A 144,179-nucleotide genomic window follows, 5' to 3' on the forward strand; every position below is an offset into this window, starting at 1 on the left:
ATGTTTACAGTCTAACCAGACACCTAGGTATTTGTAGTTGTCCACATATTCTAAGTCAGAACCGTCCAGAGTAGTGATGTTGGACAGGCGGGCAGGTGCAGGCAGCGATCGGTTGAAGAGCATCCCAAACTTGAACTTGTATTTAAGAGCAATTGGAGGCCACGGAAGGAGAGTTGTGAAGCTCGCCTGGAGGGTTGTTAACACAATGTCCAAAGAAGGGCCAGAACTATACAGAATTGTGTCGTCTGCGTAGACGTGGATCAGAGACTCACCAGCAGCAAGAGCGACATCATTGATGTACAGTATATCACAAAAGTGAGTACACCCCTCACATTTTTGTAAATATTTGAGTATAACTTTTCATGTGACAACACTGAAGAAATGACACTTTGCTACAATGTAAAGTAGTGAGTGTACAGCTTGTATAACAGTGTAAATTTGCTGTCCCCTCAAAATAACTCAACACACAGCCATTAATGTCTAAACCACTGGCAACAAAAGTGAGTACACCCCTAAGTGAAAATGTCCAAATTGGGCCCAAAGTGTCAATATTTTGTGTGGCCACCATCATTTTCCAGCACTGCCTTAACTCTCTTGGGCATGGAGTTCACCAGAGCTTCACAGGTTGCCACTGGAGTCCTCTTCCACTCCTCCATGACGACATCACGGAGCTGGTGGATGTTAGAGGCCTTGCACTCCTCCACCTTCCATTTGAGGATGCCCCACAGATGCTCAATAGGGTTTAGGTCTGGGGACATGCTTGGCGAGTCCATCACCTTTACCCTCAGCTTCTTTAGCAAGGCAGTGGTCGTCTTGGAGGTGTTTTTGGGGTCATTATCATGTTGGAGTACTGCCCTGCGGCCCAGTCTACGAAGGTAGGGGATCATGCTGTGCTTCAGTATGTCACAGTACATGTTGGCATTCATGGTTCCCTCAATGAACTGTAGCTCCCCAGTGCTGGCAGCACTCATGAAGCCCCAGACCATGACACTCCCACCATCATGCTTGACTGTAGACATGACACACTTGTCTTGTCACACAGTACGATTTCCAAGCCACACACGCTTGACACCATCTGAACCAAATAAGTTTCTTGGTCTTAACAGACCACAGGACATGGTTCCAGTAATCCATGTCCTTAGTCTGCTTGTCTTCAGCAAACTGTTTGCGGGCTTTCTTGTGCATCATCTTTAGAAGAGGCTTCCTTCTGGGACGACAGCCATGCAGACCAATTTGATGCAGTGTACGGCGTATGGTCTGAGCACTGACAGGCTGACCCCCCACCCCTTCAACCTCTTGCAGCAATGCTGTCAGCACTCATATGTCTATTTCCTAAAGACAACATCTGGATAAAACTGAATTGAAAGGTATCTTCACAGAAGTTAATCTCCTTGGCTACATTTCAGACAAGGAGTTCAACGTTCTTTTCAATGGCAGTCAGCGTATGTCTTCTTTTTACCTTCTTCCAAAGGTCTACAAAAATCTTGAAAATCCCCCCAGGCAGACCAGTGGTAATGAAAGTCTGACAGAACCCATCTCTAAGTACATTGATTACTTTATTAAGCCTTTTCTGACGTCACTCCCAGCCTATCTTCAAGATAACACAGATGTGTTGAACAAAATTAAGGAATTCAACAATATAGGTACAGCTTCCTTTTTAGTCACCATGGGTGTGGAGTCTCTATACACCACCATTGAGCATGAACAAGGTTTGGCAGCAATGCACCATTTTTTGAGTACCCGACCTGAAACTGAGATGCCTCCTACAGAATTCATTGTCTCACTGACTGAATGGACTCTTAATCACAACATCTTTATCTTTCAGGACCGTATTTCTAAACAGGTCAAAGGGTGTGCCATGGGAGCTTGCTACAGCCCTTCCTATGCTGGTTTGTACTTAGGTAAATGGGAAAAATACTTCATTTTGGATCCTTCTAATAACCATTTCTTTGACCCGATTATATGGTGGCGATGCTAATATTGATGATGTTTGCCTGTTTTGGTCCGGCTCAGAAGATGAACTTATTTCCTTTCACCAATACCTTAACAACATTAACCCTAACATCAAACTAACTATGGAGTATGTCGTGGAGAAATGTTTCAGAAATATAATACTCTCAGAAGAACTTTGTGAATTCAATGTAGACTTTAATACAAGTTATTAAGAGGCGTGCTGGTCCGCGGAATAGCCCCTTCTTAGCACAGGCTCTGCTTTTATACATACATAGTATTTTTGTACATCACATATGTAAATAAAGTTACTCCCCCTTAGTATCTTCTTTTGGTTACAACGATGGCAGAACTCTTTCCATGTTCTAAAAATAATGTATGTATTGCATGCTTATGTTTTACGTGTTAGTCATCAGTTATCTTGCCTACATCTTTCTTCCTGTATCCTCAATGGTTCGCTCCAACAAGTACAGCAAAGGTAACATTCATTTTTTGGACCTCGACATGAGTAAAAATGACAAAGGTTGTTTGCACACATCTATCTTTAGGAAGCCTACAGATGGGAATACCATTCTGAGGGCAGACAGCTTTCACCCCAAAAGGCTAAAGGAAAACATTCCATATGGCCAATTCCAAAGAGTCCGCAGAATTTGCGATCAGGAAACAGACTACAGTGTCAAATCTGCTGAATTGGAGAATCGCTTCTTGAATCGGGGCTACAGCGTTTAGGTCCTGAAATATGCCGGTATAAGGGCTGGATTACTTGACAGAGAGAAATTGTTGCGAAGGGGAGTGCCTCGTGATACATCGGAGAGAGTGTATTTTGTTACAAGATATAGCACTGAAGCAGAGAGCATTAAAATAATCATTAAAAACAATTGGGGAATCATCCAAAGTGATACACTACTACGCCAAGTCTTTCATGAGCCAGTCATAAGCTTTAAGAGATGTCCTACCCTAAATGACAAATTAGTCCACAGTTATCTTCCGGGTGACTCTCATAAAACTTGGGTTGACCACAAACCCAAGGGCTCTTTAAAAAAAAAATTCAATTTAAAGTTTTATTAAGTTTTCTTGTTTTTCAATCAACCAACAAAACACATTCCACATTCACAGACAATAAAAAGTTTAAAAAAAATACATTTGAAAAAATAAAAATAAAATAAAAATGAATGATAAAGTCAAATAAAAGCATTTATTTTTCATAATCTATATATTTTCCTTGGTACATACATACATGCATACATGCATACATACATACATACATACATACATACATACATACATACATACATACATACATACATACATACATACATACATACATACATACATACATACATACATACATACATACATACATACATACATACATACATACATACATACATACACGCACACATACTCAAAAACTAAATTAAAATAAAAACACACAAAGAAAAACATATAACACTTGCAGCAGCACTATCAAGGTTCTTATCAGCTATTTCAAGCATTCGCTGAGACGACGAGCCAATAATTCGTTTTTAGGTTTTACAGTTCCTTACACAACATGTATCTGCGCATTTCCCTAGTCACCCCGTTCACTCTGTCCAGTTTGAAATATAGTTGAATATAGTGGAGTCTATCAAACTTGGGCTGTCTCTTGTGGAGATCATAAGTGAGCCTTTCAAGAGGAAGAAAGTCAACAATCTGGTCAATCCACATTTTAAATGTAGGGGGGGGGGGGTATTAGAGGCCCACAATAGAAGAATACATTTCTTAGCAAAGTATGTAATAGTCATAAGCAAATGTTCTCTGTCAGGATCAAGAACAAAGTCCTGCTGGGCATTAAGATAGATAGATACACGGGGTCATATCAAACTGTAACTCTAGTATTTGCCAGAATCTGGCAATCTCCCTACAGCTCCAAAATACATGCATATAGGTTCCACTTTCAGAGGTACATCTTTTACAGTTAGGAGACATATCCGTTTTCATTCTATGGAGTCTCAAAGGAGTATAATAAAATGTGTACAATTTTTTAAAATTAGATTCTTTCATTTTTACACTGGTAGAGGAGCAGTATAACCTGTCGCAAACCTCCGCCCATAACTCATCACTGATAGTCAGAACAAGGTCCTTTTCCCAGATTATTTTCAAAGGAGTAAAGGAGGAGCTTCCTTTCTCAGAAAGGAGTCTATAGATGTAAGATATTTTGCCTTTAATGGATTGTGCTGTGACAAGAAGGGTTTCAACTTCATTCAACTGAGTTCTAAACCTCCTCTTGGAGGTAAATGAGGAAATTAAATGTCTAATTTGAAGATATTTAAAAAGAAATGGGATCTTGGCACATTGAATTCACTGCAGAGCTCTTGAAAGGATTTCAATGTAGTGGTTTTCTGATGAAATAGGTCTGAAAAGGTCCTGATTCCTAGAGTATGCCAAAGATTAAAGTTGCCGTCCCTCAGGGCTTTTGGCAAGTCGAGTGAGAACATATTTGGGAGGAAATGCCCAGGTATTTCTTACAGTCCCTCCACGCTAGTAGGGTGCTGTAAATCGCAAAGGTTTTGGCTATGTTGCCCACTTCACTAAAGTTATTAATGAATATAATTGAGCTTAAGGGCAATGAACCACAGGATTGGGCTTCTATCTGAATCCACGTTGACTCTTGTCTGTTTGTGATCCACGTTAGCATGTTGCGGATTTGGGAAGACCAGTAGTACAATTGAAGGGAGGGAAGGGCAAGACCACCTTTAGATTCAGGTTTTGATAAAGTGGAAAACTTGATCCTAGGTTTTTTATTGCCCCATATAAATTTGGTGATGCTTTGGTTAGTTGTTTTGAAGAAGGAAACTGGGAGATAGCATGGGAGCATCTGAAATAAGTAGTTCAGTCTAGGGAGGACGTTCATACGGATTAAATTAATTCTTCCTACTAAGCTAATTGGGAGGGAGATCCAGGTTTGGAGATCGTTCTTGATTCGATCCAGGAGTGGAAGATAATTTTCCTTAAAAAGGCTATTCAGATCTGGTGTTATGAAGATCCCGAGGTATTGAAACCTCTGTGTTTTCCATTGGAAAGGACAAAGTGTCTTCATAGAGCTGGTGAGTGTAATATTGAGAGGGCAGACAGTGGATTTGTTAAAATTGATCTTATAACCTGAAAACTTGCCATACCTAACAATTGTGTCTAAAATGAGAGGGAGGGATTTCTCAGGGTTGGATATGTAGACCAAGACATCATCTGCGTAAAGCGAAATCTTGTGCTGCAGGCCACCTGCAGAAACACCCATAATACTTGGATTGCTCCTTATCAGCTCTGCCAGAGGCTCCGCCCCCAACAAGAAGAGCAGCGGGGACAGCGAGCACCCTTGTCTTGTGCCCCGTTCCAGAGGGAATCTGTCAGAGTTCAGTCCATTAGTAGTCACCATGGCATTTGGATGAGAGTATAGTGATTTGATCCATTTAAGAAAATTAGGGCCCATATAGAACTTTTCTAAGACTGAAAACAGAAAGCTCCACTCCATCCTGTCAAACGCCTTCTCAGCATCCAGTGAAGCCAGCAGGACAGGGGTCTTTTGTGCGTTTACTTGATCAATAATATCAAAAAGACGGCGAATGTTATCAGAAGAGTATCTGTCTCTAATAAATCCAGTTTGGTCCGCTTTTATTATTTTGGGAAGAAGAGTGTTTAGTCTTTTGGCGGGCAATTTGGTAATTATTTTATAGTCGAAATCCAACAAGCTTATGGGCCGGAAAGATGAGCAGGATAGGGGGTCCTTGTCCTTTTTTTAGCAACACTGTAATGCGAGCTGTGTGCATTGAGTCTGAGAAAAAAAAATCCTCCAGCATTGGCATGAAGATAGGGCTGAGCTGGGGCCAAAAAGCTTTGTAGAACTCTCTGGGGAATCCATCTGGGCCTGGGGACTTATTAGGTGGCATGGAGGTAATTGCCTCCAGGATCTCCTCAGGAGTGAAGGGGGAGTTGAGATCTTCCTGGTCGGTCTCTGATAGTTTAGGTAGCGAGATTCCCTCTAGGAAAGAGTGGAGTTCTGCCTCCGTGTGTTTTCTCTCAGAGGTATATAGTTTGCAGTAAAAATCATGAAAAGTTAAATTGATCTTTTTTGGGTCATATGTGATCTCGTCCTCTGCTGTTCGGATAGCCATGATTGTACGCTCTGACTGCTCCTTTTTTAATTGGTAAGAATGCAATCTACTGGGCCTATTGCTATACTCATGGTATTTCTGTTTAGTAAAGAACTTTTTTTTATCTCCCGAGTGTAGTCCAAATTCAGTTTGGCTTTGGCTGCTTTAAGATGACTCCAGGAAGTGCTGTCTAGGGATTGTTTATGTATTTTTTTCACAGCATTCCAGCTCCCTCTCAAGATCTAGCCTGTGTGCTTCCATTGCTTTTTTCTTAGAAGAAGCATATGCAATTAGATGACCTCTTAGTGTGGCTTTAGCAGCGTCCCACATTGTGGCCGGAGAAACAGGAGAATCTTTATTGTCTTGTGTGTAGTTGTCTATCCATGTAGTTACCAATGTATGGAACTCGTCATTTGATAGCATGGAGGTGTTGAATTTCCAGCTCTTTGACCTTGGGATGTTTTTGCAGAGGTCAAAGCGGAGGTGGACAAAGGCGTGATCTGAAAGTGCTATGGGTCCGATTGTACAAGTGGCTGAATTTATGAAACTCTTTGGGATAAAAATGTAATCTATACGGGAGTAGGTGTTATGGACATTAGAGTAGTATGTATAGTTCATAGATGAGCTATTATTCTCTCTCCAGATATCTATCAGTCCCATCTCTTTAGTAAGAGTTCAACATCTTTGCAGATCTAGGATTTGTGGTGGGGACTTGAGATTTGTCTAGGGTTGGGTTAAGGGTACAATTAAAATCTCCAGCCACCACACCAAAGGAGACACAATGCTCATTGAACAGGGTTATAATTTGACATGAAGGCAGGAGTATCTGTGTTAGGGGCGTATATGTTTAATATAGTAATTGGTTGACCATATAGTGACCCAGTTATCAAAATAAATCTCCCCTCCGGATCAGATATGTTTTTGTCTATTATGAATGGAACATTTTTATGGATAAGTATGGCTGTGCCTCTACTGTTTGATTTGAAAGATGAGAAATACACCTGTCCCACCCAAGCTCTGCGGAGTTTGGCATGTTCAGCATCACAGAGGTGTGTCTCTTGTAATAGCGCAATGTCTGTTTTTTCCTTTTTTAGAGCACATAGTATCTTTTTTCGTTTTATTGCATGCCCTAGTCATCATCATCGAGCAGTAATCGAACTTTAGTGCAAGTCATCGCTGGGTAAAAGTGGATAGTAATTACAGCTGCGTTCACATAAAAGGAAAATAAATGGTGTACATAAAATAATAAAATAATAATCTCTGAACACCCCAGCCGAGTTCCCAAACAACTCAACACATCCCGTTGGATCTATTACCCCCCCGCTCAGTCTCAATTCTGTGTTCCGAATAAAACAAAAACCGGGAACAGTTAGCAACGCACAACGTCTCCCTCTCCCCACCAAAGAAATGCCTCATCCTCTCCAACCCGCATTGAGTAAATAACACAGTTGCCCTCGTCCAGACCACAGTAAGAGGGGAGAAAAATAAAATCAATAGCCCAGCCTACATATACCTCCCCCAAGGGACATAGGGAACCCCAGGTAATAATAACAAAAAAACAGGGAAATAAAAGTAGGCTGAAACATTAGTAGGCCTAGGTTAGGCTATACAGCCCATCCCTCTCAGTTAAAGGAAAATAAATATAAATTGGATGGCTATAATGGCATTTAGGGGGTGGGTCTCTGGATATTGGCTATATGTCGTCTTACCTCCTTTAGTAATGGCATTAATCGCATTTAGTATTTGGTCTGTTTCTCATTGGCCAGGATTGTCTTTAAAAAAACGTTTTGCCTCTTCGGGAGTTTTGAAGTGTCGCAAGGCTCCTTGGTGAAGAATCCTGAGCTCGTTTGGGTATTTGAATCCCCTGAAGATGCCTCGGTCAATGGAGTATTTCTTCACTTCGTCAAATTCTCGGCGCTTTCGGCGTATTCCAGCTGACAGGTCCTGGTGTAAAGCGAGTTTGGCGTTTCCCACTGTGATGGTGTTGTTTTTCGCCGCCTGTAGGACTCGTTCCTTGTCGGTGAATCTCAGGAAACGTATGGTGATTGGGCGCGGTGGTTGTCTGGCTGCTGGTGGGGGCCTCAGTGCTCGGTGAGCTCTCTCGAGTTCTATGGGCCTGTCGGTGGGCAGGTGGAGCCACTTGAGAAGTTTGTCTTGCAGGTAGTGGATCAGTGGCATGTTTCCCTCTTCTTTTTCGCCCAGATTGAATAGAACACAATTATTCCTTCACCCCCTGTTTTCCAGGTCCTCTGTTTTCTCTTCCAGATGCTCAATTTTCTTTTTAGCATATGCTATTGTTTCCATGGCATCTGTCAATAAGTTTTCCATGGATAGGATTCGCCCCTCTGCCTCATCCAGGCGCCCCGCGTTTATGGTTCTTGTTATTGATGTCAGGCAAAGCGTTTTCCATGATTGTCACCTTGCCCCCTATCGCACTGAGCTGAGAGTTAATGGCATCTAATTTGATGTTTAGTTCTGTACGTTGGGATCTCAACTCAGAAAGGATATCTTCGACAGAGTGCGAGGTTGGCATTCGTTGTGCCTCGTGGGGGAGCGGGTTCTCTTTCTCCTGGCTAATGGCGCTAGTTTTTTCTGAAGCTAGCTTCTTCTTGGAGGCTTTTTCCGTCGCTAATACTCGAGTCCGGGTAAAAATGTCACCTGTAGTGTCGCCTTTTGTAGCTGCCATGACTTTTTCTTACTAAAGCTAAATGAGTGTGAACTTCGAGTGGAGGTAAGATTAGGAATTGGAAACTACTTGTGCGGAGCTCTTAGTTCATGCGGCCATCTCGTTCAAGGGTCACGTGATCCCCCCCGGCTCTTTAAATTTAACTATGTAACCACTGCAGTAATATTGTACAGAAGAAGTATTTTGTTGACACAGCTTCCAAAATGGAGTATTACGTCAAGCATTTCATTAACTGCAAAACCACTCATGTAATCTATAGATTGGAATGTCCACAGTGCAAGTTGTTCTTCATTGGAAGGACAAAGAGACGACTTCAAGACCGCTTAGCGGGACACAAGTATGCCATACAGGTAGGTAATGAAGACTACCCCATGGCAAGGCACTACAAGTCCCTACACCATGGCAACCCTGCCTCCCTACAAGCTATGGGTATTGATCATATTCCGGCCTCTATTAGAAAAGGGTCAGTTAAACCAAAGGGAACATTTTTGGATTTACAAACTACATAAATACCCTGGTTTAAATGAAGATATGGTTCTCACCCTTCCTGTAGGGTCGTGATGGGTCCATTTGCTGTCATCTAGTGGACATTTTGCTTTATTGCCCTCAGCTATGTTAAGACTGTTGTTGCTCATGTTTTGCTGTGTTCTCGTGTACTATGGTAAATTTAGCTTTCTTATTCTTGACACTTCTCCCAGTCATATTTCAGGTTAGAACTACCTTTTAGTGTTCTGATACTTCTAGTTTGGAGTTGTATTTTTAGGATAACATAGCTACAATATTTCAATGTGTATAGTATTGCTTACTAGGTGTGTCCAATCAATTGTGTAACCACTCCCTCTTCCAATTAGGGCTAATTCATAAGCTGTTTAAAATAGGACCTTGTATTCCTCTTTTTTGTATTTTTTTGTTTGTTTTGTACTCCCTGACGAAGGCCATGCAGATGAAACGCGTCGGTTAAAAACAAACGTTGTTTCTATTGAACATGCCATACTAATAAAGGCATTTTAATCAATTATATGAAGAGTGCCTTGGTCCTCCTTTCTTTTTGATGAGCTTTGAGAGGAATTGAGAAAACAAGGACGGAGGAAGCAAGCATTTGACCGCTAGTAATGTTTTCAGACACAGCTGTGATGTCAGAGACAAAACCCATGCAAACAGATTTGTGAGGGTTTACTCCATTGTAGTAGTGTCACGCTGTGCTGACTGAAATAGCGGAGGTTTTAGGAAATTATGATTAATATGACTGAACAAATCATTTTAAATGTAAATGTAAGTAAACTTATACTCTGTTATATTATATCTGATTAACAATATGAGTTCATAAGAAGAAATTGTGTGACAGGACAAGGAGTAATAAAATGTTAAAGAACACCATTCCAACTGGGCAGGAACAAATGGTTTGGGGACTGTGTAAACACAAGGTCGTTAGCCTATGGTTGACCCAACTGAAACTTAGCTCTGGGGTTTTTAGATAAGGCAGTGAGTGCATTCCTAGGGTTTCTGTTAATTAAAACTGTCAGTTCAGTGGTGATCGATAATGTCGAGGGGTCAAAAGTTATCTGGGAGTGTGTTAGTAAGTTAGAATGAACTTTTCACCTTACTTTGTCCCGGTCGAGAAGAGGGGGTTCGGTTAAGGCAGTGAAATGACGTCATGATCTGTATATAAACTGATGCATGTGTTTGAGTGGTAGCGCGCTCCGAGAAATTCTATTACCTATTATTTAAAGACTGGTCTGCGTCTATTTTATGCAAACAAGAAATCTTACAAATTCTCATAAAATAGATGAAGGGCTTTCAATTGATGAAAGCACATCGGCATAATTAAATTATACTAACAGGAGGTATGGAGAGAGAACCCAGACAATGCAGCAGGCAGCTATATTTACAAATCCACGAATGCCTTTAACCTCTCCCATACCAGAATGCATTGTGTTTTTCATTCAGGCCATGTAGAACAGGAGCAAATTATGTTCACCAGACCTGGGGTCAAATACTATTCAAAATATTTCAAATACTTTGAGTGTTTGCTTTAACCTGCACTTTTGGGAGATCTCCATTGGGTCCATTGCAACAGACAAGCTTAATGAAGCACATCTAAAGTACAGTACCAGTCAAAAGTTTGGACACACCTACTCAATCAAGGGTTTATCTTCATTTTTACTATTTTCTACATTGTAGAATAATAGTGAATACATCACAGCTATAAAATAACACAGGGGATCATGTAGTAACCAAAAAAAGTGTTAAACAAATCAAAATATATTTTATAATTTCATTCTTCAAAGTAGCCACCCTTTGCCTTGATGACATCTTTTCACACGCTTGTCATTCTCTCAACCAGCTTCATGAGTTAGTCACCTGGAATGCATTTCAATTAACAGGTGTGCCTTGTTAAAAGTTGTAGTTGTGGAATTTCTTTCCTTCTTAATGCGTTTGAGCCAATCACTTGTGCTGTGACAAGGTAGGGGTGGAATACATTAGATAGCCCTATTTGGTAAAAGACCAAGTCCATATTATGGTAAGAACAGCTCAAATAAGCAAAGAGAAACAACAGTCCGTCATTTCTTTAAGACATGAAGGTCAATCAATCCAGAAAATGTCAAGAACTTTGAAAGTTTCTTCAAGTGCAGTCGCAAAAACCATGAAGCGCTATGATGAAACTGGCTCTCATGAGGACCACAATAGGAAAGGAAAAGCCAGAGTTACCTCTGCTGCAGATGATAAGTTCTTTAGTTAACTGCACCTCAGATTGCAGCCCAAAAAAATACTTACCAGATTTCAAGTAACAGACACATCTCAAAATCAACTTTTCAGAGTTGACTGCAGGAATTAGGCCTTCATGATTGAAATGCTGCAAAGAAACCACTACTCAAAACACCAATAAGAAGAAGAGACTTGCTTGGGCCAAGTAACACAATCAATGGACATTGTCCTGGAACTTCACAATGCCGGGCATGGCGTGAAAAGCATAAAACTAGAGTTGCTTTGACTTCTCTAATCCAATTAAAGCCAATACTAAGAAGAGATGCATTACATGTTCATACTGAATGTGTGCATGCCTCAACAGAGACTAGTCCCTTGTTAGGAAGCACTAATGCACTATTTTGATATGAAACGGGATCCTCATAGCAGTTATAGTATAGGTTAATATTCCTAGTTCCCAAATGCATTCTGATAAAAAAAAGGTCACCTAATTTGGCTCCAGATTGTTTATGTTGATCTCCTGCAGTCATGTATCATGCCAGGTTAGAAACGCAAAGCACAGCATCTGTATAGGAATAATGAGTGGTTCGAATCACATGTTATACTTGAATTTCCAATCCTTTAATGTGATGCTTTATCCATTTTATTGCATTATTCCAGACCTGGGCTAAAAATATTTCTGAAATACTTGAGGTGTGCTTGATTTGGCTCAACTGGTACAATGGAACCAATGGAGTAGTCCCAAAGGTGTAAACTCTGAAATCAAACACACCAAGTTTTTGAAAGTATTTTAGAAATATGCTTGATATAGGTCTGCATCATGACACACTATAGTACCTTAATCTGCGTGGGCAGCCATGGTAGCCAGCCATGGTAGTACTTGCGGCAAGCCCTTCTGTAGCCACAGGTCCAGCCCTGAACCTTTGTGTCATCAGCTGTAACAAAAATAGAACAAAACTTGACTGGGATGAATGAAAGTACCCCTTCATGACCAACATGTTGAGTTCTTGTCTTGTGACTAATGCCACTCTGTTAATTTTGAAGTGTACCTTGCACTGCTGTCAGCAGCAGAACTAGCATGACCAAACCCAGTCTCCTCATTTTGTTTCTTCAATAAACCCCTGACTCACCAGGCACTGTGCCTGCCTCTGTTGAGGCTGTTATATACAAAATTCCACCGCCCAAGGGGGAGGAGTTGTGGGAGTTTACGGAATCAACAATGATCACCAATAACACTCAGCGAGAGAGAGAGCCGGGCCCACTGACATCTGGGGGGGAGGGGGGGGGGGTGAAGCACCTGACCTAACCCTTCCACTGTTGCATGTACTCTGAGCAGTGGAGCTGGGGCAAATAGTTTCAAGGGCATCCAGTAGCCATTTCCTGCAGTCAAATGACCTAGTGGCCTCATGGGTGGAATGTTAATTAATATTTTTCATTATTTCACAGTTAATGAAAAACGTTTTCTTTATTTTACACTGAAAATCCGGTGTTTCTATACTGACCAAACATATAAACGCAACATGCAACAATTTCAACCATTTTACTGAGTTACAGTTCATAGGAAACCAGTCAATTGAAAAAAATAAATGAGTCCCTAATCTATGGATTTCACATGAGTTTGCAGGGGAACAACCATGGGTGGGCCTGGAAGTGTAACGTTGTTCGTCTGTTGAATGAAGAAAGTCGGACCGAAATGCAGCGTGTAGGTTGCTCATGACTTTAATGAACAGAATAGCGGTACATGAAATAACTGAAATACAAAAACAACAGAACGGAACGTGAAACTAATTACAGCCTATCTGGTGACAACAACACAGAGACAGGAACAAACACCCACAAAATACAAAGCGAAAGTCAGGCTGCCTAAATATGGTTCCCAATCAGAGACAACGCGAAGCACCTGACTCCAATTGAGAATCGCCTCAGGCAGCCAAGCCTATACAACACCCCTAATTAGCCGCGATCCCAAATACTACAAACCCCAATACGAAAAACAACATATAAACCCATGTCACACCCTGGCCTACCCAAACATATAACAAAAACACAAAATACAACCCCCCCCCCCTAAGGTGCGGACTCCCGGACGCACCTCAAGAGCATAGGGAGGGTCCGGGTGGGCGTCTGTCCATGGTGGCGGTTCTGGCTCGGGACGTGGACCCCACTCCATAAATGTCCTATTTCCTCCTCTTCGCGTCCTGGGATAATCCACCTTCTCCGCCGACCATGGCCTAATAGTCCCCACCCAGATCCCCACATAACTGAGGAGCAGCTCGTGACAGAGGGGCAGCTCTGGACAGAGGGGCAGCTCGGGACAGAGGGGCAGCTCGGGACAGAGGGGCATCTCGGGACAGAGGGGCATCTCGGGACAGAGGTGCAGCCCGGGACTGAGGGGCAGCCCGGGACAGAGGGGCAGCTCAGGACCGAAGCAGCCCGGGACTGAGGGGAAGCCCGGTACTGAGGGGAAGCCCGGTACTGAGGGGAAGCCCAGTACTGAGAGGAAGCCCAGTACTGAGAGGAAGCTCAGGCAGGTAGTAGGCTCCGGTAAATCCTGGCTGGCTGGTGGAACTGGAAGAGTCAGGTTGTCTGGCAGATCTGGAAGAGACTGGTTGTCTGGCGGCGCTGGGTAGACTGGCAGTGCTGGGCAGACTGGTGGCGCCGGGCAGACTGGCGGCGCTGGGCAGACTGGCGGCGCTGGGCAGACTGGTGGCGCTGGGCAGACTGGCGGCGCTGGGCAGACTGGTGGCGCTGGGCAGACTGGGAGCACTGGCCGCGCTGGGCAGACTGGGAGCACTGGCCGCGCTGGGCAGACTGGGAGCACTGGCCGCGCTGGGCAGACTGGGAGCACTGGCCACGCTGGGCAGACTGGGAGCACTGGCCGCGCTGGGCAGACTGGGAGCACTGGCCGCGCTGGGCAGACTGGAGACTCCGGCAGCGCAGGAGAGGAGGAAGGCTCTGGCTGTGCTAAACAGGCGGGAGACTCCAACAGCGCAGGAGAGGAGAAAAGCGCTGGCTGCGCTGAACAGGCGAGGTGCACTGGAGGCCTGGTGCGTGGTGCTGGAACTGGTGGTACTGGCGCGAGGACACGCACAGGAAGCCTGGTGCGGGGAGCTGCTACCGGATGACTGGTGTGTAGAGGTAGACCGGATAGACCGGACCGTGCAGGCGCACTGGAGCTCTTGAGCACCGAGCCTGCCCAAGCTTACCTGGCTCGATGCCCACTCTAGCCCGGCCAATAGGAAGAGCTGGTATGTGCTGCACCTGGCTCTGCACCCGCACTGGAAACACCGTGCACTCCATAGCATAAACACGGTGCCTGCCCGGTCTCTCTAGCCCAACGGTGAGCACAGGGAGTTTGCGCAGGTCTCCTACCTGGCATAACTATTTTCCCTTCTAGCCCCTCCCCAATAATTTTTTGGGGCTGCTTTTCCGGCTTCCAACCGCGTCGCCGTGCAGCCTCCTCATACCTGCGCCTCTCCGCTTTATCCGCATCTATTTCTTCCTTGAGACGGCGATATTCTCCCGGCTGCGCCCAGGGTCCTTTACTGTCTAATTCCTCCTCCCATGTCCAATTCTCCAAGTGGTGCAGCCTCTCCCACTGCAACTGCTCTTCACGATTAACAGGGAGAGTAGGCTCAGGTCTGACTCCTGACTCAGCCACTCTCTCTCTGCGCTCTCCCCTAATAAATATTTGGGGGTTACTTTCGGTATTCGCTCTGCGTCGCCGTGTTTTCCTTTTCGACTCCATTCGTCTATAGCCCTCTTCGCATTGCTGCAGGGAATCCCAGGCGGCCTCCTGCACTCGCTCTGGGTCGGCCGCCCACCTGTCGATTTCTTCCCACGTCGTATACTCCATGCCTCTACAGTCCATAACGTCCTCCTTTAGCTCCTGCCAGTTTACACACTGCTCGGTCAGTGAACGGTGGTTGTTTCTGTAACGGCGTTCGTCTGTTGAATGAAGAAAGTCGGACCGAAATGCAGCGTGTAGGTTGCTCATGACTTTAATGAACAGAATAGCGGTACATGAAATAACTGAAATACAAAAACAACAGAACGGAACGTGAAACTAATTACAGCCTATCTGGTGACAAAACACAGAGACAGGAACAAACACCCACAAAATACAAAGCGAAAGTCAGGCTGCCTAAATACGGTTCCCAATCAGAGACAACGCGAAGCACCTGACTCCAATTGAGAATCGCCTCAGGCAGCCAAGCCTATACAACACCCCTAATTAGCCGCGATCCCAAATACTACAAACCACAATACGAAAAACAACATATAAACCCATGTCACACCCTGGCCTACCCAAACATATAACAAAAACACAAAATACAATGACCAAGGCGTGACAGGAAGGGCATAGGCCCACCCACTGGGGAGCCAGGCCCTGAAAATCAGAATGAGTTTTCCCCCAAAAGGGCTTTATCACAGATAGAAATACTCCTCAGTTTTATCAGCTGTCCGGGTGGCTGGTCTCAGACGATCCCGACAGGTGAAGAAGCCAGATGTGGAGGACCTGGGCTTGCATGGCTACACGTGATCTGCAGTTGAGGCTGGTTGGATGAAATGCTCACCAACAGGGATGTAAATAAATGTGTGCGCAACATTTCTGGGATATTTGATTTCAGCTCATGAAACCAACACTTTAAATGTTGCATTTCTATTTTTGTTCAGTATATGTCAAACGGTTTTGTTATATTCAGACTTCTGTGATGCTTATAAAAAAGTGTAATATTGGGATGCAAACTCAAAATTGAATGAATTTCAACTATATATCTGACTTGGTACAGGTGTCTTCTTTTTTTCAAGCCCATAGATTTGTTTTAGACTCCATGAAACACTCTACAGTAAAAGGTTAACTTAATTGTCATTGACGGTCTGGTATCTGGCAGTGGCGTGTATTCATGGACACCAAAACAAGCCAGGTTTCCCCCAGAAATGTACCCCAAAATATATACAGTGCCTTGCGAAAGTATTCGGTCCCCTTGAACTTTGCGACCTTTTGCCACATTTCAGGCTTCAAACATAAAGATATAAAACTGTATTTTTTTGTGAAGAATCAACAACAAGTGGGACACAGTCATGAAGTGGAACGACATTTATTGGATATTTCAAACTTTTTTAACAAATCAAAAACGGAAAAATTGGGCGTGCCAAATTATTCAGCCCCTTTACTTTCAGTGCAGCAAACTCTCTCCAGAAGTTCAGTGAGGTTCTCTGAATGATCCAATGTTGACCTAAATGACTAATGATGATAAATACAATCCACCTGTGTGTAATCATGTCTCCGTATAAATGCACCTGCACTGTGATAGTCTCAGAGGTCCGTTAAAAGCGCAGAGAGCATCATGAAGAACAAGGAATACACCAGGCAGGTCCGCGATACTGTTGTGAAGTTTAAAGCCGAATTTGGATACAAACAGATTTCCCAAGCTTTAAACATCCCAAGGAGCACTGTGCAAGCGATAATATTGAAATGGAAGGAGTATCAGACCACTGCAAATCTACCAAGACCTGGCCGTCCTTCTAAACTTTCAGCTCATACAAGGAGAAGACTGATCAGAGATGCAGCCAAGAGGCACATGATCACTCTGGATGAACTGCAGAGATCTACAGCTGAGGTGGGAGACTCTGTCCATAGGACAACAATCAGTCGTATATTGCACAAATCTGGCCTTTATGGAAGAGTGGCAAGACGAAAGCCATTTCTTAAAGATATCCATAAAAATAGTTGTTTAAAAGTTTGCCACAAGCCACCTGGGAGACACACCAAACATGTGGAAGAAGGTGCTCTGGTCAGATGAAACCAAAATTGAACTTTTTGGCAACAATGCAAAACATTATGTTTGGCGTAAAAGCAACACAGCACATCACCCTGAACACACCATCCCCACTGTCAAACATGGTGGTGGCAGCATCATGGTTTGGGCCTGCTTTTCTACAGCAGGGACAGGGAAGATGGTTCAAATTGATGGGAAGATGGATGGAGCCAAATACAGGACCATTCTGGAAGAAAACCTGATGGAGTCTGCAAAATACCTGAGACTGGGACGGAGATTTGTCTTCCAACAAGACAATGATCAAAACATAAAGCAAAATCTACAATGGAATGGTTTAAAAATAAACATATCCAGGTGTTAGAATGGCCAAGTCAAAGTCCAGACCTGAATCCAATCGAGAATCTGTGGAAAGAACTGAAAACTGCTGTTCTCACAAATGCTCTCCATCCAACCTCACTGAACTCGAGCTGTTTTGCAAGGAGGCATGGGAAAAAAATGTCAGTCTCTCGATGTGCAAAACTGATAGAGACACATACCCCAAGCGACTTACAGCTGTAATCGTATGAAAAAAATGTATAAAAAATTGCCAATCAGCGTGTTGAGCTAAACTGAGCGAGCTCAACTGTGAATGGTCCTGGCGGGAAAAAAAAGTGTCAAGGGAATCCAGCTTGGATTTCACGTGTCACCTATCAAATCGCTTTGAGAGCATACCTCATCAACAGAAACAACTTGAATTGTTGCATCTACAGTCATGGCCAAAAGTTTTGAGAATGACACAAATATTAATTTCCACAAAGTTTGCTGCTTCAGTGTCTTTAAATATTGTTGTCAGATGTTACTATGTAATACTGAAGTATAATTACAAGGATTTCAGCATTTCAAGTGTCAAAGGCTTTTATTGATAATTAGTTGATGCAAAGAGTCCATATTTGCAGTGTTGACCCTTCTTTTTCAAGACCTCTGCAATACACCCTGGCAGGCTGTCAATTAATTTCTGTGTCACATCCTAACTGATGGCAGCCCATTCTTGCATAATCAATGTTTGGAGTTTGTCAGAATTTGTGTGTTTTTTTGTTGTCCACCCGCCTCTTGAGGATTGACCACAAGCTCTCAATGGGATTAAGGTCTGGGGAGTTTCCTGGCCATGGACCCAAAATATCAATGTTTTGTTCCTCGAGCCGATAAGTTATCACTTTTGCCTTATGGAAAGGTGCTCCATAATGCTGGAAAAGTCATTTTACGTCACCAAACTGTACCTGGATGGTTGGGAGAAGTTGCTCTCGGAGGATGTGTTGGTACCATTCTTTATTCATGGCTGTGTTCTTGTGAGTGAGCCCACCCACTTGGCTGAGAAGCAACCCCACACATGAATGGTCTCAGGATGCTGTACTGTTGGCATGACACAGGACTGATGGTAGCACTCACCATGTCTTCTCCGGGCAAGCTTTGTTCCGGATGCTCCAAACAATCAGAAAGGTGATTCATCAGTGAAAATGACTTTACCCCAGTCCTCAGCAGTTCAATCCCTGTACCTTTTGCAGAATATCAATCTGTCCCTGATGTTTTTTCTGGAGAGAAGTGGCTTCTTTGCTGCCCCTCTTTACACCAGGCAATCCTCCAAAAGTCTTCGCCTCACTGTGAGTGCAGACGAACTCACACCTGTCTGCTGCCGTCCCTGAGCAAGCTCTGTACTGGTGGTGCCCCGATCCCGCAAATGAATCAACTTTAGGAGACGGTCCTGGAGCTTGCTGGACTTTCTTGGGCGCCCTGAAGCCTTCTTCACAACAATTGAACCGCTCTCCTTGAAGTTCTTGATGATCTGATAAATGGTTGATTTAGGTGCAATCTTCCTGGCAGCAATATCGTTGCCTATTAAGCCCTTTTTGTGCAAAGCAATGATGATGGCACATATTTCCTTGCAGGTAACCATGGTTGACAGAGGAAGAACAATGATTCCAAGCACCACCCTCCTTTTGAAGGTTCCAGTCTGTTATTTGAACTCAATCAGCATGACAGAGTGATCTCCAGCCTTGTCCTCATCAACACTCACACCTGTGTTAACAAGAGAATCACTGACATGATGTCAGCTGGTCCTTTTATGGTAAGGCTGAAATGCAGAGGAAATATTTTTTGTGGATTCAGTTCATTTGCATGGCAAAGAGGGACGTTGCAATTAATTGCAATTCATTTGATCACTCTTCATAACATTCTGGAGTATATGCAAATTGCCATCATACAAACTGAGGCAGCAGACTTTGTGAAAATTTATATTTGTGTCATTCTCAAAACTTTTGGCCACGACTGTAGTTGTGTTGTTGTCCTCCGGTGGCTAGCTAGCTAGCTAGCTAAAACGGTCCCTTTTCTTAAATTAGCCACGGATGGAGATAGGGATTTGGACTTGTGGTTTTACTTAATTCTCTGTACTGGCCAATGATTATAATGGAGATTCTGATCCAATCATTAATTCATACATTGTTGTGCCCCTAGCCTGAGAGGATGTTCAATATGTACAGTAGCTAGATGTAGAAGGCTGTATGAAAAATACAAGCGTGTACTGTATGACAGAATGATAGACCGTTACTGGTAATCTGGTGCTGTGAATCATTATGTTAGTGCAAACATTAAATGAAAGCTATACACACCGTTTTAATTATCTGTCTAGGGCCTGAATTCAATCAGAACAAGTGTTAACCGGTGATAGCAGACACACGCATAGTGGATGTTTTGGCGGTGTCGGAGGTGGAACTGTGTTGGAGTGGTGAAATCAATGAGCAGCTGCTCTTGTGATCAATATCAGAAATCGATCCTTTTTTTCATTCTTCATTTTCTTCATCATCTTGAATGAGACTCTAGACCTGACAAAAGACACAGGCTACTATGGCTGTGAAGAGGAGGAGCTAAATACTGTGTTATCAATTTGATCAAGACTGCTGTGATCAATCGAACTTGTACTGTAGGCTATTTTGTGATTAAGCATTTTTGTTTTCCCTGAGAAAATTAAATCACTATACCAAACAGGGGAAAATTATACAAGGTTAGTTTTGTCTTTTGTAGATCCCATGTTTGCTGATGATTACTACACCTCTTTTTCTGTTAAACATTTGAGCCAAAATACCTGATTTCAGATTTCAACATTATGATAAACATATCTGTGGAGAACTATACACAGCCTTGTCAGCAGAAATGTAGTATTCACAACCCCTCCCAGGCAGCAGTAGCAACAGCATCAGCAGCAGAGGCACATGACTGGCTCCCTCTTCCACATGCACAGCCCGCCCAGTGAGGGGTAGAACACTCTTACAAAATAGGCTACTGCGTTGCCTTTTACAACCTACACATGCCTGACATTGTGGTAAATGTAAATGTAATGTAAATGTGGTTTCTCTTAATATTTGATTTGACATTATGAACAGTCTTTGTTCCATCCCTGAACAAAAATATAAAACGCAACATGTAAAGTGTTGGTCCCATTTTTCATAAGCTGAAATTAAAGAACCCAGAGATGTTCCATATGCACAAAAAGCTGATTTCTATCAAATTTGTTGACATTCCGGTTAGTGAGCAAATCTCATTTGCCAAGATAATCAAATCACATGTGTCGAATACCGTGAAATGCTTACTTACAAGCCCTTAACCAACAATTCAGTTCAAGAAATAGAAAATATTTACGAAATAAAATACAAAGTAACACAATAAATTAACAATAACGAGGCTACATACAGGTTAGTCGAGGTAATTTGTACATGTAGGTAGGGGTAAAGTGACAACGCATAGATAATCAACAGCGAGTAGCAGAAGTGTAAAAACAACATGGGGGGGGGGTTCAATGTATTAATCAATGTGGCCATTTGATTAATTGTTCAACAGTCTAATGGCTTGGGGGTCGAAGCTGTTAAGGAGCCTTTTGGACCTAGACTTGGTGCTCTGTTACCGCTTGCTGTGCGGTAGCAGAGAAAACAGTCTACGACTTGGGTGACTAGAGTTTCTGACACCGCCAAGTATCACAACTGGCCGGGATTGGGAGTCCCATAGGGTGGCGCACAATTTGCCCAGTGTCGTTCCGGTTTGGCCGTTGTAGGCCGTCATTATGAATAAGAATTTGTTCTTAAGTTCTTAACTGACTTGCCTAGTTAAATGAAGGTTATAAATAAATTAAAAATATAAAACAAAATAGTATATACAGTACCGGTCAAAAGTTTGGACACACCTACTCATTCAAGGGTTTTTCTTCATTTTTACTATTTTCTACATTGTAGAATAATAGTGAAGACATCAAAACTATGAAATAACACATAGTCATGTAGTTACCAAAAAAATTATATTTGAGATTCTTCAAAGTAGCCACCCTTTTTCTTGATGACAGCTTTGCACACTCTTGACATTCTCTCAACCAGCTTCATGGAATGCATTTCATTTAACAGGTGTAGTCCAACACTCTAATCACTAGGCTACCCTGCCGCAATGGACCCAATGGAGATCTCCCAAAAGTGCAGGTCAAAGCAAACACTCAAAGTATGTGAAATATTTTGAATAGTATTTGACCCCAGGTCTGGTGAACATAATTTGCTCCTGTTCTACATGGCCTGAATGAAAAACACAATGCATTCTGGTATGGGAGAGGTTAAAGGCATTTGTGGATTGCCATTTGTAAATATAGCTGCCTGCTGCATTGTCTGGGTTATATCTCCATACCTCAGCTATTCAGTCAGCACAGCGTGACACTACTACAATGGAGTAAACCCTCACAAATATGTTTGCATGGGCTTTGTCTCTGACATCACAGCTGTGTCTGAAAACATTACTAGCGGTCAAATCCTTGCTTCCTCCATCCTTGTTTTCTCAATTCCTCTCAAAGCTCATTGGAGGAGGCGTTCCAAGGGAGGAACATCGGTTCCTGTGCTCCAATGCACTGTGAGAGGAATTGAGGAGATGAGTATGGAGGAAGCAAGGATTTGACAGCTAGTAAAGCTTTCAAACACAGCCCACAATAACATCTCTGGAATATCCCCACACAGAGGCCCATGAGGTCCAAACACTATGATGGTTTAAAAAAAAAAGAAAAACCTTGAATGAGTAGGTGTGTCCAAACTTTTGACTGGTACTGTTGGTCCTGGATGGCAGGAAGCTTAGCCCCAGTGATGTACTGGGCCGTACTCACTAATAATAATAATAATATATGCCATTTAGCAGACGCTTTTATCCAAAGGGACTTACAGTCATGTGTGCATACATTCTACGTATGGGTGGTCCCGGGGATCGAACCCACTACCCTGGCGTTACAAGCGCCATGCTCTACCAACTGAGCTACAGAAAGTTCACTACCCTAAAGGTCGGATGCTGAGCAGTTGCCATGCCAGGGGGTGATGCAACTGGTCAAGATGCTCTCAATGGTGCAGTTGTAGAACTTTTTGAGGATCTGGGGACCCATGCCAAATATTTTCGGTCTCTTCACGACTATCTTTGTGTGTTTAGACCATGATAGTTCATTGGTGATATGGACACCAAGGAACTTGAAAGTTTTGACCAGCTGCACTACGGCCCTTCGATGTGAATGCGGGCGTGTTCGGCCCTCCTTTTCCTGATGTCCATGATCACCTCCTTTGTCTTGCTCACGTTGAGGGAGAGGTTGTTGTCTTGGAACCACACAGCCAGGTCTCTGACCTCCTCCCTATAGGCTGTCTCATCGTTGTTGGTGATTATGCCTACCACTATTGTGTCATCACCAAACTTAATGAGGGTGTTGAAGTCGTGCTTGGCCACGCAGTTGTATGTGAACAAGGAGTATAGGAGGGGGCTAACGATCACCTCCTTTGTCTTGCTCATGTTGAGGGAGAGGTTGTTGTCCTGGCACCACACTGCCAGGTCTCTGACCTCCTCCCTATAGGCTGTCTCATCGTTGTTGGTGATTAAGCCTACCACTATTGTGTCATCAGCAAAGGTTCCCCTGCGGTTCCCCCGTGTTGAGGATCAGTGTGAAAGACGTGTTGTTGCCTACCCTTACCACATGGGGGCGGCCCATTAGGAAATCCACGATCCAGTTGCAGAGGGAGGTGTTTAATCCCAGGGTCCTTAGCTTATTGATGAGCTTTTTGGGCACTATGGTGTTGAACGCTGAGCTGTAGTCAATGAACCGCATTCTCACATAGGTGTTATTTTTGTCCAGGTGGTAAGGGCAGTGTGGAGTGCGATTGAGGTTGCATCATCTGTGGATCTTTTGGGGTGGTATGCGAATTGTGGGTCTAGGGATTCCGGGATGATGGTGTTGATGTGAGCCATGACCAGCCTTTCAAAGCACTTCACGGCTGCCGACTTGAGTGCTACAGGGCGGTAGTCATTTAGGCAGGTTACCTTGCTTTCTTGGGCACACAGACTATGGTGAACTGCTTGAAACATGTAGGTATTACAGACTCGATCAGGTAGAGGTTGAACATGTCAGTGAAAACACTTGCCAGTTTGTCCTGGTAATCTGTCTGGCCCTCAGCCTTGTGAATGTTGCTTACCTTGAAGCGAGCATAAAAGGCATTTAGCTCGTCTGGTATGCTTGCGTCACTGGGCATCTCACGGCTGGGTTTACCTTTATAGTCCGTAATAGTTTGCAAGCCATGCCTTATCGGACAAGTGTCAGATCCGGTGTAGTAGGATTCAATCTTCGACCTGTGTTTACGCTTTGCCTGTCTGATAGTTCGTCTGAGGGCATAGCGGGATTTCTTATAAGTGTCCAAATTAGTGTCCCGCTCCTTGAAAGCGGTAGCTCTAGTCTTTATCTCAGTGCGGATGTTGCCTGTAATCCATGGTTTCTGGTTGGGATATGTACGCACAGTCACTGTGGGGACAACGTCGTCGATGCACTTATTGTTGAAGCTGGTGATTGAGGTGTTATACTCCTCAGTGTCATTGGATGGATTCCGGAACATATTTCAGTTTGTGCTAGCAAAAAAGTCCTGTAGTGTGGCATCCGCGTCATCTGACCATTTCCGTATTGTGTGAGTCACTGGTACTTCCTGCTTTAGTTGTTGTTTGTAAGCAGGAATCAGGAGGTTGGAATTATGGTCAGATTTGCCAAATGGAGGGCAAGGGAGTGCCTTGTATGCATCTCTGTGTGTGGAGTAGAGGTGTTTTTTTCCCTGTTGTTGCACTTGTTACATGCTGGTAGAAATGAGGTAAAACAGATTTAAGTTTGCATGCGTTAAAGTCCCCGGTCACTAGGAGCGCCGCTTCCGGATGAGCATTTTCTTGCTTGCTTATGGCCTTATACAGCTCGTTGAGTGCGGTCTTAGTACCAGCATCGGTTTGTGGTGGTAAATAAATGGCTACGAAAATATATATGAAAGCTCTTGGTAAATAGTGTGGTCTACAACTTATCATGAGGTACTCTACCTCAGGCGAGCAATACCTCTAGACTTCCTTAATATTAGACATAGACACACACAACACCACCCTTCGTCTTACCAGACGTAGCTCTTCAGTCCTGCCGATGCACGGAAAACCCAGCCAACTGTATATTATCTGTGTTGTTGTTCAGCCACAACTCGTGAAACATAAGGTATTACAGCTTTTAAATGTCCCGTTGTAGTGGTATTTATTAGAGGGGGGTAAAGAAAGATTTTGTCGGGCGCCAGGCAGGTATTAACCATGCCGAAAGGAAAAGAGTAGAATAGAGAGAACCACTACCAGACCCACACACATCAGCAGAAGAGACTGCCTAGAGTGTAGCCTGTTTACCAGATAGCAAGTGGAGAGAAAAGAGAACACACCATATAAAATCCACATCACAGCACAGGGGTAACCCCAACAAGAATACCTCATACAATAATACTAATACTAATAATGGCAGAGCAATTCAACAGCAACTTCATACAAGAACGAACCCAGTCATCAACAGAGGATTTGCAATAATCTGTATTATTTTCTAGTGGATGAGTGCAGAGGGTATGAATGTTCATCGACACAACAAAGGCCTTAAAAATGTCCACAGTCTTCTCGGCCACATGTCATTAGTACACCTCACCACAATGCAGTTCACATAACAATACACAACTTGCAAGCAACCTCCCTTTTAACTAAAATGTCCATCAAAATACTTCTGTCAGGGCAATAGTAGTCCAGCTCTAATGAACTTCAATGGGAAGTGCATTTGAAAAATAGAGTCTGTTGCAGGGTAAAGCACTGGAACGAGAGGGAAGAGAAAGAGAGAGAAAAAGAGAAATCTTAGCTGTGGTCTTTAGGCCTGCCGGTGTACTGAATGACTGTCCGATGGTTTGTTGGTTTGTATGTTAAAGCTTCACAACAATGTTGCTAATAATCCATGCGATCCATAACGGGCGCGGTCCCAAACAAAAACAACCACGATCTAAAGCGATCACACCGATGATTGAGTTAAATACTTTATAAACTACAAACACTGAAAACAAACAAAACTTCTACAGCACACACAATCAAACTGTTGCGCCACCCAAGAGCCCCTCCCCAAAGAGCTGAATGATCTCTCATTATTTCCTCCTTCCTTACTGCTCATGCGCTCTTAAAGTGGCAGTGCACGGTGAAGGCTCCGTGCAGATCCCGTTTATTCTCCAGTGATTGCACGTTGGCCAATAGAACGGATGGTAGAGACAGGTTACCCACTTGCCGACCAACCCTCACAAGGCACCTCAATCTCCGCCCGTTTTTCCATCTTTTCTTCACGTGATGGGGATTTGGGCCTGGTCTTGGAGAAGCAGTATATCCTTATGTTGGACTCATTAAAGAAAATAATATTTGTCCAGTTCGAGGTAAGTAATCTCTGTTCTGATATCCAGAAGCTCTTTTCGGTCATCAGAGACAGTAGCAGCATTATGCACAAAAAAGGTTACAAACGATGCGAAAAACAAAAAATGCACAGTTGTTTAGGAGCCCATAAAACGGCAGCCATCCCTTCAAGAGCCACTATCTCCTATCCATCCACCTAACAGGTGTGGCATATCAAGAAGCTGATTAAATAGCATGATCATTACACAGGTGCAACTTGTGCTGGGAACAATAAAAGACGACTCTAAAATGTGCAGTTGTGTCGCACAACACAATGCCACAGTTGTTTCAAGTTGAGGGAGCTTGCAATTGGCATGCTTACAGCAGGAATGTCCACCAGAGCTGATAAGAGAATTTAAAGTTAATTTCTCCACCATAAGCCGCCTCCAACGTCGTTTTAGAGAATTTGGCAGTAAGTCCAACCAGCCTCACAACCACAGACCATCTGTAACCACACCAGCCCAGGACCTCCATATCCGGCTTCCTTACCTGTGGGATCATCTGAGACCAGCCAGCCACCCGGACAGCTGATGAAACTGAGTACTATTTCCATCTGTAATATAGCACTTTTGTGGGGAAAAACTTATTCTGATTGGTTGGGCCTTGCTCCCAGTGGGTGGGCCAGTTTCCCAAGTGGGTGGGCATATGCACTCCCTGCCCAGTCATGGGAAATGCAAAGATTAAGGCCTATTTCATTTATTTCAATTTACTGTTTTCCTAATATTTATTTTGAATTTGTATTCAACCTTTATTTAACTAGGCAAGTCAGTTAAGAACAAATAATTATTTACAATGACGGCCTACCGAAAGGCAAAAGGCCTCTTGCGGGGACGGGTGCATGGGATTTAAAATAAAGAATAAATACAATATAAATATAGGATAAAACACACATCACAACAAGAGAGACAACACTACATAAAGAGAGACATAAGACAACAACATAGCAAGGCAGCAACACATGACAACACAACACAGCATGGCAGCAACACAACATAAAAACAACATGGTAGCAACACAACATGGTAGCTGCACAAAACAGGGTAAAACATTATGGGGCACAGACAACAGCACAAAAGGGCTAAAAGGTAGTGACAACAATACATCACACAAAGCAGCCACAACTGTCAGTAATAGTGTCCATGATTGAGTCTTTGAATGAAGAGATCGAGATAAAACTATCCAGTTTGAGTGTTTGTTGCAACTCTTTCCAGTTGCTAGCTACAGCGAACTGAAAAGAGGAGCAACTCAGGAATGTGTGTCCTTTAGGGACCTTTATCAGAATGTGACTGGCAGCACGGGTGTTGTATGTGGAGGATGAGGGCTGCAGTAGATATCTCAGATAGGGGAAATGAGGCCTAAGAGGGTTTTATAAATAAGCATCAACCAGAGGGTCTTGCGAAGGGTATACAGAGATGACCAGATTACAGAGGAGTATAGAGTGCATTGATGTGTCCTATAAGGAGCATTGGTGGCAAATCTGATGGCCGAATGGTAAAGAACATCTAGCTGAACTGTAACTAGTTGAAATTGTTGCATGTTGTGTTTAGATTTTTGTTTAGTATAGTTGCAGTCCCTGGTATAAATATTCATGAACAGTAGGCAAACATGACTGATGCAATGGTTGTTTGCACAACTATCCACAAGAGGGAGTGTTAAGATTACTGTCCTCGATTCTAAACCCGTTGACTGACCTGGGAGCCCTGTTCCCCATATAAACATTTTTGTCCATAGAAAATATATTCTATAGCCTATCACAAGAGAACACAAGATGAATGTTGCCTATAATCTTAGGATGATCCTTTCCTATGTAATATTTAATGGGAATATCATCAAAACTATAATTGATATGTTTTTAGAATAATTTTGCTTCCCATTTTTATGGAATTTCCTTAGTAGCTGAGAAATGTTCAACTCCGTTCTTTTGAGACAGAGTTTAGTAGGCCTATTGATAATTGGTTGAGGGATTTGATAGCAACAACATTGAGTGGCCATGTGTTGATTGGCCTACCCCACTGGGCAGTTTGTTCCAATTTGGTTCAAAGTCATTTCATTCAAATGAAGTGGTAACAACGTTTATTCAACCAGTGTGCACCCAGTGGGCAGACCTACTTATAAAAATGTCAATTCTGAAAACGCTTACCTGTAGCCTAACTATGTATGTCCTGTAGGGTACTAGGGGGTAACTGCCCCCCCATAATTCACATGAAGAATACCAGATGTCACCAAATTACTTCTCAAAACACTTTCTCTGGCTACCAATGCAACTTCATTACAACTTTATGAAAAATATTTTATGGTACGTTTATCAATTTTTTAAAGTTTAGATATATTCCAATGAAGATATAGAGTGACTTGCAAAAGTGTTAATCACCTTGGTGTTTTTCCAATTTTGTTGCATTACAACCTGTTATTAAATTGATTTTTATTTGAATTTCATGTAATGTACAATGGTAATTGTCCAAATTGGTGAAGTGAAATAAAAACAATTACTTGTGGTGCCCTCAGGCATTTGGAAATTGCTCCCAAGGATGAACCAGACTTGTGGAAGTTTATCATTTGTTTCTGAGCTCTTGGCTGATTTATTTTGTTTTTCCCATGATGTCAAGCAAAGAGGCACTGATTTTGAAGGTAGGCCTTGAAATACAACCACAGGGGCAACTCCAATTGACTCAAATGATGTCAATTAGCCTATCAGAAGCTTCTTAAGCCATGAGAACATTTTCTGGAATTTTCCAAGCTGTTTAAAGGCACAGTCAACTTAGTGTATGTAAACTTTTGACCCACTGGAATTGTAATACAGTGATTTGGAAATGAAATAATCTGTCTGTAAACAATTGTAGGAAAATTATTTGTGTCATGCACAAAGTAGATGTCCTAAACGACTTACCAAAACTATAGTTTGTTAAACAAGAAATTTGTGGAGTGGTTTAAAAACGAGTTTTAATGACTCCAACCTGCAGGGCTCTGTCTTGAGCAAGGTCGAATCACTCCAGTAGATGACCCTTTGGATTGGCAAGGTGAGCTCAGCTCACAATTTAGAGGCCAACTGGGCTCCTGAAAGAGTAGCACTGAGTTCCAGCCTAGGCATTGACAACTGCTTCCTGGACATGACAAGGGAGACATGGGTGTGGCCTGCCTTATCCTCTGCTCTTAGATAGGAAACGGCCCCATAAAGCTCGCTCCGAACGTCACAGAACACGTGCAGTTCTAGACATGATCCCAGTTGGTCAGCACAGGGTGGTATTTGGGAGCTCCGATAACTGTTTCCTTACAGATCCACCATTCCACTAGGTCAGCCGGGTGGATCAGTTCATCCCAGTCCCTCTTGGTCTGCCACAGGTCCTGGACTAAGACTTTGGCCGGGGTTGTGTATGGCAGGATATACCCAAGGGGATCGTATTGACTGGCCAGGGTCCGATAGATGGTGCGAAGAGTGGGGGTTTTGGTACTCAGGGCTGAGTGGTGCTTGTACCCCAGAGTATCCTGTATGCAGCTCCATCTCAGTCCTAGACTGGGCTCTTGTGAGGTAGGGCCAGACTGCGATAGCCATAGTTCACTGCTACTGGACCTGGCTCGTGGCGGGAGGTGCCGGATAATATAATATAATAATAATAGATGCCGGATAACCTCCGCTCTGTTACTCGCCCACTGTCGGACTTCGAATCCCCCTTTTGACAGGAGATTCGTTACTTTATCAAGGAGTGCTTTTGCTTCAGCCGTGGATGGGACGATCTGTAAGAAGTTATCCACATAGAAGGCATACTCCACTAAATCCCATACTTCTGGGTCACTGTCTGGGTGCTCCCGTGCGTGTCTCTGCAGAACATTTATGTCACAGCAAGGACAGCAGGTGGTGCCAAATGGGAGTACTTGCCATTCATAGATTGTGGGCTCCAAGTCTCGTTCCATATCTCGCCATATGAACCAGAGCAGTGTGGGTTCGGAAGGCAGCTGACGAATCTGATGAAACATGGCTTTGATGTCTCCACTGATGGCTGTGAAATGCTGCCGAAACTGGAGAAGGACAACGAGCACAGAAGGACCTAAGTTGGTCCGGTGAGTAAACAGTCATTCAGGCTTTGACCAGCAGCATGGAATGAACAGTTGAAGACAGGTCTGTACTTCCCACCGTGTTGCTGGATAACATGGTGAGGGAGATACCAGGATTCGCTGAGTGGGTTTCCCTCTTCATGAGCTGTCACTTTGGTGACTTAGTCTGCCTTCACAAGGTTATGAATCTCTTGGTTATGAATTTCAGCAAGCTCAGGATTCTTCACCAGGCGTCGCTCCATTCCACGCAGTAGTGGGAGTACAGCCCGTGTCGTGGTTGCCAGAGGAGGATGGTTGGGCACCCGTAGCAGTGGTCGCATACCTCTGAACACCATTAATTTCAGTGGTTGTGGTGCGCTTCTACAGGAGGTCTAATGCATAGGAGTCATGTTACGAGTGGGTGACCTCCTGTAGCTTCCGGTTGGAGAAGGTGTCCTTCTTCCAGGGCATCTCCACATTCCAAAGGAGGTCAGTGGCGGGACAGGGGGATGGATTGCTTCTGGATTGCTTCTGGTGAAGAGGACTTGCTGGGACTGTACAGCTTGGGAGTGGAGAGAAGTGGAGAGAAGTAGAAGGGCTGGACCTTGCACACTCCAACCCAAGGATGTATGGACAGCAACGGGCCCTCCTTTTGGTCCAGCTCGTATAAGCTCGGTTGGGGTGACGAGATGTGGGTGGTCAATCAGGATGAGTGGCGCAACCCTGGCCAGGTTAGAAAGAGGCAATACTTGGAGATGAGGATATTGTTTCTGTAGAACACTTACCGGGCAGGAGTGCTCTGCGAGATTCAGGCCATCTGCCGTGAAGGCATTGGGGATGTTATAGGCCACGTCCCTGTTTCCTGAAGGTGAAAAGCTGAAGGTCACAGCAGAGCCTTTCACTTGGATAACATCATGTCACACCGTTCTGAGATTAAGGGTCTCGGGGTCCCCTCCAGGTTAAGCTCCAGGTTAAGGTGGCCACCGGGAGAATGATGGTTCTTTCAGAATTAAAGGATTCTTCCATGGGCCTTTTCTACAGGTACATTACATCAAATCTACTCATAGTGTGGATATCTATGGTGACATATGCAACACCATTTCCCCCCAATTTAAATAATTAAAATAAGACAGCTTTTAAGTATTACTTACTAAATAATGTCTGACTAAAATTGATTAAATGGATTTTAACACACTTGTGTGAAACCCTATACCATAATCTTCTACCAGGGTAACTGGCACCCCCAGTCCTAGAAACATTTAATGAAATAACAAAAAAGTGAAAACTCTGGACATTTATTTCCCTTTGTAGTTTATCACCTAAGCATGACCTTCATCCATATACCAATGTTTTTCTCCAAATGTAGCTTTTTTGTGTCAGTAATTAGACAGTGTTCTTAGGGGTGCCTAGTTACCCCCTAGTACCCTACAACTGCCGTCCTTCTACTGGGTGCTAAAATTCATACTTTTAATAAAAACTTTTATGTAATACATCCACTGACTTTTTTTCTATGTTGAGTTGATCCAACTGAGACATGGTAGCCTTGACATAACTGAGATTAATGGTGCTTTCACGATAACTCGGAAATAATCGCGGTCATGACCTAGAAAGATGCCCGAGTTTCCGACTTTGAATGACTGTTTTAAACGATTTTTCCCAGTCGGAGCTATTTTTTTTTTCTCCAGAGTTGTCTTGAACGCAATGAAGTCGGAGATTTACCAGTTACAATTTGTTTTGAACAGAGCATCAATTGGCACAAACCTACTTGCGCTGAGTTGAGAAACCGGTGGTTGTATTCGATACAAGTCTTTATTAATTAAAAGTTAGAATTTCAGCATCCCGCGGAAGGACGGCAGTTGTACAGGACAAACATAGGTACAGGTAAGCGTTTTCAGAATTGAAATGTTTACACGTATCGACGTATGGTGACCCAATGCTGTTGCTATCAGTTCTCAACTCCGTCTCGGTATAAAATAACGAAATTGAGTTTAGTAGCCTATAATACGTTTTGTATTGTAGGCCTACACCGTGACCGGCAAGCTGGTGCGTATTGACATGCGTATTGTGCAATTCCACAAGCATTTACCTAGAGACAGGCGATAATTTTTGTGCACGTTTTCTCCTTCCACCCGTAGACCTCCAGTCGTCGTCGGTCCGGTGTGTGACGTGCCATTTTAAACACGTTGGCTGGTTGTGCGCTTGTAAACAACAGGCTACTGATTTCGTCCTGGGCACAGGGCAGGTAAGACACGCGGGAGAGAACATAACTAGGAAGAGTGAACACCTTTTTTAGGTGCTCAGCGCATACCAAGCGTCGATGCAACAGATTTGTGCAGGTTTTTAGGTGGAATATTTTTGTCAATTTATTGGATCCATTTTTGGAGGGGGAATGGCATGTCTTATGGCAGCATTTTCTGTGAATAACGCCACTGTCACTAACTCCATCCTAATGGTAAGAAAACGCTCTTATTCATTAAACATGAAAATGTGATTGTGTCAATGTGTTGTGATAATATTGATGGTACTTTCTTTAATGACACTTTTTTATCCTTTTATTTATCCTTTATTTAACCAGGCAAGTTGATTAAGAAAAAATGCTTATTTACAATGAAGTTGTGCATTTCTTTAAATGAAAATGTTTGATCAGCATTTTGCTATCAGTTCTTCTTGTTCATCATAATGTCCAAAACTGTTCATCATAATAGGCAGCCTTTATGAGAATATGAACTGTAATATCCCCTCGCCAAATGATTGAAATGCATTATGATCAGTGGTATAAAGTATTTCAGTACTTTAAAATACTTTAAAGTGCTACTTCAGTAGTTTTTGTGGTATCTGTACTTTACTATTTCGATTTTTGACAACTTTTACTTTTACTACATTCCTAAAGAAAGTGATGTACTTCTTACTCCATACATTTTCACTGACACCCAAAAGTACTCCTTACATTTTGAATGCTTAGCAGGACAGAAATGAACCATTTCACGCACTTCTCAAGAGAACATCCCTGGTCATCTCTACCAGCCTCTGATCTGGTGACTCACTAAACACATTGCTTTGTTTTCTAAATTATGCCTGAGTGTTGGAGTGTGCCCCTGGCTATCCGTAAAAAAAAAACATGAACAATTGTGCCATCTGGTTTGCTTAATATTAGGAATTTGAAATGATTTATACTTTTACATTTGATACTTAAGTTCATTTTTGCAATTACATTTAGTTTTGATACTTGAGTATATTTAAAACCAAATACTTTTAGACTTTTACTTAAGTATTATGTTACTGGGTGACTTTCACTTTATTTCTTGAGTCATTTCCTATTTCCTTTTACTCATGTATGACTATTGGGTACTTTTTCCATGACTGATTATGATTGTATTAATGTGGGAAATACTTTAATATATGTTTTGCATTTTCAAATCATGATGATTACAAGAACGATAACAGTATGTGATATATGTTGCCTAATAATTAGCAATCTGCAAGTTTTTCATTTAGTCAGTTTTGTTTACCCTGGTGGCCATAAATGCTGGGTTAAAAACAATCCAATTTGGGTCATTTGGTAACCCAGCACTGGGTAAATATTGGATAAAACCCATGCTGGGTTATTTTGACCAGCCAGTTGGGTATCTTTTACTTTCATGCTTGGTTGACCTAGCATCTGGGTATTTTTTTATGTAATCCCTAGGTTAATTTCAGGAGGTGTGGCTTTCAGATATAACTTATTAATGGCAACCCGTGAGAGTAAATGTCATTCCTGTTCACCATGTTAAGTTTACATATTGCAAATAAAATGTTTTCTAAAAATGTTTATCATTTTACAAATTCTATTAGAATATTAGGAATACTTATTACATATTATAATAAAGTGGTATCTATCCCAACAGTGTGATTTGTATAGGCTTTTAGGGAACTCATACACTTCTGTAAGCCTCATGGAATACCAAAACCCCCTACTAAACTACATATAGTACATATTTTAATAACCCAGCATCAACAACCTAACTGTGCTCTTTTTAAAGAAAACAATCCAACTATGTGACCCAATGCCTGCAACCCGGCAGTTGGGTCAACCAAACAACCCAACATTTTTTTTGTGAATGAACCATAGATTCAAATGACTGCCGTCTTTCTTCAATAATCCATTTTTTTATTACTCAAATGTGTATTATGTAATTAACACATACCATGTAGTTCATCAGTATTATTGCATGGCTGTTGTTTTTCTTTGTGCTCAGAGTAAGCTTTGTCCGATAGTAACCTCGGCACTCTGCCTATAGATAGAAACAGATTAGGCGACTCTGCAGTAGCCTACAGTAGCCTATGCCAATATGCACTTTGCCTAAATCGTATTCTGAAAGGGAAATTATCAGAAATGTATATGCATATGTACATCTCATATCAAGGAATTGTGTTATAAGATATCTTTATTGTATTCAAGTTTGATTGTTGCCTACAATCTGGGATATTTTCAGTGGTCAAATTACAATTATTGACCTTGATTCTTGAAGAATATAACTTAGAAATTCCTCTCAGGCTCAGCACAACTGTCTTGGTCTATCATAAGCCAAAATATGTTTTTTTTTACTCCATTGTTTAAGAATATCAAGATCGGAAATGAACAATGCATAGCATCACGTTTCAAACATATCACTTCCATCACAAACATTGTCTATGGATTTGAGAGGGGTTACATTTTCTTAGTCTCATCTCTCAACTTTTAATATCAAAACAAGTGGCGAGGCTGCCATTTGTCAATTCACAGTTTTAATGGTGTAACCTACCCCAACTTTGTTTGCCAATGGTTTGATAATTCAATCATTTTTATACCCCAAACCATCTGTTGTACCTCTCTCTCCATCACCACCAGAACACCAATGGGCCTCCTGATCTGATGCTGGACCCCAGGACTGTATGTGTATCTCTTGATGAAGTGGTATCCAATCATTTGAGCAGTCAACATACTCCATTATTAAATGGGCATCTCAAGAAAGTGGAGAACAGTCTAACTGAAGCCCAACGTTTTTCCTACCTGCCACATCGACCAGCAGTTAACATTGAGTTCAAAGATGTCAGCTACTCAGTTCCAGAGGGACCATGGTGGAGAAAGAAAGGTGGGTGCATTATAGGCATTTCTCAGGAATCTTATTTTTCAAATCAAATCACATTTTATCTGTCACATGCTTTGTAAACAACAGGTGTAGACTAACAGTAAAATGCTTATGGGCCCTTCCCAACAATGCAGATAGAAAAATAGATAGAGAGTAATGAAGTATAAATACAGTTTCCCACAATAAGTTGGCCCATTCCTACTGACAGAGCTGGTGCAACTGAGTTAAGTTAGTTGGCCTCCTTGCTCACACACACTTTTTCAGTTCTGCCCACACATTTTCTATGGGATTGAGGTCAGGGCTCTCCAATACGTTGACTTTGTTGTCCCTGCCACAACTTTGGAATTATGCTTGGGGTCATTGTCCAGTTGGAAGACCCATTTGCGACCAAGCTTTAACTGATGTCTTGAGATGTTGCTTCAATATATCCACAATTTTCCTCCCTCATGAAGCCATCTATTTTGTGAAGTGCACCAGTCCCTCCTGCAGCAAAGCACCTCCACAACATGATGCTGCTGCCCCGTGCTTCACGGTTGGGATGGTGTTATTCAGCTTGCAAGCCTCCCCCTTTTTCCTCCAAACATAACGATGGTCATTATGGCCAAACAGTTCTATTTTTGTTTCATCAGACCAGTCGACATTTCTCCAAAAAGTACGATCTGGTGTTTTTATGGTGGTTTTGGAACAGTGGCTTCTTCCTTGCTGAGCGGCCTTTCAGGGTATGTCGCTATGGGACTCGTTTCATTGTGGATATAGATACTTTTGTACCTGTTTCCTCCAGCATCTTAACAAGGTCCTTTGCTGTTGTTCTGGGATTAAGTTGCACTTTTCGCACCAAAGTACGTTCATCTTTATGAAACATAACGCGTCTCCTTGCTGAGCGGTATGACGTCTGCGTAGTCTCATGGTGTTTATACTTGCGTACTATTGTTTGTACAGATGTACGAGGTACCTTCAGGCATTTGGAAATTGCTCCCAAGGATGAACCATTTTCTTTCCGAGGTCATGGCTGATTTCTTTTAATCTTCCCATGATGTCAAGCAACGAGGCACTGAGTTTGAAGGTAGGCCTTGAAATACATCCACAGGTACACCTCCAATTGACTCAAATGATGTCAATTAGCCTATCAGAAGATTCTAAAGCCATGACATTTTTCTGGAATTTTCCAAGCAGTTTAAAGGCACAGTCAACTTTGTGTATGTGAACTTCTGACCCACTGGAATTGTGATACAGTGAATTATAAGTGAAATGATATGTCTGTAAACAATTGTTGGAAAAAGTACTTGTCATTCTAATGGTATCCCTCGTCATCTGAGGAAGAGTAGTCAAGATCGGACCAAAATGCAGCTTGGTACGTGTCCATGTTAATGTTTATTTAAACTGAACACAAAACAACAAGAGAACTAATGAAAACGAAAGAGTTTTGTCTGGTGCAGACACAGAGACAGAAAACAACTACCCACAAATCATAGGCAGCCTGTTTTCCCACTAAGTATGGTTCTCAATCAGAGACAACAATTGACAGCTGCCTCTGATTGGGAACCATACCAGGCCAAAAACAGAAATACAAAACATAGAACAAAAACATAGAATGCCCACCGCAACTCACGCCCTGACCAAACTAAAATAGAGACATAAAAAAGGAACTAAGGACAGGACGTGACAGTCATGCACAAAGTAGATGTCCTAACCGACTTGCCAAAACTATAGTTTGTTAACAAGAAGTTTGTGAGTGGTTGAAAGACTAAGAACACGTCCCTGAGGGGCCGCCATATGAGGGTCAGCGTGCTGGATGTGTTGTTGCCTACACTCACCACCTTTGGGTGGCCCGTCAGGAAATTCAGGGTCAAGCTGCAGAGGGCGATGTTCAGTCCCATGATCCTGAGCTTAGTGATGAGTTTGGAGGGCATATGGTATTGAAAGCTGAGCTGTAGTCAATTAACAATTTTCTCATGCTCTGAGTACGCATCCTGGTAATCCATCTGGCCCCACGGCCTTGTGAATATTAAACTGTTTAAGGTCTTACTCACATCGGCCATGGAGAGCGAGATCACAGAGTTGTCCGGAACAGCTGGTGCTTTCATGCATGGTTCAGTGTTGCTTGTCTCGGAGCGAGCATAGAAGGAATTTAGCATGTCAGGTAGGCTGGCATCAATAGGCAGCTCACAGCCGCGTTTCCTTTTGTAATCCGTGATCGTTTTCAAACCCTGCCACATTCGACGAACATCAGTGTAGTATGATTCAATCTTAGTTCTGTATTGATGTCTTGCCTGTTTGATGGCTCGTCCGAGATTGTAGCATTATTTTTTTAATAAGCGTCTGGATTAGTGTCCTGCTCCTTGAAAGCGGTAGCTTTCATGGCTTCTGTTTGGGTTATGTACGTACGGTCACTTTGGGTATGACGACATCGATGCACTTATTAATGAAACGTGTGACTGATGTGGTAATGTTATCAGATGATTCCCAGAACATATTCCAGTCTGTGCTAGCGAAACACTCCTGTAGCTTAGCAGCCGCTTCATCTGACCACTTGCGCTCAATACAGATCACTGGTACTTCCTGTTTGAATTTTTGCTTGTAAGCAGGAAGAAGGAGGATAGCATTATGGTCAGATTTGCCAAAAGGAGGGCGAGGGAGAGCCTTGTATGCGTTTCTGTGTGTGGAGTAAAGGTGATAAAGAGTTTGTCACCTCTATTTTCAAAGTTGACATACTGGTATAAATTTGGTAAAATGGATTTCAGTTTCCCTACATTCCCTTCACCAGTTTATTTGAATATTAAGTCAATCAATAGTAGGTCAATTGTTACAATTATGTACTTACATTTGGGGAGGCAGGTAGCCTAGTGCTTAGAGCGTTGGGCAGGTAACCAAAAGGTTGTAACCGAAAGGAATCCCTGATCTGACAAGGTAAAAATCTGTCATTCTGCAAGGCAGTTAACCCACGGTTGACACATTTCAGTACATTCAGTTGGACAACTGACTAGGTATCCCCCTTTCCAACTGAAAGTGTAATTATTTTCATCTGTATGTAGTGTACTACAGAAAACTGCAGCCTAGTGAAATTCTACGTACCGCTTGCTCTTCAAATTTTGCTGGCAATTTTTAAAATTAAATTAGACATAATGATTGCTTTGTCTGGTGGATTATCATAAATAAATGCAGATTTTCATATTTGTAGGAAGAAATAGCTAGGTTTGATTTAGCATGGATCTTATTGTGGTTCAGTGAAGCTTGTACTAGTGTTCAGATAACACCTACTGTAAGCTCCAGTTAGGAACCTCAAATCACCTTTTAGAGAAATCGGCTGCCTGACAACACTCCGATCCCACTGAGTATTTTAAGAATCACCAACCATTATAAAAGTCTGATTTGATGTTGAGAGGGATGGAAGGCTATTGCTTCAAAGATGTGCCATCATACAAATTACTGTAAACAAAGTAAGATATTACTTGGTAGCCTTTTGAATAGGCGCATCATTACTCCCTCTGGGCAAGTGATGGCTCTCCCACAAGACCAGAGTGAGAGAGTTGTTAGCGAGGTTGCTTTACGTTTGGGATTGGGTGCTGGTGGTAGTGTTTCTGTGAATCTGTGTTGACAGAACTGCACAGCTGGCTAGTTACTCTGGCATTTCTTCACTGTAGGGGCCCTCCTCCCATCACAGCAAAGCACTGTTGTCTTCATTAGCACTCTCCATCTGGATGTTCATTGGCATGCAGACCTGCGCCTTCTGTCTGTCTGTGCGCCTGTCCATCTGTCTCCCTCTCGAAGCGTAGACGAGATCAGAGAAACATACAGACAACATTAAGATAAAAAAGTGCAGAGAATACAAACATGTAATCTAATCATTAAAAGTCAGCCAACAGGTAGATGCAGTGATGCACATGTATTAATGTTTTATATATATATATATAAATTCATCAACCATGAGCATGGAGGAAACGTAGGTCATCTAAATTGATTGGACATTTGATTTAGATAATGGGAACTTCTGTCTAACCTTGTGGACTTGACCGGATGCCGTTGTCCCTGCCAGGCTTTAGGTCTGGGCAACATTACAGCCTGTATTGTTCCTGGTTGACTGAAATGGAAACCGGGCCGCCGAGCTGTCCTGCAAATCTTGGTAATACATAAGATAAGGAAACTGAGAGAAACTCTGTAGCAAGTCATCTGCAGCAGCAACTAAGAGAGTCTGAGTTGCTCTCAGCCGGTTATTATCGGTCAGCAAACTGCAGTAACCCAGAGATGCAGTGGGGGTGGGGCTGATGATAACACAGCAGGATGCCATGGGCTTTGCACTCACAAAGATACAAACTAAAAAGGATGCCTCTTGAGCTGCCTTTCATCTCTTAAAAGAGCAATGACTAGTTTTTTTAAAACACATTAACACATATGTCTTATGCTTCAATTCTTAATTGACCGATGGAGCTGGTTGCATCATAAAATTCACTAATAATAATACATCTTTTAGATAATACAATTTTAGATGTCAAATCGACCTCAACCACATTTCAATTCATTACGTCACTTTATTTACTGTAGAACACACATTTATTTGCATAGCTAGTTGTGATGATGGCTTGAACAGAAATGTTCAACCTTAATATTCATGATCTCCAGCACTACTCCAACATCAACAATGTACATACAGTATGTGAATCATGTGATTTTAACCAATTAGTAGGTAATGACTACTGATAATTGATTAAAATCACATGATTCACACCAGATGATGCCATTGGAAAAAATGATCTTGCTGTATCTTTTTTTACTACAAAACATAGACATTTAAATATCCGTTTAACCAGACCCAGACCTACAGTTTAGTGCATTGATGTGACCTGACCTTGTTTTCTGACTGACCATCTGTCTAACTGATAGGATGACGAGGCATGGCTATCACCCTGGAAATCCATTAAATGACATGTCAGTTAGCGCTTTAAAGACCTGATGCATTTCATCTAGGCTGAACCCTCCAGACATACATACATTCTGTTACTCTGCCGTTTACACCAAATAGTATTGGTGGTAATGAAAGTGTGTGTGCTTGCTTGTGTGCATGTCTGTGCCTGTGTGCGAGTGAGCGAGCGAGCATGACTAAATGTTTTGCTCCCCGTTTTTAAAGTGCATCAGAGGACTAATATTCAAGGGATTAGGCCACTGTAAGCTTTTGTTTGTTGGCATGGCTCTATATAGCTTTTTTAGAAACGTTTGTGTAAGGGGTCTGCTCAATGGTTTTTATTAGACTTCACACAATTGAGTCACATACTCTTTTAATGTCATCTTTGGTTGAAAAGAAAAACAGCTCTGCCCTGGTTATAATCTCGATCTTTCAAGATCCGTCAGGATCATGGGAAAGATTTTTAACAGGGTAGTACAACTCAGTCACTGTCACGAAGGGTTGTCAGCATCTACAATATGTCTGGCAGAGCATGGGCACCTGTGCTGGGGACCCTGGGGATTGGATTACTCTCAGATTTGTGCCACTGAGGATCCCTGTGATATCCTGTCAACTTTAGCAAGGTGTTCAGATTTACATTTAGATATATTTATTTTATTTAACCTTTATTTAACTAGGCAAGTCAGTTAAAACCTCTTAACCTGTTGACGGTACAGGTTCCCCATCCCCCCCCCCCCGCTCAACTGTAACAGTGGCGCACAAAATATTCTTAGAAATATTTAACCTCCACACATTAACAAGTCCAATAGCTCAAATTAAAGATAAACACCTTGTTCATCTAGCCAGCGTGTCAGATTTCTAAAATGTTTTACGGCGAAAACATAGCACATATTTATGTCAAACCACCACCAAAGACACAGACGATATACAGCCATTTTGTCGAACAAAAGATGCAATCACAAACGCAGGATTAAAAGAAAAATAATTCACTAACCTTTTGAAAATCTTCATCAGATGACAGTAATAGGACATGTTACACAGTACATTTATGTTTTTTTTTCAATAATATGCAATTTATATCCATAAATCTCCGTTTACATTGACGCCATGTTCAGAAAATGCTAAAAAATGTCAGGAGAAATTATAGATAACTCCGCCAGATAACAGCAATACACATCAGAAACTTTGACTAAATATACATGTTCTACATATAGTTAGAGAGATACACTGCTTCTTAATGCAATCACTTTGTCACATTTCTTTTTTAATGTTACAGAAATCGTTCACTATTCAATAATCTGAGACGGCGCTCAGACATAAGTAATATTTCTCCGCTATGTTGGAGTCAACAGAAACACAAAATTACAACATAAATATTCCCTTACCTTTGATGGTCTTCGATCAGAATGTAGTGGAAGGAGTCATACTTACCCAAAACATTGTTTGGTTTCAAGTCGTGTGTCTTTGTATTAGCATATGCTTCAAGTTCCAACTGAAATGCATCCAAAATGACTTCTGGTCTCGAACAGTTGCACATTAAAACTTCAAAATTACATGTTATATGTCGACTAAACTGGTCAAACTAAGTGCAGAATCAAGGTTTAGGATGTTCTAAACGTACAAAACAATTCTCAAATCTATCGCAACAATCGTGCTTCTTCTCAGGCATTCTGGAACAAAGGAAGGTCTGTCCTAAAAGCGCGCTCTAGTCTCCAGGTATTTTCTTAGACAACAACATAGCAAGGCAGCAACACATGACAACACAGCATGGTAGCAACACAGCATAACAACAACATGGTAGCAACACAGCATGGTATCAGCACACAACATGGTACAAACATTATTGGGCACAGACAACAGCAAAAAAGGGCAAAAAGGTAGACAACAATACATCACACAGAGCAGCCACAACTGTCAGTAAGAGTGTCCATGATTGAGTCTTTGAATGAAGAGATTGAGATAATACTGTCCAGTTTGAGTGTTTGTTGCAGCTCGTTCCAGTCGCTAGCTGCAGCGAACTGAAAAGAGAAGCGACCCAGGGATGTGTGTGCTTGGGGACCTTTAACAGAATGTGACTGGCAGCACGAGTGTTGTATGTGGAGGGTGAGGGTTGCAGTGGACATCTCAGATAGGGGGGAGTGAGGCCTAAGAGGGTTTCATAAATAAGCGACGTATAGAGTGCAGTGATGTGTCCTATGAGGAGCATTGGTGGCAAATCTGATGGCCGAATGGTAAAGAACATCTAGCTGCTCAAGAGCACCATTACCTGCCGATCTATAAATTATGTCTCCATAATCTAGCATGGGTAGGATGGTCATCTGAATCAGGGTTAGTTTGGCAGCTGGGTTGAAAGACGATCGATTACGACAGAAGAAACCAAGTCTAGATTTAACTTTAGCCTGCAACTTTGATACGTGCTGAGAGAAGCACAGTGCACTATCTAGCCATACTCCCAAGTACTTGTATGAAGTGACTACCTAAGCTCTAAACCCTCAGAGGTATTAATAACACCTGTGGGAGGAGGGGCATTCTTCTTACCAAACAACCTATATTTTGGAGGTGTTCAGAACAAGGTTAAGGGTCGAGAAAGCTTGTTGGACACTAAGCAAGCTTTATTGTAACGCCTTTAACACAACATCTGGGGAGGGGCCAGCTGAGTATAAGACTGTATCATCTGCCTATAAATGGATGAGAGAGCTCCCTACTGCCTGAGCCATGTTGTTGATGTAAATTGAGAAGAGCGTGGGGCCTAGGATCGGGCCTAGGATCGAGCCTTGGGGTACTGCCTTGGTGACAGTCAGTGGCTGAGACTGCAGATTTTCTGACTTTATACACTGCAATCTTTGAGAGAGGTAGTTAGCAAACCAGGCCAAAGACCCCTCGGAGACACCAATGCTCCTTAGCCGGCCTACTAGAATTTGATTTGTCTACTGTATCAAAAGCTTTGGCCAAGTCAATAGAAATAGCAGCACAATATTGCTTAGAATCAAGGGCAACGGTGACATTATTGAGGACCCTTAAGGTTGCAGTGACACATCCATAACCTGAGTGGAAACCAGATTGCATACCCGAGAGAATACTATATCAAGAAAACCAGTCAGTTGATTATTGACATTTTTTTCCAACACTTTAGATCAACAGGGCAAAATAGAAATAGGCCTATAACATTTAGGATCAGCTTGATCTCCCCCTTTAAATAATGGATGAACCGTGGCTGCCTTCCAAGCAATGGGAACCTCTCCGGAAAGGAGAGACAGGTTAAAAATGTTGCCGATAGGCTTGGCAATGATAGGGGCAGCAACCTTAAAGATCAATGTTAAATTAATACCTTCTTATAGCACTCAGTTAGTGAGAGAAAGAGAGATGGTGTCTTTAAACTCGCACTTGTCTAACTAGCCCTGATTTTGTAGATTTTCTGAAGAAGGGTTTTGGTTGCTGTGCTGAGCTGCTCTTCTTCCAGTGTATTTTATCATCCATGACTGGAGACCCAGTTGAGTAGACACATCACCCTGACAATGATGTCTTGTGACTTAAGCAGTGCAGCAGTCTCTCCTTGATGGCCCATATTCTCAAAGTTTCTCAGGGTAGGCGTAGCCTACCGATCTAGAATCAGTTTTGCCTTTCAGATCACAATGAATAGGACAGGGGGGACAGGGGGGACATGATCCAACGGTGCATTCGGGAAGTATTCAGACTCCTTGACCTTTTCCACATTTTGTTATGTTACGGCCTAAAATTGATTTAAATAGTCCCCCCACCCATCAATCTACACACAATACCATATAATGACAAAGCAAAAACAGTTTTTTTAGATTTTTTTGCAAATTTATAAAGAATAAAAGCTGAAATCACATGTACATAAGTATTCAGACCCCATCGGGTTCAAGTCCGGGCTCTGGCTGGGCCACGGAAGGGCATTCAGAGATTTGTCCCGAAGCCAATCCTGCTCTGTCTTGGCTAAATGCTTAGGGTCATTGTCCTGTTGGAAGGTGAACCTTCGCTCCAGTCTGAGGTCCTGAGCTCTTTGGAGCAGGTTTTCATCAAGGATCTCTCTGTACTTTGCTCCATTCATCTTTCCCTCGATCCTGACAAGGCTCCCAGTCCTTGTTGCTAAACAACATCCCCACAGCATGATGCTGCCACCACCATACTTCACCGTAGGGATGGTGCCAGGTTTCCTTCCGACGTGACGCTTGGAATTCAGGCCAAACAGTTCAATCTTGGTTTCATCAGACCAGAGAATCTAGTTTGTCATGGTCTGAGAGTCCTTTAGGTGACTTTTGGCAAACTCCAAGTGGGCTGTCATGTGCTTTTTACTGATTAGTGGCTTCCGTCTGGCCACTCTACCATAAAGGCCTGATTGGTGGAGTGCTGCAGAGAGTTGGGCTTCTGGAAGGTTATCTCATTTCCAAAGAGGAGCTCTGTCAGAGTGAACTTAAGGTTCTTGGTCACCTCCATGAGATTGCTCAGTTTGGCCGAGCGGCCAGCTCTAGAAAGAGTCTTGGTGGTTCCAAAGTTCTTCCATTTAAGAATGATGGAGGCCACTGTATTCTAGGGGACCTTCAATGCCGCAGAAATGTTTTGGTACTGCTCCCCAGATCTGTGCCTCGACACAATCCTGTTTTGGAGCTCCACAGACAATTCCTTTGACCTCATGGCTTGGTTTTTGCTCTGACATGCACTGTCAACTGTGGGACCGGTATATAGACCGGTGTGTCCAATCAATTGAATTTAGCACAAGTGGACTCCAATCAAGTTGTAGAATCATCTCAAAGATGATCAATGTAAACAGGAGGCGGTTAACTTTTCTGTAATACGATTGGTCAACAACTCAGATTTTCAATCAATCAATCAAATGTATTTATAAAGCCCTTATTACATCAGCTGATGTGTCACACCCTGACCTTAGTTATCTTTGTTTTCTTTATTATTTTGGTTAGGTCAGGGTGTGACAAGGGTGGTTGGTTTAGTTTTTGTATTGTCTATGTGTATTTGCCTGTCAGCTTCACGTTCGTTTTGTTGTTTTGTTAGTTTGTTTAGTGTTCTTTGTGTAAATAAAGAAGAATGTATTCTTATCGCACTGCGCCTTGGTCTCCTTGTTGTGACAAAATAACCAACCAAACAAGGACCAAGCAGCGTGAAAAGGAGGAACAGCGCTTAATGGGGAGATGGACCTGGGAGGAGATATTTGATGGAGCAGGACCCTGGACACAGCTGGGGGAGTATCGAGGAGAAATAGAGGAGAATAGATTGGCTGAGTCAGGTAGGAGACCTGAGCCAACTCCTCGTGCTTACCGTGGGGAGCGTGTAACTGGTCGGGCACCGTGTTATGCAGAGATGCGCATGGTGTCTCCAGTGCGCTATTCTTGCCCGGTGTGCTCTATTCCAGCTCCTCGCATTTGCCGGGCTAGAATGGGCATCCAGCCAGGACGTATTGAGCCAGCTCTATGTTCTGGATCTCCAATGTGTCTCCACGGTCCAGTGTATCCTGTGCCTCCTCCCCGCACTCGCCCTGAGGTGCATGTCACCAGCCCAGTACCACCAGTGCCAACACCACGCACCAGGCTTCCTGTGTGCCTTCAGAGCCCAGTACGCCCTGTACCTCCCCGCACTTGCCCTGATGTGCGTGTCCCCAGTCTGGTACCACCAGTTCCGGCATCACGCACCAGGCCTACAGTGCGCCTCGGCAGTCCAGTACGCCCTGTTCCTCCTCCCAGCGACGGTCCCCAGTCCAGGGTCTCCAGCGACGGTCCCAGTCCGGGGTCTCCAGCGACGGGCCCCAGTCCGGAACCTCCAGCGATGGGCCACAGTCCGGGGTCTCCAGCGACGGTCCCCAGTCCAGAACATTCGCGATGATCCACGCAGCGAGGGTCCCCAGCCCGGGGCCTACGGCGAGGATCTGCAGTCCAGTGCATCCGACGATGATTCACGGGTCAGTCAGTGATACAAGAGCGGACTCAGTGTAAGGAAGGGGGGCGGCGTCCAGAACCAGAGCTGCCACCAAGGTTAGATGCCCACCCAGATCCTCCCATATAGGTTTAGGTTTGCGGCCGGGAGTCCACACCTTGGGGGGGGTACTGTCACGTCCTGAGCTTAGTTATCTTTGTTTTCCTCATTATTTTGGTTAGGTCAGGGTGTGACAAGGGTGGTTGGTTTAGTTTTTGTATTGTCTATGTGTAGTTGACTGTCAGCACTCGTCTTATAGCTTCACGTTCGTTGTTTTGTTAGTTTGTTTGGTGTTCTTCGTGTAAATAAAGAAGAATGTATGCTTATCACGCTGCGCCTTGGTCTCCTCGTTTTGACGAACGTGATATGATGTCACAAATTGCTGTACAGAAACCCAGCCTAAAACTCCAAACAGCAAGCAATGCAGGTGTAGAAGCACGGTGGCTAGGAAAAACTCCCTAGAAAGGACAGGACCTAGGAAGAAACCTAGAGAGGAACCAGGCTATGAGGCATGGCCAGTCCTCTTCTGGCTGTGCCGGGTGGAGATTATAACAGAACATGGCCAAGATGTTCAAATGTTCATAGATGACCAGCAGGGTCAAATAATAATAATCACAGTGGTTGTAGAGGGTGCAACAGGTCAGCACCTCAGGAGTAAATGTCAGTTGGCTTTTCATGGCCGATCATTCAGAGTATCTCTACTGCTCCTGCTGTCTCTAGAGAGTTGAAAACAGCAGGTCTGGGACAGCTAGCATGTCCGGTGAACAGTTGAAACATGAGCAGCAGCACGGCCAGGTGGACTGGGGGCAGCAAGGAGTCATCATGCCAGGTAGTCCTGAGGCATGGTCCTAGGGCTCAGGTCCTCCGAGAGAGAGAAGTAAAGAAGGAAAGAAAGAAGTAAAGAAGGGGAGAGAGAGAGAGCATACTTACATTCACACAGGACACTGGATAAGACAGGAGAAATATTCCATGATATAACAGACTGACCCTAGCCCCCCGACACATAAACTACTGCAGCATAAATACTGGAAGCTGAGACAGGAGGGTCGGGAGACACTGTGGCCCCGTCCGACGATACCCCCGGACAGGGCCAAACAGACAGGATATAGCCCCACCCACTTTGCCAAAGCACAGCCCCCACACCACTAGAGGGATATCTTCAATCACCAACTTACCATCCTGGGACAAGGCCAAGTATAGCCCACAAAGATCTCCGCCACTGCACAACCCAAGGGGGGGCACCAACCCGGACAGGAAGATCACGTCAGTGACTCAACCCACCCTCCTGGAGACGGCATGGAAGAGCACCAGTAAGCCAGTGACTCAGCCCCTGTAACAGGGTTAGAGGCAGAGAATCCCAATGGAGAGAGGGGAACCGGCCAGGCAGAGACAGCAAGGGTGGTCCGTTGCTCCAGTGCCTTTCCGTTCACCTTCACACTCCTGGGCCAGACTAAACTCAATCATAGGACCTACTGAAGAGATGAGTCTTCAATAAAGATTTAAAGGTTGAGACCGAGTTTCCGTCTCTCACATGGGTAGGCAGACCATTCCATAAAAATGGAGCTCTATAGGAGAAAGCCCTGCCTCCAGCTGTTTGCTTAGAAATTCTAGGGTCAGTAAGGAGGCCTGTGTCTTGTGACCGTAGCGTACATGTAGGTATGTACGGTAGGACCAAATCGGAAAGATATACGTTGGAGCAAGCCCATGTAATGCTTTAAAAGCAGTAAAACCTTGAAATCAGCCCTTGCCTTAACAGGATGCCAGTGTAGAGAGGCTAGTACTGGAGTAATGTGATCCATAAACAAACAAAAAATCCAAACAAGTCAGATGCTTATAGAAGCGTTTTAGATTCATTGTTCTTTCTCTTTCTTTGTTCCTGACACTCTCTCTTTCTTTCTGTCTCCTCACCAGGGACTCTTGGGACATGGCCTATGACTTCGCTCTCTCTCCCTGTCTGATAATGCCTAGATATTAGATGCCTTGTTAATGTCAGTATTGCCTTGTAACTTAAGCTTTATGCCTTATATGTGATCTCATTGATTTGACAAAGTAATTAAATACACTTGTATTTCGAATTCCATTCTCAGCCCTTTCTTGATTTTCTATTACTTTATTGCAACAATATTCTTGCTGTAATATTGCTCAATTTTCTTCATTGACAATTAATTTTTATTGCATTTTTTACGGGTCGCATATGAAGGACATGTAATATGCATATAATAAATATTACCCCACTACACAGGATCATCCACGCTAAACTAGAATCAGTTCGGTTCATTTGCCACATTGTTTCGGAACACTTTTTGACCCACTTCTATCGTACTGTCACTTTGACCTTTGCCCTAACTATCTTGATCTGCTACTGTATGCCTTTAATGTTTTGTCATGAGTAACACATACCTTTGGTAACAAACAACATTTTCTACATTATCGAAGGTAAAGACCACTTCGGAGTGCTGTGGAAAAGCAAATAACTAAAAAGGAACTGTAGATTGTGTTTATTGAGTAGGCCTAACTTAACATTTGCTTTTTGGTCAATTAAAAGAAATTCAAAAGTTCAATTCTGGCTGACCATTTCTTGCTCTTGAAATATCATGGCTCTAAGTTAGTGGAATAACTATTTTGGCATTAAGTCTCGGGCTAGTCCAATTTCGACAATCACAGAGTGAACACTGGGTGTTTGTGCCTTATAAGTTGAATAGCAAAGGGAGACACTCGGGTGCTCATCCTTTTTGGCTGCTCTAGATGTCCGCCCAGGCATTAGTGTCTTTCACAGGAAGAGAAGGGGAGGCCCTCCTCTGTCATCCTTCAGCATTCCAAACACAAATACTGGTAGTACAGCCACAGCAGGTGTCACTATGCCCACGACATTGTTTCTCTTTTAAGCCACTTCACCGCTCACCTCTCTTGCTCCCTCACTATCTCCCCTCTCTTCTTGCAGCTGCTCACTGATACAGATGGACATGCATTAAATAGCAACTGTTTCACCTCTTTTTAGACCATCTTTAATTTTCCCCACACACATCTGAAATATATTTTTGGACCACACAGGTCAGTTGGAAAGCACTTAATGCAACTTTATTGCATTTATATGATAAGTAAATTATCTGAACATAAGAAGACTATGTATTAGGATCCACTTATTTAGCTGCCAACTCATTCCCACCCTAAAATCCATTGACTCAAATTGTTAAACTTGTATTAAATGGATAATAAATACTTGTTATCCTCTTCCAAAGCTCAGATTTTATGCAGTGTGTGTGATTTAAACTTTTCTGTGTAGCCTACTTTGTCATTGGTCTTTCAGTGAATGCACCTAATCCAATCAACTGTGATTAGTCCTATTGTTTACTGTGCTGATTGGGTGTAACACAAGTCTTTGCCCAATTTGGTTACCTGCCTTATTTTTACCAGGTTTGTTTGATTCTGAGGGGCTTACATACACATTTTTTACCATTTTTGTCCAATACCATGCACATATGGACACCGAACAACTGACGTTCCATGTTGTCATGCTTTGGACTCAAATAATTGAATGGAATTGATTTGTTTACCTCAGTTTTTCTCCCTTTCAGACTAGGATAAATTGATGGAACTTGAATTTGTTTGTTCAGTTTTCTTGCTGTAACATGCTGACAATTGCCACGACTCATTCAATGTTAGCCTCCTGAGCTAAAGACTAGGCATTAGCTTTAGTCTCAGACAAATGGTATCGTATAGTGTCACAAGGTTTGCATAACTTTTCACTTGTCTGTTGAAGGATGTAGTTACCATTTATAGTGGTATTCAACACCAACTAGACATATAACATATTGCAAGCACAAAGATTTGTTTTTTGTTTAGCAAATTGTTTTTTATTCTTCTTCCCGATCCACATCCTAGTGCATTTATATCATCACTCAATGCTTCACCCCCGCACCACCAAAAACATACCCGTATTGGAATTAAGCCGTGAAATGAACAAGTTATGAACATGCCCTTCCTGACCCAGTCAATTACTGTCTCTGCAACCACTGTCTGTGCATGGCTTACACACTGTGTCCTCACAAGGGAGAGGTTACTAAAGTGCATCCTCTCCTAGCAGGGAACTACATTCCATTAAAAGAGGACAGAAAAGGTTGGAGGTATTTGTGTATCGCTCTGAAGGATTATACCAGAAAATCCAAATAAACTGGCAGCCACTGCAATCAACTGGATTAGCGTTCAGATGGTTGTGTCCATTAGATAAATAGCAGGTTACTATAGGCCATTCCACTGGCTTTCTGCATGCTTATGGCTAGGCAATTATTCAATTTCCATTTTATTTACAGTGTTATCACAATACGATAGATTAAGAGTGAGACACTCTAGTACTGAGACCGTGGACCCTGGGTTGCACATTTCTGTTCTAGCCCAGCTCTAACACACCGGATCCAAATCATCAAGGTCATGAATTGGGTGTGCTAGTTCTGGGCTAGAACAGCAGTGTGTTCACTGTTTACACGAATGTGCTGTTCAAACAGAATAGATAAGCGGCTCATTTTAAAATGTGAATTAATTCTAAAATGTATAACAATAATTGTATTTATAAAGCATATTTTATGAATGCAGCTCAAAGTGCTTTTCAATAAGCACCCCAAAAAACAGTCTGTGTTAATTTGAATCACTCCATGGACATGTTTGGGTGGGAACCCGGCTAAAACCAGCTTGTTCTGAGGTCTGAAAGGTGAGCATGAGGAGATTTAAAATGTAATAGACACCAACCAGATGGGTGCATTCACTCAGAAATACAATAAAATCCAAATACCCCCTTTTAACCCAAAACACAAAGAGGGTTTTATCCGAGGAGGAGAGAATGCATGGTTTGGACATTTAAGCAGGTTTAAGCAGATACTGTGTGAAGCTTAAAGCCTGAAGTGCCATTGTGAGGCTGATGGAGGGTTTTATATGGTTCTGCTTTCTTTTGTACCCGGCTCTTAGGTTACAAGACTCTGCTGAAAGGGATCTCTGGAAAATTCACCAGTGGCTGCCTGGTGGCCATCATGGGTCCCTCAGGAGCTGGGAAATCTACGCTGATGAACATTCTGGCCGGCTACAGGTGAGCCACAGGCCCGACACTTAACAACCAAGAGGTGTACAAGGACACTGATAGACGATTAACTTCTACTAACAAGTATCACGTCACACCCACAGTTCTGGGCATTAAAAAGTTTTCATTACAAAAAGCCTTGCTGCAGGTTGCTGTTACCTTGCTGTGACTCTTGCAGGGTGACGCCAAGCGCCAAGTTAATTCGAAATCATTTAACAATGACCCAAGTCATGAAATACATTTTTGAGAATGGATACTGTATGCATTTTTGTATATATTCCATTTTTATTGTATGTGTATGTTTTAAACTCTTTTAAACTTTGGAAATATGTGTTGTTCATGTTTACATGAATGTATTAGCTGTTCCCTATTGTTTCAATTGTTCATATTTCTTTTAAACCCGGAAATAAATCAATTCTATCATATGGATCAAATGCGTAACCCAGGTATGGCTTTGCCCTCTGTAGAGAGACAGGGATGAAGGGGGAAATCTTGATCAATGGGCAGCCTCGTGACCTACGCTCTTTCAGGAAGGTCTCGTGCTACATCATGCAGGACGACATGCTTCTGCCTCACCTCACAGTACAAGAAGCCATGATGGTAATTTTTTAAAATTATATATTTAACCTTTATTTATCCAGGAAGTCCCATTGAGGCCAGAAGACCTCTTTTACAAAGGAGACCTGGCCAGAGTGCAGGTCAATCGATTAAACACATTGCAGTGCATACACAATGCAATTGAATGCTTCTTGAAGTAAACAATAAGTTAATTTAAAAAAATGTATTTCACTTTTATCTAACCAGGTAGGCCAGTTGAGAACAAGTTCTCATTTACAACTGCGACCTGGCCAAGATAAAGCAAAGCAGTGCGACAAAAACAACAACACAGAGTTACATATGGGATAAACAATCGTATAGTCAATAACACAATGGAAAAATATGTGTACAGTGTGTGTAAATGAATTAAGGAGGTAAGGCAATCGATAGGCCAATAGTGGTGAAGTAATTACAATTTAGCAATTTACACTGGAGTGATATATGTGCAGATGAGGATGTGTAAGTAGAAATACTGATGTGCAAAAGAGCAGAAAAACATATGGGGATGAGGTAGGTAGTTGGTTGGATGGGCTATTTACAGATGGGCTGTGTACAACTGCAGCGATGGGTAAGCTGCCCTGACAGCTGACGCTTAAAGTTACTGAGGGACATAAAAGTCTCCAACTTCAGTGATTTTTGCAATTCGTTCCAGTCATTGGCAGCAGTGAACTGGAAGGAAAGGTGGCCAAAGGAAGTGTTGGATTTGGGGATGACCAGTGAAATATACCTGCTGGAGCGCGGGCTACGGGTGGGTGTTGCTATGGTGACCAGTGAGCTGAGATAAGCCGGAACTTTACCTAGCAAAGACTTATAGATGACCTGGAGCCAGTGGGTTTGGCGACGAATATGTAGTGAGGACCAGCCAACGAGAGCATACAGGTCACAGTTGGGAGTAGTACAGTGGGACAAAAAAGTATTTCGTCAGCCACCAATTGTGCAAGTTCTCCCACTTAAAAATATGAGAGGTCTGTAATTTTCATCATAGGTACACTTCAACTATGACAGACAAAATGAGAAAAATAAATCCCGAAAATCACATTGTAAGATTTTTAATGAATTTATTTGCAAAGTATGGTGGATAATAAGTATTTGGTCAATAACAAAAGTTTCTCAATACTTTGTTATATACCCTTTATGGCAATGACAGAGGTCAAATGTTTTCTGTAAGTCTTCACAGGGTTTTCACACACTGTTGCTGGTATTTTGGCCCATTCCTCCATGCAGATATCTGCTGTGGGGGGTGCAGAGCTGTTGGCCGGGGTTGGTGTAGCCAGGCGGAAAGCATGGCCAGCCGTAGAGAAATGCTTATTGAAATTCTAAATTATCGTGGATTTATCAGTGGTGACAGTGTTTCCTAGACTCATGGACTATACAGTGTCGCAGAACATTTTGGAATTAGTGCTGCAGGATGCAAATTTCTGTTTGAATAAGCTAGCCTTTGCTTTCCTAACTGACTGTGTGTATTGGTTCCTGACTTCCCTAAAAAGTTGCATGTCGCAGGGACTATTCGAAGCTAGTGCAGTACGCCACATGGTGTTTTTGTGCTGGTCAAGGGCAGTCTGGAGTGGAGTTAAACTGGTGAAATGTTTATAAAGCTGCAAATACAATGTATTAGAGCAGTCAGAATTCATTATTCCACATGATGTCTGTTCTACATAATGCATTTATATGTGACGTGGTGCTGTGTCTTCTAAACTGTGTCTTTCTTCACATTGATAAGATACATTTTCTCTCTACATGGTTGCTTCTGAGACATGAAAGATTCTATGCATGTAGGCGTCGTTTCTCTTCTTTGGGACTCAGCCGTAGTGTGAACTAAATCTTACTCTCTCTCTGCTAGGTGTCTGCTAATCTGAAGCTCCAGGAAAAGGATGAGGGCAAGAGAGACATGGTGAGAGAGTTGCATGGGAACGGACAAGTTACTATTTCAGCACTGGAGTTTTGCCACTAGTGCAGTCAGTACTGGCTTTAAACAGGCTGGAATGGATGTAATGTGATATGATGATTGTGCCTGGGAAGGTGTATGTGTGTAGATGTTGCTACTAACCACTGATGCAGGGTCAGATATGATTTCCTCCCCATTATGTTTAAAAGGATCATTCGGGATTTTGCCAATGAAGCTCTTTATCTACTTCCCCAGTGGTAGATGACCTAGTGGATACTATTTGTATGTCTCTGTGTCCAGTATGAAAGAAGTTAGAGGTAGTTTCACTAGCCAATGCTAACTAGCGTTACCCATAGACTGTTAGTCATTGTGCTATCTGCTAGCTTGCTAGTAGTTACCCATAGACTTCCAGTCATTGCGCTAACTTTAGTTAGCGTTGACCCTAGATCTGTAATTAATGTAGACATATGACACGTTGCCAAGAGGGAGGGATGTGGTTATAGGTGTTTGTAATCCTCCTGTGTTGTTTTTAGGTGAGGGAGATCCTGACGGCCCTGGGCCTGCTTGAGTGTGCGAAAACCCGAACGTCACATCTATCAGGGGGGCAGAGAAAAAGGCTGGCTATCGCCCTGGAGCTTGTCAACAACCCTCCCGTCATGTTTTTTGACGAACCCACCAGGTCAGAAGCTCCCATTGCACATCGTATAGAACACATGCATGTGTGTCCGTGGCAAGGAAAGTCTTGACGTGACTATGGATTATAACGTGCCACTGTACAGTCCATATTTTAGAGGCAATGCTATTCTTTCATGAGATGTACAAGGCAATATGACGTTGTTGAGTGCAGGTGTTAGTTGTGTTCCATTTTGTGTGTGTTTTTTTCGGTCTTGTTTGTGTCCCCACTGAAAGTAATCTGAAAGAAAAGTTCCAAGGTTAACCTGTCCTCTTTTGGAACAGAGGATGCAATTGAATATCATCTCTCCCAGTTGGCTTCTGGTTAGGAAAGACTAGAGTCTCACCAGGGGACACAAATGAGTCCCAAAGTCCTTAATGACCAAAAAGCAGCCATTTGTCTCCCTTTGGTTTACATTTGTACCATCTGTAGGGATTAGCCTACTCCTGAAGCTCACACACAAAATGTTGTCATTGCTCTAGACAACATCCATAATGTCAAAGTGAAAAGAAAATTATACACTTTTTTTAAATCGATAAAAATTCAATAACAAAAAAAATGACTAAATTAGTTAAGTAAAAAATTATTCGGACGACCCCTTCGTCTGTCCCTCATACATACAACATCAGTAAGGTCTGGCACCAACAGAGATGGCCGCCTCGCTTCGCGTTCTCATGTTCTTATTCATTCCTTTACACTTGTGTGTATAAGGTAGTTGTTGTGAAATTGTTAGATTAATACTTGTTAGATATTACTGCATGGTCGGAACTAGAAGCACAAACGTTTCACTACACTTGCATTAACATCTGCTAACCATGTGTATGTGACCAATAACATGTGATTTGATTTGAGGTCCCTCAGTCAAGTTTTATTTTTATTTTTTATTTTTATTTCACCTTCATTTAACCAGGTAGGCTAGTTGAGAACAAGTTCTCATTTACAACTGCAACCTGGCCAAGATAAAGCATAGCAGTGTGAACAGACAGCAACACAGAGTTACACATGGAGTAAACAATAAACAAGTCAACACAGAAAAAAAGGGGAAAAAAGGTGTCTATATACATTGTGTGCAAAAGGCATGAGGAGGTCGGCGAATAATACATTTTTTAGCAGATTAACACGAGTGATAAATGATCAGATGGTCATGTGCAGGTAGAGATACTGGTGTGCAAAAGAGCAGAAATGTAAATAAATAAAAACAGTATGGGGATGAGGTAGGTGAAAATGGGTGGGCTATTTACCGATGGACTATGTACAGCTGCAGCGATCGGTTAGCTGCTCAGATAGCAGATGTTTAAAGTTGGTGAGGGAGATAAGTCTCCAACTTCTACGATTTTTGCAATTCGTTCCAGTCACAGGCAGCAGAGAACTGGAAGGAAAGGCGGCCAAATGAGGTGTTGGCTTTAGGGATGATCAGTGAGATACACCTGCTGGAGCGCGTGCTACGGGTGGGTGTTGCCATCGTGACCAGTGAACTGAGATAAGGCAGAGCTTTACCTAGCATGGAATTGTAGATGACCTGGAGCCAGTGGGTCTGGCGACGAATATGTAGCGAGGGCCAGCCGAATAGAGCATACAGGTCGCAGTGGTGGGTGTTATTAGGTGCTTTAGTAACAAAGCGGATGGCACTGTGATAAACTGCATCCAGTTTTCTGAGTAGAGTATTGGAAGCCCTTTTGTAGATGACATCGATGAAGTCAAGGATCGGTAGGATAGTCAGTTTTACTAGGGTAAGTTTGGCGGTGTGAGTGAAGGAGGCTTTGTTGCGAAATAGAAAGCCGATTCTAGATTTGATTTTGGATTGGAGATGTTTGATATGAGTCTGGAAGGAGAGTTTACAGTCTAGCCAGACATCTAGGTACTTATAGATGTCAACATATTCTAGGTCGGAACCATCCAGGGTGGTGATGCTTGTCGGGCGTGCGGGTGCAGGCAGTGAACAGTTGAAAAGCATGCATTTGGTTTTACTAGCGTTTAAGAGCAGTTGGAGGCCACGGAAGGAGTGTTGTATGGCGTTGAAGCTCGTTTGGAGGTTAGATAACACAGTGTCCAAGGAAGGGCCAGAAGTATACAGAATGGTGCCGTCTGCGTAAGAGGTGCATCAGGGAATCGCCCGCAGCAAGAGCAACATCATTGATATATACAGAGAAAAGAGTCGGCCCGAGAATTGAACCCTGTGGCACCCCCATAGAGACTGCCAGAGGACCGGACAACATGCCCTCCGATTTGATCTGTCTGCAAAGTAGTTGGTGAACCAGGCAAGGCAGTCATTAGCAAAACCGAGGCTACTGAGTCTGCCGATAAGAATATGGTGATTGACAGAGTCGAAAGCCTTGGCCAGGTCGATGTGAAGACGGCTGCACAGTACTGTCTTTTATCGATGGCGGTTATGATATCGTTTAGTACCTTGAGCGGGCTGAGGTGCACCCGTGACCGGCTCGGAAATCAGATTGCACAGCGGAGAAGGTACGGTGGGATTCGAGATGGTCAGTGATCTGTTTATTGAATTGGCTTTCGAAGACCTTAGATAGGCAGGGCAGGATGGATATAGGTCTGTAAGAGTTTGGGTCCAGGGTGTCTCCCCCTTTGAAGAGGCAGCTTTCCAGTCCTTGGGGGATCTCAGACGATATGAAAGAGAGGTTGAACACGCTGGTAATAGGGGTTGCGACAATAGCGGCGGATAGTTTCAGAAATAGAGGGTCAGATTGTTAAGCCCAGCTGATTTATACGGGTCCAGGTTTTGCAGCTCTTTCAGAACATCTGCCATCTGGATTTGGGTAAAGGAGAAGCTGCATTTCAAGTATTGCATTTCAAGCACAGATTCATCTACAAAGACTCATCTACAAAGACCAGGGAGCTTTTCGAAAGCCTCATAAAGAAGGGCAGTGATTGGGAGATGGGTAACAATAACAAATCAGACATTGAATATACTGTATCTTTAAACATGGTCAAGTTAAAACTTCTTGTGACTCTCAAACCCGGATCCGGGTGCATAATCATAGCCTCAAACGAATTAGCATAACGCAGCGGACATAAATACCCCTAGAAAATGTTCCTATTCATGAAAATCACAAATGAAATATATTGAGACACAGCTTAGCCTTTTGTTAATCACACTGTCATCTCAAATTTTCAAAATATGCTTTACACAAATGCTTGTCTAGCGTTGGCTGTAAGTTTATCATGGCATAATGCTATGCTAGGCTCTGCTGGCAGCAGGCAACATTTTCACGAAAATAAGGAAGGCAATCAAATTAAATAATTTACCTTTGAAGAACTTCGGATGTTTTCACTCAGGAGACTCCCAGTTAGATAGCAAATGTTCCTTTTTTCCAAAAATATTATTTTTGTAGGCGAAATAGCTCCCGTTTGTTCATCACACTTGGCTGAGAAATCGACCGGAAAATGCTGTCACTAGAACACCAAACTTTTTTCCAAATTAGCTCGATAATATCGACAGAAACATGGCAAACGTTGTTTAGAATCAATCCTCAAGGTGTTTTTAACATATCTATTCGATAACATATCCGTCAAGACAATTGGTTTCTCATAAGAAGCGATTGGAAAAATGTCTACCTCAGTATTTTACGCAAGATTTTCTGCGGGAGACATCATGTGATCACTTGCTAAATGTGGTCCCTTACGGCTATTCTTCAACATAAATGCGTAAAAAGACGTCACAATGCTGTAGACACCTTGGTGAATACGTAGAAAACGTAAGCTCATTCGTAGCTCATTCACAGCCATATAAGGAGTCATTGGCATGAGGCGGTTTCAAAAAATGCGGCACTTCCTGATTGGATTTTTATCTGGGTTTCGCCTGTAACATCAGTTCTGTTGCACTCACAGACAATATCTTTGCAGTTTTGGAAACGTCAGAGTGTTTTCTATCCAATGCTGTCAATTATATGCATAGTCAAGCATCTTTTCGTGACAAAATATCTTGTTTAAAACGGGAACGTTTTTTATCCAAAAATTAAAATCCTGCCCCCTAGTCGTAAAAGGTTAATAATTATGTTGTGGTTAGTGTTAAAACCACCCAGACACATCATAGATGCAGTTATCCTTCTGAACTGAGCTGCAGGACAGGAAGGAAACTGCTTAGGGATGTCACCATGAGGCCATTTGTGATTTTAAAACAGCTACAGAGTTCATTGGCTGTGATAAGAGAACTGAGGATGGATCAGCAGGTAGCCTAGTGGTTAGAGTGTTGGGCCAGTAACCGAGAGGTAGCTAGCTCGAATCCCCAAGCTCACAAGGTAAAACTATGTTGTTCTGCCCCTGAACAAGGCACTTAACCCACTGTTCCTAGGCCATAATTGTAAATAAGAATGTGTTCTTAACTGACTTGCCTAGTGAAATAAAGGTTAAATATCAGTAAGTATCAACAACATAGTGCTGACTCCACAATATGAAAAGAAGAATACTTTTTTGTATGTATGCAAAAAGGCACTAAAGTATTATTTCCAAGGAATACATTTTTTGGCCTAAATGCAAAGCCTTACGTTTGGGGCCAAAACAACACTTCACTGAGTAGTTGCCTCTTTATTTTCAAGCATGGTGGTGGTGGCTGCAACATGGTATGGGTATGCTTAACATTGGCAAAGACTGGGGGAGTCTCTCAGGAGGAAAAGAAACGGGATGGAGCTAAGCACAGGCAAAATCCTAAAGGAAAACCTGCTTCAGTCTGCTTTACACCAGACACTGAGAGAGGATTTCACCTTTCAGCAGGACAATCACCTACAATGCAAAGCAAAATCTACACTGGAGTTGCTTACCAGGAAAATGATGAATGTTCCTGGTGCTTAAAATGCTTAAAAATCTATGGCAAGACTTGAAAATTGCTGTCTAGCCATGATCTCTAACACCTTGACAAAGCTTTAAGAATTTTGAAAAGAATAATGGGAAAATATTGCACAATACAGATGTGTAGTAAAGCTCTTATGAGACTTACCCAAGAAGACTCATGTATTGACTCCGGGGGGTGAAAATAATCCAGGTATATTCGTTTTATGTTTAATAAATCTCTTCCACTTTGACATTAGAGTATTTTGTGTAGGTCGTTGATTTAAAAAAAAGACAATTCACCCATTACAATCTAAGCCTTGTCTAAGCCCGGAGATGGGGAAGGGTTCTACTAAGCTATAGTGGGGCAAACAAGTATTTAGTCAGCCACCAATTGTGCAAGTTCTCCCACTTAAAAAGATGAGAGAGGACTGTACTTTTCATCATAGGTACACTTCAACTATGACAGACAAAATTAGAAAAAAAATCCAGAAAATCACATAGGATTTTTACATGAGTCAATACATGAGTCTTCTTGGGTAAGTCTCATAAGAGCTTTACTACACATCTGTATTGTGCAATATTTTCCCATTATTCTTTTCAAAATTCTTAAAGCTTTGTCAAGGTGTTAGGGATCATGGCTAGACAGCAATTTTATTTGCAAATTATGGTGGAAAATAAGTATTTGGTCACCTACAAACAAGCCAGATTTCTGGCTCTCACAGACCTGTAACTTCTTTAAGAGGCTCCTCTGTCCTCCACTCGTTACCTGTATTAATCGCACCTGTTTTGAACTTGTTATCAGTATAAAAGACACCTGTTCACAACTTCAAACAGTCACACTCCAAACTCCACTATGGCCAAGACCAAAGAGCTGTCAAAGGACACCAGAAACAAAATTGTAGACCTACACCAGGCTGGGAAGACTGAATCTGCAATAGGTAAGCAGCTTGGTTTGAAGAAATCAACTGTGGGAGCAATTATTAGGAAATGGAAGACATACAAGACCACTGATAATCTCTCTCGATCTGGGGCTCCACGCAAGATCTCATCCCGTGGGGTCAAAATGATCACAAGAACGGTGAGCAAAAATCCCAGAACCACACGGGGGGACATAGTGAATGACCTGCAGAGAGCTGGACCAAAGTAACAAAGCCTACCATCAGTAACACACTACGCCGCCAGGGACTCAAATCCTGCAGTGCCAGACGTGTCCCCCTGCTTAAGCCAGTACATATCCAGGCCCGTCTGAAGTTTGCTAGAGAGCATTTGGATGATCCAGAAGAAGATTGGGAGAATGTCATATGGTCAGATCAAACCAAAATATAACTTTTTGGTAAAAAACTCAGACAAAGAATGCTGAGTTGCATCCAAAGAACACCATACCTACTGTGAAGCATGGGGGTGGAATCATCATGCTTTGGGGCTGTTTGTCTGCAAAGGGACCAGGATGACTGATCCGTGTAAAGGAAAGAATGAATGGGGCCATGTATCGTAAGATTTTGAGTGAAAACCTCCTTCCATCAGCAAGGGCATTGAAGATGAAACGTGGCTGGGTCTTTCAGCATGACAATAATCCCAAACACACCGCCCAGGCAACGAAGGAGTGGCTTCGTAAGAAGCATTTCAAGGTCCTGGAGTGGCCTAGCCAGTCTCCAGATCTCAACCCCATAGAAAATCTTTGGAGGGAGTTGAAAGTCCGTGTTGCCCAGTAACAGCCCCAAAACATCACTGCTCTAGAGGAGATCTGCATGGAGGAATTGGCCAAAATACCAGCAACAGTGTGTGAAAACCTTGTGAAGACTTAGAGAAAACGTTTGACCTCAGTCATTGCCAACAAAGGGTATAAAACAAAGTATTGAGATAAACTTTTGTTATTGACCAAATACTTATTATCCACCATACTTTGCAAATAAATTCATTAAAAATCTTACAATGTGATTTTCTGGATTTATTTTTCTCATTTTGTCTGTCATAGTTGTAGTGTACCTATGATGAAGATGATAGGCCTCTCATCTTTTTAAGTGGGAGAACTTGCACAATTGGTGGCTGACTAAATACTTTTTTGCCCCACTGTATATGGAATTGTTTTAAGAAGGTCATACCAAGGATACTTCCGCTATTTGATTTGGAATTTTAAGACCCCTTGAGGTATGATGGATGTCACTGTGTTTTGGGGGCCTACAATGCTGCAGAATTATTTTGGTACCCTTCCCCAGATCTGTGCTTCGACACAATCCTGTCTCAGAACTCTATGGACAATTCCTTCAACCTCATGGCTTGGTTTTTGCTCTGATATGCTCTGTCAACTGTGGGATCTTATATAGACAGATGTGTGCCTTTCCAAATCATGTCCAATCAATTGAATCAAGTTGTAGAAATATCTGAAGGATGATCAATGGAAACAGGATACATCTGAGCTCATTTTCAAGTCTCATAACAAAGGGTCTGAATACTTATGTAAATAAGGTGTTCTATTTTTTTATTTGATCCATTTTAGATTAAGACTGTAACGTAACAAAATGTGGAAAAGGTCAGGTGGTCTGAATACTTCCCAAATGCACTGTACTTCCAATACATTTTTTTTCAACGTCCTAGAGCAACAACCATCATGTGCGTGTTCTTGAGTCTCACCTTTCCACAGAGGCGTCATAATACATAAGATTTTGTGAGAAGACCGATTTTCGGGATGTCTCATAGTCCAACAATCACAGCTCTTCTAGCTCTGTCACCTTTAACCGCAAGTGCCACATTGCGGTAGATTGAGACGCATCGAATGCAAACAAAACTGATAACTCTAGTTTAAACTGATGGATTTGAATCGACTCTAGGGGGTTGAATCCATTTGAATCCCACTTTGTAACAGAAATCCAAAAGAAATCCGAGGCAGTTGTAGATTATCTATAGGCACTGTAAATATTCCAAGCATCTGAAATTGTATCTTCTAAAGTCAATCTGACAACATATGGGACTGAGATAGGGCAGCTGGAAAGTCCCTGACAAATACAATCGATAAACAGCAGAGTACTGTAGAGCTACCACATTTGCTAACCTTACCATAAAAATGGTCTTGTTATTTAAGGCTCAATGTTGTTTTTAGGGTACATTGTCCACTGTTATTAGAGATAGAGATGTGTCTGAAACAGGATTTGGGTCAATTTGAATTGTCAGCCAATTCATGTAGAGTAGTAAACTGAAATTCCAATTCAATATTTGAGAAAACATTTTATTTTCAATGACTTCTCAATAAATCAAAAAGGAGAAACTATTTATTTTAAAATGTTAAAATTCCTTCCTGAATTCTCTGACTTCAATTTGAATTGACCCTGGTCAAAAACTGGAATGATGTCATAGTTTTTGAGAGCAGCAGCGTGATACAACAAGTTAAGGGGATTTACTCCTGATGCCCATTTCTCTCTGTCACCTCTGACTGCTTAACTGCACTGTGATACACACTCAATCCAAAGAGTCTTCTCACCTGGTCAAAATCACTGGCATATGATTCATATCAGTGTCCAGTGATAAGCCATTAGATCAGTTACAGAACATGTGTGCAGAAAAAAATATGTTAACTTCAGTAGCTCACGTTAGTGTTTGTTGCTTTGTCATATAGTGCAAGTTTATGCAATGTGCTGGAGTCCTTCTACCAGTTCACTTCACTAGTTTGCTTCTCTTCCGTATTGATGATCTAAGATGTTACTTTAGGTGTACAAAAGCAAATCTATTCTTTGCTTTGACATTGTCCACCATATACTAACCTTGGCCCCTATACCCTGTTTTGCAGTGGCCTGGACAGTTCCTCCTGCTTCCAGGTGTTGTCTCTGCTGAAGGCCCTAGCCCATGGTGGCCGCACCGTCATCTGCACCATCCACCAGCCCAGCGCCAAGCTCTTTGAGCTCTTCAACAAGGTCAGCCTCCAACCTGGCCTTCTGTTAGCCTGAGTCCCAGATCTGTTTGAGTTGTCTTACCAACTCCTACGCCATTGGCATGAAAAACATAAACAGATCTGGGACTCAGGCTAGCCTAATGCATGGGAATCAATGAAAGGCACAATTATACCAAAGGATCACAGTTGGAAATTAGATATGTAGCTAGCTATACATGTGGCACAATACTTATGCATGGTCCCCAACAAATAAACAAATCAACAGGCTAATTTAGTTGTTTAACAAAGTAAAAACAAACTGTGTATGCTTGGTATATACAGTACCTAGTGTGACTAACCTTTTCCCCTAATGTCAATGATTCCAATACTATTTTGATAACTAAATGAATGGTCTGCTAAATGAATGTACTGTATCCTGATTGCTTCGTGCCCCTGTGTTTCCCTCCCTAGCTGTATGTCCTTAGTCAGGGCCAGTGTATCTACAGAGGGAATGTACCTAACCTGGTCCCCTATCTTAGAGAGCTGGGGCTCAACTGCCCAACGTACCACAACCCTGCAGACTTTGGTGAGAAACTCTTACCAGTTTAATAAGAAACAAGTAAAGTGTGTTGTCATCATTGTTATAATAACCTTATTTGCACATGCATATCAGTGTATTCAGGAATCTGCCTTATTTTCTTAGAATAACTGTCCCAGGAAGTTATTTTAGTATACTTTGGTATAAAGCGTTCTCAAATGTATTCTTTCTATTAGTTCAACTGAAAATACATTTTCTCAGAATAGCTTTTACAGATGGTTCCCATGCAATAATCACTGGGCTTTCTGTGACATGCGTACCTCTCTCTCCATTTGATCCCAGTGATGGAGGTGGCGTCTGGGGAGTACGGAGATCAGACGGCGCGTCTGGTGAAGGCCGTGCAGGAGAGGAAATGTGAGCAGGTCTACAAGACAGACATGAACAATGGACCCCTCAATCCCTTCCTGTGGCACAAATCGTCTGAGGAGGTAAAGGGGGGATTAGTGTATTACTACAGCTCTCAATGGGTTGAAATTAAGAATCTCACTGAAGTTTTATTTTCAGAGTCAAAGCATTTAATTTCAATGTTTCAGGAAATCTATGTTGAGAAGTCTTAGCACTTCAGGTTGTTCAGTCTCTGTTTCTCTCTCTCTATGTTGCTCTCCAATCCTTTCAGGACTCGTCTTCCAGTGAGGGCTGCCACAGTTTCTCGGCCAGTTGTCTGACTCAGTTCTGCATCCTGTTCAAAAGGACGTTTCAAAGCATTATTAGAGATACGGTAAGACACACTGCCACCTACTGTTTTGTTTTTATACTGCAACAGCTTCCTTTTTAAAATAGCCAAATGTTATGTAATGAACCCAAAACATTTTAATATGATTCAAAAGCAAATGAAAAGGATAAGAGGAAAAAACTAAGTTCAACAAATTGATATGAGAATGTCATAACACAAACAAAAAATAGATCTATTCATACCATACTTTGCATAGCCATTCCATTTTCCCTCTTCCTCTCTGCCCTCCTTCCTCTCAATCAAATATATTTTATAAAGCCAAATGTATTTTTACATCAGCAGTTGTCACAATGTGCTTTACATATACCTGGCATAAAACCCCAAAGAGCAAGCAATGCAGAAGCGCAATGGATAGGAAAATATATAAACAAAAAATGTTCTCTTTTTCTCCTGTTCTGGTCCTACAGGTGCTGACTCACCTAAGAATCTGCTCTCACATTGGAATTGGGATTCTGATTGGCCTGCTCTACCTGGGCATCGGCAACGACGCCAAGAAAGTGCTCAGCAACTCTGGCTTCCTCTTCTTCTCCATGCTTTTCCTCATGTTTGCTGCTCTAATGCCTACTGTTCTGACCTGTGAGTATTCTCTGCTCTTTTTACTGACAGGCATCTGTGTGCATTGATTTAGTGCATGAAGTCGGAAGCCATTGCATACAGTATATTAGGAGTAGACTGTGCTGGGATTTACCTTGGCTCTGATTACTTAAATGAGATTACTATGACGCTGTTTCCTCCGTCTCTAATGCAGTCCCTTTAGAGATGGGAGTTTTCCTAAGAGAGCACTTGAACTACTGGTACAGTCTGAAGGCTTACTATCTGGCCAAAACTATGGCGGACCTCCCCTTCCAGGTAATTACAAATGTCACATAGAACTCTGGAGGGTAATTTTTAGTAGTTTTGTGTCCCAAAAAAGGTCTAAGTTGGTATTTCATCAAAATGTAAAAGACAAGAGAAAAAAACAAAAACATTATGATTCTATCATTCACTGAAAAGAGCAAAGGTATTGATTGTAACTCAAGAAACCTGTTATGGGAGCTCAAAGTGGCTTTAGCATTAAAGTGGCTTTAGCATCAAAGCAATTCTGTCTGTCAGATTTGGACAAATCCCACAATAACATTACATAAGGAGGCTTTACGCGTCACCAGACATCGCCCTGTGCTCTAAATTTAAAGTGACGAAGGTTTACTGCATGTTTTCATTTATTGTATTGAATTTGTATTGTATAGCATCTAATTTGGCTTTTTTCAACAATTTCTAAATGATTATTTCAAAGCACAAATATCTTGGCCTTTATTCTCCACATGAAGAAAAGTGTTTTAGTTTGATGTTTTAATGATACTCAATGTGTTTTCCATGGTGTGATATTGTTGGCTGAACATGAGGAACGTGAGGTGGCTGTATCACAATCTTAGATAACAACAGCTTTTCCCGCTGTTGTACCCTTCAGCAAGGCACTTAACCACCTAGACAACCCTGGGGTGCTGCACTGACACTATCCTTACAATCTGTCAATGTGTGGTTGGGCTTGTGTGGAACTGTATGTGCGTGTGCATGAAAGAAAAGCTGACAGGACAAATGTGTCCACAAATGGACAATCAAGTATTTGTCTTATTTTGCTTCACAGATAGTGTTCCCAGTCGCCTACTGCAGCATCGTCTACTGGATGACGTCCCAGCCGCCTGACGCTGTGCGTTTCATCCTTTTCTTGGCCCTGGGAGTCCTCACCTCTCTTGTGGCTCAGTCTCTGGGCCTGCTGATAGGAGCGGCTTCCACCTCTCTACAGGTACATCCTCCTTCCAATGCTAACACGCAATAATAACTGCTACCCCTATTGTTTGCAGCTTGAGATTTGCAAATAAACTCTAGTGACCATTCCAGCAGAGTATTGATATTATTAGCAAATTACGGATGAGTATTGACATTATTAGCAAATTACGACTGAGTATTGATATTACTTGCTCTTAAAAAATATATTTTGTGCTTGTGGCTGGTCTAAGGGTAGTGCCACCCCGTACCACAATATGCCCCTAGAGGCAGCGTTTCAATCCCCTGTTCCACCTTCCACTCTCTCTACTGTATTCCTCTCTTCTGTCCCCCCATCTACATTTATAACTTCTGTATCTGTAAATACAACTTTTTAGAATTAAACAAATATTTAAACATATATTTTTAACTGTATTTCCTGGCACAATCACACCAACCACATTGTATTTACACAGTACCCACCTGTAGTATATGAATATAATTCTGTTTCTCAGAGTGGTACCCAGTTTTATTCTAAGCAGACACTATAAACCGCAGTATCTTCATGTAACATGGTTACAGTGAGTCACGTCCTGCCTCTGATGTTGCACTTGTCCATGTCTCAGGTTGCCACGTTTGTAGGTCCGGTGACTGCCATACCCGTACTGCTTTTCTCTGGCTTCTTCGTCAGTTTCGACACAATTCCGTGGTATCTTCAGTGGATGTCATACATTTCATATGTCAGGTAAATCGTTTTTCAGATACGTTTTCCTGAGCATGTGACCTGCCCCTAATACTGAGAAAGTGGCATGTAATATTCAGCACTTGAACAGTAGGGAAAAGGGGGGTATGTTGAGCCAAAAGGGTTAATTCACGACCCCTTGTTTCTAGGAAACCTTACACAAAATGAATCATGTGACCAAAGAAGTGGTAATCATTTCATGAAGTCTGTGACAGAAGAAACCATGTGGAAAAAGTGATAAGCAAGTTATGTCCAAAAAACTGATTTTCCCAAAGTCAAATTAATTTGTGTTATAGGTTTCATGATGCTTGTATCTAAACCAAAGTACATTGTTTCATACAATCAGTTGAGGTCTATATAAGCTACAATATGAGGTCCTAAACCTAGCATGAAAGTGCATCCTTGTAACTGTGTGGGCTAATAATCAAAATGTCAGTTTAACACATAATATGCATTTTTATTTTTGCATTCTGTCATGCATATGAATTCAAGAGTGCATTTGTATTGTTACAGAGCCGACATCATCATGCGCCGTGTACACAAATGTAAAACAAGCCGGGGTCTAGTCCCCATTGAGGTTCTTGACAGAACAGCCAAAGAAGTGAGAAAAGTGAAGTCCATTTGAGCAGCAGCAAGGGATGAAAAAAATAGACTTAATGACACTAAAGAGGTACATTGGGAGAAAAAAAAACGGACATGCATCTGTCCGAAAGGGAGGCTATGATAGAAGAGCAGAGGCACACAAGGTCTTATTGGATGACATGGAGTCTGGCACTGGGCCAATCGTGTCTCCCGGTTGCAGATGGCTACAACACAGCCCGGGATCGAACCCAAATCAGTAGCTTGCATGCGAAGCACTGCCTTAGACCGCTGCGACACTTGGAGGCCCACCCTATGCTTAACTTACCCCATACCAGGGTGCCAAGTGACCACATTTTTTGGACAAGCTATGTTTTCAAAACTGTTATGTTTACATGAATTTGGATTATTTCCAGGGATACACAACATCCTGAAATACATGTAGATATCTTTCTTATTGGTCCTTCTGTAGCTCAGTTGGTAGAGCATGGCTCTTGTAACGCCAGGGTAGTGGGTTCGATCCCCGGGACCACCCATACGTAGAATGTATGCACACATGACTGTAAGTCGCTTTGGATAAAAGCGTCTGCTAAATGGCCTTTTTTAAATTTATTTTTTAAATAATTATATATACACACTGAACAAAAAATATAAATGCAACATGCAACAATTTAAAAGATTTTACTGAGTTACAGTTCATATGAGGAAATCAGTCAATTAAAATGTATTCATTAGGTTCTAATCTATGGATTTCAGGTGATTGTTGGTCACAGATACCTTTTTTAAAAAATGGCCCTCACAATGGGCCTCAGGATCACGTCACGGTATTTCTGTGCATTCAAATTGCCATTGCGTTTGTTGTCCGTAGCTTATATCTGCCCATACAGTACCATAACCTCACTGCCACCATGGGGCACTCTGTTCACAACGTTGACATCAGCAAACCGCTCGGCCCACACAACGCCATAACACATGGTCTGCTGTTGTGAGGCCAGTTGGACATACTGTCAAATTATCTCAAATTAAATTGGAGGCAGCTTTATGGTAGAGAAATGAATGTTAAATTCTCTGGCAAAAGCTCTGATGAATGTTCGCAGTCAGCATGCCAATTGCACACTCCCTCAAAACTTGAGACATTTGTGGCATTGTTGTGTGACAAAACTGCATATGGAACATTTCTGGGATCTTTTATTTCAGCTCATGAAACATGGGACCAACACTTTACATGTTCCATTTAAATTTTTGTTCGGTGTATTTCCATTGACGTAGGGATGCTGAATGTAAGACATGTCTCAACTTACCCCACTACTGTTCATCCTCTTTAGCAGCACCATAAAGCAGTTCCTATTATTTTGTAGGTATGGCTTTGAAGGTGTCATCCTCTCCATCTATGGCCTGGACCGGGAGGACCTCCACTGCAACAAGGATGAAACATGCCATTTCCAGAAGTCGGAGGCCATCTTGAAAGAGCTTGACGTGGAAGATGCCAAACTGTACCTTGACTTCATAGTGCTTGGCATGTTCTTTGTGAGCCTCCGCCTCCTTGCATACTTTGTGCTGCGCTATAAGATCAGTGCAGAGAGGTAGACTGGAGAGTGAGGGTAGGAGGAAGAAGGCCTAGATCGCTTGCATGCTGGAATACTGCTTCTGGAGACCTCCAGGCAGTGACCAGAAACACACCATGCACACTGCAGAAATTATGGGTACACTATGTGGCGGTGGCACGAAAGGGCTGGATTTTGACACTTGACTGGCCAATCAGAACATTCTCCATGGCTAAATATGTGGTTGCTTTACAGTCTTTTATGTTTTGCATTGTCATCAACGCCAATTTGAATGTCAGTCCGCTATAGCGTTAAATAGTTAAATAGTCTATAGAAAGACTATTAAATAGTCTATAGAAACAAACTAACTAAATGTAGGCCCACCCATCTTTCCTAAATATATTGAACATGTTGGCAGTCCACATTGCTCTATGTAATTGCATTGCTTCAATATGGAAATATATTATTAAACATAGCATTCACACTGATATGAGCTAGGCCTACTGTAAATGTCATTATGGCTGAGCCATGGACATGCCAAACGTTGTCAATAAGCAAGATGTAATTCACTATTGATGAGGCCTAAAGAGTGAATCATTCCAATCAAATTCTAATCAAAAGAAAAAGTTGTTTTAAGTAGGCTGTCTAAATACATGTTTAAATGTTTTGTAGTAAACAAGTGTTTCCAATGACATCATCAACCAATTAGTAGACCATTAGTAGGCAATGTTTACTCACAATTGGTCAAAATCACATTATGCACACTGATGATGTCATTGGAAACACTTATCTTTTTTTTTACAACAAAACATAGAAACTCACCATTTTCACATGTTGATGTTGGGGTGATGATGAATATGAAGTTGGAAAAAATGTGGTGTTTCCCTTTAAGGGTAGACTACAGGATGGCTTGGTTTGTAATCATGTGAAACGGAAAACAAGCAATTGTTACAGGAACATAAGTTCTAAAGGGTCACCAGCATTATCTCATCTCTCCTTTCATGATGGGCATATGGACACAAGTAGCCTGCCTGGAGTTTTTTTTATTTTTACGCACGTCCAAAACGGGAGCTGGCTAAAATAACACACATATATACATACATACATACATACATACATACATACATACATACATACATACATACATACATTATATAAGGGGATGTCCACTTACTGTTTTTTTTCTGTTTTTCTGCTCCCAAACGTTCATTTTTAATTAAGCTTTGTTGGTTAAGATGTATTTCAAAACGGTCTCACTAGCGAAACCCTTTATTGTTAGGCTTGGCTACTTGGCGAACGCATTGGGCAGGACAAAACAACTGCCTTCATTGAGAGGAAGGGAGGATTATGCACAATTTTTAATCAAATGAAACCAAATGAGAAAACATATCCTCTCTTCTTCCATGAGTATAAGGGTCACAGCTGGATAGGTTGCGCTTCAGCTCACAAAATCCTTGCCATTACCAACCGCAAAGACCGGCTTTTCATTGGTCTTAAGTCTCCCGATATGCGCTGCATGAAATTGTCACTTTTGAACTTGTTTTCATGGGCACGCCTAAAATATTTACACAGCGCAAGCAAGCTGATATTAGATTGATGCGCTGCTGAACCTGGCACATGGGGTGGAAAACGCCAAAGCGACAGTTTTTACATGCTGAATTTGTGTGTTTGGCACTTGTGCCGTAGCTCCAGCCGAAAATAGAGCTACATGCACTGGCCACATGTGTAAACCTCAAAAATAGTGGAATGAATAGCAAAGGAATGCATTAAAGGGATAGCTCACCCAAATTAAATTAATAAAACAATTACATTGGTTTACCATTACCCTGTAAGTAGTCTATGGACAAGTTAAGACAGCAATCCATGCTTTGGTTTTGTTTATTTGACCACTGTCTCCAAATGCTAACTTTTTAGCATTCATGTCATAATTACAATATGTCGTTAGGGTGAACTATCCCTTTAAGTTGTGAATTAGGCATTAAATGATGTACAGGTTGCATAACATGACAGCAGAACTGCATGAAACAAATTAAGCTGCTTAATCTCTTTAGTGGTTTACTTCTATGGCCTGAAAAATATACTTTATATATTTTTAATTAAATATCAGTAGAAAGTATGATGAATTTTAAAAAAAACTTGAAAACAAATGACACACTACATAATGTGATACTGCAAATATCAATGCAAAACCTTTTGTAAAACATTATAATATGCTTTTGTAGATTGGTATGTTTTTGTCATCACTTTATTTTGTGTTGCAATATTTCACACAGAGGTTGAAACTCTAATAAAACACTGCAGAGGAAATGTTGCATGTTACACTATTTCAAAGCTATGTTTTAATGGCAGTGTTATGAACATGTTTTCAGTACATAGGATAGTATTTTTAAATATGTTTAATTGGCTTGCTGGAGAGGAGGCTTTAAAAGTTTAATGTTTAGACAAACCCCACTCTGAAGTTCTGAACTCATTGGAACAGCTTTCTATCAAGAATGTGGGGCATTACCAAATTATTTTTTGTACATTGGTTTGTTTTTCCAATTGTTTAGCTTTTCCTCCTTTGAATCCCCTTTATATATACACGATACACTGATTATACAAAACATTAAGAACACCCACCTAATATTGAGTTACACCCACCTAATATTGAGTTGCACCTCCTCCCTTTCTTCCTCAGAACAGCCTCAATTTGTTGAGCCATGGACTCTAATGTATCAAAGCTTAAAAATCCCTCTTTAACCTGTCTCCTCCCCTTCGTCTACATTGATTGAAGTGGATTGAACAAGTGACATCAATAAGGGATCATAGCTTTCACCTGGTCAGTCTGTCATGGAAAGAGCAGGTGTCCTTAATGTTTTGTATATACTCAGTGTAGATTACCTCATGGTAAACTGCAGACCCTTTTATCTACCAAAATAATCTACATCCCGCTTCCATAATGTTTTGTAGGTCGATTCTTGCATCAAACTAAAGCTGTATTTGAATAATGTTTTATTTTCAAGTGTTGAGATACTCAGTTTATAGCTCATATTTTCTGCAACGTGTGAACTGTTACGTACTGACATTGTAGATGAATGAAATTAATAAAGTTGCAATATTTTTCACATGACCTGTCTTGATTAGTCTATTTAATATCCCCACATAATTGTATTGGGTACTAGGGGTGGGTTATAGGTTTCACACACTCAAAAACAACCATGACAGATCAACATGCCAGACAAATAACATCCAGGACAAACTCAACCTGATAGGCACACATTTCTATGTTGATGACATCTAAACAATGATAAAGTAACCATCCTCATGGTTTTATTATTTTGAAGTTCATTGAATGCCAAACATTTCAATTCATTACATTCTTTTGAGCACCCTTTAAGCATGCTTGCCCTTATCTTTCTCTCAGAACTTCAAATTCTCATTGATGTGAGCAGGCGGTTTCAGGACAGGAAGATGATGTCTACCTACCTCGCTCATTAGTAGTAATTCAAAGGGTAAACGATCCAAAGACAGTATTTTTACATTTCTGAACAATATCTCAGTTTTTTATGCCCCATGGGATCCTTGTTATTCATCAGTAAATATAATCCAACCACTGTCTAAACAGGGCACTTCCTCTTTTGGCTTATTTGGATAGGCTAAGAGAACTATAACAGAAAAGTCATTTCCAACATATGATTGCTTGTAGATTGAGTACATTTTGTCTGGGATCTTTTGATAGGTGATTGTATGTTTTCAAAGTAGCACGGAATAGATAACGGTACACATGATAAAATCTATTATGGCAGGGAATAGAAAACATGTGTATGGCTGTATTTCAGATATATTTTTTAACAGTAGGACCTACAGTAGAAGGAAATGTTTTCTGTCTGGTGCTTTAGCGTTTGAGCGAGAGAGAAGGAGAACTCTGGGTTTTCAGTGAATTTATGTAAATCAACTAGGCTCATTTGAATTTCCTGCAGCACAGGAATATTCTTTGCGACAACCGCGTGATCAAATTAGGATAGGCTCTGTCCCACTTTGTGCAATCATCAAACTCGAGGATCGCTCAGTGATGTGTAGGACACCCATGCATGTACCACAACATATCAACAGATGGCAGAATTATCAAACTAATCAGTTTGCCCACAATACGAACCCCAAACTGGCCACCAAACGCAACCATTTTTTTATGTAGTTTGGCTTCGTGGAGTTTGCAATTTAAACCAAAGCATCAAGCATCTGCTCAGCAACGCAGATGCTTTCGAGCAGTGTGGTTTAAATGACTTATTAACATATACTGGTTAAATTATTTTGCAATGCTATCACAACCACCGTTGCCGGTTTGGGGTCCGTGTAGCATATCATGTGAACCAAAAGGCATGTAAATTATGATTTCTGTATGCTCTTGATTGCTGTTATAGTTGCTCTTCCAGGTGAAGTACAGTTGGGCTATGTGTGCCCATGCACCCTTATCAGAGCTCCTTAGCATGTGGTATTAATTACTCGTTATTTTTGTCAATGTAGAAACTGTCAACCATACATGCAGCACTTTATTACATGGAACCCTCCTAGTCAGTATATGAAGTGTAGAGTACATTTAATTTCAAGTTACTATATCCAAGAGTGAGATTAAAATCTCTCTTGGGGTCCAAGATATATGGAGGACAAAACCTGCCATAATTATAAATAAATGCATACATTGATATTAGAACCATTTATTTTAATACTATTATGTTATGGTATGAAATGTATGGGTTCTTGGTTAATCTAGGACTGAAAATGTAAGTAAAACGAATTAATTGCCTGTACCCTGCGGGTTTAAGGGAGAGGGATGGCATATCTCTTTAGACAGATAAAAATGTTTGTTTGATGTTCCATTAGTGGAGTAGAGTATATTTTTTTAGACAGATTGGAATGTTTGTTTTATGAGGGGAGTAGAAGACAATCTCCAGACCTGAAGACACTGTGCTATTGTGTGGATCGGAGAGAGTGTGAGAAACTGATGACGTCATTTTTATCTTCTCTCTTTAAAATGTAATGTTCTTTGTATTTTGGGTCAGTACTCTCTTGAATTAAACGCGGTTAACTGACTGTTAAGACTGGTCTCGATCTATTTCATGCAAAAATGATAAACTTACAACTTATTATGAAATAGATAGTGTGAATTTGGTTATGGCTACAAAACATATAGGAATTTAGAATTCCTCTAACACCCAATTAAAAAGATGAGAGGCCTGTAATTTTCATCATAGGTACACTTCAACTATGACAGACAAAATTAGAAAAAAAAATCCAGAAAATCACATTGTAGAATTTATTTGCAAATTATGGTGGAAAACAAGTATTTGGTCAATATCAAAAGTTTATCTCAATACTTTGTTATATACCCTTTGTTGGCAATGACAGAGGTTAAATGTTTTCTGTAAGTCTTCACTGTCACACCCTGACCATAGTTTGCTTTGTATGTTTCTATGTTTTGTTTGGTCCGGGTGTGATCTGAGTGGGCATTCTATGTTACATGTCAAGTTTGTCTATTTCTATGTTTGGCCTGATATGGTTCTCAATCAGAGGCAGGTGTTAGTCATTATCTCTGATTGGGAACCATATTTAGGTAGCCTGTTTGGTGTTGGATTTTGTGGGTGATTGTTCCTGTCTCTGTGTTTGCACCAGATAGGGCTGTTTTGGTTTTTCACGTTTCTTGTTTTGTTAGTTTGTTCATGTGTAGAGTCTTTATTAAAGAACCATGAATAGAAACCACGCTGCATTTTGGTCCGCCTCTCCTTCAACTCAAGAAAACCGTTACAGAATCACCCACCACAACAGGACCAAGCGGCGTGGTAACGGGCAACAGCAACAGCGGCGCAAAGAGGAATGGACATGGGACGATGTATTGGACGGCAAGGGTTGCTACACATGGGAGGAGATCCTGGCGGGAAAGGATCGCCTTCCATGGGAACAGGCAGAGGCAGCTAGGAGAGCAGAGGCAGCCGGAGAGAGGAGCCAGCGATATGAGGGAACACGGCTGGCAAGGAAGCCCGAGAGGCAGCCCCAAAAATGTATTGGGGGGTGGCACACAGGAACTATGGCGAAGCCAGGTAGGAGACCTGATCCAACTTCCTGTGCTTACCAGGGGGCGAGAGAGACTGGGCAGGCACCGTGTTATGCTGTGAAGCGCACGGTGTCCCCAGTGCGGGTGCATAGCCCGGTGCGGTACATTCCAGCTCCGCGTATCGGCCGGGCTAGAGTGGGCATCGAGCCAAGTGCCAAGTCTCCAGTGCGTCTCCCTGGGCCGGCTTACATGGCACCAGCCTTGCACACGGTGTCCCAGGGGGCGAGAGAGACCGGGCAGGCACCGTGTTATGCTGTTAGTTCGCCTCTCCTTCAACTCAAGCAAACCGTTACATTCACAAGGTTTTCACACACTGTTGCAGGTATTTTGGCCCATTCCTCCATGCAGATCTCCTCTAGAGCAATGATGTTTTGGGGCTGTTGCTGGGCAACACGGACCCTCAACTCTCTCCAAAGATTTTCTATGGGGTTGAGATCTGGAGACTGGCTCGGCCACTCCAGGACCTTGAAATGCATGTACTTAAAAAAATGCACACAACTTTATTTCAAATGATTTCTTCAAAAAAAACCTTCAATACATTTCTGTATTCTCTTCCTCCAATATGATAACAAGGGGGTGTCAAGCAAACGTATGTAGGTGGTATCTAATACAAAAGTCGTTGATCAATGCAGCAGTGCGTTGCTCGATTGCATGTGCCGATGGTGCGTTCAGTGCGACATGTGTTCAAGTGTTTCACATTAGCACCTCGCAAACAATTATGTATCAATATGTCACTTTTTTTATTCAATATTGGATATTGGAGATAAAATAGATTACATGCTGCTGTGTGGCACACGCACCATAAAAAACACAAAAATATCAAATGGAACATTGCAATAAGGAACAGGACTACAGCTGTATAGTTTTGAAACTTAAAGGAGTCGACCGGGATTGGTGAGAAGAATGTCGAGTGTTAAGGGTTGCGCCAATCGAATCTGGTATCAGGATAAGTATGACACTGAGTCACCGAATTGTTTACTATGTACTTTTTATTAGCTAAGCAATAAGTGGTAAATGCAATTTTCGTATATACGGGCAAATATATATATATCAGGGCAAACAGAGAACTGACTTGTTCCTTACAAAGTTATCATTATATACTCTGACAGAAGTTGTTCCTGCTTCCGAGTCGGCCTGTCAGAGTAGACTGGGCGTGGTTTAAACTCACCCAGCCTATCGTTGATTGTTGCTGCAAATAAAAGATAGGGGCTCTAAACAGAATCCACCACTTTCCCAACAGGGAACCATGGGTCATTTTTGGCGAGCCCCATCTTTCTCTCAAAATCTGAGTCAGAGTCTGCACCGCCTCTGGAGCCTCCAGGAGAGGCATCATATACTGGCAGCATGCACATCTGTAACATATTTATTCAAACAAGGGATTATACAGGCAGCACAACACATCAATAACAAAAACATAAGAATTAGGGTCAGAAATCCAGTAACCACCAGTGATACTTACCAAGCCACACACCCATCCAATACATCCAGCCAGACTCCTCCACCCCAGCCATGCCCTTCATTTCAACTGAGAGCTTTTCCAACCCAACCAATTCTTTTGATATACTCCCATCAGGACTGGTATTATTAGGTACAAATGTACAACATTGTTCACCAAACATTTTGCAAACCCCTCCTTGGCTGGCCAGGATCATATCTAAAGCCAATATATTCTGCCTGGTGGTCCTGGTAGTAGCCTCCAATTGCTCAGCCATACCAGTAAGGGCAGAGAGGGTATAGTTAACAAAACGTTGTTGAATATAGTATATATAATTTATCCATGAGGTCTGATTGGCATCCACAATAGCGGGGCCAAGAATTGGTAGTAGATGCAATAAACCATCATTCCTGTTTAGCGCCTGGAATTCCTGAGGAACACCTACTGGCACACCTAGTAGGTTGATATGTATATTATCTATTATCTCAGACCAAGGTGTATCACGCTTATATCTGGAGTATGGGTGAACATCATTAGGTGCTTTTCTAGTTGATCCCAGGAGCTGATTAGCTGTAACTTCAATAATGGTTAGTGGTATTGTCAGTCTGGCTAAAGCACACGTACCCTGTCAGTCACCTCTAAGGACAGGTGTTAAATGCCTGTTTGGGCCACATATCCACCATACATCAGCAACACCCTTAGTTTGATTCAAGCCTTTCGCTGGCCAGGTGGCATTAATGGTTATGTTACTATTACAATCTGCTGCAACCGCCCATAGTCAAAACCCCTACCTGTACCAGTGATGCAACTGTAGTTACCTCCGTATGGCTTAACACCCCATGGAGCATTTTGAGGAGGGATTTCCGGGGAACACTAGAGACAGAGGCTTACAAAGGGTGGAGTTGGGTTTAACATGGTAAAAACTTTCCAGTATACACCTCCATCCTTCCCCCTTTCCCAAGGCAAATGGATGAGTAGCCAATATAGGCCTAGTGTGGCCACAAATAACACAGTCCTTCCTTTGTAATGTCTTGGCAGTATATCGCATGTATGCCAACCACATATATTCCCTACCGTCATATCTAGTTTCAGTACCCAATTGGTCGCTATCTGTGATATCCTTAATATTAATTACCTGGATAGGGTTTGATATTTTGGTTGGTGGAGGCAGGGTTGGGCCTGGAGTGGTGGAGGAGTGTGTCTGGCTCAGGCTCTGGTTCATCTGGGACCGCTGTGGCTTCGGCAGAATTTTTCACAGAGAACACACCCATCATGTCGGCCCCATTTCTTTACAGACCGAGGGTGTAGGTTCCTGCATCAGAAAGCTTAATGGACCTAATGGTTAGTAGGATTTCATCACCTTTACAGAGTTCAACAGTGCTCCCAGGTTTTCTCCATATCATGGAAAACCTATCCACCTTTGTGGGATCCCCTATGCTATAAGGATACCCTCTTCTCCAATCCCAAAACTGTCCCAAGTTGGTTATTATGTAATCCCCACACGGACACCCTCCCCCATTACACAGGTACACTGGTACCCTCCTATACACGGTAGTTAAAACCAAACATAAATATCTCAATTTCTTCCCTGTTTATCCAGATTAAGTGATCCCACATGCTTGGTTAATATATTGCTATATCACACTTGACATTGTCCGTAAGCTTGAGTTCATTTGTACACAAAAAATCATACATTTGATGGAAAGACCTATGTGTTGTCCTTGTTAAAGCAGACAGAAAAGAGCTCCAACTTCTTAATCATAGCCTCAATTTTGTCCCGCACATTGAAAATAGTTGCGGAGAGTCCCTGTTATCCTAGATTCAGATCATTCAGATGAGAAAAATTCCCCCAGATAGACCAGTCGTGTGGGAAACTCATCATCATGCAAGTGGTCAGACAAGTGAAAATTATGGTCAGTAAAGAACTTTAAGCTTGTCTCTCAATTCAAAAAAACATGTTTATACTTTGACTCTTGATAACCAGTGCAGTGTATTTAATTGTTTTAATTTTTAATTTTACCTTTTATTTTACTAGGCAATTCAGTTAAGAACAAATTCTTATTTTCAATGATGGCCTAGGGGAACAGTGGGTTAACTGCCTGTCCATTTGATGTCACAAGCTGTCCAGTACTTTAAAAATAACCTCTCATGTTGTCCTGGTTTCCAGTGGTTTGCAGAAGAGGATGTCTTCCTTAATAATTAACCCACCATAAACGTAATGGACATATACCAGGAGCTGTGCCTCTGACTCATCCAGCTGTAACGCATAGAATTCACTGGCTTGTATGCGAAGCAGTAATTGTTTCAAAACAGTGTTGTTGGATGGCATTGTCTCTATAGTTTTTTTTGGGCCTTTTCCCCCAGCATTGTCCCAGCCATATCAGCGATAGCAGGAAGAATTAAGTCCTCCACAATAGTATGGGGCTTGCCTGTCCTAGGCACTCTTTAGGTCACCATATAAGACGCTTCTAGCCCCCTCTTATTCATTTTAAGCAATTGTTCCACGGGCACTTAACTGAACAATGTAAAAATCTCCTCAATTTAAGGTAAGGTATTGTAAGGCCCTTATATGATCTAAATTGATATTGTTTTATGATGATACATCTATCTTTTCATATTTGTGCAAATCTTTCTAAAAGATAAAATGGACACCATTCAATCTCTGTCACACCCTGATCTGTTTCACCTGTCTTTGTGATTGTCTCCATCCCCCTCCAGATGTCGCCCATTTTCCCCATTATCCCCTGTGTATTTATACCTATGTTCTCTATTTTTGTCTTGTTTGTTAAGTCAACCAGATGTTTTGTTATCAGCTCCTGCTTTTTCCAGTCTTTCCTTTTTCGCGCCCTCCTAGTTTTGACCCTTGCCTGTCCTGACACCTGAGCCCGCCTGCCTGCCCACTCTGCCTGCCCCTGACCCTGCCCGCCGTTCAGTACCGTGGCCCCACCTCTGGTTTACTGACCCCTGCCTGCCTTGACCTGTCTATTGCCTGACCCTGTTGGAATATTAATCTATTCGACGTGTCCGCATCTGGGTCTAACCGTGATTTCTGATAGATTTCAATCAACAAAGAGGAATATGTTTAAGGCTACTTGCATTGGGTGCATATGACTGAACTGCTCACTTTTGTATCTGTGTCTGCAGGTATACTGATGAGGAGGCATACAACGATCTGTTTTGCAGATCACATGTACCATCCTCCTCCCGTACCTCTTCAAATATGATCCCATAGGCCTCTACATTATGAACAAGGTGTGTGTATGAAAACCATTATCAATTTTTGTTTTCATTCACGTTTACCATAAAAACAAATTTATGAATTCTGTCGTGTGCATGTTTTTTGTTAAATATCTGTATAATTAAAATATTTTATTTTCACAGACTTCACCCTCCCTACACCTCTGAATATAAAAGCCTTTTTAATCACTGTTCACTGCAAAATCATTCTGGCTATGGATATGGAGTACATCAACACATTAGCATCAACATGCCAGAGGATATATCCATTGGACTTGGGGCTCTAGATTTTTTAAATTCTGTTTTGCCACTGAAATCATAATAAACACTGACAACTAAAATATTGTGTTATTGTTATTATAAATAATATGGTTATTGAAATGGTTCCTAAGAATTTATAGGGGTTCAGATTCAATTTCAAGAACCCCTAAAGGCTACCCCAGGAACATTTTCTTTGTAGAATGCATTACAACTGCAATATGCTGCAAATACTTCATCCAAAAAAACTGCAGTTACTGCACTTTTACTACAGTTTCAAAACTGCATATTTATTTGTAATGATTTTAGTGCAAAGACACACTCAAGAAACACCCACATAAAACCACACCCCCAAGACAACTCTCATTTGCCAGTCGTGGCCACTAGCATTTCTTAATGAGCATTGATTGAAAAACAATTTCCAGTCATGAAGCGCAGTCAACCTTTAAGGCTAGGGCTGAAATCAAGGTTTTCTCAGCAAACAGCTGGAGGCAGGGCGTTCTCCTATAGAGCTTATTTTTCTGGAAAGGTCTACCGGTCCATGTGAGAGATGCAGTCTCATCCTACACATTTTGCCAATACTTACAGTTGAAGTCGGAAGTTTACATACACTTAGGTTGGAGTCATTTAAAACTCGTTTTTCAACCACTTCACAAACTTCTTGTTAACAAACTATAGTTTTGGCAAGTTGGTTAGGACATCTACTTTGTGCATGACACAAGTCATTTTTCCAACAATCGTTTACAGACAGATTATTTCTCTTATAATTCACTGTATCACAATTCCAGTGGGTCAGAAGTTTACATACACTAAGTTGACTGTGCCTTTAAACAGCTTGGAAAATTCCAGAAATTGATGTCATGGCTTTAGAAGCTTCTGATAGGCTAATTGACATCATTTGAGTGTACCTGTGGATGTATTTCAAGGCCTACCTTCAAACTCAGTGCCTCTTTGCTTGACATCATGGGAATATCAAAAGAAATCAGCCAAGACCTCAGAAAAAAATTGTAGACCTCCACAAGTCTGGTTCATTCTTGGGAGCAATTTCCAAACGCCTGAAGGTACCACGTTCATCTGTACAAACGATAGTACACAAGTATAAACACCATGGGACCACGCAGCCGTCATACCGCTCATCTCCTAGAGATGAACGTGCTTTGGTGCGAAAGGAGGAAAGAGGGGGAGGCTTGCAAGCCGAAGAAAACCATCCCAACTGCGAAGCACAGGGTTGGCAGCATCATGTTGTGGGGGTGCTTTGCTGCAGGAGAGACTGGTGCACTTCACAAAATAGATGGCATCATGAAGCAGGAAAATTATGTGGATATATTGAAGCAACATCTCAAGACTTCAGTCAGGAAGTTAAAGCTTGGTCGCAAATGGGTCTTCCAAATGGATAAGACCCCAAGCATACTTCCAAAGTTGTGGCAAAATGGCTTAAGGACCACAAAGTGAAGGTATTGGAGTGGTCACAAAGCCCTGAACTCAATCCTATAGAAAATTTGTGGGCAGAACTGAAAAAGCCTGCACGTGCAACGAGGCTAAGTAACCTGACTCAGGCTAACTAACCGTGCACCAGCTCTGTCAGGAGGAATGGGCCAAAATTCACCCAACTTCTTGTGGAAGACTACCCAAAACGTTTGACCCAAGTAAAACAATTTAAAGGCAACACTACCAAAAACTAATTGAGTGTATGTAAACTTCTGACCCACTGGGAATGTGATGAAAGAAAGAAATCATTCTCTCTACTATTATTCTGAAATTTCACAGTATTAAAATAAAGTGGTGATCCTAACTGACCTAAGACAGGGAATTGTTACTTGGATTAAATGTCAGGAATTGTGAAAAATTGAGTTTAAATGTATTTGGCTAAGGTGTATGTAAACTTCCGACTTCAACTGTATGACAGACTGACCAGGTGAAAGCTATGATTCCTTATTGATGTCAGCTGTTAAATCTGCGGCAATCAGTGTAGATGAAGTGGAGGTTAAAGAATGATTTTTAAGCCTTGAGACAATTGAGAAATGGTTTGTGTATGTGTGCTATTCACAGGTTGAATGGGCAAGACAAAAGATTGAAGTTCCTTCTGTAAATCTACATTGGAGGCAGCTTATGGTAGAGAAATTATCATTAAATTGTCTGGCAACAGCTCTAGTTGACATTCCTGCAGTCAGCATGCCAATTTCCCACTCCCTCAAACTTGAGACACCTGTGGTATTGTCCCCAGTACAAGGTGTACCTGTGTAATGATCAAGCTGTTTAATCAGCTTCTTGATATAGCACATCTGTCAGGTGGATCGATTATCTTGGCAAAGTAGAAATGCTCACTAACAAGGATGTCAACAAATTTGTGCACAACTTTTTACCTTTAATTTCTATTTATGCTCTGGCGATGTTTTTCAGTGTCAGGGACTGGGAGACTAGTCAGGATCGAGGGAAAGATGAACGGGGCAAAGTACAGAGAGATCCTTTACAAAACCCTGCTCCAGAGCGCTCAGGACCTCAGACTGGGGCAAAGATTCACCTTCCAACAGGACAATGACCCTAAGAGCACAGCCAAGACAACACAGGAATGGCTTTGGGACAAGTCTCTGAATGTCAGCCAGAGCCCGGACTTGAACCCAATTGAACATCTCTGGAGAGACCTGAAAATAGCTGTGCAGCAATGCTCCCCATCTAACCTGACAGAGCTTGAGAGTATCTGCAGAGAAGAATGGGATTACTCCCCATATACAAGTGTGCCAAGCTTGTAGCATCATACCCATGAAGACACAAGGCTGTAATCACTGGCAACGGTGCTTCAACAAGGGGGTGGCAGGTAGCCTGGTGGTAGGAGCGTTGAACCATGACCAAAAGGTTGGTGGATCGAAACACCAACCTGACAAGGTAAAATAAATCTGTCATTCTTCCCCTGAACAAGGTAGGTAACCTGCTGTTACTAGGCCATTATTGTAAATAAAAATTTGTTCTAGGTAAATAAAGGTAAAAGCAAAGGGTAATTATGTAAATGAGATGTCAGTTGTTTCTTTTATAATTGTCTAAAATCCTGTTTTTACTTTGTCATTATGGGGTATTGTGCGTAGATTGATGAGTAAAAAATGATTTAATCCATTTTCGAATAACATTTAGAAAATGTAGGTCTGAAATGTAGGTCTGAATACTTTCTGATTGCACTATATGTTAAGAATATACATTTATCAATGAGATAAGATGATAATTAATACCTTTTTACCCCCAAAATTTGTGTTGGCTATTTAGAATTTTATCAGAGTAGCCTAGTCAGTTCAAAATGGAGAGCCAACAAACTGTATTGAAAAGTGAAGCACCAGATAAACAAACTATTTTAAATCTTTAAGGTTTCAGACTACTTCATTCTTCTCTCCATACCCTATCAAGGTTTAAGAGGGTACACTACACTACTAAACCATGTGTGTTGGTTTTTTGGATAAGAGCGTCTGCTAAATGACTTAAATGTAATGTAAATGTGTTTTACTATGCTCTAAAGGGCTCAAGAGGGTACTAGTCCTACGCTTTGCCATTGCAGAGCAAGTAGTCAATATTGCATTTTGTGAGTACCATAAATTACTACGTTGTTGGTCACTTTACCTGAAACAATGGTGGGACACAGACCATCATAATACATTTTTAACAACTACCATGCTTTCATGTTTCCCTACATGCTGCTAGTACAAAACCACAATATTTTTGGTTCATTTTTGGACCATGGTAGTTTTGGTTCATTTTTGGTTCATTTTTGGACCATGGTAGTTTGTACAATGTTTTTGTGGTTACTACCTTGGTAGTAATAGTAATTCAAATGCTGTCAATAAGGCAAAATAGCAGGCTGCACGAATAGGGCAGCGCTATCTAACTATCTAGAATCCATGTGGATGTGACAGACCTCATGTGATTCTAAGTCAGCTTGGATATAACTAGCTTGATTTAACTCTGTATGCTGTTTTGTCTAACGCTAGTTTAGTTTTAGCAAAGATTTTTTAATAAGTTAATCAAGTTAACCACAGCATGTCCTTGGAGAGGTAAAGGAGTCATATATTCCAATTAGGAATGAGAGGAATGATTAGGTGTCCATGATGAAATGTGGCCAGGTTGGGAATTTAGCCATGATGCCAAGGTGAACACCTCTACTCTTACAATATGCGCTGTGGAATTTTAATTGACCACAGAGAGTCATGACACCCATTTTAACGTCCCGTCTGAAAGACGGCAACCTACTATGATTATGTTTCAGTCAAATATTATATCTGTTTAGGCTTCTTGCGGAAAATTGGCCCGCAGCTGAATATAGTTGATGATCCCTGGCCTATACAGTAGTTTACATCAGGATGCACTACCCTTCAGTTCTGTAAGGGGTTCTTTATCTTGTCATTCCTACTGATGCAGCACTTGTTGATTGTTTTTTAAAAGCAGGACAGAAATTAAGCAAATTATTTTTTACAACGATGGCCTGGCAAGAGGCCTCCTGTGTGGACAGTGGCTGGGATAACATTAAACAAAGTTAGAAAGGATGGACTCCCTCGACAGGCAGCCAGTCTTGGAAGGGTAAACTGAAGAGTCCAGGCACAGCTGATCTCTTTGCTCTTGGAGTGTTTGCAGTGCTAGTGTATCCAGGATGATATGGCAAGCACAGTTTCTTATCAGATTAGGCAACATTACATTTACATTTAAGTCATTTAGCAGACGCTCTTATCCAGAGCGACTTACAAATTGGTGCGTTCACCTTATGACATCCAGTGGAACAGTCACTTTACAATAGTGCATCTAAATCTTAAAGGGGGGTGAGAGGGAATACTTATCCTATCCTAGGTATTCCTTAAAGAGGTGGGGTTTCAGGTGTCTCCGGAAGGTGGTGATTGACTCCGCTGTCCTGGCGTCGTGAGGGAGTTTGTTCCACCATTGGGGGCCAGAGCAGCGAACAGTTTTGACTGGGCTGAGCGGGAGCTGTACTTCCTCAGTGGTAGGGAGGCGAGCAGGCCAGAGGTGGATGAACGCAGTGCCCTTGTTTGGGTGTAGGGCCTGATCAGAGCCTGGAGGTACTGAGGTGCCGTTCCCCTCACAGCTCCGTAGGCAAGCACCATGGTCTTGTAGCGGATGCGAGCTTCAACTGGAAGCCAGTGGAGAGAACGGAGGAGCGGGGTGACGTGAGAGAACTTGGGAAGGTTGAACACCAGATGGGCTGCGGCGTTCTGGATGAGTTGAAGGGGTTTAATGGCACAGGCAGGGAGCCCAGCCAACAGCGAGTTGCAGTAATCCAGACGGGAGATGACAAGTGCCTGGATTAGGACCTGCGCCGCTTCCTGTGTGAGGCAGGGTCGTACTCTGCGGATGTTGTAGAGCATGAACCTACAGGAACGGGCCACCGCCTTGATGTTGGTTGAGAACGACAGGGTGTTGTCCAGGATCACGCCAAGGTTCTTAGCGCTCTGGGAGGAGGACACAATGGAGTTGTCAACCGTGATGGCGAGATCATGGAACGGGCAGTCCTTCCCCGGGAGGAAGAGCAGCTCCGTCTTGCCGAGGTTCAGCTTGAGGTGGTGATCCGTCATCCACACTGATATGTCTGCCAGACATGCAGAGATGCGATTCGCCACCTGGTCAACATGATAATAAGAGTAGCTTTAGATAATGTAATGAAAAGTGGGATCTTGGAGGGTGGGTTGTCATGGAGGACATCAGGTGGAGTCTGAGGAAGGGATACGGTAGGCTTTTTGGGTGAATGGCAGAACCCCTAGATAAAGGGTAAAGAGGCATTGAAGGATGCAGAAATAAATGACACAGGTTACGGGTAGATTAGTGGCACATTGAGCAGGGTACAATGTTTTAGCGCATTCAGATAGAAATATGTTATGTAGAACAAACATTCCTCTCCGACATGTAGAACATCCCAGTCCTTGGAGGATGTAGTACACTCACATACGCTGGGATACATTAGCTCCATCTTGCCCTCTGATAGGACAGGTAGAATTGTCACCATATTGCTTACACCTATCCAATCTGCATAAGTTTATTTGCCTTTGATTATTTGCGTCTTTTCTTTTCACCTCCTTGGAGGATTGCAGGAGAATATCTAAGGTTCCGAGCAAGACCTTTTTTCTCCTAAGCAATATGGAATTGTTTTAAGAAGTTCATACCAAGGATCATTAGCTATTCGATTTAGAATTTTAAAACCACTTGAAGTATAAAAACAATATATATCCAAAAATGATTTGATGAAATGTTTGGGCCTTACTATTATTAGCCCATTCAAACACATTAAATAACAGATTCACTACATGGAACAACAGATAGTCCCCACAAAACAATCTAAAGGAAGTTTGTTCTGAAGTGTTCTATATCTGAGAGATATAAGAAAGATCAGTTTTTTAACATTTTTAACATCATTTTTCAAAACATGTATTTAACCCCTTATTTCCCACTCAACAGTCTCTATATACCACCATTCATTTTTTCAAGTAGTACAGGGGGACCTTCAGACAGTAAGACCTGCAGGTGTCCTAGAGCAAAACAACCAACATTTACAGTGCTATTTAAAGTATTTAGACCCCTTGACTTTTTTCACATTTTGTTACATTCCAGCTGCATTCTAAAATGTATTAAATAAATAAAAAAATCAATCTACACACAATATGCCATAAAAAAGCGAAAAACAGTTTGCAGATTTATGAAAAAACAAACAAAACAGAAATACCTTATTTACAAAAGTATTCAGACCCTCTGCTATGAGACTTGAAATTGAGCTAAGGTGCATCCTGTTTCTATTGATCATGTTTCTACAACTTGATTGGAGTCCACCTGGGGTAAATTAAATTGATTGGACTTGATTTGGAAAAGCACACACCTGTTCCCATAAGCTCCCAAAGTTGACAATGCATGTCAGAGCCAAAACCAAGCCACGAGGTCAAAGGAATTGTCCGTTGAGCTCCGAGAGAGAATTGTGTCGAGGCACAGATCCGGGGAAAGGTACCAAAAGATTTCTGCTGCATTGAAGGTCCCCAAGAACACAGTGGCCTCCATCATTCTTAAATGGAAAAAGTTTGGAACCCCCAAGACTCTTCCTAGAGCTGGCCGCCCGTCGGAACTGAGCAATCGGGGGAGAGGGCCTTGGTCAGGGAGGTGACCAAGAACCCGATGGACACTCTGACAGAGCTACAGAGTTCCTCTGTGGAGATGGGAGAAGGAAGGAAACCAGTCCCCAGTAAAAGGCACATGACAGACCGCTTGGAGTTTGCCAAAAGGCACCTAAAGACTCTTCAGACCATAAGAAAGATTCTCTGCTCTGATGAAACCAAGATTGAACTCTTTGGCCTGAATGCCAAACGTCACGTCTGGAGGAAACCTGGCACCATCCCTACGGTGAAGCATGATGGGAGTAGCATCATGCTGTGGGGATGTTTGTCATAATAAGGCTGTAATGTAAGAAAATGTGGAAAAAGTCAATGGGTCTGAAGACTTTCCGAATGCACTGTATGTGACAATACATGTTTTTTTATTAACCCTTTGATGCATTGGCGCTCTGTAGAGTTGCTATTTTCTTGAGTTTTCTCATGTCAATTAGCTTGTGACATTCCTTAATTACTCATTACACTAATAAAGTCCCATTTAATCAACAAATACAGTGGTCCGTTTTTAAAAGGTTAAGGGTACAGGACTCTGTACACATCAGGCTGTGTTGGCAAAATCACTACATATCCCATCAAGCTAAGTGGGGAGAGGCTGCCCGTTGTCACAGTTCTAAGACCAGACAGACACTTCCAGCTAACCCTATGCCAATGACACCGGTGGATTTCAAAACTGAACTTGGATCCGCATTTAAAGTAGCAATGATATAATTCGAGATATCTGTCGTGTCAGACAATGGTGGCGAACCAGTCATGAAAATTCAATAAAACAATAAATAATTTTCAAGTTTCTTTCCAGGTAATTTCTTAGTAACATGACTGCATAACTAGCAAATGAGTTTGGAAGTTAAGGGTGCAGTAATTATGAAGTTTGGCAATGAGGACGAAATATAGCATAGTTCAGCTAGTTTAGCCAGGGACAACTGGGGATACAAGCTCGGGTCAGGATATTCAGTGCCTTCATAAAGTATTCACACCCGTTGGCTTTTTACACATTTGATTGTGTTTCAGTCTGAATTTAAAATTGTTTATATAGAGATCCTTTTGTCACTGGCCTACACACAATATTCCATAATGTCAAAGTGGAGTCATGTTTTTTCGATTTATTGTTATTTTTATTTCAAATGAAAAGCTGAAATGCCTTGAGTCCTTAAATATTCAACCTCGAAATGTGCTTAACAAAGTGACACAATAAAATTACTATAATGAGACTATAAATACAGGGGGTACTGGTACTGAGTCATTGTACGGGGGTACAGGTTAGTTGAGGTAATTTGTACATGTAGGTAGGGTTGAAGTGACTATGCATAGATAATCAACTGTGAGCAGCAGCAGTGTAAAAACAAATGGGTGGGTGTCAATGTAAATAATCGGGTGGCCATTTTATTATTTTTTCAGCAGTCTTATGTCTAGGGGGTAGAAGCTGTTAAGGAACCTTTTTGGTCCTACACCTGGCACTCCGGAACCACTTTCCTTGCGGTAGCAGAGAAAACAGTCTATGACTTGGATGACTGGAGTCTTTGACAATTTTTTGGGCTTTTCTCTGACATCGCCTAGTATATAGGTCCTGGATGGCAGAAAGCTTGGCCCCAGTGATGTACTGGGCCATACGCACTACGCTCTGTAGTGCCTTACGGTCAGATGCGGGCCACTTACCATACCAGGCGGTGATGCAACCGGTCAGGAGGCTCTCGATGGTGCAGCTGTAGAACTTTTTGAGGATTTGAGGACCCATGCCAAATCTTTTCAGTCTCCTCAGGTGTTATCGTGCCCTCTTCATGACTGTCTTGGACTGTTTGGACCATGATAGTTTGTTGGTGATGTGGACACCAAGGAACTTGGAACTCCCGAACCGCTCCACTACAGCCCCGTCGATGTTAATGGCGGCCTGTTCAGCCCGCCTTTTCCTGTAGTCTACGATCAGCTCCTTTGTCTTGCTCACATTGAGAGAGGTTGTTGTCCTGGCACCACACTGTCAGGCCTCAGCCTATAGTGAGGTCAGTCTCATCGTTGTTGGTGATCATGCCTACCACTGTTGTGTCGTAAGAACTTAATGATGGTGTTGGAGATGTCATGGGTGAACGGGGAGTACAGGAGGGGACTAAGCACACACCCCTGAGGGGCCCCAGTGTTGAGGATCAGCATAGCATACGTGTTGTTTCCTACCCTTACAACCTGAGGGCGGTCCATCAGGAAGTCCAGGATCCAGTTGCAGACTGGGGGTTTCATCGGATGGGGCCACAATGTCTCCTGACCTTTCCTGTCTCAGCCTCCAATATTTATGCTGCAGTAGTTCATGTGTCGGGGGGGGCTAGGGTCAGTCTGTTATATCTGGAGTACTTCTCCTGTCCTATCTGGTGTCCTGTGTGAATTTAAGTATACTCTCTCTAATTCTCTCTTTTTTTCTCTCTCTCGGAGGACCTAAGCCCTAGGACCATGCCTCAGGACTACCTGGCATGATGACTCCTTGATGTCCCCAGTCCACCTGGCTGTGCTGCTGCTTCAGTTTCAACTGTTCGGCCTGAGGCTATGGAACCCTTACCTGTTCACCGGACGTGCTACCTGTCCCAGATCTGCTGTTTTCAACTCTCTAGCGACAGCAGGAGCGGTAGAGATACTCTTAATGATCGGCTATGAAAAGGTAACTGACATTTACTCCTGAGGTGTTGACTTGCTGCACACTCGACAACTACTGTGATTATTAATATTTGACCATGCTGGACATTTATGAACATTTGAACATGTTGGCCATGTTCTGTTATAATCTCCACCCTGCACAGCCCGAAGAGGACTGGCCACCCCACATAGCCTGGTTCCTCTCTAGGTTTCTTCTTAGGTTTTGGCCATTCAAGGGAGTTTTTCCTAGCCACCATTTACATTTACATTTAAGTCATTTAGCAGACGCTCTTATCCAGAGCGACTTACAAATAGGTGCATTCACCTTATGACATCCAGTGGAACAGTCACTTTACAATAGTGCATCTAAATCTAAAAGGGGGGGGTGAGAGGGATTACTTATCCTATCCTAGGTATTCCTTAAAGAGGTGGGGTTTCAGGTGTCTCCGGAAGGTGGTGATTGACTCCGCTGTCCTGGCATCGTGAGGGAGTTTGTTCCACCATTGGGGAGCCAGAGCAGCGAACAGTTTTGACTGGGCTGAGCGGGAACTGTACTTCCTCAGTGGTAGGGAAGCGAGCAGGCCAGAGGTGGATGAACGCAGTGCCCTTGTTTGGGTGTAGGGCCTGATCAGAGCCTGGAGGTACTGAGGTGCCGTTCCCCTCACAGCTCCATGCTTCTACACCTGCATTGCTTGCTGTTTGGTGTTTCACGCTGGGTTTCTGTACAGCAATTTGGGATATCAGCTGTAAGAAGGGCTATATAAATCGTGGCTAAAAGTTTTGAGAATGACACAAATATTAATTTCCACAAATTTTGCCTTTTCAGTGTCTTTAGATATTTTTGTCAGATGTTACTATGGAATGCTGAAGTATAATTACAAGAATTTCATAATTGTCAAAGGCTTTTATTGACAATTACATGAAGTTGATGCAAAGAGTCAATATTTGCAGTGTTGACCCTTCTCTTTCAAGACCTCTGCAATCTGCCCTGGCATGCTGTCAATTAACATCTGAGCCACATCCTGACTGATGGCAGCCCATTCTTGCATAATCAATGCTTGGACTTCATCAGAATTTGTAGGTTTTCGTTTGTCCACCCGCCTCTTGAGGATTGACCACAAGTTCTCAATGGGATTAAGGTGTGGGGAGTTTCCTGACCCTGGACCCAAAATACTGATGTTTTGTTCCCTGAGCAACTTAGTTATCACTTTTGCCTTATGGCAAGGTGCTCCAGCATGCTGGAAAAAAAGCATTGTTCATCACCAACTGTTCCTGGATGGTTGGGAGAAGTTTCTCTCTGAGGATGTGTTGGTACCATTCTTTATTCATGGCTGTGTTCTTAAGCAAAATTGTGAGTGAGCCCACTCCCTTGGCTGAGAAGCAACCCCACACATGAATGGTCTCAGGACTGTTGCTTTACTGTTGGCATGACACAGGACTGATGGTAGCGCTCACCTTGTCTTCTCCGGGACAAGCTTTTTTCCAGATGCCCCAAACAATCGGAAATGGGATTCATCAGAGAAAATTACTTTACCCCAGTCCAATCCCTGTACCTGTTGCAGAATATCAGTCTGTCCCTGATGTTTTTCCTGGAGAGAAGTGGCTTCTTTGCTGCCCTTCTTGACACCAGGTCATCCTCCAAAAGTCTTTGCCTCACTGTGTGTGCAGATGCATTTCCTGCTGCCATTCCTGAGCAAGCTCTGTACTGGTGGTTCCCCAATCCCGCAGCTAAATCAACTTTAGGAGACGGTCCTGGCGCTTGCTGGACTTTCTTAAAGCCTTCTTCATAACAATTGAACCCCTCTCCTTGAAGTTCTTGATGATCCGATAAATGGTTGATTTAGGTGCAATCTTACTGGCAGCAATATCCTTTTTGTGCAAAGCAATGATGATGGCACGTGTTTCCTTGCAGGTAACCATGGTTGACAGAGGAAGAACAATGATTCCAAGCACCACCCTCCTTTTGAAGCTTCCAGTCTGTTATTCCAACTCAATCAGCATGACAGAGTGATCTCCAGCCTTGTCCTCGTCAACACTCACACCTGTGTTAACGAGAGAATCACTGGCATGATGTCAGCTGGTCCTTTTGTGTCAGGGCTGAAATGCAGTTAATTTGCATGGCAAAGAGGGACTTTGCAATTAATTGCAATTAATCTGATCACTTTTCATAATATTCTGGAGTATATGCAAATTGCCATCATACAAACTGAGGCAGCAGACTTTGTGAAAATGACTAATTATGTCATTCTCAAAACTTTTGGCCACAACTGTACTCCAGTGGTCTCCTTGAAACATGTAGGTATTACAGACTCGGTCAGGGAGAGGTTGAAAATTTCAGTGAAGACACTTGTCAGTTAGTCCGTGCATGCTTTGAGTACACGTCCTGGTAATCCGTCTGTCCTCATGGCTTTGTGAATGTTGACCTGTTTAACGGTCTTGCTCACGTCGGCTACCGAGAGAGACCAGCTGGTGCTCTCATGCATGCTTCAGTGTTGCTTGCTTCGAAGCGAGCATAAAAGGCATTTAGCTTGTCTGGTTGGCTCGCGTCACTGGGCAGCTCGCAGCTGGGTTTTCCTTAGTTTTCAAGCCATGCCACATCCGACGAGCTTCAGAGCCGAAGTAGTAGGATTCAATCTTAATCCTGTATTGACGCTTTTCCTGTTCGATGGTTCAGGATTCTTACCACCCTCCGGATTAGTGTCCCGCACCTTGAAAGTGGCACCTCTAGCCTTTAGTTCGATGCGGATGTTGTCTGTAATTCATGGCTTCTGGTTGGGATATGTACGTACAGTCACTGTGGGGACGAAGTCGTCGATGCACTTATTGATGATGCCGATGACCGGGGTGGTATACTCCTCAATGCCATTTGATGAATCCCGGAACATATTCCAGTCTGTGCTAGCGAAACAGTTCTGTAGCGTAGCATCTGCGTCATCTGACCACTTCTGTATTGAGCGAGTCACTGGTACTCACTGCTTTAGTTTTTGCTTGTTTTGCAGGAATCAGGATGATAGAATTATGGTCAGATTTGCATCTCTGTGTGTGGAGTAAAGCTGGTCTAGAGTTATTTTTCCTCTGGTTGCACATGTGACATGCTGGTAGAAATTAGATCAAACAGATTTAAGTTTGCCTGCATTAAAGTCCCCGGCCACTAGGAGTGCCGCATCTGGATGAGCATTTTGTTGTTTGCTGATGGACTTATACAGCTGGTTGAGTGCAGTCTTAGTGTCAGCATCAGTTTGTGGTGTTAAATAGACGGCTTTGAATAATATAGGATGAGAACTCTCTTGGTAGATAGTGTGGTCTACAGCTTATCATGAGGTACTCTACCTCAGGTGAGCATTTCCTCAAGACTTATTTAATATTAGACATCACTCACCAGCTGTTATTGACAAATAGACACACACTCCTGCCCCTCGTCTTACCAGACGTAGCTTCTCTGTCTTGCCAGTGCATGGAGAATTCTGCAGCTCTGTATCATCCGTGTTGTTGTTCAGCCACAACTCTGAAACATAAGATGTTACCGTTTTTAATGTCTCATTGGTAGTATAATATTGATTGTAGGTCATCCATTTAATTTTCCAATTATTGCATGTTGTATAACGGATGACAGTGGGAGTTTACTTGTTCGCCAACAAATTCTCAAGAAGGCAGTCCGACCTCCGCCCCCTTTTTCTCTGTTTTTCTTCACGCAAATGACGGGAATTTGGGCCCGTTCCTGAGAAAGCAATATATCCTTCCCGTCGGGCTCGTTAAAGAAAATGTATTCTTCCAGTACAAAGTGAGTAATCACTGTTCTGACGTCCAGGAGTTATTAACGGTCATAAGAGACGGTAGCAGCAACATTATGTACAAAATAAGTTTAAAAAAAAGAAGTTACAAACAACGTAAAAAAAATGAACAAAATGGTTAGGAGCACGTAAAACGTCAGCCATCCCCTCCGGTGACATTTCAATGTGTGTCTTAACTCTAGTGACTCCCCATCCCGGGTGCGGGAGTGTAATCGTCGACTGACACTAATTAGCATAATGCAACGTACATAAATATTCCTAGAAAATATTCCTATTCATGAAAATCACTAGTGAAATATATTGAGACACAGCTTAGCCTTTTGTTAATCACCCAGCCATCTCAGATTTTCCAAATATGCTTTACAGCCAAAGCTAGACAAGCATTTGTGTAAGTTTATCGATAGCCTAGCATAGCATTTTGTCCAGCTAGCAACAGGTAACTTGGTCACGGAAATCAGAAAAGCAATCAAATTAAATCGTTTATCTTTGATGAGCTTCGGTTGTTTTCACTTTACGAGACTCTCAGTTAGATAGGCAATGTTCCCTTTTTCCCAAAATATTATTTTTGTAGGCGAAATAGCTCCATTTTTTTCTTCACGTTTGGCTGAGAAAACGCCTGGAAATTGCACTCACGAAAACCCCTAAAAATATTCCAAATTAGCTCCGTAATATCGACAGAAACATGGCAAATGTTGTTTATAATCAATCCTCAAGGTGTTTTTCAAATATCTATTCGATAATATATCTACCCAGACAATAGGTTTTTCAGTAGGACCGATTAGAATAATGGCTACCTTTTGTATTTTACGCGAGAATCACTCTGGGAGCCATCAGGTGACCAGTTGCGCAATGTAGCCACTTACGGGTATTCCTTGGGGAATACGGAGAAAAAGTAATCTGGCTGATAGCCCATTCACTGCTCAATAGGGACACATTGGAACACATTGGATTTTTCTCAGGCTTTTGCCTGCAATATCAGTTCTGTTGTACTCACAGACAATATATTTTACAGTTTTTCTATCCTAAGCTGTCAATTATATGCATATTCTAGCATCTTGTCCTGACAAAATATCTTGTTTACTTTGGGAACATTATTTTTCCAAAAATGAAAATACTGCCCTCTAGTCACAAAAGGTTATGTAGTTTTCTGGGGTATCTGTACTTAACTTTACTATTTATATTTTTGACAACTTTTACGATTTATATTTTTGACAACTTTTACTATTCATGTTTTTGACAACTTTTACTTTTACTTCACTACATTCCTAAAGAAAATAATGTACTTTTTACATCCAATTTCCCTGATACTCAAAAGTACATGGTACATTTTGAATGCTTAGCAGGACAGGAAAATGGTCCATTTCACGCACTTATCAAGAGAACATGCCTGGTCCTCACCACTGGCTCTGATCTGGCCAACTCACTAAACACAAATTCTTTGTTTGTAAATGATGTCTGAGTATTTTGGGGCGCACCATTCACTGGGGATGGAGACCCCACATTTTGAAATAGCATTTTTACCCCCCCCCCAGTTTTAGAATTGGAATGTGATACAAAACGAGGCAACGGTGTGCTTTAGGACCATGCGGATGCCTTCGAGCAGTCGGGTAGGATGTTTGGAGTGTTTATCCAACTATCTCCCCCACTTCTATATCCAAAGTTTCGCCGCTACCCCTGGCTATCAGTAAACCGTTTGCAACAAGAAAATTGTGCCGTCTGGTTTGCTTAATATAAACAATTTGAAATGTATACTTTTTTTATACTTAAGTATATTTAAAACCAAATACCTTTAGACTTTTAGTCAAGTAGTATTTTAATGAGTGACTTTTACTTGAGTCATTTTTTATTAAGGTACCTTTACTTTTACTCAAGTATGACAATTGCGTACTTTTTCCACTACTGAATAAAGGTGATGTATCTGTAACACACCAAAATGTGGAATAAGCCAAGGGGTCTGAATGCTTTCTGAAGGTACCGTATTTACCTCAACTACCTCTTACCCCTGCACATCGACTCGGGACTGGTACCCCGTGTATATAAGTTATTACTCATTGTGTATTTATTCCTTCTGTTATTAATTTGAAATTTTTTCCACATTCTTATTTTAAACATTTACACGATTATTTCAAATGTTTTTCTCTCTGCATTGTTGGCAAGGGTCCATATGTGAGCATTTCACTGTTAGTCTACACCTGTTGTTTACAAAGCATGTGACAAATATAATTGTATGTATTTTTTCTCCTACCACCTTTTGGACTTTGGAGGGGCATACGCTGACTGTTCGACTGCAAAAGCAGGACACCTCTCGATTCTGTGAAATGGCTTAACCACTGGAAAGCTTGGGATTTCCTCATCGTGTTGGGCATTCTGAGATCTTTTCGGTGAGCCGCATGATTTGGCTCCATTTACATAAGTCATGAATTTGGCTTCCAAACTGCTTTTCATTCAAAATGCTTGAAGATTGACCTAGAACCATGAAGAAAATACACATTATCTAACGTAAAGACAAAAAAGTATGCTTGGATTATGTCATATCATGAAATGCATGTTCAAATAAATGTTTACATGTCCAAATTATTCGATCAGCTGCAAAGAAAATGCAGCTTTTCTTTTTAAACGTACTGCAGAAATGGTGGTGGACCCGAATGATGTGCTCTCCCCGCTATTTATTGTTTCTACAGTGAGGATTCACCATCTTCAGAGAATGATTTTGTAATGTATGTTCAGAAGCTACAGAAGCTGTAGTAGCAGTATGCAAATCTGGGGGCCAAATGAACGACTCTGTCACCGATGCAATTCAGTTCCCAACGTTCACCAAAAAGAGCCGTTCAAAATGAGTGTGAATCCAAAATAAGTGCTTCTCATCCCCTCCCTCGCTCTCTCCTTACCTCGATCCCATCTCTCTTGCTCTAGCCTTCCTTTTCTCTATTTCACCTTCCTTCTCTCGCTTCTCCCTTTTATTTTTGATTTACATTTATTTAAACAGGGAACCCCATTGAGATCAAGGCCTCTTTTTAAAGGGGAGGCACAATCATACACAATCATAGAAATTCACAATATTTAAAATAAAAACATACAATATTTTCAATTTAAGAGAAGTAACTTGCAGCACACTATCATGAAAGACAAACACATTCCTCAATAAAAATGTATCAACCAGCCACCTGAACTGCCCTAGCGGCACCAAAACATTCAATTTTAGAGTGTTTTGAACATAATTCCACAAGTAAGGTGCAAAAAAACTAAATGCAGGGATCGAAGGGATCTCTGATGACATGTATGTGCAATTTAAAAATTAAGTAAGTTTGCATAAGAGGGATTTATAAACAGAGTATCTACAGTATCTACAGTACAAGAATTAACAGAGGGCCAGCCAGTGGAGGATCCTCAGATGAGGAAGGGGAGGACCAACCTCCTCAGTGAATTACATAAATATTTACATTGTTAAACATTTAAAAAGTTAACCTCTTTAGATAAAATTATACTAAATATAACCACGTCACCAAATTAAAACACACTATTTTGCAAAGAAAGTCTACAGTAGCCTCAACAGTACTCTGTAGGGTAGCACCATGGTGTAGCTGGAGGACAGCTAGCTTCCGTCCTCTTCTGGGTACATTGAATTTAATACAAAACCTAGGAGATTCATGGTTCTCACACCCTTCCATAGACTTACACAGTAATTATGACAGGCTGGAAGACGTCCTCCAGCCTATCAAAGCTCTTGCAGCATGAACTGACATGTTGTCCACCCAATCAAAGTATCAGAGAATGAATCTAGTACTGAAAGCATAAGCTACAGCTAGCTAGCACTGCAGTGGTATAAAATGTGGTGAATAGTTGACTGAAAGAGAGAGAAAGACAACAGTTAACGGTTTTGAACAAAATAATTTCTTCCAAAATGAAGGAGAAGCAAGAGAGAGTTAGAGAGAATAATTATTTTGTACTTTCAGCTTGACTTACTTAGCTAGCAAATGCAGCTAGCTAGTTTAGCCTACTGAAACACCCTGCTCAAACAGAGGGATGCGACACTGGAATTCTTCCAAGTCAAGGTAAGCTTTCGGTACTAGCTTTTGGTACTACTAATTTATTGCCACCGGGTCCCGCCTGTGTAACTGCTTACTGACTGTACATTCATGTTACTGTATGATTGTAGTGGGTTTACTAACGCTTTAGTGATATTAGCTATGCTGACTGACGTTATTTTAGCTAATATGGTGACAACGATGTAGGCTGTGTGCAGTGGTTTTGCTTGGAAAGTTTTTTTTTGCCTGGTCACATACAGTTGATGTGTTGTGCATTGAAATCCACAAGCGAAGGGAAGAGATGAGAGGAGGAGAGCGCATAGATACGAGAAGGAATACAACGTGGCTTCTATGAAAGTGAACTGTGTTTACATGTGAAGCAAGTGGAAACCAACGGGGACAACATGAATTTGTCCAATAAAAAAACTGTTGGACTAGTGATTACACCCTATATCAGCTAGATGCATGAAAGAGTGTGCAAGGCTCTTGAATGTTGGTGTCTCTTCATGTATCACTGTCTGTCACCTCACATTTGTCTCTCGAGCTGTGTGCACCTACGTTGTAAACTTTCATTCATAGGCTAGGTTGTAGATGTGTGTAGGAAAAATTTGAGTATCATGTAGTAGCCTAAAACTATCGCTTTGACATTGAACGAGGCGAATGCAATAGGAATGAGAGTCATCCAATATGCTGTAATAGAAATAAGGCCATACTCATGAAAAAAAGTGTCCTCCCTCATCTTATACAGCACTGACCGCCACTGGGGCCAGCCTACATTCTGATACAGAATGAAGTGATGTGTCCTGAACCTATCGGCCGTAATAAAGCATAGTGCGCTATGATGAGCTGCGTCCAATGACTTCAATACAGTCCAATGGCTTAAAAACGACCAAATTATTTTTTGTATTCATTTAATAATGGTATGTTACCACGTTTCTCCCCAATTTTAATCGTGTCTCATCTCTGCAACTCCCGACGTGCTCGGGAGGCGAAGGTCGAGTCATGAGTCCGCCGAAACATGACCCGCCAAGCCGCGCTTCTTAACACCCGCCTGCTTAACCCGGAAGCCAGACGCACCAATGTGTGAGGAAACACCGCTCACCCTACGACTGAGTTCAGCCTGCAGGTACCCAGCCCGCCAAAAGGAGTCGCTAGAGCGCAATGAGCCAAGTAAAGCCCCCCCGGCCAAACCCTCACTATCCCAGACAACGCTGGGCCAATTGTGCGCGGCCAATGGGACTCCCAATCAAGGGCCGTTTATACAGCATGGGATTGAACCCGGGTGCAGTGCCTTAGACTGCTGTGCCACTCGGGAGGCTTTAATTAGATTTTCTTACCCGTAAACATGGATGAACGCTTCTCCCTCTCTGTCACGAATGCCATTGTTGACCTTAGTTTAAAGATGTTATCTGGAGACAGGTGTTTTATACAACATCCTTCTGTGTGTTCTCTTTTTGACTCCCTCCGCATATTTGCAATCAGAATTTGCAGGCCAGAATTTTCTCCATCTCCTTAGCAACTGTACTCTGCTTGAACTGGGCATATTGTTTACATAGATAGTAAAATGTACAGGGCCCAAAATTTACTCTTGGGGGACACCTTTAGTAATATCAAGGAAACCTGACTTAATGCCATCAAAAGAAACACATCGTGTCCTGTTTTTCAAGTTGTTTTCAAACCAAATGCAGACTGCCTGACCCTGGCCAATTTCAGACAGTATACAAATTAATAATGAATTGGCTGACCTTAGTTCCTTTTTATGTCTCTATTTTGGTTTGGTCAGGGTGTAAGTTGGGGTGGGCATTCTATGTTTTGTTCTGTGTGTTGTATGTCTATGTGTTTGGCCTGGTATGGTTCCCAATCAGAGGCAGCTGTCAATCGTTGTCTCTGATTGAGAACCATACTTTGGTAGCCTGTTCCCACCTGTGTTTGTGGGTAGTTGTTTTCTGTTTTGTGTATTGCACATTGCAGAACTGTTCGGTTGTTGTTTTTGTTCAAGTGTTTGTATGTTTTAAAGTATTATGAATACTTACCACGCTGCACCTTGGTCCTCTTCGCCTTCTGGCGACAACATTCGTTACAATACCAAAGATCTATTCTGTTTAGTTTAGTCTGGACCAATGGTTATAATAAATGGTTATTCAGTTCAGAACATGTTTATTTTTGTCCACTTGTCATTAGCTTGTGATATCATGACATGGACCTTGTCCCCTGCTGTTCTATAAGAGTCCTCCTCACAAGTGCAGTAAATTCCTGTATCGGTGTTGGTACAGAGAAAGAATGTTGTTTCCATGTATTTACGTGTTCTGTTCTCCATTCCCCAGGGCTCTTGACCTCAGCGAAGCCCTAAGGCCACTTAAGTGAGGCTGCAGACATGTTGTCTCCTGTATAACAGGGTCTATCCTCCGACTGATGTGAACTCTGGTTAGCTTCAATTAATAAGGAGTTTGTCATGCAGGTGAATGAGGACCCAAAAGCGACTTGGCGAAAACAGAGTCTTTAATCCAGTAAAGTAATTCTACAAACATAAGACATAATTCCACTCGTAATGACGAGAACAGACTGGAGACTCGATCAAGAACTGCAGGTTGCCTCGGGAAGGCACTTGAACCTAGCAGACTCAGACACCTGCTCTCCACGCAGCATCTGAGGGAAACACGACACGACAGGGCGATACACAGACACAGCACGGTGAACAATAGACAAGGATCCGACAGGACAGGAACGGAAAACAAGGGAAGAAATAGGGACTCTAATCAGGGGAAAAGATAAGGAACAGGTGTGGGAAGACTAAATGATTGATTAGGGGAATAGGAACAGCTGGGAGCAGGAACGGAACGATAGAGAGAAGAGAGAGAGAAAAAGGGGAACGAACCTAAAAAGACCAGCAGGGGGAAAATGAACAGAGGGAAAAGCAAAATGACAAGACAATCTAAGACAAAACATGACAGAGTTGGCATGGATCATATCTAATGCTGCCTTCACAGCTCTGCCTCGTCCTCTGGAGATGGAGAACTTTAAGCGACCAAAGGCTTTCTTGGATGAGGAAGAGGCAGATACTATCTTCAATCTTACCTGATTTATGCATGAATGGATATAAGCCATAGATACAGTATACATAAAGTGATTTAAGTTAGAATACATTGTACTTTATTCATCCATAAACAGCTCTTATGAGATGTAAATTCTTCTTCTGCTCTGCTCCCACAACACGTACATAATGAGATGAAATGTACTGTATGTTATGAATATGTTTGCGTTCAACACAAACATTCTTTCTTCTGAGGATATTCCAACATTTTGGCTACAGAAGCCACACAGTTGGAAAATAGCTTCAAAACATGTGTAAACATAAAGCGGCCATTTGAGAACTAGTCCTAATGATACTAGGCGTATGAAAACCCAGGTTTTTAGCTGTACGGTCTTAGATACATTACACGAAGAGGATCGTGGGCCAAACTTTGTCTTCGTTTTCCATTTCAAAACTTGATAGAGACTGATTTCCTTAATGTAACAGAACCTATGAAAGCTTGGAATGTCTATTTGGTGTACTTTTTTCCAAACTATACTTAAAAGACAAGCCTCTGTCTTGATAAGGCACCAACAAGCTGAAATGCCTCAGAGACTAAACCCACTGGGCACACACTGGTTGAATCAATGTTGTTTTCATGTCATTTCAACAAAATTATGTTGAACTAATGTGAAATAGGTGTTTAATTGACGTCTGTGCCCTCCAGCCCACTGTAAGGCTATAACATTCTGATGATTTCACATATTGCAATAAAATTATTTGAATCTTCTCTAATAGCAGATTAACAATCTCGAAGGAAGCACTTTGCTTTCCTGAGTTGTAAATACACTTACAGGGGTAGGCATTTCTACCCGAAAAGAGATGTAAAGAATTAAAGCCTGCATTTTCTAAAAACGATTGATTATGCGTAAAATTAGATGTGTTACTGAAACAAAAGCTTTCATTCACACTGGCTCTCTCCAGGTAAGATTGCCCACCCCTAGTTAAAAGTGTGACATCCCTATACAATAGGGAATAGACTATTTATTATGACAAAGATGGAAATATTTATGTAAACTGTTGAGCCTATGATCCTTTTTACCCTCCTAAAAGATAAGCATATTCCGTAAAGGGCAATAGAAGTGATAGGGTGGAATGTAATTGTTGCTCCGGTACCCCAGGCACATGTTTGTCATGTTCCAGAATTGATGTTTCACAAATCATCTGTGTTACTTACTAGTTTATGAGCTCAGTTTGTCAGCTCGCAATCTGTCGCTCCAGCCCACTGTCGCACAGCTTTGCATTAGGATGGCAAAAGTATGTCAAGGAGGAACTAGCAGCGGGGCTGTTGTTACGGAGACCATGAACGCACATCTGGCAGTCGTGTTGTTTTTGGAGAAATATTGCCTGTTGTCTTGTTAAATGGAGGGCATCTGTTGGTGACACCGGAGCTTTGCTCACGGAAACGGAAATTAAACTAAGATGGATTTCCTTTGCCACCACAGACTTTCCTTTGCTGTCCTGTTTATTGAGTCACTGTGTAATATATATGTTAATTTATTTAATTCATCCCTTTAGGGTATTTTCTCCTCCCTGTGCATGTTTAGGTATTATAGAGCTGTGTGTATGCTTGGCGGAATTAGTTTTTTGGGAGGAGGGATTTTAGGCTACTGTAGTGCTTCTCAGTGTTATAAATAATTACAGGTAATGAGGCAGTGATGTGTAAAATAAATGACCAATTTCAGTAGCACGGCTTGATTATGCAGTGATGTTTTACTCACTCAGACGCTGCAGAGTTGGATATCGCTACAAACAAAAAAGCTAACTAACAAGCTGTAGCTGGTCTCACTGGAGAAACCCAATTATTTTCCGGTGATATCAGCACGGAGATGACACAGACACATTTTTTCTATTCCTCTTTTCTTTATTCATTTTTTGGGGGGAAATCAAGTATTTTTCTATTCCAAGGCATCACATGGAAGTCTCTGTGTGTAAAGCACAGATGGAGCCACAGTGTCTCCTGACCCCTCCTGTCTCAGTCTCCAGTATTTATGCTGCAGTAGTTTGTGTCAGGGGGGCTAGGGTCAGTTTGTTATATCTGGAGTACTTCTCATGTCCTATCCGGTGTCCTATAGTGAATTTAATATATGCCATTTAGCGGACGCTTTTATCCAAAGCGACTTACAGTCAGGCTCTGATCAGGCCCTACACCCAAATAAGGGCACTGCGTTCATCCACCTCTGGCCTGCTCGCCTCCCTACCACTGAGGAAGTACAGTTCCCGCTCAGCCCAGTCAAAACTGTTCGCTGCTCTGGCTCCCCAATGGTGGAACAAACTCCCTCACGACGCCAGGACAGCGGAGTCAATCACCACCTTCCGGAGACACCTGAAACCCCACCTCTTTAAGGAATACCTAGGATAGGATAAAATAATCCTTCTCACCCCCCCCTTAAAATATGTAGATGCACTATTGTAAAGTGGCTGTTCCACTGGATGTCATAAGGTGAATGCACCAATTTGTAAGTCGCTCTGGATAAGAGCGTCTGCTAAATGACTTAAATGTAAATGTAATGTAAATGTAAATGTGTGTATACATTCTACGTATGGGTGGTCCCGGGAATCGAACCCACTACCCTGGCGTTACAAGCGCCATGCTCTACCAACTGAGCTACAGAAGGACCACAAATTCTCTCTTTCTTTCTCTCTCTGAGGACCTGAGCCCTAGGACCATGCCTCAGGACTACCTGACATGATGACTCCTTGCTGTCCCCAGTCCACCTGGCCGTGCTGCTGCTCCAGTTTCAACTGTTCTGCCTTTGATTAATTATTATTTGACCATGCTGGTAATTTATTTTGGCAATGTTCTGTTACAATCTCCACCCGGCACAGCCAGAAGAGGACTGGCCACCCCACATAGCCTGGTTCCTCTCTAGGTTTTGGCCTTTCTAGGGAGTTTTTCCTAGCCACCGTGCTTCTACACCTGCATTGCTTGCTGTTTGGGGTTTTAGGCTGGGTTTCTGTACAGCACTTTGAGATATCAGCCGATGTACGAAGGGCTATATAAATAAATTTGATTTGATTTGGAGATTTGTTGAGTAACGTTTCAAAGGTATGTTTTGAGTCGCGTCACAGTAGGGATGTATTGAAAATGAAATAAAGAAATATCTAATTTACATAAGTGTTTACACACCTTTGCTATGACACTCCAAATTGAGCTCAGGTGTATCCAATTTCCTTTGATAATCCTTGAGTCCTTGTCACGATCGTCGTAAGTAGCGGACCAAAGTGCAGGGTGGTGTGAATGCATCATTTTAATGGATGATGAAAACAAAGTAAACTGAACAAAACAATAAATGAACAACGACCGTGAAGCTATATCTGAAATGTGCTGACACAAGCAACTACACATAGAAAATCACCCACAACCCACAATGACAAAACAGGCTACCTAAATATGGTTCCCAATCAGAGACAATGACTAACACCTGCCTCTGATTGAGAACCATATCAGGCCAAACACAGAAACAGACAAACTAGACATACAACATAGAATGCCCACTCAGATCACACCCTGACCAAACAAAACATATAAACGTACAAAACAAACTATGGTCAGGGCGTGACAGTCCACCCGTGCCCAATTCAATTGTTTGGACATGCTTTAGAAAGAAACACACCTGTCTATATAAGCTTTCCATAGTTCACAGTGCATGTCAGAGCAGAAACTATACCATGAAGTCCAAGGAACTGTCCGTAGATCTTCGAGATAAAATTGTGATGAGGCTTATATCTGGGGAAGGGTATACAACTATTTCTAGAGTGTTGAAAGTTTCCAAGAGCACTGTGGTCTCAATAATTGGAAAATTGAAAAAATATGGAACTACCCAGACTCTGCCTAGAGCTGGCCATCCAACCAAACTGAGCAACCGGGCAAGGCGGCCCTTGGTCAGGGAGGTGACCAAGAACCCAATGACCACTCTGACAGAACTACAGAGTTCCTTGGTTGAGATGGGAGAACCTGCCATAAGGACAACAGTCTCTACAGCACTTAATCAATCTGAACATTATGGGAGCATGGCCAGACGGAAGCCATACCTGAGAAAAAGGCACAAGACAGCTCATCATAACGATGAGACCAAGGTGCAGCGTGAGATGAATACATTATTCTTTTATTAAAACGAAGAACACTTAAAATAACAAAACGAACGTGAAGCTATAAACACGAGTGCTGACATGCAACTACACAGACAATAACCTTCAAAATACCCAAGGAAAATGGCTACCTAAATATGGTCCCCAATCAGAGACAACAATAAACAGCTGCCTCTGATTGGGAACTAATCTAGGCAACCATACACATAAAAACCCCTAGACATACAAAAACCCCTAGACAATCCAAAAACTACCTTCGTCCACCCTGACCTAACCAAAATAATAAATAAAACAAAGATCAGAAATAAATAAAGCTAAGGTCAGGGCGTGACAGTACCCGGCCGCAAACCTAAACCTATAAGGGTGGGTCTGGGTGGGCATCTAACCTCGGTGGCGGCTCTGGTCCTGGACGCCGCCCCCCTTCTTTACACTGAGTCCTCGTCGTAGGCCCCGGGCTGGGGACCCTCGCTGCGTGGATTATCGCCAGATGTTCTGAACTGGGGACCGTTGCTGGAGAAACCGGACTGGGAACAGTCGTTGGACACTCTGGACTGGGTACTGTCGCCGGACGTTCTGGACTGCCGAGGCTCAATGTAGGCCTGGTGCCTGGTGCCTGGTGCTGGCACTGGTGGTACTGGGCTTGTGACACGCACCTCAGGGCGAGTGCGGGGAAGAGGAACAGGGCGTACTGGACCCTGGAGGTGCACTGGAGGCCTGGTGAGTGGTGCCGGCACTGGTGGTACCGGGCTGGTGACACGCACCTCAGGGTACTTGCGGGGAGGAGGAACAGGGCGTACTGGACTGCTGAGGCGCACTATAGGCCTGGTGCGTGGTGCCGGCACTGGTGGTACCGGGCTGGTGACACGCACCTCAGGGCGAGTGCGGGGAGGAGGAACAGGGCGTACTGGGCTCTGGAGGTGCACAGGAAGCCTGGTGCGTGGTGCCGGCACAGGTGGTACCGGGCTGGTGACACGCACCTCAGGGCGAGTGCGGGGAGGAGGAACAGGGCGTACTGGGCTCTGGAGGTGCACAGGAAGCCTGTTGCGTGGTGCCGGCACTGGTGGTACCGGGCTGGGGACACGCACCTCAGGGCGAGTGCGGGGAGGAGGAACAGGGCGTACTGGGCTCTGGAGGTGCACAGGAAGCCTGTTGAGTGATGCCGGCACAGGTGGTACCGGGCTGGTGACACGCACCTTAGGGTACGTGCGGGGAGGAGGAACAGGGCGTACTGGACTGCCGAGGCGCACTATAAGCCTGGTGCGTGGTGCCGGCACTGGTGGTACCAAGCTGGGGACATGCACCTCAGGGCGAGTGCGAGGAGCAGGAACAGGACACACCGGGTTGTGAAGGTACACTGGAGACCTGGTGTGTATAGCCGGCATCAATTTTTCCGGAACTTTAACATGTTTCAGGATGTGTACGAGGAACTGACACAGGTTTCATCGGACAGCTAACACGCTCCTCAGGGCGAATGCCGTGCATACTATGCCAAACCAACAGCTCTCTCTCTTCACCCTTCAATTTCATCAACAACTCCTCGAATGTCTCATAATCTCCCCTCCGTTCACTCTCCTCCAATCTGTTCAATAACTCCTCGACAATCTCAGACTCACCCCTCAACTTCGCCGACTGCTCCATGTGCCCCCCCCATGGGGTTTTTGTGGCCTACCTCGCAGACGTCGTTGCTGTCCTCTCTTACTTCGCCGCACCTCCTGCGTTGTTTCGATCCTCTCATGCCAAAATCTCCTCCCACGTCCAGGATCCTTTACCCTCCAGTATTTCATCCCAGGTCCATTTTTCCACCAAACGCTCATCCTCCCTTTCACGCTGCTTGGTCCTGGTTTGGTGGGTTATTCTATCATGTTCATCATAACGATGAGACCAAGGCGCAGTGTGATAGGAATTCATTCTTCTTTATTTACAAGAAGAACACTTAAACAAACTAATAAAATAACAAAAGGAACATGAAGCTATACACACGAGTACTGACATGAAACTACACATAGACAATAACCCACAAAATACCCAAGGAATATGGCTACCTAAATATGGTCCCCAATCAGAGACAACGATAAACAGCTGCCTCTGATTGGGAACCAATCTAGGCAACCATAGACATATAAACACCTAAGATATAGAAAAACCCCTAGATATACAAAAAAGTCAATAAAAACTAGACAATAAAAAACTACACAAACCACCCTCATTACACCGTGACCTAACCAAAATAATAAAGAAAACAAAGATAACTAAGGTCAGGGCGTGACAACAGCCTGAAGTTTGCAAAAAGGCACATGAAAGACAGATCACAAGACATGCTTTGCCTTCGGCCTGAATACAAAGCATGTCTGAAGAAAACCAGACACAGTCTATCACCTGTCTAACACCATCGCTACCGTGAAGCAGCTTCATGCTATGGGAATACTTTTCAGCTAATATGAATGTTAGACTGTTAAGGATAGAGAGAACAATGAATGGAGCCAAATACAGGCAAATCCTTGATGAGAACCTGCTTCAGAGTGCAAACGACCTTAGAGTGCATTCCAACAGGACAGTGACCCCAACCATACAGCCAAAGCAACACTGGAATGGCTTAAAAAAAAGTCAAAAGCCCAGCCAATGCTCAGACTTGAATCCCATTGAAAATCTGTGGAAAGCCTTGAAATTGCTGTTCACCGCCATTCCAAAACTAACTTAACAGAGCTAGATAAAATCTGCAAGGAAGAATGGGAGCAAAAACCCAAATCCAGATATGCAAAGCTGATACAGACATACCCAAGATGACTCAAAGCTGTAATAGCCACCAAAGGCCCTTCTACAAATTAATGTCTCAGGGGTGTGAATACTTAGTTGAAGACAAGTTTATATACACCTTAGCCAAATACATATATACAATTCATTAAACTCAGTTTTTAACAATTCCTGACATTTAATCCTAGTAAAAATTATCTGTCTTAGGTCAGTTAGGATCACCACTTTAATTTAAGCATGTGAAATAATTATTTTTTTCAGCTTTTATTTCTTTCATCACATTCCCAGTGGTTCAGAAGTTTACATACACTCAATTAGTATTTGGTAGCATTGCCTTTAAATTGTCAAACATTTCATTTAGCCTTCCACAAATGTTCTATAGGATTGAGGTCTGGGCTTTGTGATGGTCACTCCAATACCTTGACTTTCTTGTCCTTAAGCCATTTGGACACAACTTTGGAAGTATGCTTGGGGTCATGTCCATTTGGAAGACCCATTTGTGACCACGCTTTAACTTCCTGACTGATGTTTTGAGATGTTGGTTCAATATATCCATATAATTTAGCTCTCTCATGACGCCATCTATTTTGTGAAGCGCACCAGTCCCTCCTGCAACAAAGCACCCCCACAACATGATGCTACCACCCCCCGTGCTTCACGGTTGGGATGGTGATCTTCGGCTTGCAAGCCTCCCCCCTTTCTCCTCCAAACATAACGATGGTCATTATGGCTAAAAAGTTATATTTTTGTTACCTCAGACCAGAGGACATTTCTCCAAAAAGTACGATCTTTGTCCCCATGTGCAGTTGCAAACCGTAGTCTGGCTTTTTTATGGCGGTTTTGGAGCATTAGCTTCTTCCTTGATGAGTGGCCTTTCAGGTTATGTCGATATAGGACTCGTTTTACTGTGTATATAGATTATTTTGTACCTGTTTGCTCCAGAATCGTCACAAGGTGATATATGATATGATATATGATATGATATATGCCATTTAGCAGACGCTTTTATCCAAAGCGACTTACAGTCATGTGTGCATACATTCTACGTATGGGTGGTCCCAGGGATCGAACCCACTACCCTGGCGTTACAAGCGCCATGCTCTACCAACTGAGCTACAGAAGGACAACAAATTTGCTGTTGTTCTGGGATTGATTTACACTTTTCACACCAAAGTTAGACAGAACGCGTCTCCTTCCTGAGCGGTATGACGGCTGCGTGGTCCCATCTTGTTTAAATTTGCACACTATTGTTTGTACAGATGAACGTGGTACCTTCAGGTGTTTGGAATTTGCTCCCATGGTTCAATTTGTGGACTTGTGGAGGTCTACAATTTTTCTGAGATTTCTTTTGATTTTCCCATAATGTCAAGCAAAGAGGCACTGAGTTTGAAACACATCCACAGGTACACCTCCAACTGGCTCAAATTATGTCAGTTAGCCTATCAGAAGCTTCTAAAGCTATGACATAATTTTCTGGAACTTTCCAAGCTGTTTAAAGGCACAGTCAACTTAGTGTATGTAAACTTCTGACCCACTGGAATTGTGATACAGTTAATTATCAGTGAAATTATCTTTCTGTAAACAATTGTTGAACAAATTACTTTTGTCATGCCCAAAGTAGATGTCCTAACCGTCTTGCCAAAATTATAGTTTGATAACAAGACGTTTGTGGAGTGGTTGAAAAACGAGTTTTAAATTACTCCAACCTAAGTGTATGTAAGCTTCAGACTTCAACTGTATGTATACTGAACAATTAAGTGTTGGTCTCCTGTTTCATGAGCTGAAATTAAAGATCCCCAAAATGCATAGGGCACCAAAATTTGGTTACATCCCTGTTAGTGAGCATTTCTCCAAGATAATTCATACACCTGACAGGTGTGGCATATAAAGAAGCTGATTAAACAGCATAATCATTACACAGGTGCACCTTGTGCTGAGGGCAATAAACTGCCACTGTAAAATTAGCAATTTTGTCACATAGCACAATGCCAAATAGGTCTCAAGTTTTGAGGGAGCGTGCAATTGGTATGCTGATTGCAAGACTGTCCACCAGAGCTGTTGCAATTGAATCGAATGTTAATTTCTCTACCATAAGCCGCCTCCAATGTTGTTTAGAGAATTTGATATTATGTCCAAAGGGCCTCACAACCACAGACCACGTGTAACCATGCCAGACCAGGACCTCCACATTTGGCTTCTTCCCCTGTGGGTTGCTCTGAGACCAGCCACACAGACAGCTGATGAAACTTTGGGTCTGCACAACCAAAGAATTTCTGCACAAACTGTCAGAAACCGTTTGAGGGAAGGTCACCTGCATGTTCGTCATCCTCATTTGGGTCTTGACCTGACTGCAGTTCAACGTCGTAACTGACTTCAGTGGGAAAATGCTCACCTTCAATAGCCACTGGCATGCTGGAGAAATATGCCATTCATGGATGAATCCCGGTTTCAATTGTATGTCGTTGTGTGGACGAGCGGTTTGCTGATGTCAAAGTGGTAAACAGAGTGCCTCATTGTGGTGATGGGCGTATGGTAGGGGCAGGCATAAGCTACAAATAACGAACACAATTGCATTTTATTGATGGCAATTTGAATGCACAGAGATACCGTGACGAAAGCCCCATTGTCTTGCCATTCATCCGCCGCCATCACCTCATGTTTCAGCATGTACACAATTCTCGGAAGCTGAAAATGTCCCAGTTCTTCCATTGCTTGCATATTCACTAGACATGTCACCAGTTGAGGATGTTTGGGATGCTCCGACGTGTACCTTTTCCCGCAAATATCCTATACCTTCGACACAGGCATTGAAGAGGAGTGGGACAACATTCCACAGGCCACAATCAACAGCTTGATCAACTTTATGCAAAGGAGATGCCGCACTGTCATGTGAATCCCAGTCATGTGAATTCCATAGATTAGGGCCTTATGAATTTATTTCAATTGACTGATTTCCTTATATAAACTGTAACTCAGTAAAATCTTTGAAATTGTTGCATGTTGCATTTATTTTTCTTCAGTGTAAATGAGAGTTCTGTATTTAATTTTCAATAAATGTGCTAATATAAAAAAAAAAGGTTTTCACTTTGTCATTACATTTACATTACATTTAAGTCATTTAGCAGACGCTCTTATCCAGAGCGACTTACAAATTGGTGCATTCACCTTATGACATCCAGTGGAACAGCCACTTTACAATAGTGCATCTAAATATTTTAAGGGGGGGGGGTGAGAAGGATTACTTTATCCTATCCTAGGTATTCCTTAAAGAGGTGGGGTTTCAGGTGTCTCCGGAAGGTGGTGATTGACTCCGCTGTCCTGGCGTCGTGAGGGAGTTTGTTCCACCATTGGGGAGCCAGAGCAGCGAACAGTTTTGACTGGGCTGAGCGGGAACTGTACTTCCTCAGTGGTAGGGAAGCGAGCAGGCCAGAGGTGGATGAACGCAGTGCCCTTATTTGGGTGTAGGGCCTGATCAGAGCCTGGAGGTACTGAGGTGCCGTTCCCCTCACAGCTCCGTAGGCAAGCACCATGGTCTTGTAGCGGATGCGAGCTTCAACTGGAAGCCAGTGGAGAGAGCGGAGGAGCGGGGTGACGTGAGAGAACTTGGGAAGGTTGAACACTAGACGGGCTGCGGCGTTCTGGATGAGTTGTAGGGGTTTAATGGCACAGGCAGGGAGCCCAGCCAACAGCGAGTTGCAGTAATCCAGACGGGAGATGACAAGTGCCTGGATTAGGACCTGCGCCGCTTCCTGTGTGAGGCAGGGTCGTACTCTGCGGATGTTGTAGAGCATGAACCTACAGGAACGGGCCACCGCCTTGATGTTAGTTGAGAACGACAGGGTGTTGTCCAGGATCACGCCAAGGTTCTTAGCGCTCTGGGAGGAGGACACAATGGAGTTGTCAACCGTGATGGCGAGATCATGGAACGGGCAGTCCTTCCCCGGGAGGAAGAGCAGCTCCGTCTTGCCGAAGTTCAGCTTGAGGTGGTGATCCGTCATCCACACTGATATGTCTGCCAGACATGCAGAGATGCGATTCGCCACCTGGTCATCAGAAGGGGGAAAGGAGAAGATTAATTGTGTGTCGTCTGCATAGCAATGATAGGAGAGACCATGTGAGGTTATGACAGAGCCAAGTGACTTGGTGTATAGCGAGAATAGGAGAGGGCCTAGAACAGAGCCCTGGGGGATACCAGTGGTGAGAGCGCGTGGTGAGGAGACAGATTCTCGCCACGCCACCTGGTAGGAGCGACCTGTCAGGTAGGACGCAATCCAAGCGTGGGCCGCGCCGTAGATGCCCAACTCGGAGAGGGTGGAGAGGAGGATCTGATGGTTCACAGTATCGAAGGCAGCCGATAGGTCTAGAAGGATGAGAGCAGAGGAGAGAGAGTTAGCTTTAGCGGTGCGGAGCGCCTCCGTGATACAGAGAAGAGCAGTCTCAGTTGAATGACTAGTCTTGAAACCTGACTGATTTGGATCAAGAAGGTCATTCTGAGAGAGATAGCGGGAGAGCTGACCAAGGACGGCACGTTCAAGAGTTTTGGAGAGAAAAGAAAGAAGGGATACTGGTCTGTAGTTGTTGACATCGGAGGGATCGAGTGTAGGTTTTTTCAGAAGGGGTGCAACTCTCGCTCTCTTGAAGACGGAAGGGACGTAGCCAGCGGTCAGGGATAAGTTGATGAGCGAGGTGAGGTAAGGGAGAAGGTCTCCGGAAATGGTCTGGAGAAGAGAGGAGGGGATAGGGTCGAGCGGGCAGGTTGTTGGGCGGCCGGCCATCACAAGACGCGAGATTTCATTTTACATTTTTACATTTAAGTCATTTAGCAGACGCTCTTATCCAGAGCGACTTACAAATTGGTGCATTCACATTATGACATCCAGTGGAACAGCCACTTACAATAGTGCATCTACATATTTTAAGGGGGGTGAGAAGGATTACTTTATCCTATCCTAGGTATTCCTTAAAGAGGTGGGGTTTCAGGTGTCTCCGGAAGGTGGTGATTGATTCCGCTGTCCTGGCGTCGTGAGGGAGTTTGTTCCACCATTGGGGAGCCAGAGCAGCGAACAGTTTTGACTGGGCTGAGCGGGAACTGTACTTCCTCAGTGGTAGGGAGGCGAGCAGGCCAGAGGTGGATGAACGCAGTGCCCTTATTTGGGTGTAGGGCCTGATCAGAGCCTGGAGGTACTGAGGTGCCGTTCCCCTCACAGCTCCGTAGGCAAGCACAATGGTCTTGTAGCGGATGCGAGCTTCAACTGGAAGCCAGTGGAGAGAGTGGAGGAGCGGGGTGACGTGAGAGAACTTGGGAAGGTTGAACACCAGACGGGCTGCGGCGTTCTGGATGAGTTGTAGGGGTTTAATGGCACAGGCAGGGAGCCCAGCCAACAGCGAGTTGCAGTAATCCAGACGGGAGATGACAAGTGCCTGGATTAGGACCTGTGCCGCTTCCTGTGTGAGGCAGGGTCGTACTCTGCGGATGTTGTAGAGCATGAACCTACAGGAACGGGCCACCGCCTTGATGTTAGTTGAGAACGACAGGGTGTTGTCCAGGATCACGCCAAGGTTCTTAGCGCTCTGGGAGGAGGACACAATGGAGTTGTCAACCGTGATGGCGAGATCATGGAACGGGCAGTCCTTCCCCGGGAGGAAGAGCAGCTCCGTCTTGCCGAAGTTCAGCTTGAGGTGGTGATCCGTCATCCACACTGATATGTCTGCCAGACATGCAGAGATGCGATTCGCCACCTGGTCATCAGAAGGGGGAAAGTAGAAGATTAATTGTGTGTCGTCTGCATAGCAATGATAGGAGAGACCATGTGAGGTTATGACAGAGCCAAGTGACTTGGTGTATAGCGAGAATAGGAGAGGGCCTAGAACAGAGCCCTGGGGGACACCAGTGGTGAGAGCGCATGGTGAGGAGACAGATTCTCGCCACGCCACCTGGTAGGAGCGACCTGTCAGGTAGGACGCAATCCAAGCGTGGGCCACGCCGGAGATGCCCAACTCGGAGAGGGTGGAGAGGAGGATCTGATGGTTCACAGTATCGAAGGCAGCCGATAGGTCTAGAAGGATGAGAGCAGAGGAGAGAGAGTTAGCTTTAGCGGTGCGGAGCGCCTCCGTGATACAGAGAAGAGCAGTCTCAGTTGAATGACTAGTCTTGAAACCTGACTGATTTGGATCAAGAAGGTCATTCTGAGAGAGATAGCGGGAGAGCTGACCAAGGACGGCACGTTCAAGAGTTTTGGAGAGAAAAGAAAGAAGGGATACTGGTCTGTAGTTGTTGACATCGGAGGGATCGAGTGTAGGTTTTTTCAGAAGGGGTGCAACTCTCGCTCTCTTGAAGACGGAAGGGACGTAGCCAGCGGTCAGGGATAAGTTGATGAGCGAGGTGAGGTAAGGGAGAAGGTCTCCGGAAATGGTCTGGAGAAGAGAGGAGGGGATAGGGTCAAGCGGGCAGGTTGTTGGGCGGCCGGCCGTCACAAGACGCGAGATTTCATCTGGAGAGAGAGGGGAGAAAGAGGTCAGAGCACAGGGTAGGGCACTGTGAGCAGAACCAGCGGTGTCGTTTGACTTAGCAAACGAGGATCGGATGTCGTCGACCTTCTTTTCAAAATGGTTGACGAAGTCATCTGCAGAGAGGGAGGAGGGGGAGGGGGAGGAGGATTCAGGAGGGAGGAGAAGGTGGCAAAGAGCTTCCTAGGGTTAGAGGCAGATGCTTGGAATTTAGAGTGGTAGAAAGTGGCTTTAGCAGCAGAGACAGAGGAGGAAAATGTAGAGAGGAGGGAGTGAAAGGATGCCAGGTCCGCAGGGAGGCGAGTTTTCCTCCATTTCCGCTCGGCTGCCCGGAGCCCTGTTCTGTGAGCTCGCAATGAGTCGTCAAGCCACGGAGCAGGAGGGGAGGACCGAGCCGGCCTGGAAGATAGGGGACATAGAGAGTCAAAGGATGCAGAAAGGGAGGAGAGGAGGGTTGAGGAGGCAGAATCAGGAGATAGGTTGGAGAAGGTTTGAGCAGAGGGAAGAGATGATAGGATGGAAGAGGAGAGAGTAGCGGGGGAGAGAGAGCGAAGGTTGGGACGGCGCGATACCATCCGAGTAGGGGCAGTGTGGGAAGTGTTGGATGAGAGCAAGAGGGAAAAGGATACAAGGTAGTGGTCGGAGACTTGGAGGGGAGTTGCAATGAGGTTAGTGGAAGAACAGCATCTAGTAAAGATGAGGTCGAGCGTATTGCCTGCCTTGTGAGTAGGGGGGAAGGTAAGAGGGTGAGGTCAAAAGAGGAGAGGAGTGGAAAGAAGGAGGCAGAGAGGAATGAGTCAAAGGTAGACGTGGGGAGGTTAAAGTCGCCCAGAACTGTGAGAGGTGAGCCGTCCTCAGGAAAGGAGCTTATCAAGGCATCAAGCTCATTGATGAACTCTCCGAGGGGACCTGGAGGGCGATAAATGATAAGGATGTTAAGCTTGAAAGGGCTGGTAACTGTGACAGCATGAAATTCAAAGGAGGCGATAGACAGATGGGTAAGGGGAGAAAGAGAGAATGACCACTTGGGAGAGATGAGGATCCCGATGCCACCACCCCGCTGACCAGAAGCTCTCGAGGTGTGCGAGAACACGTGGGCGGACGAAGAGAAAGCAGTAGGAGTAGCAGTGTTATCTGTGGTGATCCATGTTTCTGTCAGTGCCAAGAAGTCGAGGGACTGGAGGGAGGCATAGGCTGAGATGAACTCTGCCTTGTTGGCTGCAGAACGGCAGTTCCAGAGGCTACCGGAGACCTGGAACTCCACGTGGGTCGTGCGCGCTGGGACCACCAGATTAGGGTGGCAGCGGCCACGCGGTGTGGAGCGTTTGTATGGTCTGTACAGAGAGGAGAGAACAGGGATAGACAGACACATAGTTGACAGGCTACAGAAGAGGCTACGCTAATGCAAGGAGATTGGAATGACAAGTGGACTACACGTCTCGAATGTTCAGAAAGTTAAGCTTACGTAGCAAGAATCTTATTGACTAAAATGATTAAAATGATACAGTACTGCTGAAGTAGGCTAGCTGGCAGTGGCTGCGTTGTTGACTTTGTAGGCTAGCTGGCAGTGGCTGCGTTGTTGACACTACACTAATCAAGTCGTTCCGTTGAGTGTAATAGTTTCTACAGTGCTGCTATTCGGGGGCTAGCTGGCTAGCTAGCAGTGTTGATTATGTTACGTTGCGTTAAAAGAACGACAATAGCTGGCTAGCTAACCTAGAAAATCGCTCTAGACTACACAATTATCTTTAATACACAGACGGCTATGTAGCTAGCTATGTAGCTAGCTACGATCAAACAAATCAAACCGTTGTGCTGTAATGAAATGAAATGAAAAATGTGATACTACCTGTGGAGCGAAGCGGAATGCGACCGGGTTGTTGAGTGCGGAAGTTCTATTCAGTAGACGTTGGCTAGCTGTTGGCTATCTAGCAATGCCTCCTACGTTAAGGACGACAGATAGCTGGCTAGCTAACCTCGGTAAATTAAAATAATCACTCTAAGACTACACGCTCTAAACTACACAATTATCTTGGATACGAAGACAGCAAAGACAACTATGTAGCTAGCTAACACTACACTAATCAAGTCGTTCAGTTGAGTGTAATAGTTTCTACAGTGCTGCTATTCGGTAGACGGTGGACGTTTGCTAGCTGGCTAGCTGCTGGGCAGATAGCAGTGTAGACTACGTTAGGACGACGAAATACGAAGTTGCAATAGAAGTGCTGACTGTTTCACTTTGTTGTCCTCTTTCTTTTCCTTTTTCTTCTGTCCTTCTTTTGTCCTTATTTTGTCTTCCTTTCTTCTGTTAACTAGATATTTTTTGTTGTATGGGGTATTTTGTCATTATGGGGTATTGTGTGTAGATGGGTTTTTATTTACAGTATTAAATACATTTTGATATCAGGCTGTAACACAACCAAATGTAGAAGTCAAAGGGGTATGAATACAATCTGAACGCACTGTATATCCTCCCCTACCAAGACAGTAACATACATTTATGCATGCACCACATCAGTTTTCTGTTTGTACCTCTATTCCAGAAACAGTTGAAAAAGATCATACAGTAGAAATTAGAATTGTAATGTTTTCCCAGGTACACTGTGTGTGTGTGTGTGTGTGTGTGTGTGTGTGTGTGTGTGTGTGTGTGTGTGTGTGTGTGTGTGTGTGTGTGTGTGTGTGTGTGTGTGTGTGTGTGTGTGTGACACGTCTGGGCACCCAATGAGACTGTGTTGCTAAGGAGATGGCTCAAGAACTCCAGTGTCAGGCATGTCTCACAGCAGGGTGGCTGTTGTAACACACAATTTAGGCCAAATTTACTGTAGCAGGTGTCAGGAAGGATAATGGTGTTTTGAACTAAACCAAAGGCATTAGCTGGGTGGGTGATTTTGGTAGCTTAGCTTCAGTAACGGGTTTGCTTTGGAGAGGCCATTTGTTCCAGGTGAGGAAGCATCTGGTTTTCAACTCTTAGGGCGCTATCACAAATCTTTGTATTATCCGGATCCTAGAGCATTTGGTACCCTGATCCAAGCTATAAAGCATGTGTGAAACGCTAACGAAACCTGGCTGAAACGAATCCTGGACCTGCGTGAGTAGAGTGTCCAAGATCCAGGACCAGGGTACCAGATATTGTTACGCAGCAACGTGAGTCGCATGGAATATTTTGCACGTTCTAAACAAGCTAGCTTGCTAACGTCATGTGGAATGTGCGTCTCGCAGATCGCATCCTGAAACGTTTATTTTCAGGACTTGTGAAAGCAAAACACATTTTTTGTAATTCTCACAAACGCTCAAGAAAAAAATATTTAGCTGTCCTCATGGGAGAACCTTGTGAATAACTTTTTCAGGTTACTACATGGAACCCAAAAGAGATCTTCACAGGGTTCTCTTATGGGAACAGCTGAAAACCCCTTTTTTTCCTAAGAGTGTACTGTACCTGGCCTTGAGTGAGTTCTAGCATTGTTATGCGATGCCACCAAGGGGTGTGTTCCTAAAATTGGATGCATCTTGTTAAACAGAACACTGCCACAGGAAACACTACAGAATTATCTCTCTCTCGGAAACCATCTGCTAGCTATCTGTCATGTTATGCGTCTATGAAATGTACCACACCACAGCATCCAGAAGACAAGGGGTTTGTGGCTAGACAGAAAGGTCTTGATTGAATTGATGAACACAATTGGTAAACAGAAATATGTTCCTTTGTTTAGGTCATCAATTTAATGATTTAAGGTTGTGGGTTATCTGTGTCATGCAGGTGAATGAGGACCCAAAAGCGACTTGGCGAAAACAGAGTCTTTAATCCAGTAAAGTAATTCTACAAACATAAGACATAATTCCACTCGTAATGACGAGAACAGACTGGAGACTCGATCAAGAACTGCAGGTTGCCTCGGGAAGGCACTTGAACCTAGCAGACTCAGACACCTGCTCTCCACGCAGCATCTGAGGGAAACACGACACGACAGGGCGATACACAGACACAGCACGGTGAACAATAGACAAGGATCCGACAGGACAGGAACGGAAAACAAGGGAAGAAATAGGGACTCTAATCAGGGGAAAAGATAAGGAACAGGTGTGGGAAGACTAAATGATTGATTAGGGGAATAGGAACAGCTGGGAGCAGGAACGGAACGATAGAGAGAAGAGAGAGAGGAAGGGAGAGAGAAAAAGGGGAACGAACCTAAAAAGACCAGCAGGGGAAAATGAACAGAGGGAAAAGCAAAATGACAAGACAATCTAAGACAAAACATGACAGTACCCCCACTCACCGAGCGCCTCCTGGCGCACTCGAGAGGAATCCTGGCGGCAACGGAGGAAATCATCAATGAGTGAACGGTCCAGCACGTCCCGAGACGGAACCCAACTCCTCTCCTCAGGACCGTAACCCTCCCAATCCACTAAGTATTGGTGACCCCGTCCCCGAGAACGCATGTCCATGATCCTACGTACCTTGTAAATAGGTGCGCTCTCGACAAGGACGGGAGGGGGGAGGGAAGACGAACGGGGGTGCGAAGAAAGGGCTTGACACAGGAGACATGGAAGACAGGATGGACGCGACGAAGATGTCGCGGAAGAAGCAGTCGCACAGCGACAGGATTGACGACCTGGGAGACACGGAACGGACCAATGAACCGCGGAGTCAACTTACGAGAAGCTGTCGTAAGAGGAAGGTTGCGAGTGGAAAGCCACACTCTCTGGCCGCAACAATACCTTGGACTCTTAATCCTGCGTTTATTGGCGGCTCTCACAGTCTGTGCCCTGTAACGGCAAAGTGCAGACCTCACCCTCCTCCAGGTGCGCTCACAACGTTGGACAAACGCTTGAGCGGAGGGAACGCTGGACTCGGCAAGCTGGGAAGAGAACAGAGGAGGCTGGTAACCCAGACTACTCTGAAACGGAGATAACCCGGTAGCAGACGAAGGAAGCGAGTTGTGAGCGTATTCTGCCCAGGGGAGCTGTTCTGCCCAAGACGCAGGGTTTCTGAAAGAAAGGCTGCGTAGTATGCGACCAATCGTCTGATTGGCCCTCTCTGCTTGACCGTTAGACTGGGGATGAAACCCGGAAGAGAGACTGACGGACGCACCAATCAAACGACAGAACTCCCTCCAAAACTGTGACGTGAATTGCGGGCCTCTGTCTGAAACGGCGTCTAACGGGAGGCCATGAATTCTGAACACATTCTCGATGATGATTTGTGCCGTCTCCTTAGCGGAAGGAAGTTTAGCGAGGGGAATGAAATGTGCCGCCTTAGAGAACCTATCGACAACCGTAAGAATCACAGTCTTCCCCGCAGACAAAGGCAGACCGGTAATGAAGTCTAGGGCGATGTGAGACCATGGTCGAGAAGGAATGGGGAGCGGTCTGAGACGACCGGCAGGAGGAGAGTTACCCGACTTAGTCTGCGCGCAGTCCGAACAAGCAGCCACGAAACGGCGCGTGTCACGCTCCTGAGTCGGCCACCAAAAGCGCTGGCGAATAGACGCAAGAGTGCCTCGAACACCGGGATGACCAGCTAACTTGGCAGAGTGAGCCCACTGAAGAACAGCCAGACGAGTGGAAACAGGAACGAAAAGGAGGTTACTAGGACAAGCGCGCGGCGACGCAGTGTGCGTGAGTGCTTGCTTAACCTGTCTTTCAATTCCCCAGACTGTCAACCCGACAACACGCCCATAAGGAAGAATCCCCTCGGGATCAGTAGAAGCCACAGAAGAACTAAACAGACGGGATAAGGCATCAGGCTTGGTGTTTTTGCTACCCGGACGGTAAGAAATCACAAACTCGAAACGAGCGAAAAACAACGCCCAACGAGCTTGACGGGCATTAAGTCGTTTGGCAGAACGGATGTACTCAAGGTTCTTATGGTCTGTCCAAACGACAAAAGGAACGGTCGCCCCCTCCAACCACTGTCGCCATTCGCCTAGGGCTAAGCGGATGGCGAGCAGTTCGCGGTTACCCACATCATAGTTGCGTTCGGATGGCGACAGGCGATGAGAAAAATAAGCGCAAGGATGAACCTTATCGTCAGACTGGAAGCGCTGGGATAGAATGGCTCCCACGCCTACCTCTCAAGGTCAACCTCGACAATGAATTGTCTAGTGACGTCAGGAGTAACGAGGATAGGAGCGGACGTAAAACGTTCTTTTAGAAGATCAAAAGCTCCCTGGGCGGAACCGGACCACTTAAAACACGTCTTGACAGAAGTAAGAGCTGTGAGAGGGGCAGCAACTTGACCGAAATTACGAATGAAACGCCGATAGAAATTAGCGAAACCTAAAAAGCGCTGCAACTCGACACGTGACCTTGGAACGGGCCAATCACTGACAGCTTGGACCTTAGCGGAATCCATCTGAATGCCTTTAGCGGAAATAACGGAACCGAGAAAAGTAACGGAGGAGACATGAAAAGAGCACTTCTCAGCCTTCACGTAGAGACAATTCTCTAAAAGGCGCTGTAGAACACGTCGAACGTGCTGAACATGAATCTCGAGTGACGGTGAAAAAATCAGGATATCGTCAAGATAGACAAAAACAAAGATGTTCAGCATGTCTCTCAGAACATCATTAACTAATGCCTGAAAAACAGCTGGCGCATTGGCGAGACCAAACGGCAGAACCCGGTACTCAAAATGCCCTAACGGAGTGTTAAACGCCGTTTTCCACTCGTCCCCCTCTCTGATGCGCACGAGATGGTAAGCGTTACGAAGGTCCAACTTAGTAAAGCACCTGGCTCCCTGCAGAATCTCGAAGGCTGATGACATAAGGGGAAGCGGATAACGATTCTTAACCGTTATGTCATTCAGCCCTCGATAATCCACGCAGGGGCGCAGAGTACCGTCCTTCTTCTTAACAAAAAAGAACCCCGCCCCGGCCGGAGAGGAAGAAGGCACTATGGTACCGGCGTCAAGAGACACAGATAAATAATCCTCGAGAGCCTTACGTTCGGGAGCCGACAGAGAGTATAGTCTACCCCGAGGAGGAGTGGTCCCCGGAAGGAGATCAATACTACAATCATACGACCGGTGAGGAGGAAGGGAGTTGGCTCGGGACCGACTGAAGACCGTGCGCAGATCATGATATTCCTCCGGCACTCCTGTCAAATCGCCAGGTTCCTCCTGAGAAGTGGGGACAGAAGAAATGGGAGGGATGGCAGACATTAAACACTTCACATGACAAGAAACGTTCCAGGATAGGATAGAATTACTAGACCAATTAATAGAAGGATTATGACATACTAGCCAGGGATGACCCAAAACAACAGGTGTAAAAGGTGAACGAAAAATCAAAAAAGAAATAGTCTCACTGTGGTTACCAGATACTGTGAGAGTTAAAGGTAGTGTCTCAAATCTGATACTGGGAAGATGACTACCATCTAAGGCAAACATGGGCGTAGGCTTGTCTAACTGTCTGAAAGGAATGTTATGTTTCCGAGCCCATGCTTCGTCCATGAAACAACCCTCAGCCCCAGAGTCAATCAAGGCACTGCATGTAGCACCCGAACCGGTCCAGCGTAGATGGACCGACATAGTAGTACAGGATCTAGATGAAGAGACCTGAGTAGTAGCGCTCACCAGTAGCCCTCCGCTTACTGATGAGCTCTGGCCTTTACTGGACATGAATTGACAAAATGTCCATCAAATCCGCAATAGAGGCACAGGCGGTTGGTGATCCTCCGTTCCCTCTCCTTGGTCGAGATGCGAATACCTCCCAGCTGCATGGGCTCAGTCTCTGAGCCAGAGGAGGGAGATGGTTGCGATGCGGAGCAGGGAAACACCGTTGACGCGAGCTCTCTTCCACGAGCTTGGTGACGAAGATCTACCCGTCGTTCTATGCGGATGGCGAGAGCAATCAAAGAGTCCACACTGGAAGGAACCTCCCGAGAGAGAATCTCATCTTTGACCACTGCGTGGAGTCCCTCCAGAAAACGAGCGAGCAGCGCCGGCTCGTTCCAGTCACTAGAGGCAGCAAGAGTGCGAAACTCTATAGAGTAATCCGTTATGGATCGATCACCTTGGCATAGGGAAGCCAGGGCCCTAGAAGCCTCCCTACCAAAAACTGAACGGTCAAAAACCCGAATCATCTCCTCTTTAAAGTTCTGGTAATTGTTTGAACAATCAGCCCTTGCCTCCCAGATAGCTGTGCCCCACTCTCGAGCCCGGCCAGTAAGGAGTGAAATGACGTAAGCAACCCGAGCTCTCTCGCTAGAGTATGTGTTGGGTTGGAGAGAGAACACAATATCACACTGGGTGAGAAAGGAGCGGCACTCCGTGGGCTGCCCGGAGTAGCAAGGTGGGTTATTAACCCTAGGTTCCGGAGGCTCGGCAGGCCAGGAAGTAACAGGTGGCACGAGACGAAGACTCTGGAACTGTCCAGAGAGGTCGGAAACCTGAGCGGCCAGGTTCTCCACGGCATGGCGAGCAGCAGACAATTCCTGCTCGTGTCTGCCGAGCATGGCTCCTTGGATCTCGACGGCAGTGTTACGAACGTCTGTAGTCGCTGGGTCCATTCTTTGGTCGGATCCTTCTGTCATGCAGGTGAATGAGGACCCAAAAGCGACTTGGCGAAAACAGAGTCTTTAATCCAGTAAAGTAATTCTACAAACATAAGACATAATTCCACTCGTAATGACGAGAACAGACTGGAGACTCGATCAAGAACTGCAGGTTGCCTCGGGAAGGCACTTGAACCTAGCAGACTCAGACACCTGCTCTCCACGCAGCATCTGAGGGAAACACGACACGACAGGGCGATACACAGACACAGCACGGTGAACAATAGACAAGGATCCGACAGGACAGGAACGGAAAACAAGGGAAGAAATAGGGACTCTAATCAGGGGAAAAGATAAGGAACAGGTGTGGGAAGACTAAATGATTGATTAGGGGAATAGGAACAGCTGGGAGCAGGAACGGAACGATAGAGAGAAGAGAGAGAGGAAGGGAGAGAGAAAAAGGGGAACGAACCTAAAAAGACCAGCAGGGGGAAAATGAACAGAGGGAAAAGCAAAATGACAAGACAATCTAAGACAAAACATGACAATCTGACTGTCTATTATGCTGATGTATGGTGTTGGAAGTGGAGTACATTATTGTACATGCCATTGCCCCTTTGGGTGGAATTTCAAATTGAGGTATTCCTCAATGGAGGATACGGCTGATCCTATACAGTATTTCATAGGCATTAGTGCTGGGTACTGAGCTGACTGCGTGGCCCTACATTTGAATCAATTCCCTGACTCATGCAAGAGAGAAAGAGAAGAACAATGTGATTGTGTGTGGGGGCATATCTACAATTAAAATAGATGTTTAATGCACCTAATATTTCATTATTTTTTAAATGTTTAATGCACAATAATACACAATATCAACAAAAAAAACATCAACTGATAGGCAAAGGATATGTAAGGGATGAACGCCAACGTTCTGTACATTATCTTGGAAATAATGGACGACGCAGCGGGACGAGGATGAGACTAATGTATTTCTAAGGTAATGCACAGAACGGAGGCATTTATCCCACCTATACCAAAGTTGCCGAAGAAAACAATATGAAAGCACACATTTACCGGTAGAAATACACATTTTTCATTGATATTTTAATTTTTATGAGAACATTCTAAAAAGGATAATGGCGCCGGAGGAGATGGCTGCAGTTTTACGGCAGGAAAATCTGATCACTGAAAATTGGAAAATATATCAATGCGCCACTTGAATGTATTGTTGAATGGAAACCACATTACCTGGAGCCGAGATTGCAATTCCTACAGCTTCCACACGATGTCACCAGTCTTGTCAACTGCCTAGGCTTTGTTTCTTGGTCAAACGAACAAGAGACCGCCCATTTCTTCCGGTCTCCGACCGGATGTTTTGGAGTAGAAATTTCTGAACATGATTTGAAGACGTGAAGCTATTGAATACACATCGCCCCGTGATCAATTTGATAGATTATTAACGTTTACTAATACCTAAAGTTGTATTACAAAAGTATTTTGAAGTGTTTTGTGAAAGTTTATCGTCGACTTTTTTAATGTAAAAAAATGACGTTGCGTTATAAAACGCTGTTTTTTCCTTGCTCACACAGTCTTCATATATCTAGATATCTAATGTGGACCGATTTAATCGAAAAAAAGACCCAATAGTGATGTTTATGGGACATCTAGGAGTGCCAACAAAGAAGATCGTCAAAGGTAATGAATGTTTTGTATTTTATTTCTGCGTTTTGTGTAGCGCCGACTATGCTAATTATTTTGTTTATGTCCGCTGCGGGTCTTTTGGGGTGTTGCATGCTATCAGATAATAGCTTCTCATGCTTTCGCCGAAAAGCATTTTCAAAATCTGACTTGTTGGCTGGATTCACAACGAGTGTAGCTTTAATTCAGTACCCTGCATGTGTGTTTTAATGAACGTTTGAGTTTTAACGAGTGCTATTAGCATTTAGCGTAGCGCATTTGCATTTCCAGATGTCTTGATGGGACGCATGCGTCCCGGGTCGACCTAAGAGGTTTTAACGAGTCGGACACTAAGGATTTACTTCAGACACCCAACAAGGCCCACATCCGTGTCATTGGCAAGAGGAAGAGACAGAGATATCGGGTACGTTGGTCGGGTGCCTTGTAAGGATTCGACGTTGAGTGGGTAATCTGCCTCTGCCATCAGTTGTATTAGAGAACGTACAATCATTGGATAACAAAATAGATGAGCTACGATCACGAATATCGTGCCAACAGGACATTAATAACTGTAATATCTTATGTTTCACTAAGTCAAGGCTGAACGAAGACATGAATAACATACAGCTGGCGGAGATTACGCTGCATTGGAAAGATAGAGCAGCTGCCTCCAGTAAGAGAAGGGGTGGCTGTCTATGCATATTTGTAAACAACAGCTGGTGCACAAAATCTAATATTATGGAGGTCTCTAAGTTTTGCTCGCCTGAGGTAGAGTATCTCATGATATGCTGTAGACAACACTATTTACCATGAGAGTTTTCATCTATATCTTTCGTAGCTGTCTATTAAACACCAAAAAACGATGCTGGCACTAAAACCGCACTCAATGAGCTGTATAAGGCCATAAGAAAACAGGAAAACGCTCATCCAGAAGTGGTGCTCCTAGTGGCCGGAGACTTTAATGCAGGGAAATTTAAATCCGTTTTACTTCATTTCAACCAGCATGTTAAATGTGCAACCAGAAGGAAAAAAAACTCTAGACCACCTTAACTCCATGCACAGAGACGCGTACAAAACTCACCCTCGCCCTCCATTTGGCAAATCTGACCATAATTCTATCCTCCTGATTTCTGCTTACAATCTAGAACAAAAGCAGGAACCACCAGTGACTCGGTCAATAAAGAAGTGGTCAGATGACGCAGATGCAAAGCTACAGGATTGTTTTGCTAGGACAGACTGGAATATGTTCTGGGATTCTTCCGATGGTGTTGAGGAGTACACCACATCTGTTACTGGCTTCATCAATAAGTGCATCAATGACGTCGTCCCCACAGTCACGGTATGTACATATCCCAACCAGAAGCCATGGATTACAGGCAACATCCGCACTGAGCTAAAGGGCAGAGCTGCCGCTTTCAAAGATCAGGACTATCCCGGATGCTTATAAATAACCTTGCTATGCCCTCCGACAAACCATCAAACAGGCAAAGCGCCAATACAGGATTAAGATGGAATCGTACCCCAATGGCCCCGATGCTCGTTGGATGTGGCAGGGCTTGCAAACTATTACAGACTACAAGGGAAGCACATCCGCGAGCTGCCCAGTGACACGAGCCTACCAGACGAGCTAAATTACTTCTATGCTCGCTTCGAGGCAAGCAACACTGAAGCATGCATGAGAGCATCAGCTGTTCCGGATGACAGCATGATCACGGTCTCCGTAGCTGATGTGAGTAAGACCTTTATAACAGATCAACATTCACAAGGACGCAGGGCCAGACGGATTAAAAGGCCGAGTTCTATGAGTATGCGCTGACCAACTTACTGAGCCTGTAATACCAACATGTTTCAAGCAGACCACCATAGTCCCTGTGCCCAAGAACACTAAGGTAACCTGACTAAATGACTACTGACCTGTATCACTCACATCTGTACCCATGTAGTGCTTTGAAAGGCTGGTCATGGCTCACATCAACACCAGTATCCTAGAAACCCTAGACCCACTCCAATTTGTATACCACCCCAACAGATCCAAAGATGATGTAATTTCAATTGCACTCCACACTGCCCTTTCCCACCTGGACAAAAGGAACACCTACTGTACGTGAGAATGCTATTCATTGACTACAGCTTAGTGTTCAACACATATTGTCCTCAAAGTTCATCACTAAGCTAAATACCCAGGGAATAAACACCTCCCTCTGCAACTGGATCCTGCACTTCCTGATGGACCGCCCCCAGGTGTGAAGGGTAGGTAACAACACATCTGCCGCGATGATGTGCCCCCGCACATTGACTCTGTACCGATACCCCCTGCGTTTACAAAGTATCCAATTTGAGTTTTGTTTACCTTTCTGTTACTTTGTAGCAAGTAAGGTCTGCATGTGTAGGTGGATATTGCGTCATGATTGTAAGGTGTCCGATATCTTTTCCAACTGTCCCATTATCTGGTTTTAATGTCCATTCTAGAATTCCCTTCTAGGCAATCATAAATGAGTATTCAACAATGCTGTGGTATAATTGCATGCAATAGACTGTAAAATGCAAGAATTTGACTGTAAAATGCAAGAATTTATCAAATGCAAGAATTTTGGTGTGATAAAAAAATGCTACAGTAAAAGAATGATATTGAAAGCAAAACATAACCCAAACTATTGATAGCTGTGACAATGGTGCGTTAGGAGGTAGGTGAAGGAGTCATGTGCAGGAGAGCAGAGATGTCTGAGATGCGTACTTTTAATAGGCAACACCAAACACAGGTGTGGCACAATCCAAAAGTCAAACTCCCTCGACAGAGACACCCGTTAGTCACGCAAGGAGGAACCAACAAAGCTCCTAAATAGCACACTCTTATTTAATGCATGAAACAAAAAGTCGGGCACAACCTCACTGAGCTACATCACAAAATAAAAATTGTTATCTAGGGTTTTTTGTACATCTTTTGGTTTGTCTAGGTTAATGTAGGTCTACGGTGGCCTGAATTGGTTCCCAATCAGAGGCAGCTGTTAATCATTGTCTCTGATTGGGGATCCTATTTAGGTTGCCATTTTTCCATTTTGGTTTTGTGGGTTATTGTCTATGTGTAGTTGCATGTCAGCACTCGTGTTTATAGCGTCACGTTTGTTTTGTTAGTTTGTTCTTATCAAGCTGCGCCTTGGTCTCATCGTTATGACGAACTACTCCTCTCCCTGTTCGGGCGGAGCTCGGCGGTCGGCGTCGTCACGTTCGTCATAAGTCGTAACAATAGCAAAACAGAATATTGCAAGTAAAAAAAAAACACTTTCCCCTCCTACTTATTTTCCCTCACGTGTCAACATGTGTTCACATGTGTCCGAAAACCACATCTTGTTTTTCAAGTGATTTTTTTTAAATATTTTTTTTTTGTGTAAGAAATTGAAGAATTGAGGTGTGATTAAAAAAATGAGATCCAACTAGGCAGTGTTGGCTACATCGTGATAGTGACGTCACCCCTTAAACATTTTTGCATGTGAAAATCGCATTTTCACATGATAAAAACGTTCACATGTGATAATCAGATATGCAGTTTCACATGTTAAAAAATGTTCACGTGATAATCGGATATGCAGTTTCACGCGTGGGGGAGGGGGGCATGAACGACATTACATTTTTGGTCATCAAGATTCTTTCAAAATAACTACTTCCAAATGTTAATTATATACCTGTAGTAGCAAAACAATAGAAATATACAAGAGTGAAACATACACATACAGCTGCAAATAAGCTTTTTACAGTGACTGGCCAGTGCAGGCCTGTGTTGTGTACAACTTCCTGTATTATGATTGGTTCTCATTTGCGAGGTCAACAACAATATTGCGTCAGATAACAACATTGACGAATACGCTGATTCGGTGTGCGAGTTCATTAGAACTCCCTAACCAGAAACCGTGGATTGATGGCAGCATTCGTGTGAAACTGAAAGCGCAAACCACTGCTTTTAATCAGGGCAAGGTGACTGGTAACATGACCGAATACAAACAGTGCAGCTATTCCCTCCGCAAGGCTATCAAACAAGCTAAGCGTCAGTATAGAGACAAAGTAGAATCTCAATTCAACGGCTCAGACACAAGAGGTATGAGGCAGGGTCTACAGTCAATCACGGACTATAAGAAGAAAACCAGCCCAGTCACGGACCAGGATGTCTTGCTCCCAGGCAGACTAAATAACGTTTTTGCCCGCTTTGAGGACAATACAGTGCCACTGACACAGCCTGTAACGAAAACATGAGGACTCTCCTTCACTGCAGCTGAGGTGAGTAAAACATTTAAACGTGTTAACCCTCACAAGGCTGCAGGCCCAGACGACATCCCCAGCCGCGCCCTCAGAGCATGCGCAGACCAGCTGGCCGGTGTGTTTACGGACATATTCAATCAATCCCTATACCAGTCTGCTGTTCCCACATGCTTCAAGAGGGCCACCATTGTTCCTGTTCCCAAGAAAGCTAAGGTAACTGAGCTAAACGACTACCGCCCGTAGCACTCACTTCCGTCATCATGAAGTCCTTTGAGAGACTAGTCAAGGACCATATCACCTCCACCCTACCTGACACCCTAGACGCACTCCAATTTGCTTACCGCCCAAATAAAGCCACAGACGATGCAATCTCAACCACACTGCACACTGCCCTAACCCATCTGGACAAGAGGAATACCTATGTGAGAATGCTGTTCATCGACTACAGCTCGGCATTCAACACCATAGTACCCTCCAAGCTCGTCATCAAGCTCGAGACCCTGGGTCTCGACCCCGCCCTGTGCAACTGGGTACTGGACTTCCTGACGGGCCGCCCCCAGGTGGTGAGGGTAGGCAACAACATCTCCACCCCGGCTGATCCTCAACACTGGGGCCCCACAAGGGTGCGTTCTGAGCCCTCTCCTGTACTCCCTGTTCACCCACGACTGCGTGGCCACGCACGCCTCCAACTCAATCATCAAGTTTGCGGACGACACAACAGTGGTAGGCTTGATTATCAACAACGACGAGACGGCCTACAGGGAGGAGGTGAGGGCCCTCGGAGTGTGGTGTCAGGAAAATAACCTCACACTCAGCGTCAACAAAACTAAGGAGATGATTGTGGACTTCAGGAAACAGCAGAGGGAACACCCCCCTATCCACATCAATGGAACAGTAGTGGAGAGGGTAGTAAGTTTTAAGTTCCACGGCATACACATCACAGACAAACTGAATTGGTCCACTCACACAGACAGCATCGTGAAGAAGGCGCAGCAGCGCCTCAGGAGGCTGAAGAAATTAGGCTTGTCACCAAAAGCACTCACAAACTTCTACAGATGCACAATCGAGAGCATCCTGGCGGGCTGTATCACCGCCTGGTACGGCAACTGCTCCGCCCACAACCGTAAGGCTCTCCAGAGGCTAGTGAGGTCTGCACAACGCATCACCGGGGGCAAACTACCTGCCCTCCAGGACACCTACACCACCCGATGTTACAGGAAGGCCATAAAGATCATCAAGGACAACAACCACCTGAGCCACTGCAGTGTCCTTCAAAAAAAACATGAAGAAATATTGGTTCAAATATGACATGATGTTAATTTAAATAAGGCCATTTTTAAACATGATGTGCTCTGTGTTATAAACACAGTATTTAATCAATAGTAGTCATTATTTCTAGACTGCTACAACTGCATTGAGTGTTCCTATATGGCCAACCATTCTACAGTAAACATTGCATTTGTGACCTTTCCTTATAAAATAATATAATAATGCATTCTGCATTGCATCAGAAATGCTTTGCGTCAGAATTGCATCTTTTGTGTTATCTATAATCATTTTCCATTGCATTTCAAAAGATTCCATCCTCATAAACATTTTTTTAATGTGTGTCTTGAATATGACTGAAAACATGATCATGAAGAGGCTATCATACTGAAATGGAATTCACAAATGATATCAAAGGTAGAGAGAGAGGGGAGAGAGAAACTTCAGAAATGGAACAAGTAGTATTCCGGGAAATTACAGGCTCCTTTCAGATGTGTCTATCATCACTTGCACAGCATTGTGATCCACTATTAAGTACTTGAAAGGCTTAGAAAAGGTATGAGTATGATTGCCTGGAGAGGCAGATTACATTGTGACAATACTGTTTGCTGTAGTATCTGGTCTTTAATAAAAGTATATCTGTACATACATGTGGAAAAGACATGAGATAAACAGAACACTTGTAAGAAACATTAGACATTCACACATTACATACGACACAAAATATAGGAATGTCCATAATGTGATTTAAAGTGCATAGTGTGTGTAGACACTAACAAATATGAGATGCTATATGTACCTGAGGGCCAAGTTGAACCACTGTTCTATACTTTCAAAGTGGTAGTACAAGCTGGTTCACTCTTGTGCCTCAAACCTAACACAATATGTGTCGCACTTTCCCTCCTATCCAACGATGTGACAGGCGAACACTGGAACAAAATAAACGTGCCTGTCTTGATTGTTAACACGCACAGAGCATGTCATCCTCCATACAATGGACTGGGTTGGGGACTGTGAGCCATTGAGACAACGACTGTGTTCATGGTCCATCGCTCCCCATGCCAAGACCAGGATGTACCTAAGAAGCACTAGTCTATCATCCCTGCAATCAGCCTTTGGGAGACCCAAATTGCACCCTAGAACCTTTTGCGCCCTTGTCAAAAGTAGTGCTCTACAAAGGGAATGGGGTGCAATTTGGGATGCAACCTGATTCAACCTGCACAGACAAGGAGATGGGTCACCCCGGAGATGCTGAAAAGAGCAGCATGTCATTAATGACATATAATATTATCTTTAGTACATTCCACCACATCCTGTCTCCCTCTATCCACATGCATATTATCAGCCTAGCTGTGCCAGAGTGGTTGGAATGCGTCCACAAGTCAGACAGTGGTTCCAAGTCAATCTGCATTTAGCTAGATGTCCTTGTGGCAGAGACTAACAATATCTCCATTAATATATTCTTATTTAGCCTCGCTTACCAAGTTATAGCAGAATGGCTAGGAAGACTACTTGTTACTAGAGAGATTAATATGTTGGCATGTGAGATTCCCAAAAGTTGTTCTGCCTGCTTTTGTTTTACCATTCTAAAATAAATTAACATTTTACTGCAGTGCTCTAAATTAGGGTCACAGAGAATGATTCTTGGTAGTCTTAAACAAATCTGGTTAGGGACTTAAACAAAGAAGAAAACTACCATGTCAGACATAGAGTTGAAATGTATTCAATTTTGAGTTTGCGTCCCAATATTTATACACATCACAGAAGACTGAAATATAACAAAACTTGTTTGACATAGGAACACTGGATTTTCATCATTAAAAACCCCCATAAACAAATCTTTATTAATTATGAAAAATATGAATAATGTTCCACCCATGAGACAAAAGAGGGAGCTTTTGGTCATTGACTGCAGGAAAGGGCTACTACATTCTGGAGAGAAAAAAAGTTATTTGAAAGCCTACATCTTTTTTTTCAGTGCTAACTTTATGCAGTGGATATTTTATATTGTCTTAACAGAGGCGAGAAATCCAAGACAGTCCTTTACTATCTCAATGGTAATTATTCCAGTTGGTATTTATAGACACCACCATCCCCCCTCCCTTCAGTAGTCTTACTGGCCATGTGTGCAAGCAAGATTATATTTTAATTATGGTCAATGGAAAATGGAGAATGTGCTCCTCTGTGGTTGGAATGACTATTGACTTTAATTAAAAAAGTGAGGAGCAGAGAATATGGAACTCTCGTTAAGACTGTCCTTTTTTTCCTTCCTCCGTGGTTTTTCCATCTTCACGCTACACTGTTTTTGAACTGTCATTTTGAGAAAGAGAAAAAATTGCGGTTTGTTGTTTTTCATTATTGACTAATTTCTCCTTCCAGACAAACTGAATCATGTTGATTTAGGTGGGAATAATGACTTTGACAGGGGCATACTTAGTTTCAGACTGCTGTTTTTAGCTCTCACAATCTAATGAATCATAAAATTGTCCTTAGGAACCAAGACTGTGAGATTGGAAAGTGCTGTGTAATCTGAGTTTCAGTTTATTTATTGTTCTGCTCCCCTTACAGGGGAAGTTCAGGCACCATCTAACAAGTTGTAAAATAAATCCACAACTTTCCCTTTAATGATAGTTCCACTCTGTTAAAGATAACAACTGGCAGCGATTAACATCAACAAAACACTGAAAGCAAAAGGCCATTGTTCTTTATTGTGACAGCAAGTCAAAAGCTGAGAAGTCCTGAACGGACAATCAAGTAATGAAAAGCCTATATACTGTATACTCCTGATGAATTGTGACTTGAGACCACTTGAATTGCAGCTGTTCATTTACTCTTTTTCACATACAGATCTTCTGTCAAGATATCCTAATGAAGATCCTAACAAGACATTTGTTGAGTTCCCTGAAGAATGGACTGGTTGCTCAACCACTATCACTCCTTGAGTTCTTATCTTGTCAGGCGATATGTATAGTATATTTAATTTCCTTAAACTTAGTCTGGCACTGTTTCTGTAGCAGATGGGGATCTTTGAAACTCACTCCTCAACCTGAAGTGCTGACCCTTGCGCAATTGAAGGAGGCCTTTTTATTAATAGCGTGATGAGCAGGACCGCTTCTGGAGAGTGATCAAGTGTATTTGCGAGGCAGAGGTCCTGGGTTCAAGCCTTAGTATGAGCTGAATCAGGGGGAAGTGGAACTCTCTACGTAAGCAGCTCCATCAACTCCGCGAAAATGTAACTTAATATTTTTGGGGGGTAACTTGGCTCCATCGTAAATAGAATCTGTTAATTTGACCACAAGGTGATCTGTACCTTTGTCTCCTCCACGGACCAGACTCGTCCACTCTCTTCTGCCATTGTCAATATCAATGATAAGACAATGATCTTGTGCAAATAGCAAGTGTCATGTAGGTGAATGCAAGGATTTTGGTATTCCTCTCTGTTTGTTTGTAAAAGGTGCTGGAAGCGTCATTTGACCTCTAAACCTAGACATCGGCAGACAAATGGTAGACGCATTGGCCAACACATTTCTCTTTACACTGCACTGCACCGCTCGGAGGTGGCTATGTGGAGTAGAAGTATTGTAAGAAAGCTATGGTGGCATTAACACGTGATTCCAAAGTGAGATTTGAAACCAGATTTGCATCTTTACACAACAAAAATCTGTATACGTGGGTATTCTCGTCAAAACACTTGTCAGTGTAAAGAAGGACAAATGTTCCTGATTCAACTATTGGTGTTCCAAATTTAAGGCAATTCATTATTTTACTGAAGGCTGTTAGAACTGGGCTGGACTATAAACTCCTGCCACCCCCTGTTGCTGACTATTGCCTGGTCTGGACAGTGTTACCCAGTCCAGCTCTACCCTGACTGGAATGAGCCACATCCATGCATGGCACCAGCTTCTGTCTCTCCAACCAGAACAGAGAAGAGGACAGACATACAGTATTCCCACAAGGCGATCTCTGACCAACTCATCGCAACAACCATGATGTCACACCCTGGTTTTAGTATTTTGTGTTTTCTTTATTATTTTGATCGGGCCAGGGTGTGACATGGGTTATTTATGTGGTGTGTTTTGTCTCTGGGTTTTTGTAGGTCATGGGATTGTGGTTAGTGGGGTTGTCTAGAATAGTCTATGGCTGCCTGGAGTGGTTCTCAATCAGAGGCAGGTGTTTATCGTTGTCTCTGATTGGGAACCATATTTAGGCAGCCATATTGTTTGAGTGTTTTGTGGGTGATTGTTCCTGTCTCAGTGTTTGTTTGCACCAAATAAGGCTGTTTGGGTTTTCTTGGTTTGTATTGTTCGTGTTTATCTTTCATTAAAGATGAATCAAAATAACCACACTGCATTTTGGTCTGATCCCTCCAACACCTCCACTTCAGAGGAAGAGGAGAAAGAAAACCGTAACACATGACAACAGCTAGCGCTCCCAACTCAGTTTTCATGACAGGAGAAAATTAACTAACTTGTCCCTCTGTGTATCTGCACCTCGGCTCTGCGTCTTCAATGGCAGCATTACAGATGCCTTCTACAAAGCGGTTACCTGAATCAAATCAATTCAAATTTATTTACATAGCCCTTCTTACATCAGCTGAGCATACTAAGCATACTTGCCCTGAGGGGGAACACAGTGAGTGTGAGTGTGTGTGTGTGTGTGTGTGTGCCTGTATTGATGTGTAATACAGTAGGTGACAGAGGAAATTAGTTACTCTGTTCCCTGCACAAATCTATAGGGCTGATGAACATTCCCACATCTGTCTCTGCCCCCCCCCCCACCTTTCTCCATCTCTTTCTCACTCCCTGTTTCTCTTTTGCTGAGAGTATTGCGCTTGTGGGATTTTTGTGATGTCTTTAAAAATAAAGGACAGTCAAGACACAGCCATGAGGACTAGGGCCAAGCTTACAGAAATCACGTCAAATTTGCAGTTTCACATGTAAAATAGCTGTGTTCACATATTAAGCGAAACCTTATTTTCACATGTATTTTAATTAAGTGTAGAGTTTACATGTTAACACCACATTTTCATGTGAGATGACATGTTTTCACCTCGTGAAATACAGATGCACATGTAACATTTGCACTTTCACATGTTAAATCGGATATGCATCTTCACATGTGAAAAACGTTCTCCTGTGAATATCTCAAGTTCGCATGGAGAATTGCAAGTTAACATGTGAAAATAAATCAACGTGAAAATCTAATTTGCAGTTTCACATGTAAGAAACCTCCACATGTGAATATCTCACTTTCACATGTGGAATTGCAATTTCACATGTGGTGGTGAAATAGTGTAGTTCTCCTCACATGTGAAAAGGTGTGATGTTGCAGTAGAAATGTTTCCACATATGGAATAGCAAATTCTGTAATGCCATTCTGTATATAATGTGCCTACCTGAGTAGAGCAAATCAAGTGAGTTAAAAATAATGATTTCTTATTTCTGAGCCATCCATTCAGAGAGTTACTGCTGCATGCCTCTCTTCTTCATACATAGGTCAGTGACTGTTGGAAGAAGTTCATTGAAGAGAACAGGGTAGCTAGCGCTCTACTACGTCTCCTGATTTATCCTGTTTAACGTGAAAATGTACACTGTCAAAGTTAATCAGTTAACTTTTCGTAATTTTAATGCACAATTTGTTTTCATTTCATTGTTTTGAACGCTTCAAAATACACTGAAAACATGCAAAATACATCATATGTACAGCTAAAAACAACAGAGATGTGGACTGAGTCACAGGACGTGGGCACACAAGTCACAAATTTGATGACTTGATAGAAAAGAAAATAACTTGATACTTGACTTGGCCTTGGAGACTCGATACTCGGGTATTGACATGGACTTGAGACTGATGACTTCAAATTATCTGGCCAGGTTTTGTAACTAATTTTGTGGCACAGAATCTCAGTGGATTACTCTCCACTCAGCCAGAGACAGTATTGCACTTGGAAAAAAACAGATTGGCTAGTAAAACACACACTCGGCCCTCTGATTTGGTGAGCTATTGCAGTGAGCAAGTTTTGGGGGGTTGTGAGTGTGATGCATATTTTAATAGGCTACATATAGCCGACCAATTGTATTTTATATTTACACCTTTGCTTATTCGATTAGGTCACAAACATAGGCCTATGGCATTGCACCAAATTCTTGTTTAAAACCATCTAATCTCAACTTCAGAACCAAAAAGTTGTGTGTCTTGATTGTTGACCAATCACCAGTCAAAGGCTGGTGCACAAATCCAGATTAGTGACCAGAAAGCAATTGTTGAATTTTCTCTGGTTTTACCTGGCAAATACAGAGTAGCCTACCTATGTTAATATTATTCATATACAGTGCATTCTGTAAGTATACAGACCCCTTAACTTTTTTCACATTTTGTTACGTGATAGAGGAATTCTAAATTCCTTTAATGTTTTAATTGCCAAAACCAATTAGCACTCATTTCTAATTAATTTAATGAGTTGTAAGTTCATTAATTATGCATGAAGTAGATCGAGACCAGTCTTAAAAGCCAGGTTAAAGAGTGTTTAATTCCAGAGAGTACTAACCACATACACAGATTTCCACAGGTTATAAACTCAAAATGACATCATCAGTTTCCCACGATAGCCCCGTTGTTTTTTTGTTTAGGTCCGGAGATGCTTTCTACTCCCCTCATAAACCAGACATTACAACCTGTCTAAAAGATACAGATTTCTCTCAACAATGGAACAAAACCCAAACATTCTTATCTTGTCTGAAAAGCTTTTTCTCCCCCTTGACCTTCCCAAGAGGCACAGACAATCAAATTAGTTCTGCTTACATTTTCAGTAACAGCTTAACCAATAACCTTTACTTTTCATATCATAACATAATAGTATTAGAATAAATGGTTTCTAATCATTAACGAATACATAATTGATCATCTAAACTATATTTTCCTCTATCATTACGTTACAGCCTTATTATAAAATGGATTTAATAGTTTTTCCCCCCTCATCAATCTACACACAATACAGCATAATGACAAAGCAAAAATAGGTTTAAATACATTTTTGCAAATTTATAAAATAAAAAAAACAGAAATATCACATTTACATAGGTATTCAGACCCTTTACTCTGTGCTTTTTGAAGCACCTTTGTCAGCAATTACAGCCTTGAGTCTTCTTGGGTATGAGGGTACAAGCTTGGCACACTTGTATTTGGAGAGTTTCCCCCATTATTCTCTGCAGATTCTGTCAAGCTCTGTCAGGTTGGATGGGGAGCGTTGCTGCACAACTATTTTCAGGTCTCTCCAGAGATGTTCAATCAGATTCAAGTCTGGGCTCTGGCTGGGCCACTCAAGGACATTCAGAGTCCCAAAGCCACTCCTGTGTTGTCCTGTTGGAAGGTGAACCTTCGCCCCAGTCTGTGCTCCTGAGTGCTCTGGAGCAGGTTTTCATCAAGGATCTCCCTGTACTTTGCTCCATTCATCTTTTCCTTGATCCTGACTAGTCTCGCAGTCCCTGCTGCTGAAAAACATCCTCACAGCATGATGCTGCCACCACCATGCTTCTCCGTTGGGATGGTATTGGCCAGGTAATGAGCGGTGCCTAGTTTCCTCCAGACGTGATGCTTGGCATTGAGGCCAAAGAGTTAAATCTTGGTTTCATCAGACCAGAGAATCTTGACGGAATCCGGCTTGGCAAACTCCAAGCCAGCTGTCATGTGACTTCTACTGAGGAGTGGCTTCCGTCTGGCCACTCTACAATAAAGGCCTGATTGGTTGAGTGCTGCAGAGATGGTTGTCCTTCTTTAATGTTCTCCCATCAGAGTTCCAGAGTAGACCCCCGGAGCTGATGAACATAATGAGCAGCAGTACTGGGGGATCCGTGATAACTTCACCCCCTGTTGCTCAGTATGGCCAGGCAGCCAGCTTTAGAAAGAGTATTGGTGGCTCTAAATGCCTTCCATTTAAGAATGATGGAGACCACTGTGTTCTTGGGGGACATTAAATGACTCCAAAATGTTTTGGTAACCATCCGCAATTATATAGGCAGGTGTGTGCCTTTCCAAATCATGTCCAATTAATTGAATTTACCGCAGATGGACTCCAATCAAGTTGTAGAAACATCTCAAGGAAATAAGGTATTTCTGTTTGTTTAAAAAAAATGTGCAAACATTTAAAAAACAATAGTCATTAAGGGGAATTGTGTGTAAATTGATGAGGAAATAATTTATTGAATCCATTTTAGAATATGGCTGTAATGTAACAAAATGTGGAAAAAGTTTGAATATCTTCCGAATGCACTGTATAAGGACTGAATGTGCATCTAATTTACACATCTCCATCTGGCTTTCAGGTGTCACTTTATTTTTTAACATAGCTACACCAAAAACACAATCAAACTTTTACAGATGCACCACCGAGAGCATCCTGTCCCGTTGTATCTCCGCCTGGTACGGCAACTGCTCCACCCACAACCGTAAGGCTTTTCAGAGGGTAGTGAGGTCTGTACAACGCATCACCGGGGAAACACTACCTGCCCTCCAGGACACCTACACACCACCTGATGTCACAGGAAGGCCAAAAAGATCATCAAGGACAACAACCACCCGAGCCACTGCCAGTTCACCCCACTATCATCCAGAAGGTGAGGTCAGTACAGGTGCATCAAAGCTGGGACCGAGAGACTGAAAAACAGCTTATATGTCAAGGCCATCAGACTGTTAAACATCCATCACTAACATTGAGTGGCTGCTGCCAACATACTGACTCAAATCTTTAGCCACTTTAATAATAAAAAATGTAATGTAATAAATGTATCACTAGTCACTTTACACAATGCCACTTTGTATAATGTTTACATACCCCATATTACTCATTTCATATGTACAGTTGAAGTCGGAAGTTTACATACACCTTAGCCAAATACATTTAAACTCAGTTTTTCACAATTCCTGACATTTAATCCTAGTAACTTTAATCCTAGTAATCTTAGTAGTTTACATACACTCAACTAGTATGTGGTAGCATTGCCTTTACATTTTTTAACTTGGGTCAAACATTTTGGGTAGCCATCCACAAGCTTCCCACAATAAGTTGGGTGAATTTTGGCCCATTCCTCCTGACAGAGCTGGTGCAACTGAGTCAGGTTAGTTGGCCTCCGTGCTCACACACGCTTTTTCAGTTCTGCCCACACATTTTCAATAGGATTGAGGTCAGGACTTTGTGATGGCCACTCCAGTACCTTGACTTTGTTGTCCTTAAGCCATTTTGCCACAACATTGAAAATATGCTTGTGGTCATTGTCCATTTGGAAGACCCATTTGCGACCAAGCTTTAACTTCCTGACTGATGTCTTGAGATGTTGCTTCAATATATCCACATAATATTCCTGCCTCATGATGCCATCTATTTTGTGAAGTGCACCAGTCCCTCCTGCAGCAAAGCACCTCCACGACATGATGCTGCCACACCGTGCTTCACGGTTGGGATGGTGTTCTTTGGCTTGCAAGGCTCCCCCTTTTTACTCCAAACATAACGATGGTCATTATGGCCAAACAGTTCCATCTTTGTTTCATCAGACCAGACATTTCTCCAAAAAGTACGATCTTTGTCCCCATGTGCAGTTGCAAACTGTAGTCTGGCTTTTTTATGGCGGTTTTGGAGCATTGGCTCCTTCCTTGCTGAGCGGCCTTTCAGGTTATGTCGATATAGGACTCGTTTTAATGTGGATATAGATACTTTAGTACCTGTTTCCTCCAGCATCTTGACAAGGTCCTTTGCTGTTGTTCTGGGATTAAGTTGCACTTTTTTGCACCAAAGTACCTTCATCCCTAGGAGACAGAAAGTGTCTCCTTCCTGAGCGGTATGACATCTGTGTGGTCCCATCGTGTTTATACTTGCATACTATTAATTGTACAGATGGACGTGGTACCTTCAGGCGTTTTGAAATTGTTCCCAAGGATGAAACAGACTTGTGGAGGTCAACAATTATTTTTCTAAGGTCTTGGCTGATTTTTATTTTGTTTTTCCCATGATGTCAAGCAGAGGCACTGAGTTCGAATGTAGGCCTTAAAATACATCCACTGGTACACCTCTAATTGACTCAAATTATGTCAGCCTATCGGAAGCTTCTAAAGCCATGACAACATTTTCTGTAACTTTCCAAGCTGTTTAAATGCACAGTCCACTTAGTGTATGTAAACTTCTGACCCACTGGAATTGTGATACAGTGAATTGGAAGTGAAATAATGTCTGTAAACAATTGTTGGATAAATGACTTGTGTCATGCACAAAGGAGATGTCCTACCCGACTTTCCAAAACTTTAGTTTGTTAACAAGAAATTTGTGGAGTGGTTGAAAAACGAGTTTTAATTACTCTGTCAACTAACCCTACACTCATTCAAACCCACCATCCCATACATCCTAACATTACTTTGTCAGGCAAAGACTCTGAATCAAATCGCAATTGCAACATTTGGTTAAAAATAAGGTCTAGATTTTTGGCCAATATGGTGCAGCCATACGTGGCAGTGTGTAAATGATCTCAAATTGAGTGCAGGAAATGCAGGAACCAATGAAAATGCTGAAAACATGTTTTGGTTTAAGTTTAATATAGTGCAACTGACAGCATTTTAGCATCATTAAATCTTATTCAAATCTGTTCATATACTGTACTCCCCCAGGAAGAAATATTACTTTTTTTTCTTCTTCTGACAAGCGAGCACTGAGACTCATTTCAGGAAACTAGGCATATGTCGCAAGTCATGACTTCCCAGGAGAGCCATTTGAACATGATATACTTTTTTATAGGCAGAAATGCTTTCTAGAACATTTGAACTTTCATGTGCCTTAATAGCAAACTTGTATGCCATCTGTAAATACCAATAAAGTTGTTACAAGCCTAGTTGGTTTAGCCACAGAAAAAAGACAGGAACCTTCCCGCTAGCCATGATTGGCTGAGATAATGAGTGGGCTGGACATACCGAGAGATACGTTTCAGATTGGTTTGCCATCGAGCATCTTCTGTCTGACTCTGAAAATGGATCAGACGATGAGGTAATCCCTGATTTAGATAACATTTTCATTGAAGAAGACATTGTAGAGTCTTCTGATGAAAGTGATAGGGAAGAAACGGGGATCAACAGTGTTGTTGTCACAGAAGAAGTTGACAGAGTTTTGAAATCAGTGGAATGTGTGGTAGACGCAGAGTATGATAAGGAGATGAATATAATTCTGACATTTGATTGCAAATGCAGAGGGAGTTAAATACAGAACATGGAAGGCTGTTGTATAAAACACCTGTCTCCGGATTACATCATAAAACTAAGGGAAACCATGGCATCCGTGACAGAGAGGGAGAAAGATCTGATGATTCTATTGGCATTGCACACGGTGAGTGTGACTTGACACAATGAGCCAAGCAAGCTGTACAAACAAAGCGGAAACGACACAGGACGTTTTATTTATTGAAAGGGGTTGCAGTCTGCCGTGAAGCATTCATCCATGTACATGTCTAAACAAAAGACCCCAAGTTAAAGTATACTGTTAGCTAGCTCCAGTGCCTTGCAAAAGTATTCAGCCCCTTTGGCATTTTTCCTATTTTATTGCATTACAACCTGTAATTTAAATATATTTTTATTTGGATTTCATGTAATGGACATACACAAAAATTGTCCAAATTGGTGCGTGCGTATGTATGTATTCACCCCCTTTGCTATGAAGCCCCTAAATAAGATCTGGTACAACTAATTACCTTCAGCAGTCACATAATTAGTTAAATAAAGTCCACCTGTGCGCAATCTAAGTGTCACATGATCTGTCACATGATCTCAGTATATATACACCTGTTACGAATCCCTTTTGGCCCGACAGTCTAGGGGGGGGATGGTAATGAGACCCGTAACATAACTCATGCAAATTATTATTGTGACAAAGTAAAAGTGTGCACGAAATAACCACGACAACAGAAATCTACCGTCAAACTCTAGGTTTATTTATAAACACACGGTAATGGGGGGGAGCAGGAAAAGGGGCTGAGCTGGACCCAAGGAAAGAAACAATAAATATACAAAAACACACCCCTAAGCTAGACTAGCCTACTTTAACAGCTAACTAACTAACCAAAAATACTGTGGGTGGTCCGCCCAGTTCTACCTAGTGTATTTAACAAAGTTCACCTACGGGTAGTGTATGCCCATGGGTGACTTGTCTTGGTTTCCCCCTTTTCCCACCAGCAATCAAACACAAACACCATAAACAAAAACAATACTCACAGGTGATGACAAAGTGCTATGAGGTGCTTAAACAAAAGAGAGGTTAAGACACAAAGCGAGAGTGAAACACAGAGACCTACAGACATGGGATTTACAGAGAGATTGAGCGAGAGATTGAGCTGAGCAGAGCTAGAACAAACAAATGATGGGGTTTTTAAACCATGGGGAAGGAACTGTGATAGGTCAGGAAATAGGAGGAGGTGTGTCTTCTGATTGATGATTGATTGGGGAGTGATGGTTTTCACCTGTGAGGGGAGAAGGAGAGAAAAGAAACACAGGATACACACACACACAGGATAACTGTATCCGTAACACTCCCACCCTTAAAAGAGCAACCCTAGGGGTTGCGACTACAGTATTTCAGTGAATACTCACAACAAAGTAACAACCTTGCAAAACATACAGAAATCATTTTCACACACGAGACAAAGCATCTGCCAACACATTATCAGAACCCTTTTTGTGGCGGATCTCCAAATTATAATTTTACATTTACATTTACATTTAAGTCATTTAGCAGACGCTCTTATCCAGAGCGACTTACAAATTGGTGCATTCACCTTATGACATCCAGTGGGACAGTCACTTAACAATAGTGCATCTAAAACTTAGGGGGGTGAGGTGAGAGGGATTACTTAACCTATCCTAGGTATTCCTTAAAGAGGTGGGGTTTCAGGTGTCTCCGGAAGGTGGTGATTGACTCCGCTGTCCTGGCGTCGTGAGGGAGTTTGTTCCACCATTGGGGGGCCAGGGCAGCGAACAGTTTTGACTGGGCTGAGCGGGAGCTGTACTTCCTCAGTGGTAGGGAGGCGAGCAGGCCAGAGGTGGATGAACGCAGTGCCCTTGTTTGGGTGTAGGGCCTGATCAGAGCCTGGAGGTACTGAGGTGCCGTTCCCCTCACAGCTCCGTAGGCAAGCACCATGGTCTTGTAGCGGATGCGAGCTTCAACTGGAAGCCAGTGGAGAGAACGGAGGAGCGGGGTGACGTGAGAGAACTTGGGAAGGTTGAACACCAGACGGGCTGCGGCGTTCTGGATGAGTTGAAGGGGTTTAATGGCACAGGCAGGGAGCCCAGCCAACAGCGAGTTGCAGTAATCCAGACGGGAGATGACAAGTGCCTGGATTAGGACCTGCGCCGCTTCCTGTGTGAGGCAGGGTCGTACTCTGCGGATGTTGTAGAGCATGAACCTACAGGAACGGGCCACCGCCTTGATGTTAGTTGAGAACGACAGGGTGTTGTCCAGGATCACGCCAAGGTTCTTGGCGCTCTGGGAGGAGGACACAATGGAGTTGTCAACCGTGATGGCGAGATCATGGAACGGGCAGTCCTTCCCCGGGAGGAAGAGCAGCTCCGTCTTGCCGAGGTTCAGCTTGAGGTGGTGATCCGTCATCCACACTGATATGTCTGCCAGACATGCAGAGATGCGATTCGCCACCTGGTCATCAGAAGGGGGAAAGGAGAAGATTAATTGTGTGTCGTCTGCATAGCAATGATAAGAGAGACCATGTGAGGTTATGACAGAGCCAAGTGACTTGGTGTATAGCGAGAATAGGAGAGGGCCAAGAACAGAGCCCTGGGGGACACCAGTGGTGAGAGCGCGTGGTGAGGAGACAGATTCTCGCCACGCCACCTGGTAGGAGCGACCTGTCAGGTAGGACGCAATCCAAGCGTGGGCCGCGCCGGAGATGCCCAACTCGGAGAGGGTGGAGAGGAGGATCTGATGGTTCACAGTATCGAAGGCAGCCGATAGATCTAGAAGGATGAGAGCAGAGGAGAGAGAGTTAGCTTTAGCAGTGCGGAGCGCCTCCGTGATACAGAGGAGAGCAGTCTCAGTTGAATGACTAGTCTTGAAACCTGACTGATTTGGATCAAGAAGGTCATTCAGAGAGAGATAGCGGGAGAGCTGGCCAAGGACGGCACGTTCAAGAGTTTTGGAGAGAAAAGAAAGAAGGGATACTGGTCTGTAATTGTTGACATCGGAGGGATCGAGTGTAGGTTTTTTCAGAAGGGGTGCAACTCTCGCTCTCTTGAAGACGGAAGGGACGTAGCCAACGGTCAGGGATGAGTTGATGAGCGAGGTGAGGTAAGGGAGAAGGTCTCCGGAAATGGTCTGGAGAAGAGAGGAGGGGATAGGGTCAAGCGGGCAGGTTGTTGGGCGGCCGGCCGTCACAAGACGCGAGATTTCATCTGGAGAGAGAGGGGAGAAAGAGGTCAGAGCACAGGGTAGGGCAGTGTGAGCAGAACCAGCGGTGTCGTTTGACTTAGCAAACGAGGATCGGATGTCGTCGACCTTTTCAAAATGGTTGACGAAGTCATCTGCAGAGAGGGAGGAGGGGGGAGGGGGCGGAGGATTCAGGAGGGAGGAGAAGGTGGCAAAGAGCTTCCTAGGGTTAGAGGCAGATGCTTGGAATTTAGCGTGGT

At 43.0% G+C, this 144,179-nt stretch overlaps 1 protein-coding gene across 5 annotated transcripts; it reads left to right on the forward strand.

The window, feature by feature from the left end:
• Positions 1-31,711: 31,711 nt before the first annotated feature.
• On the forward strand, positions 31,712-71,937 carry abcg1 (ATP-binding cassette, sub-family G (WHITE), member 1). Of its 5 annotated transcripts, none has more exons than XM_046295042.1 (16): positions 31,712-31,946; positions 32,201-32,517; positions 34,933-35,176; positions 50,976-51,093; positions 51,552-51,684; positions 53,522-53,572; positions 54,100-54,245; positions 62,809-62,932; positions 63,361-63,475; positions 63,770-63,915; positions 64,104-64,205; positions 64,628-64,796; positions 64,969-65,069; positions 65,845-66,003; positions 66,590-66,708; positions 68,643-71,937. In XM_046295042.1, exons 2-16 carry the CDS (start codon positions 32,455-32,457, stop codon positions 68,869-68,871), a joined length of 2,019 nt encoding a protein of 672 aa, XP_046150998.1. In that variant the 5' UTR covers positions 31,712-31,946; positions 32,201-32,454; the 3' UTR covers positions 68,872-71,937. The 5 variants fall into 5 exon arrangements, with proteins under 5 accessions (XP_046150998.1, XP_046151001.1, XP_046151002.1 ...); XM_046295045.1 differs by having other exon boundaries at positions 32,201-32,307; XM_046295046.1 differs by lacking the exon at positions 32,201-32,517.
• Positions 71,938-144,179: the final 72,242 nt, after the last annotated feature.

Source organism: Oncorhynchus gorbuscha, linkage group LG13 (genome assembly GCF_021184085.1).
Source record: "Oncorhynchus gorbuscha isolate QuinsamMale2020 ecotype Even-year linkage group LG13, OgorEven_v1.0, whole genome shotgun sequence".
NCBI lineage: Eukaryota > Metazoa > Chordata > Actinopteri > Salmoniformes > Salmonidae > Oncorhynchus > Oncorhynchus gorbuscha.

Bases quoted from the DNA above. Each gene is read 5' to 3' on its own strand.
- abcg1 (XM_046295042.1), top strand. From the start codon at position 32,455: ATGGCATGTCTTATGGCAGCATTTTCTGTGAATAACGCCACTGTCACT. The intron at 62,933-63,360 runs GTCAGCCTCCAA...TTCCCTCCCTAG, and splicing joins TCTTTGAGCTCTTCAACAAG to CTGTATGTCCTTAGTCAGGG. The intron at 64,797-64,968 runs GTGAGTATTCTC...TCTCTAATGCAG, and splicing joins AATGCCTACTGTTCTGACCT to TCCCTTTAGAGATGGGAGTT.